We start from the raw sequence: 109,744 nt of genomic DNA on the forward strand, positions 1-109,744 counted from the left end.
ATTTCAAACTGTTGGAAGGTAGTTATAGTGGGTTATTTTAACCATGCGCACGTTGCCTCTGACTCCCATATTAGTAAAATTAATACATACGATAGAGTTTTTCAAATGTGTTCAGGAAATATACATTACTCCGTACATACGAGAGAGTGTGCGATACTTGACGTCGTAGTGGACAGTTCACAAAGATTTGAGTAGGGGAACACTTTGCATCGAATGACCATATTGACATTAGACGAAAGGTAAAAATGGAGAAAGATGGGTTTGTTCCGTTGGTTACGATTCTAAATTGGAGGAATGTCAATTCTGAAGGCATCAGAAAAGATCTGGTAAGTGTGGACTGGATCAGGCTGTTTTTTTTTTTACAAAGTCATATGTAGTAAGTAGAAGGCATTCAAAGTCAAATTAAAAGACCATTAAGCCTTTATGTGCCTATGACAACAAAAGGTTAAGGTGAGAGGTTTTGATGGTATCAGAAATGATCCGGCTGATCTGGATTAGGAGGTACTACTTTCTGATGAAGGTGTCCTTATTAAGTGAGAGGCCTTTTACAGTGCAATTGGGAGAGCCCAAAGCTTGTATTTGCCTAACAGAATACAAAGAAAAGATAGCAAGTTTATAAACTTTGGTTTACAAGAGATATTGAGGCCCTGGTTATGAAAAAGCAGGTTGCCCTAAGAGACAATATAAAGGAGAAACCAAAACGCCTATAGGCAGATGCTAACAGCAAAAGGAATGCTAGCGACAGAATTCGTCCTCTGGAAGATCAGGATGGTAATCTATGCGTGGATCTAAAGCAAATGCTCTATAGAACTCTATAGAAGTAAGGCAAAGAAGCGAGGAGGTTATGGGCACTATGCAGATTACTAACTGTTTCTGTTTTGAGGCAAATTAGGCTGGATAAATCTCCAGGGACTGTCAAATTGTTCCCTCGGAAACTGTGAGGGGCAATTTTAGAGTTTACAGGAGCCCCAGCAGAGATATTTAAATAATCTTTCCTGATTGGTGAGGCACTGGGAGATTTGAGGAGAGGCAATGTTCTTCCGCTGTTCAAGAAAGTAAAAGTAAACCAAGGATTTGTAGGCCGCTAAGCCTGAAATCACTAGTGGAGAAGTTTTTTGGAAGGTTTTCAAAGGGACCGGTTAGAGCAGTACTTCATTAGGCATTGACTTCGTGGTAAGCGAGAGAGTGGCAGTAGATGGTTGCCTCCGATAGGAGGCTTGTAACTAGTGATGTACTGCACAGATCAGTGCTGGGTCTGTTGTTGTTTATGATGTATATTCGTGATTGGATGATAACGTGGTTAACCGTATCAAGAAATCTGCGCACGGAACCTGCAGAAGGGGTGTAACGGAGAGGAAGAAAGGCTGTTAAATTATGAGGGGTATGCAAAATATGTGGGGTATAGATAGGGTTAATGCAAAAGAATGTTTTTCCACTGACGTCAGGTGGGACTACAACTTGAGGTCATGGATTAAAGGTAAAAGGTGAGAAGTTCGAACGGAAACATGAGGGAAACGCGAGGGAAGCTATGGTGTCCTCCCCCTGCTGATCGTTTATTTGTCCACTGTTATTTGTTTACAGATATGGGTACTGCTCAGATTTGCTGTTACTCTCCGTTTTATGGTACTTTACCTTCACGTATTTCATTGTCCCCACCCATTCCCCATTCTCACCTAAACTATTTTCGCTGTGTTGGCAGCACAGCAAAGACAACGAGGGAAACATCTGTGTTGTTTATTAATCTTGACTCTTCCGTACAGCGGACTATCAAAAGCCAGGTGAGCAATAAGGATTGAAGTTGGTTTAATTTGGAAAAAAAAAACACAATATACTTTTCTGAAGCCAGATCATAGTATGTTAAGAAGGAACATTTTAACAGAGTGGTCGTTACCCGGAAGGCTATATACGAGAAGCTAGTGAAAACTAACATGATAGTGAAGTCGATAAGCACATGGAGAAGCAGGTAATATTCAGTACAAAGACTGCTTGCAGACAGATTTGCAATTGAAATTAGTATAGTGGTCCAGCACGTGCACGATACCATTCGATGTTCTATGTTGACTGACCTCTGTTCATTTGGGTTGATTGTAACAATGGAGTGAGAAATACAGTATGTCGGTGCATGAAATATTGTGCCTGCTTCTATTTCTGTTGCTGCTGGTTGTCCACCGTACCCGTCGAACATTTAACTGTTATTTCGACAACATTCCCGCACAGACATTTGGAGGCGGTTTACAATACGAAATTTTCTAATCATTTCCCGAAGAAAGCTGAATGTGCATAAACATGAGGGATTCTGCAGATGCTGGAAATGCTGGGTGTGTGTTGTTTAATATCAAGGTACAGCTAGAAATATAGATTTCACCCCCCCCTCACGCAACATCTTTATTTTATATTAAATTCACGGCGTTCACAATCGGACAAGAATACTTCTGGCCTTATTACTTTGTTCCACAGTGACTTAGTATCAACAATTAAAGTTGTGGACATGTGGCAGCTCTTACCGTCAGATCCCTTCCAACCGATAGAACAGCATTTCCCGGTAATGCATTCTCTTGGGTGTTGTTCATCGATCTGGAGGTTTTAATGAAACTCAGACAGGTAACTGAAACACAGCAACCTGAACAAAAGAAATTACATTTCAGAAATTTGCTTTGTTTCAGCTACTGTTCCTTTTTACGCTGTCCTCTTCTTTGGCCAGATCAAAATTTCCGTCTATATGCTGCCAGATTAAACGCTTATGCGTTTAAATACCGCTAGAGAGGCAACATTGTTGGGTATTACTTTTACACTTATAGAACTACTGGGCTTTTTGGAAAAAACAAACACACAAACAAACTGTTGATACTCTCCAACAAAGACCGGAGTATTTCGAGCATTCTTCTCTCGGTGTTGAGTCCGAGCATTTCAACATTAGCAGAGCATTTTTTTTTTGTCTTCATAATAGATCGATTCCCTCCCCTCAAGCTTATATCCTTTGCTTAACGAACTCAAGGGTTGAAAAGAAACTCACCTTATACAAAGTTCAACACATTTATTGTGACTGCTTGACAAATATTGTCGCACATATCCCAAAATACGGTCCCATTTCAAAGAAAAAAATATTTAGTTTGCTAATTTTACATATCGACATAGTCATCGCGTCTATCGGTGTATTGTAACAGATTTCCATCTTGATCCACTGAAGAATTTGTCGGTGTATATCAATGTGTCATAAATAAGGGATTGAAGTTTATGATAAATGGAGGGAAATCCACAACCAGTCGCTAAATCTGAGCGCACATCTGGCAAACGAGAGATTCAGGCAGAAATAGCGAGAGCATAATATTACCCAGAGAACTCTACGGCTGGACTAGATTCCTCAGTTCGAGTGTTTTTCGCCGATGCAAACAGCATCACAGCAGTTTCTACTCAAATCCCAACCACATTCATTTGTTGCAGAGTTTTCACATCTTGTTTTTCCCATCCCCAGCCATAATAGTGTAGTCTTACTTCACCTCCACACGTTATCTGTTCAGAGTCAAAATTAATGCTATGAATAGTATCTGCACTAGTCTCAAGTCAGTTTATCTATCTGTAGGATTGGATTTCAAATCATACACTTGGTTCTTTATGCATGGTCCCACTGAGGACCCAAATGAAAACTTCTCAAATAAGGGAGAACAGAATGGTCAGAAAGAAAAGAATGCCACCATCCTCCTCCTTCCACCGCCCAGCCACAATGCCGTTGACGGCAAGCGCAGATGGACACCCTGTGGGGAAAGATTGATGTTGAAGTTTGTGCATGCGGTTTTAGGGGACGAATTATAACATATGTCTATCTAAGGTGAATGACACGCACAAAATGCTTCAACAACTTAACAGGACAGGCAGCATTTAATGAGAGGAACTTTCGAGCTTCATCAGAAATGAAAAGGAAGGCACGTTTGCTGCATTCGCAAACAGCAGGGATTCCCTATGTTCAACCATTTTATACAACTGCACGTTCCCATTATTACATGTAGGTCGATGGCTTCTTCTACTGGCACGATGAGGCCACTCTCACAATGGAGAGGCAACACCTCATATTCCGTCTTAGTAGCCTCCAACCTGACTGCAAGAACACTGATGTCTCTAAATTCTGGTAATTTTTATCCCCTCCGGTCCTTTCTTTGAATATTCCCCATTCTGGCACCCCTTTTACCCATTATCTTCTTCTCCATTACATTAACATCCCTCTAATGTCCCTCCTTTTTTCTTTTTTTTCCGATGAACAACTCTCCTTTCCTATCGGATTCCTTCGTAAGCCCTCTTATATGTTCCATCTATCCCAGCTTCTGAATCGCTACCCACTCTCCCCAAACCAACTATCCCCTCTCACCTGGTTTCACCTATCATCTGCCTGGGTTACACACTTTTCCCATCGCCTACCATCTCATTCCGGGTCGTTCTCTTTTTATTGCCAGTGCCGATGTAGGATCTCAGCGTAAAACATCGGATATTTATTCATTTTTATAGCCGCTGCAATACTGCTGAATACATTTTGTGTGTATTACTCTGAATTTGCGGTATCTGTAGAATATATTGTGCTTGTAACAAAGGGAGAAGACTTTGGAATCCCTTGGACTTTTCTGCCATTAAGTTGTCATTTTAATAACGAAAAAAAGTATTTACATTCATTTGTACAATTGGTCTTTGAGAGCGTTATTCTGTAGGTGCATGAAGCTACTTGTTAAACGTAGTTGTGTGTTCAAACTGAATACCGGCTATAGAAATGAGCAGCTGTCTGTAGCACGGATTAATGCAGGGTGGCTAGATTCAGCATAAACAGATATCAGAAGTACTCTGCAAACAGTCAATAGATACAGCAAACGTTTTACTGTGTTCTCTTGACGTTAATGAATGGTTTAAAAAACACATCGAGACCCGAGATTCAGAAACAGGAAATATCATTTATCTTTTATTAACAGTCTGGTAGACAATAAAAAGGGACATAAAGTTTCAGTTGATTTGAAATGGTCGCACAAAAATGGGAGAACGTGGGAGGAAAGAAGTGCGTTATGGTGGAAAGAATACATTAGGGATATCATTAATTTTCAGTGGAAGATTATCTATCTTAGAGATCTTATATGCCCCTAATTATCAACGTATTCCAGTGTTGGGAAACAACATTATACAACAAAACACACACAGAAGTTCATTAAAGCTGAGGATCTATACGATATGCTTTATTTGAAGTTTGCATCGACAGACGTCTGTCATTATTTGCTGGCAGAAAAAAAAACAGCGAATAGCGGATGGACAAATTGGTCGAGAGAAGCTGGACTCTCCGGCCTTCTGTTGTTCAAATGTTGTAAGGTTTTCCAAATCGTGTACCCTTTCAAACAACGAATTCCACAGCGCATTTGGTTGAAAAAAGAAGTGTTTCCTATTTGAAACATATCACCTAGTTCTTCGTCTTTCTGCCAAGGGAAATAGTTCTATTCGAATAACAGCTTCAATATATTTCCTAATATACTCAGTTACATATCCAATCAGCCACTTCTGTTCCAAGGCAATCCTCAATTTTTCAAATAGTCCACGTAGCTACAGCTCCACTCCTGACAATATCGTTGCTTGCTTCCCCTAGACCTCTCCAATCCAATCACAACTTTTATGCCTGTGATCGGAATTGCAAGCAATGCTCAAACCGAGAGGGAAGTACATATTGCTATTTCCAGTTCACCTTGCATTTCTTGTTATTCTGGGATAATAGCTAAACTCAACCAATCCGATTATTTTAACCATTGTTTAACCTGATTTACTGTGCTGGAGATATATGAATATATCCTTCCTCCAAAACACGAAACGTTTGAGCAGATTTGATTTTTGGCCGAAGTATTACAAATTCGTCTAGATGTAAGGCAGAGAGTATTCTAAATGGTATGGAGCCTGCCATAAACGGGATCGCAAGAAGATGAGAAGGAATACAAATTTAGCCAGCTGTATCAAAAAAAAAAAAAAATCCGGCGAGTGGCTGTTCTGTGAGCGAAAACATCTTGTTAAATCCACTCGCTGGATTTTTTGTTTGTTTTTGGCACCATACTTTGTAAACGCCAGAGTCTGTTATGCGTAAAAATCCCAGGAGATCAGCGGTTTCTGAGATACTCTAATCACCCTGGGTGGTACCTAATTAGATAGCTTGTTTATTTTGGCTTTTTTCTTAAAGATGTGCCGGACAAGCTCCAGTGCACTCCGGCTAGCACTGCACCACTGCTGACTTCCGGCTCAAAAAAAAAATCACGTCGTAGGTCACTGACAATTAAAAAAAAGCAATGTTTCTATTTAAGTGCAAATTTATCTGCCTTGTCCCTTGTCCCATATGCATTCTGTCAGTCTTATTTCATTATGCATATTTCCCATTTTCCCACTCAATCAATCAGGGATGCATATCTCCTTCCATGGTAAATGTACCCACTTTTCTGTAAAGCGCATTTTCAAGCTCAAAGGGTTCATTGAGGAAGCTGGAGCAGCTCCAGTTACTAGATAATTTAAAGCCTGGAGAGAGTTTCCAAGTGGTGAGGTTTACAAACGACGGAGAATACTTTTATATTTTCATTGTAGTCATGATCTAAATTCATTACAGCTGGAGTGGAAAAAGCGACACATGTGGGATTTCGAAAATATGTCTCAACAGAAAAGGACAAGAATGAGTGACTATAATATCTTTTAAAACATCAGCACTCTTTGGATAGTCAAAAATCTGTGCTTATTCGACATAACATCTGTATATCATATTCAATATTGACAAATTGAGTCATTGCTCTCTTGGTAACTGCTATATTGAAGAGGGAATCAATGCAGATGTCTCACAGATCCAATACCTTCTTTCATCACATGGCAAATCATTCCATTTTCCAGTGTCAAGTATCTCCACACAGTCCTCAGCGTCCTTATCATTATTGGGTTCCCCTTCATCCCAGTATCTAAATAAACGAACAAGGAAAGCGGTATTATTCATTGGACGCCGAATTCAATCTCGGCTTTAGTTCCATATTCATGTTGCAGGCTATGGTGCAGCTAGAAGACCGGCATATGCTGCCTACCTTTCACCCAGCTTCTGAATTTGGAAATGGAAATACTCTCAATATGACAAATTTTATGCTGAAGTGTTACCATAAACCAGTTTGGTTTGGAGTTTAGGACTTTATTTCAGTAGAAGGAAATTAGCTACATTGAATATCCAGTATAGATGGTTATTACAACAGCAATATGGTACAAATACTACTTACTACATTATATTATACCTGAGTGTAATGCAGTTCTTACTCCTGCAGGCAGACTTTGTTTTGTTTTCGCAGAAGCTGTAAATGGCACTGGGCATATTGTCAGTAGAGGCCACTGAAAGGTGAAATGGTATAAGAAATTTATGCCTATGTAATGCTAGGTCTGTAGCGCTTTTTATCATCACTACAACAGAAACATCCACTCGGTCTCATAGTCTATCCTTTGCTTCTCTCTTCCGTGATCTGATGCGTTTGTTAATTTCACATAGAAAGGCTTCACCTGGCATCTGTCATTTGTCCCTTCCAGGTGAAGATGGCGACAACTGCTCTAATTATGATTTTGGCCACAGAGCTCTTTCTTGGTAATTGCACAGAATAGAAATGCCCCCCTCCGTTTAGTAAATACATTATTAATCAGCAGTAATAAATGGATGTGTTGGGGCTGTATACTTTTAATATAATGCATTTGTTGTAGAGCTATTTCTCTCTGTCTATTGCATGCAACCACCAGTTTTCATCGAGATCTTTCATTCTTCTAAATTCTGATGATGATCTTCGCAGTCGCCTCTTTCAGCAAACTCGCTACTCTGCACCAGTTGTTTTGGACCTTCATTGTCTCATTCTGTGGAAAGTATATTCATTTTTTTATAGAACAAAACTGTTCACAATACTCCAGCTAATGTAAAGAACTACTTACTGCTGAATTCAAATACCTTAAGAATAAAAACAAGCAAACGTTTCCTTTCTTAATAACTTGGTGGACATGCATTTGGCTTTCAATGACCAGTGCGTAAATTTACATCAGTTTATTCGAACATTATTGTTTTCCAATTTATATTTCAGTGAATATCCGAACATCAAACCCCTCCAAACCATTGCATCCGTCTTCAGGGCTGACTCTCCGCCTGCATCAAAGCGGCATATGCCTTGACTAAGTGACTTGATGATTGAATTATCAACCTCCACTTTTGACTGCATATTACTACTGGGTGCTATTCCGCCAGCGATCTTCATTTTTTTTAGCCGAAGAATGGGCCAGGCAACCGATCTCAACAACCGATATCCGGCTGCGAAACCAGCACACCCGTAATGGAATCATAGAGCACAGCGCAGAAACAGGCCCTTCGCCGATCCAGTCCGTGCAGAACCATCCAACAGTACCGTGACTATAGACCTGTATACCCCTATCATACAGGTACATATTCAAACTTCCCTTAAACGTTTAAGCCGAGTTCGCATGCACCACCTGCGCTGGCAGCACATCCCACTTACTCACGACGCTCCGAGTGAAGAACTTTCCACATTTTTCGCTCAGCACTTTACCTTTCACTCTTAACCAATGACCACTAGTTTTAGTCCCACCCAACCTGAGTGGAAAAACCCTGCTTGTATTTTCCTTATCTATACCTCTCATAGTTTAGTGCATCTCTATGAAATCTCCTCTCAGTCTTTTATCTTCCATGGAATAAAGTCCTAACCTATTCAACTGTCCTCTAACTCAGGTTCTTCGGTCCTGGCAACATCCTTGTAAATTTTTTCTGTACTCGTTCAACCTTAGCTACATCTTTCCTGTAGGTAGGTAACCAAGATTGCACTCAGTACTGCAAATCGGACCTCACCAAGGTCTTATACAACTTTAACATAACATTCAATCTGCTGTATTCAATACTTTGATTTATGAAGACCAATGTGACAAAAGTTTTCTTTCCGACACTCTCCGCCTGTAATGTCAGTTTCAATAACTTATGAACCTGTATTCCGGATCTTTTTGTTCTACAACACACCACAGTGCGCAAGCGTTCATTGTGGTGGCCCTACCCTGGCATGTCCTAACGAAGTATGGCACCTCGCAATTGTCTGCAATAAATTGGATGCGGCACTGTTCAGCCCAGTTTTCAGCAGGTTCAGATCCCGCTGCATGCTCTGATAGTTTTCCTCGTTGTCCACGAAACCCCCTATCTTGCAGTCATCCGCAAATGTACTGACCCATTTAACTTTATCATCCAGAGCGTTAAAGTAGATGACAAGAATCCACGAACCAAGTACAGATCGCTGCGGCACTCTAAGAGTCACAAGCATCCAGTCAAGGAAGTAACCACCTGCTATCATTTTCTGGCTTCTCCCACAAAGCCAATATCTAATCCGTGGTTAAAGTTTAAAAATGACACCCTTCGCGGCAGTTTACGGAGTAGAACTGCGTCCAATCGCTAAAGAGGATTCATTAAAAAAAAAGAATAAGGATAAGGCAGGAGCAGGCGGAGCAGTAGTCGTGTGAGTGCGCCAGTGTTAGAGTGGCTTGGGTTCATCAGGTTTGAATGAAGTAAGTATGTGATAAGCGTCTTCTTTATTTTTGATTCTTCGTCTACTATGCCACAGTCAGTGCAAGGAAGATAGTTACAGGAACTATGTTTTCTCGTCATTGAAATGCAGAAATTTTTGGAGATATCCAATCTCCCAGATAACCACATCTGCACCAGGTACCTCGAGCTAGAGCTTCTCACAGAACGTTAAGGTACTGGAGCTGCAACTCGATGATGTTCTGCTCATACTGGTGAATGAGTAAGTTATAGATATGAGCTGTAGGGCTGTTATCACCCCTACGTTTCAGGAGCAGGTAACTGGGTGAATGCCAGAAGACGAAAGAGAATTGGATAGCAAGAGTATCGTTCACCTGTGACCATTCCCCTCAAAAATTAGTGTACCATTTTGGATATTCTTGAGGTGGACCACCTATCAGAAGAGGCTGTAGCGACCAGATGTATGGCGCTTACTCTGGCACTGTGGATCCGAAGAGAAGGGAGGTGACAAAGACTGCAGTAGTGATAGGAGATTCCATTATTAGAAGAATAAAGGTAGGGTTCTGTGGACACGATAGAACCACTCAGATAATATATTGCTTGCAGATGCTCGGATCATTGTTATCTTAGACAGGGCTATGGCATTCCAAAGAGCTGTCAGGGGGTCCTGCACTGTAACTTAGCACCTAATATACTGCATTCACTTTGCATAATCTCGTCACGCTTCCTAACTATGCCATTGGTACCTAACTGGAACATCAATTCTGGATGCTCACCTCCTGAGCTGCTGAGGACTACATTGGAGATATCCGGGACGCTGGCACTAGGGGGATAACATGCCATCCGGAATCTCGTTCTCGTAAACAGAACCTTTTTGTTCCCCTAACTAACGAATCCCTTATCACCAGCAGGTCGCCGCATCTCCCTCCCCCTTACTTTCAGTTCCAGACACCCGACAGCTGTGACTTTCCTCTACTCGGCCATACCCCTCAACACGCTCCAACGTGTTGTTCAGGGAGATGGCCCCAGGTGTACTCTGCACTGGTTATTTAAAACTTTGCTCCTTCCTGTCTGTTACCTAGTTTCACCTGCCCATCACCTTGGTGGTAAGTACCGTTCTATATGTCCTAACTATCACCGCTCAGCGTCCCAAATGATCCGGACTTCTCCATTACCAGCTCCATATCCTTAACAAGGAGTGATAGAAGCTGTAGCCGGGTGCAGTTCTCGCTGCGTAGTCAGCAGGGAGCCTGGAGGTCTCCCTGTTTTCCCATAACCTGCACAGGAGCATTCAACTACCGTTCCTGCTATCCCTACTGTTCTTACTGAACAAATACAAAGATAGAAAAAACAATAAACAGACATGTGGAAAATTCTACAAACATATATTCGCATTTTCTGACTGAGGCCTCTCCTCGTTGAAGTCTCAAAGAGCTGAAGTCTTAAAATCCCCGCTCTAACACTGGCCACCATAACAATGGTCGGTCCGCTTTCCCCGCCGAATTTTCCTGATTCTGATTGGCCGCTGCTCAAAAACAGAAAACTGTCGTGAATCGATGCATTACGTGCTCAACCACCGAAGCTGAGTGAGCTAATTCTTCTCATGCTCCGATCTCCGATTGCCGCTGCTAAAGAATGAGCCCCAGACTGGGGTAATAGAATCCTCAGTTATATTTAATGTTTTTTATGAATGAGTTGGCTTCCATGATTCTCATCTCGAGCTTAATCTTGTTCTACCCACGTGACTCTTTCCTACCTTTTGTATTCAAGGTTGTCCTGTTACAGCGGTACGCGACAGCAACAATGGTCGATGGTGCAGATTATTCCCTCTACGGCAACGCCCACTGCCTGCTCCTCAGGCTCGTTCTCTGTGCGAAACTGTTTCATATTCGCCAATGCCGTTTTTAACTGCTGTTTTTTTTTTGCCTAATACCTCCAACATCAGTAGGTCTGTAGTCTTTGTGTTCACCGACCTCCTGATTCCGCGACACCAGACCCTCAACTTCTTACAAAATTCAATTTTCTGTCCAGGCATTAAATCCGTATACATATTGTAGAGCCCCCGTTCATTCTTCTGGCCCCTGCACACGGCCGATGTCCAATACAAGTCAACGCTCTCTGGATAACACCAGTTAATGCAATCTTTTCAATATTCTCAGGGACCACAGATCCACGCTTCAATCTGGGTAGCTCCAAGTCTTTTGTCTAGCCTTAAATCTTTGTTTTAACTACCCATCGGATAAGGTATTTGCAGATCAATTTTTGGATCTATTTTAAAGCGAGTCTTTTTGTCAGTAAAGAAGGCCGTGATTCACCAGTCACACCACAGTAAGGAGATGTAATCTTAAAGCATTAAAAAATCAGAAACGGAACGGCAGTCTGTATAAATAGCCAAGTAACTGAGCTTTGAGTAGATGATGTTTGCTTTAAATAGCAACGGTGGGGGCATTGTCATCGAATTTTTGTTCATACGTATGAGCTCTAGGGAGGCTAAAAGCTTCAAATTAAAACTCCAAATCAATTCTGTGAGCTACGTCTGAACTTTAAGCTCAAAATCCAACCTGGTGCTGCAGAGCGCTGGAGAAAAAAGGAATTACTGATGCTGGAATTTGATGGAAAATCAAAATGCTGCAAAACTCAGGAATTTCAGGATGCATCAACAGAGCAAAAGGAATTGTCGACAATTAGGTTCCAGACCCTATATCTGGAATAGGAGTAGAGGGAGGAGCTAAACCGTATAAAGAGGAGGGGACGTGAGGTGATACAGGTAGACCTTGTGGGATAATGGGCAGAAGGAACCAGGTGACTGAAGGAGAGCTGTAGACGTAGGCGGAGAGGTTGGATAGTGACAGGCCAGGACACACAGACTAAAAGTGCGCGAATGCGATACGTAAGAATGACGTGAAAGCGGCCCATTAAGATAGATAAGTGGACGGCAGCTGGAGGAAGGAATCTAGTAAACTATGTGGGTTGCGGGTGGGTGGACATAGGAAGGCGGGTGATGTAACCGAGGGAAGAGGGGCTTGAGAGGGTATGGGAAATAGAACAAATATGAGAGAAAAACTGGTGAATCACAAGCCGCGTAAAACATTAGTACAGGAGCTAAAGGCTACCTGAAATTAGAAAACCTAGTTATATCGTTATGTTGTAAATATCTCCCAGAACAAGAAGTACTGAGGTATTTTGTTTTCCATTTATCATTCAACGCCAGAGAGGTGGGACAAACTAGAAAGAAACTCACCTTGAAGAGGAATAATAATCAGTTCCGTCCACCCAGCGCCAATCACCTTCAGACGCAGCATCACTGAGGCCAATCCAATGTCGAGTTCGATAGGTCGTTGTCAAAAAGTCCTGCCATGGAAACGGAAATGCCTCATTGTATGTAGCACCAATGACTAATTTAATAGTATTGACCAACTCCGTAATTGATATACTGATAAACAAAGCCCAATTATTCATTTCAAAGTAGATAAATGGCCAAATGAAAGTGGGTGATAATGATACCGGATCGTCTTTTTAAGTATTTTTTCCGTGGGTGTGTATTTGGCAGCTTAAACAGCTCAAAATTTCAGCGGCAATCACATGAGTAGAAGGCGTAACTTAGCTAGCCTTTCGTAGCAGTGCTTAAACAGACTCCAAGCGGTCACTTGTCTTACAGCTCCAGCCCTTCTACCAGCTTTGCTTCGGTAACTAAGAACCTCTACTCTTTTTGACTTCTGTGAACGAGTTCCTGCACTGAACCTTTACTGCATTTACTTTTTCACACATGCTATTGGCTGGCTGGCCTTTGAGCGCCTCTATGTAGAAAAACAGAGGTACCTGGACTACATTTGAAGTCATCGCTTTGAGAAATTAGGGGTGTTTTGAAGTCTCTCGTGTCCCCTACATCTGCTGGTTTTCTCCCTACAGTTTTACGAGGAATATATAAATTAGAAATGTTCCTTTGAGGCCCTTTAAATGAATTAATGTATCAGAGCGACTGATACACAGATGATGAAGGAATCTGCATTTTGCACTGGTGCTGAATTTCTTGTGTAGTTTAGGAGCTGCAAAGTTATAGGAGATTGTTCTATCACAGATCTGTTTTGTGTCTTTTCATGTTCGTTAGAAGAAGAAGAAGAATAGAATACAAAGCTTCAGAGAGACACCTTACATCCATGATACAAAAATGGCTTGTGTACGATTTTCTAGTCGGAGTTGACTCCCAGAATGTTGATTATTGGGGGGTTATTCATTAATGGTAAGGCCATTTACTTTCAAAAGTTGACCACTTATCAGCACCTGAAGAATTGTTGCTGCATCCAGATCCGAATTGAATTAATTGCCGAGGACTTGGAAAAAGCTTTTGATCTTTACGAAATCAACGCTAAATATTCTCATTCCTGATTTCACATTGGAAGAAGGTTAATGAGGAAATACCTGAACGTGGTGCCGTGCTAGTCTCTGCCTTACGGGATTCTGTCAGAATGATCTGATGCTCAGATGACTGACATCCAGCAAATTCAAACTCTGCCACTTTGATCGGTGCATGCAATGACTTTGTCCAGCAGACTGGGGTGGTGGAGAATCAGCCAAATATCGTCTGATACGAAAAGTCTCTTTCACGTCAAATGTCGAAATCTTAGGGTTTGATTAGTCAAGGCTGCAATGCACTGTGTTCCTGGTGAAACCCAAAATAACTAACAGCGAACACATTATTGAAGACTAACTGTTGCTTATGAAGATTGCTTTGGACTTTTCGCGTATTTAACGACTACAAGTAAATCAGTTACGGGGGAGTTCATGACGATATTTTCCATATTATTGTGCATAGTTTAGATCGGGCAGTTTCCAAATTTGCACAGTATGTGTCATTGCTGCACATTTCTTGGAACAACTTGGGCTCGGGCACAAACCAGGTCACGAGCTCAGACGATTGGCACAGTGGGTGACATGGAGCAGTGCACATTTCCCAGCATTTCTTTCAATGCAAGGACTAGCGAAGGTCAGAATTGAAAGAGTATCCCTGTGGAACTAAACAAATAGTCTCTGTCTGCCCCCAGCCATATTTCAGTCTGTGAATACGGGTGTATCACACTGTTTAATCTCAAGAAATACTGCGGCAGGAACGTGGCATGGAACACCAGTGAACTCGATTTTCAGAGGTTATAACATAAAGATGAATAGCAACATGTTTAAATAAGAATGTATAAATAAATGGATAAGAGCTGTCATTGAGCTGTAACAAAGATTTATCCAGACAGTGACTAGCAACAGCCCAGTACTTAGTTATTTATGGTTTCTCAATGCTTTTGTGATTCAACGCCATTACGAATCAAGGAGCAATCTGAAGATGCTGGTCAGCTTGACCGTTCAAAACAAAACTCCTACCTGTTCATTGGCATTGTTAATGACAACAAGGTGAGCATCTACCGATGCACACTGTCTCTGGGCCTCTACCCAGATATTTTCACTTGAAGAAAACTGATAACAGCTTTCCCTGAACCGAGTCCATCCTGTGGGGCATCGTAGCAGATCTGTGAAGAAATTGAGGTACTGTTAATGTCTGAGGCAGTGTCCTGCTTTGAATGGACATATTTCAGGGATACCTGAATGCGGTGCGTAAGGAGAAACCACTGAATGGATCATGCCTCACAAAGGAGGCATCCGTCTTTAAGGATCCACATCACCCAGCACATGCCTACTTTTCATTGTCACCATCACGGAAGAGGAACAGGGGCCTGAGGACACACCCTCAACGTTTTAGGAACAACTTTTTCTCCTCCGCCATTATGTTTATAAATAGACAATGAACCTACGAAAATTTACTCAGCAAATCTCCCCTGATTTTGCACTACTTATTTACTTTATTGTTATATTCACTTGTTATAATTTATCGTTTTATTATTGTATGTTGCAATGTACCGCTACCGTAAAAAAACAAAATTCATTGTTAATATAAAACCAGATTCTGATTCTGATTCTTATACATGGATGGGCATATTTCGGGGATACTTGGTTGTGGAGTGTAAGGGGGACATCCTTGAAAGGATGATGGCTCGGAAAGGCGGTATCCATCATTAAGGACCCAAATCACCCACAACATGTCCCCTAATCCTTGCTACCATCAAGGAAGAGGAACAGGAGCCTGACGACACACACTCAATGTTTCAGGAACAGTTTTGTGCCATCGGCCATCATATTTCTGAACAGAAAGTGAACGCATGTTCACTTCAATAGCAACCCCCTCTTTTGCGCTATAATTTAATTTATTTTATAATGTACAGTTGCCTTGGGGATTGTTCCAGCGGAGTTGTTTAGGCAAAGGGGTTTGAAGCCCAAGTGTTTTTTTTTGAAATGGATATTGGGTCTGGTGGTTATTGGAAAGTGTCGGAGCAGGATGGATGGAGAATGGGCGTCGGAAGGGAAGAGAAATTCAATTGAACAGGAGACTTTGGTGCAGAAGAGGGTTAGAGTATGATGTTTGTGGTATAGGTAGGGGCAGTTGAAATAATTTTAGCGAAAAACGCCGCTTTGCACTGGATCAACATTCGTGTAGTTTCAAGCTTAAAAGCTGGACGTATATTTCTAGCTGATAACGTATCGTTACTCCGCAGCAAAATATCGACCTGAAGTTTGGTGACGGAGCTGCCGGTCTTCGCGAGGTTCACTACAACTGAATGAGGATATCACATTAGATTCTTTCGTTCCCATCCAGCTCAAGTCTATGTCTTAAAGAACGTTGACAATTGTCATCAATATCATTGATAATAAAATAAAAGGTGAAACTATGTTGCTCACAGCTATGTCTGGTATTGAATCAGTCAGCAAGAAAGATAGTCAGGCGCATTACATTATTTCGTTTTCTATGAAAGTGGAGACGTAAACCAATATTGTGCCAGACACGTGTTTCCCTGGCAACACACACAATATACTGGATGAACAGCGCTGGTCAGGCAGTATCTGTGGAAAAGAATAAACAGTGGATGTTTCGGACCGAGACCCTTCATCAAGACTGAAATAAACGTCGTGAAGTCACATAAGAAGGTGCAGAGAGGGAAGAAAGTTATACAAGGTGGCAGGTGATAGGTGAAACCAGGGGATTGAGAGGGGTGAAGAAAACACTGGGAAGTTGATTGGTGTAAGAGATAAAGGACAAGGGGAGGGGTAATCTGATCAGATAGGGGCATGGAAGAAACAGACCATAAAAGAAACAGAAGAATGAGGGGCACCAGAAGGGGGTGATGGAGCAGTAAGAAAAAGGTGAAGAGAGTGAAACAAGAATGGGGAAAGATTAAGACGGTGGGTGTGCAATTGCCGGATGTTCGAGAAATTCATGTTCATGCCATCAGGTTGGCTGTTACCTTGAAGGAATATACGGTGCTGTTCCTACAACCTGAGTGTGGCCTGTGACGCCAGACCAAGCTGTCGGACGATTCATGCTATTGAGAGAGATAAGAGAGACAATGGAGAAACATTCAAAATACTAATAAGAGAGGAGAGAGGGATGAACGGAAAAGAAACACAATTCAGAATATTGACAGACCGGTTGCTTTGAAGCTGAACTGTTTGAAGTTTGATAGACAAGTGATATCCCAGCAAGGGGATAAACAGAGCAGGTTCGCTAAGGCACGGGACACCACGAGACAACGAGACCCTGGAAAGAGCGGTGTGCCCCAACAAGTGGTGAGAGTTTGCAGGTGCGGTTCGCGTGAACCGACCATAGCTTCACAGGGTGTAAAGGTACGATCGGTGGGAATCTGGTGTGTCCGCCCTTGCCTGGGTGCCGGGTTCACCGCGGAAGAACGATCGTATCCGGAACGGAGGGGTCACATCAGTGACCAGAACGGGATAAAAGACATCAAAAAGGGTCTGCCCGAAACCAACTGCGAAGACATCAAATGTCTGCCTGAAACAAATTGCATCATCTCTCTCTCTCTCTCTCTCTCACGGTACAAAAGCGATTACTGCGAACAGCGCTAAACTGCAATGAACTCTGCGTCACTGTAAGATTGATCATTTTACCCCTAGACTGCGATAGAACTTGGTTGATTCCTATTACCCTAGTTCTGTGTATAGATGTGTATTATCATTGCTAACCTGTTACATTTATATCCTTATGATTGGACAGATACATGGATGGGAGGTGTATCGAGGGATATGGTCCGTGTGCAGGTCAGTGGGACTAGGCAGAAAATGGTTCGGCACAGCCAAGAAGGGCCAAAAAGGCCTGTTTCTGTGCTGTAGTTTCTATGGTTCTGTGTACAGGTGTGTATTATCATTGCTAACCTGTTACATTTATATCCTTACGATTAGAGTACTGTATTATTTGTTTCTTTAATAAAACTTTACTAGTGCGTAGTAATCCATCGAGTGTTCCATTTCTGCTGGTTTGGCAACCCAGTTACGGGGTACGTAACAGGACGCATCGTGGAAATAGAGGAGGCCATGGACTGACATGTCTGAGCGGGAATTGGAAGGAGATTTAAAATGGGTGGCTACAGGGAGATTCGGCTTTTTCTGGCGGACTGAGCGAAGGTGCTTGGCGAAACGTTCTCCCAAACTATGTCCGGCTATACCAATGTACAGGATTCTGCAGCGGAAGCACCTGATCGAGTTGCTCAGGTTCACAGCTGAAGTGTCACGCCACCTGGAAGGGCTGCTTGGAGCCCGGAATGTTAGTGTGGAAAGAGGGGTAGAGGCAAGTATGGCACTTGTTCCGCTTGGAAGGGTAAGTACCAGGAGGAGGATAAGTGAATAGAGCTGAGTGAACAAGGGAGCCGCGTAGGGGCTATCCCTGCGGAAAATAGCCAGTGAGCTGGGGGGTGTCAGGGAAGGTTGTTCTTGCTGGTGGGATCCTGTAGGAGATTCAGTAGTTACAGTGAATTATGTAGGACGCTGAGAGTAATGGGGTGGTAGGTGAGGACACGAGGAACCCTCTCCCTGGTGGGTTGGCAAGAGGATGGGGTGAGACAGATGTGTGCGAAATGGAAGAAATACGGGTGAGGGCAGGGTTGATGGTGGATGAAGGAAAGCATGATAATACGCGGCAGAACTTCACAGCGTGTTCACGAGCAGCAGGTTCGGACATGGGATATGATTGAGAGAGAATTGCGGGCAACATTGTCACACAAATAGTTCGAGTAACGTCCTGAGTAGGGCTGGGGCAAAACAGTAACAATTTTAATAGGATGGGTGGATGGGGTTCAGTGAGGTGGGACCTGATAGAGTAAACATTGTAGTGACACTGACACACACTCGAAATAACTTTCTTTTCTTTCATTATCCACAGGTGGAGACAATGTCCTTCAGCCTGGAAATCAGTTCGAGCCCGAACTGACGGCGGGACTCGGGAGAACAAATGCAGGATATGAACTATCTGTATGTACAGCCATTCAGCAAATTCTATTTTATACTCACAATTACTCTTCCACTGAGAAAGCTCATTCTTCACACTAGCTATTGACGTTTCTGTATCTGTAATGGAAAAAAAAATGCTCACCCACACATCATCACAGAGTCATAGAGGAAAATGGTCTGCTATTCAAAGATTCCTTCATCATTATTAGGCAGTAGGACATTTGTAGCAACTGGCATCTTGCTAGGGAGGCACATTGCACGAGTTTAACATTTTGTGGTTGCATGCAAAACATTGTTCACTGCATTATACGTAATACGATTAAGGATTGAAACGGATGGGCAGCTGATTCTGGAGGCTATTTTTCCGATACGGAAATTGCATCTTTGACGGTTGGAGCGGTTGCTTTATGCAATAATACGAAAATTAACAAGATATTTTCACGGGGAGTATAAAAACCGTGATGGGCATTTCAGAAAACAAAATATTAAGCGTCTGCCACACCAGGTCGAGTGAAGTAAGGCGAAAAAAAAGGTTAAGAGCAATATATTTCAAGGAATTTGGGCGATTTGAGGAAGCAGGCTTCTTGTGCGTACTATAGTGCGGTGTTGAATCTACATTCAAAACTGATGAAAAAGCCATAAGCGTCCAACCTATTATAACAGCACTCTGGTAGGTGTTTCAAGTGAAGTGGCGTTATGTTGCAAATTCAGGTTTGGCATGTTGGAAATTTTTCGATCGTCATTGATAGGATGGGCCTGTGCCTCTTTCTGTCTAGGGATATTCGATAGTTGTGCAACTTAATGTCGCTGGGATAAGCTGAACTATCCTTCGTCATCCCGTGTCACATGGGGTGCTGGTAACGGACCCAAATACAAGACACAGACACTGAAGTACAAGGAACAGTACTTGACCAGAGTAGGGACGTGACAGGATTCAGACCAGGAGCAGGGACCGGAACGCAGACTTGGGCTAGGGAAAGCGGGTCCAGGACTAGAAATCATGGACTAGGAGACAAGGTTTCGACTCCGAGCCCGAGACTTGAGCTTGGCTGCAGGCTGGGGCCTTGGGTCTTAAGCTTGGAGGCTGGGGACTTCAGGCTAGTGTTCTTGGAGCTTGGCTTGGGATCCTCGAGGCGAGTGATCTTAGATCTTGGCTTGGGATCCTCGTGGCTTGGGTTCTTGCAGCTTCTCCTGGGCAGGACGCAGAACTTCACCCCACGGAGGTAAGGACAGTGAGGGACGGACCCAACCGCAGGGTAACGGCAAACGGCCTGCTTACCCGACAGAGACAAGGGACAGGATGGAACAGAACCAACCGCAGGTTAACGGCATCGGCCTGGCTTACCCGACAGAGGCAAGGGATAGGAAGGGACAGAACCAACCGCAGGGTAAGGGCAATTACAGCCTGGCTTACCCAATGGAGGCAAGGACAGGAAAGGAGCTCAATCCAGGGTGGCTCTGAGACTCGAGGCAGTCAGCAACCTTGGCTGGCTACTGAAATGACTGCTCCGACGAGTGGCAACAAGGCTCCATGAAGCGGTGGTCCTCCAACCAAATCTAGAGATCATGAATAGTTTCACTAGTCTTCCATCAGCAGGTTGCTCCAAGAGGGACTGACAAGACAATCCAGCAGCCCACACTCAGCCCCAAGGCTACTTATATTCCAAGCCCAAAGATGGGAATCAGGTGCCTATGATTAACTCAACCAAACAAGGGACAGCTGGAAGACCCGGAGTCCCGAGTCCACGGATCGCACCGCGATCCGGAATGCGGACTTCACGGACCGGACCATGACATCCTACTAGTAAGATTTATAATAAGGCTCTTTCTTAAGGCACTCTATACCTCGAGGTTGATTCAAGAAACGCTCTTTCCATAAGTTTCATCTGGTTCTTCTACAATTAGAAAACATCCTTGGCTCTAACCCTATAGCTCAGCATGCGCGGTGTCCATTTATACAGAATCAGTGAATGATCGTTTCTGCCGTTTGAAAATAAAGGCGTAGAATCTCTGCCGATGCAGATAAAATGTTGAGCCAATGTAAACAACTAAAAGGAGAAATGGAACTCTGAGATGCAGTCATTTATATCTGGTCTCTAACAGCTTCAGATTTTGTTTATGAGCGCGGAGGATTTCTCCTGCTGGAGAAATGGGGTGTGCTTCCCCTTGTTTCCATTCGTAATATTTTCCCGTCTTACACACAATGCCAGTGGTATTTTTAATTATTTTCCAAAACTACACGTCACACCAGCAGTATGTGCGACTATTTTAACAAGTAAGACAGCACAGATATTCTTGATATGATGAACTAAATGCTCTTCTCCTGTACTATAACTACTGTTTAAAAACGCAACTCGGTGATTCTGCAAGCTCCTATTCTCTGCGCACTGCTAATAGTGCTGCTCATCTGCCAGTGACACTGAAATTGAAAGAAGGACTTGTGTTGTGCCTCAAAAAGGCAATATTGAAGTGGTTTGCCTCCGCCATTCCTTAAATACTCCAGAACGTTATCAGCTTGGCAAAGTATGTGGAAGGTGGAGATTCTATTAGAATTGAATATGACTCCAGTTAAAACATTGCTTAGGCTTGGTATCTACTTCTGCTCACGACTTTTCCGACATAGTCTGTAGAACAATAATGTCTGCAGCAGAGATCACAAACATTTGCAAGGACTGGGAAATAGTACTTCTGGAGATCGGATAGGCTGAAGAAACTTAGAAGCAATTTGCTGCAGATGTGTGAAATTACCAGGCGGCTAGCGAGATTCAACGTGCTCCAACCATTCTGACTCACCTGTTTCGCTCTTCCTGAAAGATTAGAAATATGAAAAAATGATAACAAGATAACAGGACCATACGCTGTATGGGAAAATGTAACCTTTCAGATTCAATCGCATATTTTACAATGTCTGCTTATCTTAATTATCAGAACATCCTCCATCTGTGAGTTTAACTCAGTCTTGCTGTCTCCATTTAACTTGTCTTCCGACTTTAGGTGGCGCTGGTGAAGTACAGGGATAACATGCTGGCAGCAAACCAAACTACTCAGTAAGTTATGAATCACGCAATCTAAAACATTCAGTGCAATCAACAGCCTGTAACTTCCCTTTACTATTTGAGCTTTTGGACAGCCTGACGATCTGATATTTTTGCGGTGTAATTGAAGAACGTGGTGTACAAGGGCCGAATCAAGGCGGCAGAGCACAGACGCGTGAACGGGCAACGAACCCATGTAAGGCCGTCGCTAGAGCCGACTTGGAGGCGATACGAAGCGGCAGGACCCGAGAGCGAGGAATCAGCCGATGTTTGACCAATTTAGGCGCCGGGCCAGTTAGGAAACTCAGGTACAGGCCTAGTGGAGATGAAGGTCCTGGGAACGAGACCCTACCGAAGCGTCAAAATACCAGAACTTATACCGGGGAAAGACATGTTGTTTGGCCGATATGAGCACCAGGACAGCTTGAAAAATTTGATGTGTCAGTCGGTGTCGGGACGGGAGGACAGGTAACGGCCAGGGTGCAGTTCGATGCTCCCGGGAGGTACTCGTTTCTATGGTGAACAGAGTCGATGGCATGTGAGTAATATGCTCTTGGATCGTCTGCAGTGATGACTGACTTCAGGCTGTGCACTCACTTTAGTGCACTTAAATTATGAAGGTTACTTGCTTTGTTTTATTATTGTACAATTATTTATGTACGTATCATGATAAATGTATTTAGGACGTTTTGATCTTTGAAAATATCCACTAGCTCTACACTTCGCAGCGTTTTATATTCCATACCCACATTATGTCTACCCGCTTACTGCAATGAGCAGATAGATTAACATATGGGCTAACGTATTAATGACGCCATGGCAGAATTCAATCCATTGAGGAAGATACTTGAACCTCAATATCACTCCTCCTGTTTCTCAGCAACCTAGAATGAATCTGTGTGTGCCCCTCTCTTTGTCGCAGTACTGATGAATGGTCTTCATCACCATTTTTTCCAGTTCCACCAAAAATGATTGACATGCCTCTGTATCAATTTCTAACCATTTCTGCATTCATTTATGATTTTCAGCTCTATCGCTCTTCAGCTTCAACCCAGTGTATTTGTGGAGTGATGTAATGTAGCTACTGTCGAAGGTAAAGAATGAGATAAGTGTCTGGAAGATAAGCAAATGAGCAGGATTGGTCTGGATACTGCAGTTGTGATACATGTAGGACCAGGTGAAGCAACTTCAGCAATCGATGTCGCTTTGCACCAAATCATCACATATATAGTTTCCTATATTAAAATACGACATAATAACAATGATAATTATTGAACTTACTCTTACGGAGCTGCGAAATCTCGTCCTGAATTGTGGCGATGGAGCTCAGAGTCTGCTCGGAGCTTTTTATAGCTGAAAAGGCAATATATCAGATCATGGGGTTTTAGTTCACACGTAGATCATCCTTTCTTCAGTCTACAATGACCTAAAAAACTATGATAATCTTCATCAGTGTCATTGAAAATAATATAAAAGTTGAACAATGTGTTGAGAACATCTCAGTTAGATATTGTATTCGTCAGTGGGTGAGATAGTCAGGCCGATTACCATGTCATATTCTGAATTGAAATATTGAAAAAGGACAGGCAGAGGCATTCTTCAAGTTGAGGTTCAAATTTATTGCCTTTCAGCCAAGCAGATGTATACAGATATATGGAACATCGTTCTGCTAGCCCCAGGGTGCAAAAGCTTTGCAAAATGTTTGCAAGATTTGCTTTTTTACCCTCTGTACATTGGGTGTTCTACATATGACAATTTATTCAATCCTGACTTATTTTCGTCAACGTCCTTTGAACCCTATCGAATTTCAGTACAGCTTTTCGAAGATACGGAGCCTACAACTGCTCACAAAACTCCAATTCAGGTCCCAGCAGTGTTTCAGAAAATCTCAAACATTACATTCTTGCTTTTATATTCTAGTCCTCTTAAAGTTAATACAAACATTGAATTTGCCTTCCTCAGCACAGACTTAAATAGCAAAGTAACCTTTAGGGAACCCTGCACAAGGACTCTCAAGTCCCCTTACATCTGGATATTTTTTGTATTTTCTTTCCTTTGAAAACAATCAATTCGTTCATTTCTTATACCAAAGTGCATGACCGTAAACTCCTCGTCACAGTATTCCACCTGCAGTTTCATTGCCGACTCTCCTAATCTGTTTTTGTCCTCCTGTCGCCTTTCAACTTCCTCACAACTAACTGCCCCTGCACTTATCTTTATTCATCTGCAAACTTTGCATCAAAGCCATGAATTGCATTGACCAAATCATTAACATATAACATATAACGTAAAGAGAGTCGGTCCCAACTCTGTGGAACACCATTAGTCACCAGTAGCTGACCAAAATTGGTTCACTTAATTCCCACCCTTTGCGTCCTTACAATCATCCACAGCTTTAACCGTACTAGAATCTTTCTTGATATACCATGTCAAAGGCCTTCTGGGAATGCATGTACACAACATCAACCAATTCTCCTTTATTTATCCTGCTCATTATTTCTTCAATCAATTCCAAAGATTTCTCAGACAAAATATTCCCTTGTGTAAGTCATGCTAAATACAGCCTACTGCATGATCTGCCTCCAAGTACCACGAGAACTCATCATTAATAATAGACTCCAACATCTTCACAAACACTAAGATCACACTAACTGGCCAATAGTTTCCTAACTTCTACCTCTTTGCCTTGTTGAAGACTGGAGTGCCATTTGCAATAATCCATTCTTCCGGAACGATTCAGTGGTTGGGAAGTTGTTGGAGTCGATTGTCAAGGATGAGGTTACAGAGTACCTGGAGGCACATGACAAGATAGGCAGAACTCATCATGGATTCCTTAAAGGAAAATCCTGCCTGACAAACCTATTAACAATTTTTTGAAGAAATTACCAGTAGGCTAGACAAGGGAGATGCAGTGGATGTTGTATATTTGGATTATCAGAATGCCTTTGACAAGGTGCCACACATGAGGCAACTAAACAAGATAAGAGCCCATGGAATTACAGGAAAGTTACATACGTGGATAGAGCGTTGGCTGATTGGCAGGAAACAGAGAGTGGGAATAAAGGGATCCAATTCTGGTTGGCTGCCGGTTACCAGTGGTGTTCCACAGGGATCAGTGCTCGGGCCGCTTCTTTTTACATTGTACATCAACAATTTGGATTATGGAATAGATGGCTTTGTGGCTAAGTTTGCTGACGATACGACGATAGGTGGAGGGGCCGGTAGTGCTGAGGAAATGAGAGTCTGCAGAGAGACTTGGATAGATTGGAAGAATGGGCAGAGAAGTGGCAAATGAAGTACAATGTTGGAAAGTGTATGGTTATGCACTTTGGCAGAAAAAAATAAATAGGCAGTATTATTTAAATGGGGAAAGAATTCAAAGTTCTGAGATGCAAAGGGATTTGGGAGTCCTCGTACAGGATACCCTTAAAGTTAACCTCCAGGTTGAGTCAGTAGTGAAGAAGGCGAATGCAATGTTGGCATTCATTTCTAGAGGAATAGAGTATAGGAGCAGGGATGTGATGTTGAGGCTCAATAAGGCGCTGGTGCGACCTCACTTGGAGTACTGTGGGCAGTTTTGGTCTCCTTATTTAAGAAAGGATGTGCTGACGTTGGAGAGGGTACAGAGAAGATTCACTAGATTGATTCCGGGAATGAGAGGGTTAACATATGAGGAACGTTTGTCCGCTCTTGGACTGTATTCCTTGGAGTTTAGAAGAATGAGGGGAGACCTCATAGAAACATTTCGAATGTTAAAAGGCAAGGACAGAGTGGATGTGGCAAAGTTGTTTCCCATGATGGGAGAGTCTAGTACGAGAGGGCATGACTTAAGGATTGAAGGGCGCCCATTCAGAACAGAAATGCGAAAAAATTTTTTTAGTCAGAGGGTGGTGAATCTATGGAATTTGTTGCCACGGGCATCAGTGGAGGCCAAGTCATTGGGTGTATTTAAGACAGAGATTGATAGATATCTGAGTAGCCAGGGCATCAAAGTTTATGGTGAGAAGGCGGGGCAGTGGGACTAAATAGGAGAAAATGGATCAGCTCATGATAAAACGGCGAAGCAGATTCGATGGGCCGAATGGCCTACTTCCGTTCATTTTTCTTATGGTCTTATGGACTTATGGATTCCAGAATCTAGTGATTTTTGAAAGATCATTGCTAATGCCTCGTTAGCCATCTCGTTCAGCACCTGTACTAGGTAACTGATCTACCTTCACACCTTTCACTTTCCAAAGAACCTTCTCTCTAGCAATGGTAACTTTTTACCCCTCATGACCCCTAACACCTGAAGCATCCACCATACTGCTAGTGTCTTGCACAGTAAAACAGATGCAAAGTACTTTCAGTTCTTCCAGCATTTTCTTGTACCCCAGTATGGGAGATTTTAATTTCCCAAGTATCGATTGGCATCTCCCTGGAGCAAGAGGTTTAGATGGGGTAGAGTTTATTAGGTGTGTTCAGGAAGGTTTCTTGACACAATATGTAGATACGCCTACAAGAGGAGAGGCTGCACTCGATTTGGTAATAGTAAATTAACCTGGTCAGGTGTCAGATCTCTCTGTGGGAGAGCATTTTGGAGATAGTGATCATAATTCTATCTCTCTTACAACAGCATTGGATAGAAATAGGAACAGACACGTTAGAAAAGCGTTTAATTGTAGTAAGGTGAATTATCAGGCTATGAGGCAGGAAATTGGAAGCTTAAGGGTGGAAACAGATGAGCTCAGGGAAAAGTACGGAGAAATGTGGCAAATGTTTCGGGTGTATTTGTGTGGAGTTCTGCATAGGTATGTTCCAATGAGACAGGGAAGTTATGGTAGAGTACAGGAACAGTGGTGTACAAAGGTCGTAATAAATCTAGTCAAGAAGAAATGAGAAGCTTATAAAAGGTTCAGAGAGCTAGGTAATGTTAGAGATCTGGAAGATTACAAGGCTAATAGGAAGGAGCTTAAGTAGGAAATTAGGAGAGCCAGAAGGGGCCATGAGAAGTCCTTGGCGGGCAGGATAAAGGAAAACCCCAAGGCATTCTACAAGTATGTGAAGAGCAATAGGATAAGATGTAAAAGAATAAGTCCTATCAAGTGTGACAGTAGGAAAGTATGCATGGAACCGGAGGAAATAGCAGAGGTAATTAATGAATAGTTTACTTCAGTATTCACTATGTAAAAGGATCTTAGTGATCGTAGTGGTGACTTGCAACAGACTGAAAAGCTTGAGCACGTAGATATTATGAAAGAGGATGTGCTTGAGCTTTTGGAAAGCAACAAGTTGGATAATTCGCCGGGAGCGGATGAGATGTACCCTAAGCTACCGTGGGAGGCGAGGGAGGAGATTGCTGAGCCTCTGGTGATGATCTTTGCATCATCATTGGGGACGGGAGAGGTTCCGGAGGATTGGAGGGTTGCGGATGTTGTTCCTTTATTCAAGAAAGGATGTAGAGATAGGCCAGAAAATGATAGACCAATGAGTCTTACCGCAGTGTTTGGTAAGTTGATGGAGAAAATCGTAAGAGGCAGGATTTATGAATATTTGGAGAGGTATAATATGATTTGGAACAGTCAGCATGGCTTTGTCAAGAACAGGTCGTGCCTGAGTAGCCTGACTGAATTTTCTGAGGATGTGACTAAACAGACTGATGAAGGAAGAGCAGTGGATGTAGTGTATATGGATTTCAGCAAGGCATTTGATAAGGTACCCAAGGCAAGGCTTATTAAGAACGTAAGAAGGCAGGGGATAGAAAGGGACAATGGTTTGTGGATACTGAACTCTCTTGCCCACAGAAGGCAAAGAGTAGTTGTAGACGGGTCATATTCTGCATGGAGGTCGGTTCGCAGTGGAGTGCCTCAGGGATCTGTTCCAGCACCCTAACTCTTCATGATTTTTATAAATGACCTGGATGAGGAAGTGGCGGGATGGGTTAGGAAGTTTGCTGATGACACAAAGGTGAAATGTTGTGGATAGTGTGGAGGGCTATCAGAGGTTACAGCGGGACAATGATAGGATGCATAACTGGGGTGAGAAGTGGCAGATAGAGTTCAACCCAAATAAGTGTGAAGTGGTTCAGTTTGGTAGGTCAAATGGAATGGCAGAATATACCATTAATGGTGAAACTCTCGGCAGTGTGGAGGATCAGAGGGATCTTGGAGTCCAAGTCCATAGGACGCTCAAAGCAGCTGCGCAGGTTGACTCTGTGGTTAAGAAGGCGTACGGTGTATTAGCCTTCATCAATCGTGAGAGTGAATTTAGGAGACGAGTGGTAATGTTGTAGCTATATAGAACCTGGTCAGACCCCACTTGGAGTACTGTGCTCGGTTCTGGTCACGGCACTACAGGAAGGTTGTGGAAGCCATAGAAAGGGTGCACAGGATATTTACAAGGATGTTGCCTGGATTGGGGAGCATGCCTTATGAGAATCGGTTGAGTGAGCTCGGACTTTTCTCCTTGGAGCGACGGAGGATGAGAGGTGGCCTGATAGTGGTGTTTAAGATGATGAGAGGCATTGATCGTGTGGATAGTCAGAGGCTTTTTCCCAGGGCTGAAATGGTTGCCACAAGAGGACACAGGTTTAAGGTGCTGGGGAGTAGGTACAGAGGAGATGTCAGGGGTAAGTTTTTTTTTTTACTGAGAGTGGTGAGTGCGCGTAATGGGCTACCAGCAACGGTGGTGCAGGTGGATACGATAGGGTCTTTTAAGGGACTTTTGGATAGGTACATGGAGCTTTGAAAAATAGAGGACTATAAGTAAGCCTAGTAATTTCTAACGTAGTGACATGTCCGGCACAACATTGTGGGCCGTAGGGCCTGCATTGTGTTGTAGGTTTTCTGTGTTTCTATGTTTCTATTACCTCCAGTATCACTTTCTAGTGATCTGATCTCCACTTTCACTCCGCATTTACACTTTATGTATCTGAGGAAATTTTGGCATCCTCTTAAATATTACTGGCTAGCCTTCTGATTTTTTAAAAAAATCCGGATCCTCCAACTTCCCACTCATTTTTGTTCTATAATGGGCCCACTTGTTGGCTTTTATATTGGCTTTGACTTCTCTTTAAGCCTCGGTTCTGTCATCATGCCTTTGGAATACTTCTTCCGCTTTGCAAATGTATATGTCCTGTACTTTCCAGATTGTTTGTAGAAATTCCAACCTTTGCCACTCTGCCGTCATCCGCACCAGTGTTGTTTTACAGGCAATTCTGGCCATCTCAGTTCCCAGGCCTCTGTAATTCCGTTTACTCCACTGATACATCCGACTTTAGCTTCTTCTCAAGTTAAAGTGTGAATTCGATCGTATCATGATTACTTTCCCCTGTGGGTTCTTTCAAGATAACCCCACTAATCAATTCGGGTTTTTGCATTATACCCAATCGAGCATAACTGATTCTCTGGTGGTGTTAACCACGAGCCACTTTGAAACCCATCGCGGAAGCTCACAAGAAATCCCCCCTCTTGGAATCAAGCACAAACCTGATTTTCCCAATTTACCTGCATTTTGAAATACCCTAGACTTTTGTAACATTGCTCTTTTGGCGTGCATCGTCTATTTCCCGGAGTAATTTGTAGACAACATCTTTAGTATTGTTTAGGCGTCTGTATACATTTCCTGTCATTTTACCCGTGCATTTACTTAATTTAGTTAAAGTCTGTCCCGAGCCTTTGTGGTCCATCAGGACGGTGCTTATGCCGGTTTCTGTTGCGTGAAGCGACTGGGAGTACGAGACTACCCCGGGATAGGACGCCAGTCTATCGCGAGGTTAACCCCAGCATTTTGCCGGTAACCATTTTCAGCTGGGTGGACTGGAGCAGTGTGTGGTGCAGTTACTTAGCCCTGCCCACAATGATTCAACATCGCCCAACCATTTGCCTCCACATGCTCTCCAAAAACTGCTCTGGCAATCTAGTTCCCATCCCCCTGCAGGTCTGGTTTAAATCCTATTATGCAGCATTAACAAAGCTTTCCGCTAGGTTATTAGTTCCACTCCAGTTCACGTGCAAACCGTCCCGACTGTATAGGTCCCGCATACCCCGGAAGAGAGCACAATGCTCTAAAACTCGTACGCCCTCACTACTACACCAACTCCTTAGCCACATATAAAGCTGTATAATTTTCCTACTTCCTACCGCGAGGCATGGATAGCAATCCTGACGTCACAACCCCTGAACGTCCTACCCTTTAATTTAGCACCTAATTGCGTGAAACCCCTATAGAGTCGTTACTCGTCTTACCCATAGCATTTGTATCAACATTGGCCACGATTTCTGCTGTTCACGTTCCCACTTAAGAATCCTGAGGACTCGAATAGAGATAGTCTGGGCACTCGCACCTGTCAGACAAAATACCATCCGCGAATCTCTCTCACTCCCACAAAACCTCCTGACTGTTCCCCTAACTAACAAATCACCTGTCAACATAACATGCCTATTCTCGCCCCTTCAATGCTGACTCGCAGAGCCAGACTCAGTCCCAGATACCCGACCACTGGGACTTTCGTCTGTTAGGTGAACCCCCCAACTCCGACAGTATCAAAACTGATGTATGTTGTTGACGGAGATGATCACAAGGGTACTCTGCACTGGTTCCTTAACCCCTTTTCCCTTCCCCACTGTCACCCAATCTCCTGTGTTCTGCACATAGGGAGTAACTACCACTCTAAATGCTCTATCTGTCATCTCTTCAGCCTCCCGAGTGATTCGGAGTTCAATCCAATTCCTTAACGCGGATTGTTAGAAGCTGAAGTTGGATGCTGTTCACACAGATGTGGTCGGAACGGATTCAGGACGTGTCTCTGTCTTCCTACATCCCGCAAGAGGAGCATCCTGTCTGGCATTTCTACTATCCAAGCTAATCCCATATAAAGAAGCGAAGAAAATGAAACTTAATCTTGCTCGGACTCAAGCTTGTCTTCGCCTCGAAGAACTAAAGCCGCAAAAAAACCATTCTGACTCTGTCCAGTCAGACAACGGCTGGTGCGACAATGCGCTTGCTGCTGCCTTCCTTTAATTTGATCTTGATAATCAATTCTAACTGCCGATTGCTCGCTAATCAAAGCTCTTTTTCGGTTTGGCAACCCTCTGCTGACATTTCTGTTCGGTCAGTGAACCTGACAGAAATCCCCTCCTTCCAAAACTTTCGATATCCGCATTAGTTGCTGCTCAAAGCTCCTTTTCACTGCACGGGCACACTGCTGACATTTCTGTGGGGGCAGTGGACCTGAGTGAAAATCCTTTATCTCTATACTTCCGATGTCCGGTTTGGTCGCTGGTCAAAGCTCTTTTTCTAGATTAACATATGGACAAAAGTATTAATGGCACAACTGCCCTATCTCCCGGGCATCGGGGCAGTACTTTAGGCATCAAGATCGCTCCTGTTTCTCTGGAACCTCGAAATAATCTGTTTATTTTCCTCTCTTTCACAATTCTGATGAGCGGTCTTCCGCATTTATTCTTCTATTTCGACCGGAAATGTTTAACTATATAATCATATAACAATTACAGCACGGAAACAGGCCATCTCGGCCCTTTTAGTCCATGCCGAACGCTTACTTTCAGCTGGTCCCACCGACCTGCACTCAGCCCATAACCCTCCATTCCTTTCCTGTCCACATACCTATCATTTTTTTTCTTTAAGTGACAATATCGAACCTGCCTTTACCATTTCTACTGGAAGCTCGTTCCACACAGCCACCAGTCTCTGAGTGAAGAAGTTCCCCCTCGTGTTACCCTTAAACTTTTGCCCCCGAACTCCCAACTCATGTCCTCTTGTTTGAATCTCCCCTACTCTCAATGGAAAAAAAGCCTATCCACGTCAACTGTCTCCATCCCCCTCATAATTTTAAATACCTCTATGTAGTCCTCGCTCAACCTTCTACGCTCCAAAGAATAAAGACCTAAACCTTTCTCTGTAACTCAGGTGCTGAAACTCAGGTAACATTCTGGTAAATCTCTGTACTCTCTCTATTTTGTTACATCTTTCCTATAATTCGGTGACCAGAACTGTACACAATACTCCAAATTTGGCCTTACCAATGCGTTGTACAACCTTAACATTATATCCCAACTACTGTACTCAATGTTCTGATTTATAAAGTCCAGCATACCAAAATCTTTCTTCACCACTCTATCCACATGAGATTCCACCTTTAGTTAACTATGCACCATGATTCCTAGATCACTCTGTTCTACTGCATTCATCAATGCCCTACCATTTACCCTGTATGTCCTATTTTGATTAGTCCTGCCAAAATGTAACACCTCACACTTATCGGAATTAAACTCCATCTGCCATCTTTCAGCCCACTCTTCTAACTGGCTCAAATCTCTCTGCAAGCTTTGAAAACCTGCTTCATTATCCTGTATCATCTGCATACTTAATAATCCAATTTACCACCCCATCATCCAGATCATTAATGTATATAACAAACAAGATTGGGCACAGTACAGATCTCTGAGACACACCACTAGTCACTTGCCTCCAACCTGACAAAGAGATGCCACTACTCTCTGGCATCTCCCACCCAGCCACTGTTGAGTCCATTTTACTACTTCAATATTAATACCTAACGGTTGAAACTTCCAAACTAACCTTCTGTGTGGAACCTTGTCAAAGGCCTTACTGAAGTCCATATAGACAACATCCACTGCTTTACCGTCGTCAGCCTTCCTATTAACCTCTTCAAAATAATCAATAAGATTGGTCAAACATGACCATCCATGCACAAATCCATGTTTACTGTCCCTAATCAGACCCTGTCTATCCAGATAATTATGTATACCATCACTAAATATACTTTCCATTAATTTACACACCACTAACGTTCACACTTATAATCCGATAATTGCTAGGTTTACTCATAGAACCCTTTTTAAACAATGGATCAACAAGCGAAATACGCCAGTCCTCCAGCACTATCCCCATTTCTAATGATATTTGAAATATTTCTGTCAGAGCTCCTGCTATTTCTACACTAACTTCCTTCAAGGTCCTAGGGAATATCCTGTCACTACCTGGAGACTTATCCACTTTTATATTCCTTAAAAGCGCCTGTACTTCCTGTTCTTTAATCATCATAGTTTCCATAAGTTCCCGACATGTTTCCCTACATCTCCCCATCATTTTTGGCTCTACACCTAGCTGTGCACTCTGATTCTCTGAGAGACCAATTTTATTCTTCACTATGCTTTTGCTATAAAACAACTGTTGAAACTCTTTGGATTTATTTTCCCCTTACATGCCAAAGCAACCTCGTATCTTTTAGCTTTTCGAATTTCTTTCTTAAGATTCGCTTTACATTTTTTTTATTTTCCTCGAGCACCTTATTTACTCCATGCTGTCTATATTTATTGTAGCTATCCCTCTTTTTCCGAACCAAGTTTCCAATATCCCTTGAAAACCATGGCTCTCTCAAACTTCTAATCTTTCCTTTCAACCTAACAAGAACATAGAGATTCTGTACCCTCAAAATTTCATAGAAAAATTCCGAATGCTAAAAGGTCTGAACAGATTATATATGGCAAAGTTATTTCCCATGGTAGGGGAGTTTAGGACAAGAGGTCACAATTCAAGCTTGAAGGACATCCATTTAAAAAAGAGATGCAGAGAAATTACTTAAGTCAGAATTTGTTGCCACGAGCGGCTGTGGAGGCCAAGTTATTGTCTGTATTAAAGGCTGAGATAAATAGGTTCTTGGTTAGCTAGGGTATCCGAGTGTTTGAGGAAAAGGCAGGCGAGTGGGGATGACTAGAATAATTGGATCAGCCCATGATTGAATGGCAGAGCAGACTCGATGGGCCGAATGACCTACTTCTGCTCCTATAGATTATGGTTTTATGGGCTTGGATAATCCGCAAAAACTCGGCCTGAACTTTACTCGACAAGGATCAGTACCATTTCTAAAAATTTCTGCTTTGATTTGTGATTTTGAGCTCTATCTCTCTTCAGATTCTACCCAATGTTTTTGTGTAGTGATGTGATGTAGCTACCGTTGAAGGTAAAAATGAGATAAGTCTCTGAAAGATAAGTAAATAAGCAGGATTGGTTTGGGGACTGCAGTTAGGATATATGTAGGAGTAGGCGAAGTAACTTCATCAATCGACGCCACTTAGCACCAAATCAACACATATATAGTTTAATGTATTAAAATACAACATAATAGCAATGATAATTATTAAACTTACTCTTACTCAGCTGCGAAATCTCGTCCTGAATTTTGGCAATGGAGCTCAGGATCTGCTCGGAGTTTTTTATAGCTGAAAGGGCAACACATCAGATCATCGGGTTTTAGTTCACGCGTAGATCATCGTTTCTTCAGCCTGCAATAACTTACAGAACTATAATAGTCTTTATCAGTGTCATTGTAAATAATCTATAAGTTGAACCATGTGTTGAGCACATCTCAGTCAGATATTGAATCCGACAGCGAGTGAGGCAGTCAGGCCCATGACGATGTTATATTCTGAATTGAAAAATTGAAAAAGGGCAGGCGGAGGCATTCTTCAAGCTCATCTTGTTTACTGGAATTTTACCCTATCAGCAGCATCCCATCACGACACATAGTCTCTGTTTGTAAACCAGCTGCCTCATCTTCAGGACTATCATCTGTCCGTCCAATGATAATTCTTGCAATGAGATACTGGGAGGAGGCAGAAGATTGTGGCGCGTGCGGTGGTTCTGAATGATATCGTATGTGTTAACTAGGGCCGTGTACAATCCTGACTGGATGGAGACAGCTGTGAGAAACACGGAGGAACACCTGGAGAAATTTCTGAAATGCCCACTTCACTGCCGCTGCTGCAATGGATCGAGAATCTCCGGAGCGGAAGGCGCCAAATCCTCGGCTTTGCCTATTGCCAGTTGCCGGGGCCGGGGTCGAGGCGCTCGGCAGAGATGGTGCTCGGTGCTCGCTGTTGGTGGGCTGGTCGGAGGCTTGGAGTTTTCGGACAGATTCAAGAGTCGGCCGTGGTCGGGTGCTTCCAGAGGGCTGCATCGGCAAGTTTGAGGCGCTGAAGGTTCATGGCCGAAAGAGAGCTTTTCTTACTTCTACCGTCTGCGTGAGATGATGGGACTTTTGAGAGACTTCGAGACTTTTTACCGTGCCCATGGTTTGTTCTTTATCAAATTACGGTAATGCTTTGCACTGTTATTACTATATGTTATGACTATATGGTTTTTGTCAGGTTTCAGTCGTTTTGTCTTGTGTTTCTATGATATCATTCTGGAGAAACATTGTACCATTTATTAATGCATGCATTACTAAATGACAATAAAAGAGGACTGCGTGCCCTCATAATCTAATCTAATCTAATGTTCACCTCAGGCCACTAGTTGCAACACGCTCAACATTTTGTTTGCTAACTTTGCTTGAGTTCTTACCAACATTTGCCTCGACATCCTCTCCACAAACTGTTTTGGCAATCTGGTTCACACGCCCCTGCAGCTCTGGTTTAAATCCAATCATGCAGCATTAACAAAGCTTCCTGATATGATATTAGTTCCACTCCAGTTCAAGTGCCAACCATCCCGTCTGCACAGGTTGCGCATACCCGGGAAGAGAGCACAATGATCGAAAACTCTTATGCCCTCCCCCCTACACCAACCCCTGAGCCACATATTAAACTGTATCATCTTCCTACTTCCTCCCATGAGGCACAGATAACAATCCTGACGTCAGGACCATAAAGGTCCTACCCTTTAATTTAGCACCTAATTCTGTGAAAACCTTATACAGTCGTTACTCACCTTACCCATGGCATTTGTATTAAATTAGATTAGATTAGATTCAACTTTATTGTTATTGTGTCGTGTGCATATACAAAGCTAATGAAATGCAGTTAGCATCTAACCAGAAATGCAAAGAACAGTGTTATTTACAAAATGACAACGAATAAAAAGTAAGTGCTACAGCACACAAATATAGACGTACTGAGACAGTACAATATGGGGCAATACTGTTTAGCGCTGCGATGTGAGGTTCAGCAGGGTCACAGCCTCAGGGAAAAGCTCTTCATGTGCCTGCCGCTGCGGTTACGGAGGCTCCTGTAGCGCCTACCGGATGGGAAGAGAGTACAATGTCCATGGTTAGGGTAAGATGCATCCTTGATAATGCTTTCCATCGTGCCCCGGCAGCGCTTATCGTAGATGTCCTCAATGGTGGGCAATTGGCTACTGATAATCAGTTGGGCAGTTTTCACCACACGCTGGAGTGCGTTGCAGTCCGATACGGGACAATTGCCATACCACACTGAGATGCAGTTGGTGAGTATGCTCTCAATGGTACAGCACTGAAAGGAACCAGTGCAGAGTACCCCTGTGGTCATGTCCGTCACGATTTCTGGCTGTTCACCTTTCCACTTAAGAATCCTGAGGACTCGATCGGATATAGCCTGGCAGACAAAATACCATTCCTGAATCTCGCTCACGCCCACAGATCCTCCTGACTGTTCCCCTAACTAACAAATCACCTGTCACCATAACATGCCTATTTTCTCCCCTTCAATGCTGACTGGCATAGCCAGACTCAGTCCTAGATACCCGACCACTGGGACTTTCGTCTGTTAGGTCAACCCCCCAACCCCGACAGTATCAAAACTGATGTATCTTGTTGACGGAGATGATCACAAGGGTACTCTGCACTGGTTCCTTAACCCCTTTCTCCTTTCCAACTGTCACCCAATCTCCTGCGTTCTGCACGTAGGGAGTAACTATCTCTCTACATGCTCTTTCTCTTCCGCCTCCCGAATGATCCGGAGTTCAAATCCAATTCTTTAACGCTGATTGGTAGAAGCTGAAGTTGGATGTTGTTCACACAGATGTGGTCGGAAAGGATCCTGGACGTCTCTCTGCCTCCCTACAACCCGCAAGAGGAGCATTCCACTGTCCTGTCTGGCATCTCTACTATTCTGGCTAAGCACATATAAAGAAGCGAAGGAAAGAAACTTAATTTTGAGTTTTTATTACTTTACTTTCTCTGACTCAAGCTTGTCTTCGCCTCGGAGAACTAAAGCCGCAATAAAACCATTCTGAGTCTGTCAAGTCAGACAACGGCTGGTGAGACAACGCGCTTGCCCCGCCTTCCTTTAAATTGCTATTGATCATCAACCCTAACTGCAGATTCTTCGCTAGTCAAAGCTCCTTTTCGCTTTGGCAAACCTCTGCTGGCATTTCTGTTCGGTTATTGCACCCGAGAGAAATCTCCTCTTTTCAAAACTTTCGATGTCCACATTAGTTGCTGCTCAAAGCTCCTTTTCGCTGTACGGACCCACTGCTGACTTTTCTACTAGGGCAGTAGACCTAAGTGAAATTCACCTCTCAATACTTCCGATGTCCGGTTCGGTCGTTGGTCAAAGCTCTTTTTCTAGATTAACATATGGACAAACGTATTAATGGCACAACTTCCCGGTCTCCTGGCCATGGGTGCAGTACTTTCGTCCCCCACATCTTTCCTCCTGTTTCTCTGGAACTTGGAAAGAATCTGTTTATTCTCCGCCCTCATTCACAATTCTGATGAACGGTCTTCCACATTTATTCTTCTATTTCGACCGGAAATGTTTAACACGTTACAGTTTGTAATGTTTCTGTTTTTATTTATTTTTTCACACGATTTCAATTCAAGATCAGTGTCTTTGTGGTGTGATATGAATTACCAACTGCTGGAGACATAGACTAAGAAAATATTCCAGTCGTTAAGCAAATGAGTCGGATTGGGTTTGACTTTGGAGTTTGGGATATAAATAGAATTAACTGAAACAATTTTGTCGATCTACGCCACACTGCCCCTTATCAACATTCATATCGTTTCCAAATTCAAAATAGGACATGATATTTTGTCTGATAATTTTTAAACTTACTGTTATTCAGCTGCGAAATCTCGTCCTGAAGTTTAGGGAAGGCGCTAGGGGTCTTCTCGTTGTATCCTGCAAATAAATGAGGATATCATGTTAGATTATTTGTCAGCTAGTTCATTATGTCTTCAGACTTGAATGATTCGACAAATGATGATAATCATCATCAAGTGATAGAAAATAATGGTAAAGGTGAAACGTGTATGGAGCACACTTACATACGTCAGATATTGAATCAGTCAGTGTGAGAGGCCGTCAGCGCGTTACCTTGTTCCGTTCGGAATTAAAGTAAGACATAAGGAATTATTTGGCCAAGTACGCTTTTCCCTTATTTCGCATCAGAAAGTTTGAAAGAATCTCTCGAGATTTCCTTTCACAGCAGTGAAAATAGGGTAAAACTGACAGAGCCGATGTAAAATACATTCATATTGCAGTCCAATTCAGCTGTCCTACAATTTAAAAGGGCAGCAAATGACACGCTATATCTCCGAATCCAAATCAAGGATCACAAAGATTGTCGGAAATGTTAATCAAACTTAGGTATTCAATTAATTAAAAAGACAAAAGAAAACAGTGGAACTTACAAGGTGGATAAATCTCCTGAACCTGATGGAATGTACCCTAGGGTTTAAAAGGAATTAACTAGAGAGATTGTGGAAGAATTGACAATGATCTTTCAAAAAGCGATCTATTCCGGAATTGTACCCGATGACTGGAAAATTGCAAATGTTACTTCGCTATTTAAGAAGCGAGGGAGGCTGTAGAAAAGAAATTATAGACCTGTTAGCCTAACATCAGTCATTGGGAAGTTGTTGGAATCGATTGTTACGGATGAGGTTACGGAGTACCTGGAGGCACATGACAAGATAGCCAGTAGGGTTTCCTGAAAGGATAATCTTGCCTGACTAACCTACTACAATTTTTTGAGGAAAGTACAAGCAGGGTAGACAAAAGAGAAGCAGTGGATGGGATGTTGTGTACTTGGATTTTCAGAAGGCCTTTGACATGGTGTTGTACATGATTCTGCTTAGCAAGATGAGAGCACATGAAATTACAGGGAGGTTACTAGCATGGGCGGAGCATTGGCTGATCAGCAGAAAACGATGAGTGGCAATAAGGGATCCCATTTTGGTTGTGTTCTATTGTATCAGCAGAGATGTGTTTTCTGAGGAGGATGCAAAGAATATCAAGAACGAAACAAATATCGAACGAGAATGTCATGAACAGTGCAAACACAAGAAGAGTAACAACGTATGAGATCATGAAAAGGCAACGTAACTTCATTGAACATATGATTAGGAAAGAGGCGTTAGAATGCACGGTAATTATGGGAAAAATTGAAGGGAAGAAAGCAAGAGGAAGGGAAAGACAAATGAGGATGGAGACAGCAGCCAGAGAACTGGACATGAATACCAATGAATTGAACCACTTGACCCGAAACAGGAGTCTGTGTGCTAATTCAGAATTTGTTGCCACGAGCGGCTGGGAGGCCAAGTCATCATTGTGTATTAAAGGCTGAGATAGATAGGTTCTTGGTTAGCCAGGGGATTTAGGGAGAAGGCAGGCGAGTGGGAATGACGGGAGCAATTGGATCAGCCCATTATTGAATGGCAGAGCAGACTCGATGGGCCGAATGGCCTGATTCTGCTCCTATATTTTATGGTCTTATGGTTTTGGATAACTTGCAAAAACTCAGCCTAAACTTTACTGGACTAGGATCAGGACCATCAAATACGAAAATCGAGGGTTTAGCATTACCTCTTGAAATACACTCCAGGGCATGGAATAACCTGTGTACACCTAATTAGACGCCAGTCTACTGACAAGTTTGAAATCAGCATTTTGAAAAGAGATAACAGTTGAAGTATACTTAATTATACACCAGAAAAGACTTGAAGAGAATTATCAAAGGACAATTGGAACTTCAACATAAACTAGGAAGATCTAACTACAACACATCATAAAAGCCCGAAACCTAATCATACGCGATGAGTATAATTCATAAAACGCAGATAATGCAAAACCAAACAGTGTATACGAAATCACTCAGTGCCCTCAGTGCACTACGTACTACCCGAAGATGTGACAGAAGCCATCCCCCTACAGCCGGCTCCTAACGGACCAGGGATATCTAGGTGGAAACGATGCAATTCTGAAGCAAGATCAGGAGTCAAAATATTCCTGGAAGTTACCCAACACTGTAACACAGTACTATATCCCTCCCGGTCTACCAAATATCGCAGATGTTCCGTTGATTTCCGTGAATTCAGCTGTCTACAGACTCGGTAGACCGTTTCACCGCCTATGATCTTTGGGGGTAGGTGTCGGGGTGCTCGGCGCTAAGAGACAATAAAGTAAAGGTTTCAGTTTGGATTAATAAAAGGCGCAATGAGTTCTTACAGGACGGGAAAGTTCAATCTTTTATATTACCAGGTTAATGTTCCTCAGGCTCAATAGAGAACGATACAGTGCGGAGTTACCGGTTGCCATTCTAGCTTGAGTAGAAAATCCTCATTTGTAAGCTCGACCTGCTGTCCAATATAGAAAGAGAGACCCAAATTCTTTCTATTGGCCATATTCTGTTGTCGAGTGGACTCTCTGTAAGAGTCTTTGAGGCCTTGAACCAACTTTGTTTGCATATCTAAACAATTGTTTTGTCGTGTGGACCCCGATCTCGGCCTAGTGATCAGGGAGGAGAGGATGCTGAAACCCAAAAGGATATTCGAAAGGGGTCCTACCCAATGATGAATATTGAAGCATCCTATGGGGAAACAACACCTTCATTAAACGTTTATATGAAGCGGCCGAATTACCGGATAATGGGCAGTGAACGGTTAGCGCCAGGTCGAATCCTTCTCTCAATCTGTCCATTAATCTGTGGATGGATCCCCAAGGAAAGACGAGAGGTAGCCCAAATAAGCTTGCAAAATTCATGACAGAATTTCCAGTTGAATTGTGGACCTCTGTCAGAAACAATATCAGAGGCAAAGCCATATTTCCTGAGCACCTGGTAGATGAGGACTTCTGCGAACTTTCGAACGAATGGTCGCTTGGTTACAGGAACTAATCGGCAAGCCTTGGAAAACCTAGCGACCACAACTAAAATTGTGTTAAAGGAGGATGACAAGGTCATACCAGTATTAAAAACTAGAGAAAGATGAGACTGGGAGCGTGGACTAATGGGTAGATGTTGAAGAAGGCCTTGAGGAAAAGTACTGGGGCTTTTGTAACAGGCACAAATGTCACAATCCTGAACGCATGACATAACGTCTTTAGATATTTGCGTTGCGTTTTGAGAAATTAGCTGCTCCTTGCAACAAATCAAAAGTTTTTTTAATGAGGAGCAAGGAGTATCGATTCCTAACTCTTAATTTGCTTATGACACTATAATACATGCAGGGACGGCTCACGTTTTCCATTAGTTGCAAAACTGAACCCTGCTGCCGCCCGATAAGATAGCCTGAAAAAAACCACGAGGCGAGTGCCTTTTTCAATACTTTACTTCATACTTTATTGCGCCAAACAATTGGTACTAGAACGTACAATCATCACAGCGATATCTGCTTCTGCGCTTCACACTCCCTGGTTTACAAATATTAAATATTAAGAATATCAAAAATAGTTGAAATTAGTAAATATTAAAAATTTCAATTATAAATCATAAATAGAAAATAGAAAAATGCGAAGTAACGTAGTGCAAAAAAACCGAGAGGCAGGTCCGGATATTTGGAGGGTACGGCCCAGATCCGGGCAGGATCCGTTCAGCAGTCTTATCACAGTTGGAAAGAAGCTGTTCCCAAATCTGGCCGTACGAGTCTTCAAGCTTTGAACCTTCTCCGGGAGGGAAGAGGGACGAAAAGTGTGTTGGCTGGGTGGGTCGTGACCTTAATTATCCTGGCAGCACTGCTCCGACAGCGTGCAGTGTAAAGTGAGTCCACGGACGGAAGATTGGTTTGTGTGATGTGCTGCGCCGTGTTCACAATCTTCTGCAGTTTCTTTCGGTCTTGGACACGACAACTTCCATACCAGGTTGTGATGCACCCTAGAAGAATGCTTTCTACGGTGCATTTTTAAAAAATAGTGAGGTTTTTAGGGGACAGGCCAAATTTCTTTAGTTTTCGCAGGAAGTAAAGGCGCTGGTGGACCTTCTTCTTCGTGAACTCTGCTTGGTTGGACAAAGTCAGGTCATTTGTGATATTGACCCCGAAGAATTTAAAGCTTTTGGCCTGTTCCACTTGTGCACCACCGATGTATATTTGGTCGTGCGGTTCGCTACTCCTTCTGAAGTCAACAACCAATTCCTTCGTCTTGCTGACGTTGAGGGATAGGTTATTGTCTTCAAACCATGCAACCAGGTTTTTAATTTCCTCTCTGTACTCAAACTCATCATTACCCGAGATACGACCTGCAATTGTTCTGTCATCAGCAAACTTATGTATTGAGTTCGATGGAAACTTGGCTACACATCCATGGGTGTACAGTGAGTACAGCAGGGGGCTGAGTACACAGCCTTGTGGGGCAACGGTGCTCAGAGTGATTGTAGAGGAGAGCTTGTCCCCTATTTTTACAGCCTGGGTTCTGTCTGTGAGGAAGTTGAAGATCCAGCTGCAGATCTGAGTGCTAAGGCCCAGGTTCCGGAGCTTAGGAATCAGTTTATTTGGAATGATGGTATTAAAGGAAGAGCTGTAGTCAATGAAAAGGAGCCTTAGGTATGCCTCTTTATTCTCCAGGTGTTTTAAGGAGGAATGTAGGGCCAGAACGATGGCATCTGCCGTTGACCTGTTGCTCCAGTAGGCGAATTGCAAAGCGTCGAGGTTGACCGGTAGGCTGGGGTTGATGTGTGCCATAACCAATCTCTCGAAGCACTTCATAACAATTGATGTCAGAGCCACAGGTCGATAGTCATTCAGGTATGCCACCTTGCTCTTCTTCGGCACTGGGATTATCGTTGCCTTCTTAAAACACGACGGGATCTTAGACCGAAGCAAGGAGCAGTTGAAGATGTCAGCAAACACTCCAGCTAGCTCGCTTCCACAGGCCCGGAGAACTCGTCCTGTGACGACTGCTTTTTTTGAATATACTTGTACATGGCCAGCCTTTCGGCTTCTTAAATGGAATAGTCTTCCTCGGGGTGTTTAGATCCCTGGCTATAACTCTGTGGCTCAATGATAGCGCCGACGGGGCGGTTTTACGCCTGCCATTTGTTGCGTAAAATCCTCAAGGCTGTAGAATTACCCGGGGGGGGGGGAGTCGTTTTTGAGATCATCAATGGTCGCAAAGTCGGAGTGTGAGAGGCAGAGTCGAAAACAAGAGTTGCAGACTCATGAACTCGGGAACTCGGAAAGCTTCTGGGACGCAGACCTTATGACAGCTGGAAGCCTAGGAGACATTAAGATGAAAGATATCCCAGGGGAATTGCTAAGCATTTCACACGGCTCTCCTTTCAGGAAATGCAGGGATTCCTAACCTTAGAACCATAGAACACTATAGCACAGAAAACAAGCTATTCGACCCCTCTAGTCTGTGCCGAAACTTTATTCCGCTAGTCCCATTGATCCGCACCCAGTACATAACCCTCCAGATCTCTCACATCCATGTATCTATCCAATTTGTTCTTAAAACTTAAGAGTGAGCCCGCTTTTATCACATCAGATGGCAGCTCGTTCCACACTCTCACCACTCTCTGAGTGAAGAAGTTCCCCCTAATGTTCCCCCTATATCTTTCCCCTTTCACCCTAAAGCCATGTCCTCGCGTATTTATCTCTCCTAATTTAAGTGGAAAGAGCCTGCTTGAATTTATTTGTCTATACCCATCATTATTTTGTAAACGTCTATCAAATCTCCCCTCATTCTTCTACGCACCAAGGAATAAAGTCCTAACCTATTCAATCTTTCCCTGTAACTCGGCTTCTGAAGACCCGGCAATATCCTAGTAAATCTTCTCTGAACACTTTCAATCTGACTGATATCCTCCCGATAGGGGGGAGAAGATAGCGGCGCGACGGCAGCGCGCGCGGCCACCTCGGTGATGATATCTGTTATTTGTCAAGTAGGGGACCGTGCACAATCCTGATTTGATGGAGACAGACGTGAGAAATGTCTGCTTTGCTACCGCTGCTACTGTGTGGTCACCGGAATCTCTGGAGCTGAAGGCCCCGAAATCCTCTGCTTTGCGTGTTTCAGCGGCCGGGGCGACGTTAAATACGCTCGGCAGAGGATGGCGCTCGGGAGACTGTATCGGAGAGGCTGCTCGGAAGCTCGGAGTTTTCTGCCGGTTGAACTCACAGTCGGCTGGGGTCGGCTGCTTCCAAAGTATCAGCAGGTTGACGGTGCCTGGAGGTTTATGGTAGAGAGTTTTCCCTTTTGCCGCCGCTATTGGGGACTCGGGAGTCGATCGACTCGAGACTTTAAGACTTTTTTTTTACTGTGCCTATAGTCTGTTCTTTCTCAAATTATGGTATTGCTTTACACTGCTGTAACTATATGTTATAATCATGTGGTTTTGTCAGTGTTAGTCTTTGGTCTGTCTTGTTTTCTGTGATATCACTCCGGAGAAACATTGTATCATTTCTTAATGCATGTATGCATTTCTAAATGACAATAAACGAGGACTGAGTGTTCTCATAATCTAATCTAATCTCATCTTTCATATAGTTAGGTGACCAGAACTGTACACAATATTCCAAATTTGGCTCTCACCAATGTCTTACACAACCTCTCCATTACATCCCAACTCCTATACTCAATACTTTGATTTATGAATGCCAGGATGCCAAAAGCCGTCTTTACCAACTTGCCCACCTGTGACACCACTTTCAGGGAATTATGTATCTGAACTCCTAGATCCTTTTGTTCCTCCGCAATCCTCAATGCCCTACCATTTACTGTGTATGTCTTACCTTGATTTGTCCTTCCAACATGCAACACCTCACACTTGTCTGCATCAAATTCCACCTGCCATTTTCTAGACCATTTTACCAGCTGGTCCTGATCCCTCTGCAAGCTTTGAAAGTCTACCTCGCCATCCACAATGCCTTCAATCTTAGTGTCAAATCTGGCACACCTTTCCTAGCTCAAGTGTTCTCACAACAAGAGCTTGGCTGTAAAAGGATGATCTAACTTGAAGATTTGGATTGCCATCTGCTGGGCTAAGATTAGGCCAAAAAAATACCTGCAGACCCGGAGTTTACCTCTCTCTCCTTTCCCGCACAGTAAAGATCAGATGGGAACTGGTCAGCGGTATGGCCTGCTCGGTTGCGTGTGGCGACGCGTGACGTAAGTTACTTGCACGTGTAGAAAATACAGATCAAGGAAGGGGATAGGCAGCACCACATCTGGGGAGCTCAGCGCGACGCTCCCTGCGGCATCAGAACATCATGTGGGATAGCTACGTGAATCAGTCGATCGAGGTCCTAACCTGTTTCAATGGCCACCAGTTCATTCTCGAGCATTTCATGCAGACAAGTGTAGAACACCGCGACGAGCGTTTCTCCATTCCACCCACTCTCAAGTGCCGGTGCCCGGAACTCAATCGGTCCCTGTCACATACGGAGAAATCTGCCAGTCGGCTGATACCACTCCCCTCCCCCCCGAGGGCCTATTAGAAGACCCACCTTATAGCTCTGACGAACATTCCAATATTCTCTCCCCGATAGTGCCGTAGGCAATAGCAGAGACTTACTCGACAGGACGGAGATTATGAATGCCACCTTAGTCCATTCAGTGGCCAACGAGAAAGGGAGCAGTTGGAAGACCGGGGACAATTGTGTTAGGTCCAGGGTAAGAACCTGAGGTCCCAGTAAAGCGCTCTTGATTGGGTATGCTCGGCGACCTTAAGACACCGCCTAGCCCAATCGGGGGTGTATCTGACTGCCTTGTTCCAAGGATCTCTGGAAAGGTCTTGAAGGACGCAGCCAGCTCTTGCAGCATCAGTGCGTGCCGATCGCCTGCCGCACCTTGCTATACTAGAGCTGACCAAATGTGGAATCCTACTGCAGCAAGGAGCCATTCGGTGGTATTTTCACCCTGCATCTTCAGACCTAAGTGCCGGCTTATAGAGACCCGAAAGGGTGAAACAAAACTATGTATTTGATTCACAAAACTGACAAAATAAAACAATAGAACGTACAATGCATTGGATATCTCGCAGTAACTAGGAATAACTCGGCCAGAATTTCATTAGGCCAGAAGTGCGACCATTGAGAAAACCCTGAGGGGTTGGTACTGCACCTTTAAATGCACTTCCGGGTATGAAGAAATTCGTGCCCAGCTCATGAAAACCCGGACTCTTAACCAGCTTAACGATAACCATTCTGATAAGAGACAACGGTCCAAAGACACTTAATTGGACAGCTGTAATGTTTCGAGGAGAATTAAATGGAAATATCCATAGACAATTGCAACTTAAACGTAAATTAGAAAAGACCTAACTATAGCACACAAAGACACCTAAAACGCTATCATACATTATGATTTCAATTAAATAAAATGGAGAGAATACAAAAGAGAGCCACGTCAGCAAAAACATCAGAAAACACTACCAGCGGTAGAAGCTTCCGACAGGAGTCAATCTTAAACTATAGAACCGTAGAACAATACAGCACAGAAACAGGCCTTTTGGCCCTTCTTGGCTGTGCCGAACCATTTTTATGCCTAGTCCCAGTGACCTGCAGCTGGACCATAACCCTCCATACTCCTCTCATCCATGTACCTGTCCAAGTTTTTGTGAAATGTTAAAAGTGAGCCCGCATTTACCACTTCATCTGGCAGCTCATTCCACACTCCCACCACTCTCTGTGTGAAGAAGCCCCCCCCCCCAAGGTTCCCTTTAAACTTTTCCCCCTTCACCCTTAACCCATGTCCTCTGTTTTTTTTTTCTCCCTTAACCTGAGCGGAAAAAGCCTGCTTGCGTTCACTCTATCTATTCCCATCATAATTTTATATACCTCTATCAAATCTCCCCTCATTCTTCTACGCTCCAGGGAATAAAGTCCTAACCTATTCAACCTTTCTCTGTAACTGAGTTTCTGAAGTCCCGGCAACGTCCTTGTAAACCTTCTGTGCACTCTTTCAACTTTATTAATATCCTTCCTGTAATTAGGTGACCAAAACTACACACAATACTCCAAATTCGGCCTCACGAATGTCTTATACAACCTGACCATAACATTCCAACTCTTATACTCAATACTTTTATTTATAAAGGCGAATGTACCAAAAGCTCTCTTTATGACCCTGTCTAACTGTGACGCCACTTTTAGGGAATTTTGTATCTGTATTCCCAGATCCCTCTGTTCTACTGCATTCTACAGAGCCCTGCCATTTAGCTTGTATGTTCTACCTTGGTTTGTCCTTCCAAAGTGCAATACCTCACACTTGTCTGTATTAAACTCCATCTGCCATGTTTTTCAGCCCATTTTTCCAGCTGCCAGCTTAAATCCCTCTGCAAGCTTTGAAAACCTTCCTCACGGTACCACTACTCCTCCAATCTTTGTATCATCAGCAAATTTGCTGGTCCAGTTTACCACATTATCATCCGTTGATATAGATGACAAATGACAACGGACCCAGCACTGATCCCTGTGGCACACCAGTAGTCACAGGCCTCCACTCAGAGAAGCAATTCTCTAATACCACTCTCTGGCTTCTTCCATTGAGCCAATGTCTAATCCAATTTACTACCTCTACATGTATACCTAGCGACTGAATCTTCCTAACTAACCTCCCATGCGGGACCTTGTCAAAGGCCTTACTCAAGTCCATATAGACAACATCCACTGCCTTCCTTACATCCATTTTCCTGGTAACCTCCTCGAAAAACTCTAATAGATTTGTTAAACATGACCTACCACGCACAAAGCCATGTTGACTAACCCTAATAAGTCACTGTCTATCTAAATACTTGTAGCTCCTATCTCTCAGTTCTCCTTCCAATAATTTACCTACTACTGATGTTAAATTTACCGGCCTATAATTTCCCGGAATACTTTCTGAGCTTTTTTAAACAAAGGAACAACATGAGCTATCCTCCAATCCTCCAGCACCTCACCCGTAGATACCGACATTTTAAATATATCTGCCAGGGTCCCTTCAATTTCAAAACTAGTCTCCTTCAAGGTGCATGAGAATACCCTGTCAGGTGCTGGGGATTTATCTACTCTGATTTGCCTCAAGATAGCAAGCACCTCCTCCTCTTCAATTTGTATAGGTTCCATGAGCTCACTACTTGTTTCCATAGACTCCATGCCAGTTTCCTTAGTAAATACAGACGCAAAACCCCATTTAAGACTCACCCATTTGTTTTGATTCCATACATAGCCGACCATTCTAATCTCCAAAAGAACCAACTTTATTCCTTACTATCCTTTTGCTCTTAATGTACCTGTAGAAGCTCTTTGGATTATCCTTCACCTTGACTGCCAAAGTAACATTATGTCTTCTTTTAGCCCTTATGATTTCTTTCTTAAGTATCTCTTGCACTTTTCATACTCCTGAAGCACGTTTTGTAATCCCTGTTTCCTATACATGTCATACCTCTCTCTCTTCTTCTTTATCAGAGTTCCAATATCCCTTGAGAACCAAGGTTCTTTGTTCTTATTCAATTTGCCTTTAATCCTGATAGGAACGTACAAACTCTGTGTTCTCAAAATTTCTCCTTTGAAGGCCTCTCGCTTACCAATCACAGCCTTGCCAGAACAAAACCTGTCCCAATCCACGCTTTTTAGATCCTTTCACATTTCTTTAAATCTGGCCCTTTTTTTTCCAGTTTCGAACTTTAACCCGAGGACCAGATCTATCTTTATCCATGATCAAGTTAAATCTAATGGCGTTATGATCACTGGAACCAAAATGTTCCCCTACACACATTTCCGTCACCTATCCTAACCCGTTTCCTAATAGCAGATCAATTATGGCATTCTCTCCAGTTGTCAACTATGTATATTGATTTAGAAAACTTTCTTGAACACATTTTACAAAAAGAACTCTAACCCGTCTAGACCTTTAACAGTATGGGAGCCCCAATCAAGATGTGGAAAATTAAAATCCCCTACTATCCCAACTTTATATTTCCTGTAGTTGTCTGCTATCTCTCTGCAGATTTGTTCCTCCAATTCTCGCTGACTATTGGGTCTATAATACAACCCCATTAATGTGGTTATAACTGTCCTGTTTCACAGCTCCACCAATATGGCCTCGTAAGTTCTAGTTCAAGTTCCTAATTGTCAGTCAATCATACACATGTACGCAGCTCAAAGAAACATCATTTCTCTGGGGCCAAACTGCAAGCATATTACGTACTGAATAATCACAAATTGCACATTTTGAAACGACACAGCAATAGAGTTACAAAATAATACTCTGAGAAATGTAGAGTGGCATGGCCTGAATATTAACAGGTTGTTATGCAGTACAAGGTACATGTTTATGTAAGAAGGTTTAATGTTACCAATATTATTAGCGTAAAACAAGCAATAGTAAATACTCTATGTGAAAGAACAGCAATGAAAAATAAATCTGACCACTGTATGATGAGAGTATTTCTGAGAGTCTGGTATTGTGGTGAGAGGAGTTTTGGGGTGTGTGATGGTAAGCCAGTCAGACAGGGTGTACGTGTGCTGTGTGACTGAAGGGAACAACACTTCTAACAACCTGACAGTCATCGTTCCTATGCTATCATATGTTCTGCCTGATGGCGGGAAGTGAAAAAGAATGTGGGAAGGATATAAGGGGCCTGTGACAATGTTGGATGTAATTCACATGCTGCGGTTCTGATATATACCACGAACAACCTGATGTGTTTTCAGCAGTCCTCACTATCCTTTGCAAGTTCTTGCGATCAGATGCATGCTACAGCTGGTCAGGACACTTGACGGCGCAATGTAAATGTGGTGAAAATGTGGCAGTGGGATCCTCGCTTGTCATAGTGTCTTCAAAATGTGGAGGCGCCAATGTGTTCTCTTGACTAAAGAGTTAGTGTTGAAGACTAGGTGAGATTGTCGGTGAAGTGTACGGCATGAAACTTGATGTTCCTGGCTCTATCCAGGGCGGGCCGTTAATATATTGTAGAGAGTGGTCAACCGGACCTTACTGAGGTCTACAATCATTTATGTAGACTTGGAGATAATGGTGCGCCGTAGTTTCCAATAGCCAACTTTTTTCCAGATGCACCTGTACAAGTATGGAGGGTCTGGTGGCAACCTGTGTTCCACTAGTTGCCTGGAACATGATACTGACAGTTTGACTGGGACGGAACAGCTCAGCAATGGGTTGGAAACAGTAATCCTAGACAACCTATGAGGACCGTCTCTGCTAATCCCCTGAGCTGAGAGGAAATTATCTGAAGCCATTCTCAGTGAGGAGAGAACATTAGTGGTGAGATTCGGTGTGGCAGATGGCCCTGCTTGGAATAATTCAGGGACTCAAAAGCCCTGTGTCACCATGACCAACTCGTGTACAAGTCAAGCGGATCAACGTGTATTTGACAGAAGTTATGACCATGAAAACCTTACAACATAAGGATGTAGAAACAAGAGATTCTACTTAATCGTTTATATTTTCACCGCCGTTCAACAGAGTAGAGCTGACCTGCACCAGGTCTCAAATCCACTTTCGCCATTTCTCATAGCCCAAGTTTTCCCTATCTTGCAATAATTTATGTATTTGCATAAAAACGATTTGATGGTTCTTGCACTTCTCTCTGAAGTAGAGAATTCTGAAGATTCAACACACTGAGTGAAAAGTATCTATACACTGTAGCTTTAAATCGCAAGTAAATCAGAGTCATAGCAAAGCACAGCGCCGAAAATGACACTTCAGTCCATCTAGTCCGTGCCGAACCATGTGATCTGCCTAATCCCATCAATCTGCACTTGGACTGTATCCCTCCGTAACCCAACCATCTATGTACTAATGCAACACATATCAAAGTTGCTGGTGAACGCAGCAGGCCAGGCAGCATCTGTAGGAAGAGGTGCAGTCGACATTTCAGGCCGAGACCCTTCGTCAGGACTAACTGAAGGAAGAGTGAGTAAGGGATTTGAAAGTTGGAGGGGGAGGGGGAGATCCAAAATGATAGGAGAAGACAGGAGGGGGAGGGATAGAGCCAAGAGCTGGACAGGTGATAGGCAAAAGGGGATACGAGAGGATCATGGGACAGGAGGTCCGGGAAGAAAGACAAGGGGGGGGGGGGTCCCAGAGGATGGGCAATAGGTATATTCAGAGGGACAGAGGGAGAAAAAGGAGAGTGAGAGAAAGAATGTGTGCATAAAAATGAGTAACAGATGGGGTACGAGGGGGAGGTGGGGCCTTAGCGGAAGTTAGAGAAGTCGATGTTCATGCCATCAGGTTGGAGGCTACCCAGACAGAATATGAGGTGTTGTTCCTCCAACCTGAGTGTGGCTTCATCTTTGCAGTAGAGGAAGCCGTGGATGGACATGTCAGAATGGGAATGGGATGTGGAATTAAAATGTGTGGCCACTGGGAGATCCTGCTTTTTCTGGCAGACAGAGCGTAGATGTTCAGCAGAGCGGTCTCTCAGTCTGCGTCGGGTCTCGGCAATATATAAAAGGCCACATCGGGAGCACCGGACGCAGTATATCACCCCAGTCGACTCACAGGTGAAGTGTTGCCTCACCTGGAAGGACTGTTTGGGGCCCTGAATGGTGGTAAGGGAGGAAGTGTAAGGGCATGTGTAGCACTTGTTCCGCTTACACGGATAAGTGCCAGGAGGGAGATCAGTGGGGAGGGATGGGGGGGACGAATGGACAAGGGAGTTGTGTAGGGAGCGATCCCTGCGGAATGCAGTGAGAGGGGGTGAGGGAAAGATGTGCTTAGTGGTGGGATCCCGTTGGAGGTGGCGGAAGTTACAGAGAATAATATGTTGGACCCGGAGGTTGGTGGGGTGGTAGGTGAGGACCAGGGGAACCCTATTCCTAGTGGGGTGTCGAGAGGATGGAGTGAGAGCAGATGTACGTGAAATGGGGGAGATGCGTTTAAGAGCAGAGTTGATAGTGGAGGAAGGGAAGCCCCTTTCTTTAAAAAAGGAAGACATCTCCCTCGTCCTAGAATGAAAAGCCTCATCCTGACAGCAGATGCGGCGGAGACGGAGGAATTGGGAGAAGGGGATGGCGTTTTTGCAAGAGACAGGGTGAGAAGAAGAATAGTCCAGATAGCTGTGAGAGTCAGTAGGCTTATAGTAGACATCAGTGGATAAGCTGTCTCCAGAGACAGAGACAGAAAGATCTAGAAAGGGGAGGGAGGTGTCGGAAATGGACCAGGTAAACTTGAGGGCAGGGTGAAAGTTGGAGGCAAAGTTAATAAAGTCAACGAGTTCTGCATGCGTGCAGGAAGCAGCGCCAATGCAGTCATCGATGCAGCGAAGGAAAAGTGGGGAACAGATACCAGAATAGGCACGGAACATAGATTGTTCCACAAACCCAACAAAAAAGTAGGCATAGCTAGGACCCATAAGGGTGCCCATAGCTACACCTTTAGTTTGGAGGAAGTGGGAGGAGCCAAAGGAGAAATTATTAACAGTAAGGACTAATTCCGCTAGACGGAGCAGAGTGGTGGTAGAGGGGAACTGATTAGGTCTGGAATCCAAAAAGAAGCGTAGAGCTTTAAGACCTTCCTGATGGGGGATGGAAGTATATAAGGACTGGACTTCCATGGTGAAAATAAAGCGGTGGGGGCCAGGGAACTTAAAATCATCGAAAAGTTTAAGAAAAGTTGAATGGGCTGAATAGCCTAATTCTGCTGAAATGTTTTATGGTCTTACGGCGCTCTGAGTGAAAAGGTTTCCCCTCATGCTCCCTTTAAAATTTTCACCTTTCATGCTTAACCCATTACATCTAGTTGTACTCCCACCCAACCACAGTGGAAAAGATCTGCTTATAGTTACCATATTTGTACTTCTCTTGATTTTGTGTACTTTTTACAAATTTCTCCTCAATCTTCAACGTTACAAGAACTAAGGTTCCTAACCTGATATTTTTTCCATACAACTCGAGTCCTGCAGAAACGGAAAATTCTTTGTTAATTTTCTCTTTCCTCTTTCAAATGTATTTATATTTTTTCTGTAGGCAAGTGACCCAAACTGCACACAATGCTCAAACATAAGCCTCAGCCATCTCTTATACAAGTTCAACGTAACATCCAATTTTCTTTATTCAATGCTCTTATTTACGAAGACTAATCTGCCAAAAACAAAGGCAAATGGGTCGGCACTGCAAAGACTGTCTGATGATTTAAAATTATATTGTTGGAAACAAAATCACATCGTCATCCAGATACTCTTACATAGCTTGTCATAGTTGCTGAATCCCCGCATTATCATGCTTTGCATATAAATTTGGATAATAACATATCTTGCAGAGGAAGATAACAGTCGGCCAGTTTCTTTATTGCGCATCACAGGTTATTCAAGGACAATAAGATTTTTGTTCCCAGAGATAGTACCATGAACACTTCTTGAAGACAATGGAAATAAGTACAAGTATGAACTTCATTTCTCTTGATCACGCCCAAAACTTTTGGCCGTATTAGGTGGGTAAACAATATAAGAGTTTGAACGTTGCCCTAGATGGAGAGCGTTAGGCTGCCATTGATTTGGATTAGCGTGTATCTCAGGTCACTAATTTCGCATGCAACATATGTAGAAATGGACATAGTTTAGAGAGGGTTCACTTGCCGATTGCAGGCCTGCAAAATGTTCCGTCGGAGGATTAGAGATGTTTTTGTGTGGAGTAGAGAAAACAGAGAGACAAGTTGCCTAAGTACAGAAATTCATGAGGAGTCTCAGTTGCATGACGTGGAACTCACTATCTGTAACTTTTGGAGTAGGATTGTCATTGATTACACTTATCCAATACTGAGATATTTTTTGCAAGTGGCACGGCGTGTATCTTGTAATTATGTTTCAATTGGTTGGTGCTTTTCAGATGGGAGTTGGCCGGATTGCACTGCTGACCTCCAGCATTATTCTTCTTTCTCAGACATACAATAAATCAACATGGTCATGCTCATTTACTTTTATAGTTGAAGTCTGTCAAAACTTTGAAGCTGCGGCACACAAAATAATACAGACAATTCCCTGCATTTCGAAGCAAAACATATTGACTTTTTACTGAACTCCGTACAACATGGGGCATACTGAATGTACTCACAGTACACCAAAGTGAATGGGAGAGCTCAGCTGTTGTTAGAATATTTCACATCTTTAGAAAGCAGTATTTTCATAAAGAATGGTGAATGTTGGATCCATTCTAAGAAGGGAAATTATGCCATACAGAGTTCACCACAAATCAACTTTGGTCAGCTCGTAAACTTTTCCAACATTGTTCCGAGAAACTAAAACGTAAGATATCTCTATGTTCTATTCTCATGGTCTAAAGTTCATTTTCTTTCGCAATAGGATGTGTGTAAGAGGAAGTAGATTTTACTTCTCTCATTCTGTTTCGCTCGGTTTAAAGACAGGAATTATTTGAAGTTCATAACACTAAATGCAATTGCAGTGCCCACCAACTGAAAGTGGGCGCACAGTCTCTGAAGAAGTTTTCTGCATTACTAAAGGAAGTCAATGGCTTCTGCTCCCATTCTGGAAATGAAATTAATCACCCACATTAATCGCACTAAATTCTGTTATACCATGAATTATCATACCTCCGATCACCCCAATCGCCTGAGTTACCTCAATTTGTAATACTGTTGACGGCAGGAAAGAAAATTAAAATCGTTAGGCTATAAACAGCAAATTCACTTTGATATTTCCTGGGATTTCCAATATTGGCTGTCAATCTGAAATTTGATGTTCAAGGATTCGCGGACGTTCCGACTTTTTGGAGGTCCAATCAGCGGCGGGTGCACAGTACCGCGATTTCAATAAAAGTACAGAACGGGCAAGCGGGGCGGCTATTCTTGGTAGTAGCTCAATGCTGAAAGTAGGAGCGTCAGTCTTTGACTCAAGAGGCTCAGGGAATGAAACAGGTTTGAAAACTTGGTTTTCGTTACCCATTGTACTGTGCAGGCATGATGGCAGATATGGAAGCAGAATGTTCCACATGTAGGATATGGGAATTCATTGAACCTGATAGTCTCCCGGATGACTACACCTGCGGGATGTCCAGCCAAGTCCAGCTCATGAAGGGCCGCATTAAGGTGCTGGAGCTGGAAGTGGATGAACTTAGGATCATCCAGAAGGCAGAAAAATTCATAGATACGATTGTTGTGCAGGTGGTTACACACGGAGTGCAGAATTCAGAATCAGAATCAGAATCAGGTTTATCATCACCGGCATGTGACGTGAAATTTGTTAACTGGGCATCAGCAGTTCAAAGCAATACATAATCTAGCACAGAAAATAATAATAATAATAATAATAAAATAAAACATAATAATACATAAATAAGAAAATCAATTCCGTATATTGAAAAAATATTTTAAAATGTGCAAAAACAGAAATACTGTATCTTAAGGAAATGAGGTAGTGTCCAAAGCTTCAATGTCCATTTTGGAATCGGATGGCAGAGGAAAAGAAGCTGTTCCTGAGTCACTGAGAGTTTGCCTTCAGGCTTCTGCATCTCCTACCTGATGGCAACATTGAGAAAAGAGCATACCCTTGGTGCTGGAGGTCTCTAATAATGGACGCTGCCTTTCTGAGACACCGCTCCCTAATGATGTCCTGACTACTTTGTAGGCTAGTGCCCAAGATGGAGCTGACTAGTTTTACAACCTTCTGCAGTTTCTTTCGGTCCTGTGCAGTAGCCTCTTCATACCAGATAGTAATGCATCCTGTCAGAATGCTCTCCACGCTACAACTATATAAATTTTTGAGTGTATTTGTTGAGATGCTAAATCTCTTCAAACTCCTAATAAAGTATAGCCGCTGTCTTGCCTTCCTTATGACTACATCAATATCGTGGGACCAGGTTGGATCCTCAGAGATTGATAGCTAGGAACTTGAAACTGCTCACTCTCTATTTCTGATCTCTCTGTAAGGATTGGTATATGTCCCGGTTGTTCCCGCGGCACCATTGCAGCAGTTGGCATATCTCACTCCTGTACGCCCTCTCCTCAGTACTTGAGATTCTACGAACAATGGAATAGATGAGTAAACACGGAGAAATGTACTGGGAGAACGAAGTCAGTGCCGGATCGCGTTGTGGCCATTCCCATCAGCAAAGTATACTCCGCTGGATCGTGCTGAGTGGGATGCCCTATCTGGGCAAGGCAGACTAATAGCCCTGATGTCAGCTCTGAGCCTCCGAAAGGGAGAGTGAAGTCAGATGGAGCAATAGTCATTGGGAACTGAATACTTAGGTGGACAGATAAGAGATTCTCCAGCCGCAAAAGAGACACCAAGATAGTTCCCCGGGTGCTAGGCTCCAAGATGTCTCTGAGCGGTTGCAGACTATTCTTCTAGGGGTGGTGAGCAGCCAGAGATATTACTACATGTCAACATCGGGCCGGCAACAGGGGTGATCCATTATTAATCAGGGATAGCATCAGGGCTGCCGTAAAGGAGAGGGTCATGGAGTGATTGTCTATTGAGTCATTGTGTGTGGACGTCAGAAACATTAAGGGAGCAAGTACTCTATTCTGTGTTTCTATAGCCCCCCAAGAATAACAGAGACAGCAAGCAACAAATAGGGAGGCAGATTCCGGAAAGGTGCAATAATAATAGGATTGCTGTGCTGGGACATTTTAACTCTCCTAATATTGACTGACATTGCCTCAGAGCAATGGGTACAGGTGAGGTGGAGTTTGTTAGATGTGTTCAAGAATGTTTCCTGACCGAATAGATGATAAGGTGTACTTGATCTGGTCTTGGGAAATGAATCTGTTCAGATGTTATTTCTCTATGTGGGAGAGCATTTTTGACGTAGTGATCACTATTTCCTTTACTGTGGCGCTGGAGAGGGACAGGAGCAGAGAATTTGGGAAAGCATTGCATTGTGGTAAGGGCAGGAGCTTCGGAAAATAAACTGGGAGCAGATGTTCTCAGGGAAATGCCCGGTAGAAAGGTGGCAAATGTTCCATTGAGGCAGGGATCGGGTAAAAGAACCACGGTGTACAAAAGGAGTACAAAATCTAGAAAGAAGAAAAGAAAAGCTTACGAAAACGTTCAAAAAAACTAGGGACTGTTAAGACTTCCAGAAACTCTCAGGTAGGAGCTCAGGGATGGAATTTGGAGAGCCTGAAGCAGCCACGACAAGGCCTTTGCAAGTCGGATTAAGGAAAACCCCAGGGCATTCTACAAGTATGTGAAGAGCAAAAGGGTGAGCCTTGTGAGAATAGGACTAAAGTTGACTAAATGTGTGGAAAAGTGTACGTGGAGCCAGGGGAGATAGCAGATTTACTTAATTAATATTTTGCTTCAATATTGACCAGTGAAAAGGACTTTCACAATTGTGTGGATGACTTACAGCGGGCTGAACCTCTTGAGGGTATACACATTAAGAATGTAGATGTGCTGGAGCTTCTGAAAGCTATTAAGTTAGATAAATCGCGAGGACCGGACGAGATACACACCAGGCTACTGCGGGAGCGCCAGAGCAGATGACTAAGCCTCTGCCGATTATCTTCACATTATCAATAGGGACAGGAGAAGTACCATAGGACTGCAATGTTGCAAATGTTGTTCCTTTGATTAGGAAACGGTGTAGAGATAACCCCGGAAATTATAGACCAGTGAGTCTTACTTTAGTGGTGTGCATGTTGTTGGAGAAGATCACGAGAAGCAGGAAGTATGAGCATTTGTAGGGATACAATCTGATTAGGCATAGTTAGCATGGTTTTGTCAAGTGCAGGTCATGCCTTTACAAACTGATTAAATTCTTTGAGGATGTAACAAAACATATTGATGAAGGTAGAACAGTTGATGTCGTATATACGGATTTCAATAAGACATTTCATAAAGTTTCGCATGCAAGGTGATTCAAAAAATAATGAGGCAAGGAGACCTTGCTTTGTGAATCCAGAATTTCCTATCCCACAGATGGCAAAGAATGGTTGCAGATGGTTCGAATTTGTATAGATGATGGTGACCAGTGGTCTTTGGCAGAGATTTTTTCCTGGACTTCTCCTCTTTGTGATTTTTATAAATGACTAGAGTGAGGAGGTAGAGGGTTGGGTTAGTAAGTTTGCTGATGACACAAAATTGAGAGATGTCGTGGATAGTCTGGAAGGTTGTTAGAGGTTACAGTGGAACATCGATAGGATGCAGAACTGGGCTGAGAAGTGGCAGACGGAGTTCAACACAGTTTAGTGTGAAGTTTTTCTTTTCACTAGGTCAAATTTGAGGACTGAATATACTATTAATGGTAAGCCTCATGGCAGTGTTGAGGATCAGCGAGATCTTGTATTCCATGTCCACAGGACACTCAGAGCTGTGCAGTTTGACAATGTTGTAAAGAAGGCTTAAGGTGTGATCCCTTTCTTCAAAAGTGGGATTGTGTTCAAGAGCAGTGAGGTCTTGTTAAAGCTATACAATGCCTTAATTTGACTCCATTTGGAATACTGTATTCAGTTCTGTTCTCCTCATTACAGGAAGGATGTGGATACTAAATAGAAAGTGCAGAGGAGATTTACAAGGATATTTCTTGGATTCGAGAGCATACCTTATGAGAATAGTTTGAGCAACTTGGCCCTTTCTCCTTCGAGCGACGGAGGATGAGGGGTGACGTGATAGAGGTGTATAAGATGATAAGAGGTTTTAATCGTGTGGATATCCAGAGGCTTTTTTTTCAGGGCTGAAATGGCAAATGCAAGGGGGCACAGTTTTAAGGTGCTTGGAAGTAGGTAGAAAGCGGAAGTCAGAGGTAAGCTTTTCATACAGATAGCGCTACGTACGTGGAATGGACTGCCAGTGACAGAGGTTGGGGCAGGTACAATAGGGTTTTTTGAAGAGACTCTTAGAGAGGTACATGGAGCTAAGAAAGGACTATGCCGTAGGGAAATTCTAGGCAGTTCCTAGAGTAGGGTACATGATCGGCATAACATTATGGACCGAAGGCCTGTAACGTGCTGTAGATTTCTACGCTCTACGTTCAATGTTCTAAAACGTATTCATGAAGGTTTCTTATCTCAGAAGAATAAGAATACACAGAATAACACACACAAAATACTGGTGGAAAGCAGCAGGCCAGGCAACATCTATAGGAAGATGTACTGTCGACGTTTCGGGCCGAGTCCCTTCGTCAGGAGGAACTGAAAGAAGAGGTAGTAAGAGATGTGAAAGTGGGAGGGGGATGGGGAGACCAGAATTGATAGGAGAAGACAGGAGTGGGAGAGATGAAGCTAAAAGCTGAAAGTCGATTGGCAAAATGAATACAGAGCTGGGGGAGGGGGAGGATCACGGGACGGGAGGCCAAGGGAGAAAGAACGTGGGAGGGTAGCCTAGAGGAAGATGGAGAGTAGGCAAGGAGTAATTGTGAGAGGAACAGGGAGAGAAAGAAAAAAGGGGAATAATAAATAAATACATAAATAAGTAAATAAATACATAAATAAATAAATAGATAGATAAATAAGAGATGGGCTAAGAAGGGAGCAGAGGCGTTAACGGAAGTTAGAGAAATTAATGTTCATGCCATCAGGTTGGAGGCTAACCAGACGGAATATGAGGTGTTGTTCCTCCAAGCTGTGTGTGGCTTCATCTTGACCGTAGAGGAGGTCATGTATTGACATAGAGTGCAACGTTTGAGGGGATTAAGAGTTATATCGGGAGACAGATATTTCACAAGTTTGATGCGTGATAGCGAGGTCACACGATGGTTATTCACTCACTCACTAAAGAATGCACCTTGGCACCCGGGAAACAACATACCATCCAGAAATCTAGTTCTCGTCCACAGATCCTCCTTTCTGTTCACCTAATTAACGAATCCGCTATCACCACAGCTTGTCTCTTCCCGCCACTTCCCTTCTAATTCACAGAGCCAGACTCAATGTCAGAGACAGGACGGCTGTGATTTTCCACTGCTAGGTCAACATCACTACACCATCCCCCCCACCCCCACAACAGTATCCAATGTGTTATGCCTGTAGCTGTGGGGCATGACCACAGGGAACTCTGCATTGTCTGTTTAACCCCTTTCCCTTCTTGAATGTCACCCAGTTTCCTGTGTCCTGCACTCTATATCCTCTGTCTATCAGTCTATCAGAATGTCTTATATGTCACTATATCGTCCTATATGTCAATGTAGCAAGGCAGGAAAGTTAAAAGGCATGGCTCTCCTGTTACTGAAACAGAGTTCCAAAGATTCATTCTGGCTTGATTCCACCATTGTGATAGACAACTTGAACATAATTCATTTAATTCCACGCATATCCTTTCATATCGTTTTCTCTTGCGAGATTAATTTTTCCAGCGCCAGACCTTCTAGTTTTAACAGATCAGCCATGGTAATATGTGTCACTTTGAATAAGATTCCCCAGTCACATATCCTTCCCTAGTGGCCTTTCGGTATTTCGATGTGAGTGTTTTTTTTTTTTGCCTGCCTAACACTGGTATTGCTCCATAAATCACTCCCTCTTTTCTAGCACCATTTTAAAAATATAACCACAGAAGATACAGTGCCTGCGCTCTTACCTATTCCTTTCTCACAATTGAGCAATCCAGGCAGTCCTACCACGATAAGCACTGATTCAATCGCACGTCTTCCAACATAGCCTAATGCTTTTTGAGTTCACACAGTAGTCTCCCTACTGCAGGAAAATTATCTGTTAAATATCTACTTTGCAGAGCAGGGACATTCTTTGCGCATAAGCAACCAGGGTTTCTTACTATGCACTGTTATCATTTATACTCTCACTTCTCTGTCGCTGGCCTACATTACTGTCCTCACAAGGCCTGAAACAAACAAGAGGAATAGAACGTACTATTCCTCTCTACTAGCAACTATAGCCTTTCAGATTCAATGCCGAATTCTACAATGTCTGAGAACTCACTTTCTCTGTCTTTATTACAATCGCGTATACACATTCATTTGTGATTTCGAGCCAATCCTGTGTCCATCGGTACAGGACACATCAGCTAGTTCTGATGTTCACATGATTTTATATTCTTTTAGGTCTATTAGTAGTATCCACTGAAAGTCATTGACATACGAGATAATATTCATTCTTCCGCAGCAAGCGTGTTTAATCCAGCACTCATGCTGGTGAACATATCTGTCGCTTTACAAATTGGCTGTCTATGGCTTTTCTGGCCCTGATCATTGCCCGTCTGTTTGTGTTTCTTCAGCAGAAATTGGACAGCACATCTTGAAATTCCCTCTTCCGCGAAATTTACGCTTGGAAGAAAACTTGCTGATGCAGGACGACCACCTTTTTGTCTTGTCGCAATGGTGTAAGAATTGATTATTTAAAGGTTAAACTTTCGCTTCTGCCACACCCTTTTGCTTCGCGTTTGGTTGTACTTCTGCCCGTTTGATTCCTTCTATACCGGTTTCTGTTTCAGTTAATCAGTTTACTTCATGAAACGCATCATGTATTTGATTGTTAGCACATGATTGTTATCTTTCTTCAATCATGCACTGTACTAGATACCGACAAAGTAATCAAGTTTTGATTTGAAATCTGGAGCCTTAAGCATTATATTAATTACTTTGATGAAATACAAAGAAGTCTCTGTAGCTTTCAATTGTTTTTTGAAAATGGTTGTTTGAAAATCTAAAATTTACCATTTTCTATTGACACTACAGCGCAGTATAAAAAAATCTAGAACAAAATTTAAATAAAATGTCACGAGTGCTTAGAGTTTGCGCAGTAACGCAGATAGATGGATGGTCAGACAGACACACATTTAGAGAGAGGGAGAGATGAAGGCTGTGGGGACTATGTATCAGCACTCACATATCCTGAGCTGACGATATTTTTGAACTTTTCCGACGTTGCCTGTGTGGGGCCTCCAGCTATGCAACTTCTGGGAATTTGTCAGACCACTTCCTTGTTTTCAGGCGATATTTCCTCTCCTATTTTTAGGGATTTGTTGAGCACATTAGGTTTTCGACAAAATCTAACCGCACACTACGGAAAACAGCATGGGGGAGCAGTGCAGGCCGTAGGGGTGATCTTGCAAGTTATGAATGCTCTCACGATTTTCTGCTTCAACAACCGCAGTTCTTCCACATTATTTCGATCGAATGAGCCTTTAACTACTGGAACTGCAATGACATTATATCAGTCGTCTTCTAATGAAAAAACCCGCAAATAAAAGTGTAAAAAGATGCGCAAATAAATGATCTTTGAAAAAAAAAAGTATCTGATTGCTGTGTGGAACTTAATCCAAAGTCTCCCTTTACACATCAACCTCGGCTTATAACAACGTCGCTGCTTCTTACTAACTCCTGTGGTAATAGAAACCACTTTGTTCATATCTCCTGGATATTACGTGCATTTATATAGTTTTGATAATTCGCATTGTGGAGCTAATGTAAAAAAGTACTGTATCGTTGCGCAACTTACTCAGCATAACTGCGGTGACGATAGCCACAACGGACAGCAAGATGCAGACACCCAGGAGGGTATAGATCACCCTGAGAGAGATATTTCTTCTGGCAGGCTCCATTGGCTGGACACGGCTCTCTGCAAAATTTAAGTGAAAAGCATCACTGAGAGGAAGATGTGGAATCCAAATCTTTCCTGATTTGGATACGGGAAGAGCCGAAATTTGACCGTCCAACAACAAACTTCACACTATAAAATTCGTTCTCCTTCGTATGTTAGACATAAAATTCCACAGGGAACAGAGCGGGTGCATGTTCTGTATATTTCCAGAAGAGCATGTTTTCAATTTTGGGAGCGTGTAAGACCAGGGGATGCAACCTTAAAATCTAAGGATCGCTTTAGAACAGAGAGGAGGAGAAATATCTTTACCTAGAGATGGTCTACCTGTGGAAGTAATTGCAACAGACAGCTGTGGAAGGCAATCCTTGGGTTTATTTAAAACGGGGGTTGATGAGCACTTGAACTGTTATGGCATCTGAGGTAGCAGGAGAATGGCATTGAGAGGGAAAATAAACCAACCAAGATCCAATGGTGAAGCATAATCCATGGACCGATTCGCCTAATACTTCTTAAATTCTGTTCCTGAATCATCTCAACATTCCTATAATCTTTCTACGAATAAAGCTTTCAGCTGGTAATCCTCGGATTCACTGTTTCACCTTCTCTGCATTTTATTCAAAGGAGTAGGATTTGCTATTCTTCAATTCATCTTCTTCTTCAGAATGTTGCGGAAGATGATAAAACTCCCCGGGCAGGGAATATATATATACTGGAACCTTTGGGTAGTAAATGCATTCTCCCAGACTAGCCTTATACAAAATTAAATGGCATTCTACCCTCTCATATCATTCGCACTTCAACGTGTCCCTTCACTCAATTTCACATTCAACAGTTTTACCTCAATCTCTCCACATATAATTGGTCATAAGAGAAGAACGCTTGACGTTCTTGGGGATATCCATGCCAGTTTCAGGTTATGTTAGTATAAATTCCCTCTGAAGAAAAATCATTTAAATCTCTTCTACCATTTAAATGAATTCAGCCTTTTGAGGATTTCCACCGACAACATATACTCTCGAATGTCCTTTTTACTTCCTTTATTCGATCTGAAAAAGTCGCTAAATTGTTGCTCAGTAATTTAGAAGTAACACGTGAAATAGGCCACGTTGGCATTTACCTGGCTGCGAAGATTCTCCTTGGACACACGCTCTTTCATTTTGGCATTCAAAATGTTCTTTGACATTTTCATAAAAATTTTCAAGCTCCATGTTTTCAGCTGTCGGGGTTTCTTGTCTTTGAATAACTTGTGGGACAAAAGGGAAGCGGAATTCCTTACCACACTTCCTCTAACTGAGCTGCAACGCTGCATTTTGAAGTCAGAAGTCTAGAGTATGCAAACGGAATGCATATAGCTGTACTTTAAGCATTGGTATTCGAAGCGTTTATACCACGAACTGACCGAAGTAAATCTGCTTTGGCTTCCATATAAGATCAATTGTTTATGTAAATAATCAACAACAGAGGTTCCAACACGGACTATTAGGGATCTCGACATGCTAGAGGCGTCCGGTAGGGGAACCGAATTCCAGTCATAACTATCTGCTTCCCAACACTGTGGCAATTGTTAGCTACACCTCGCTAGCTGCACGTGAATTCCATGCAACTCGTTTTGGAAGGGCGTTAAACACTGTGTTCTGCAGACTGAAACGGCCAACTGATATTTCATACCGCATTGATTTGAGAAACGACTCCAACCTTACGACCAGAAAGTCAATTCGACTGAATGTCAAATTGTACGAATTACTGAAATTAGGGTCTATTTCGATAAAAGGGGCAATTCCCACCATTTCGCACAAATGCACGAAGCTGTCTTCATGAATTTACTTCTCCTTCAACGTAAATCGGACAATATTGCCAGATTATAACCGTGAATTTTACAATATTGATAACTCTTTTATTGGTGTTATCATTCTCCAAATGACCGCTAGGAATAATCAGCATAACAACTGTGGCCTGCTCTTTCTCAGATATTTAAATTTCCAGTCCTCACTTCTCCCTGCCGCCTGCAATTTCCGGCTTTTATCCAGGCCATGGAAATGTCATGCATAGTATCTCTAAACTCTTTCCGTTGCCTCCTCACATTTACACATCACTAAAACAAAAACATCAGCTATACCGGAGACTTGTTAAGGCTATTCAGCCATGCCCTAAGTAGCTGAAGCATCCTTTCTTTTTCAGCAGCCAGATTATGTTGTTCAGCAGTAATATTTTGTTCTCTATCTTACCATCCACTGACAAAGAAAGCAGCGTGACCGAAATTCCTTTATCGAGGAGAGGTGATAGATCTGAAGAGTTAATTTTGTTTTTCTCTCCGCAGATGTGAATTGATCTGTTTCAGGAATTGCACCAAATTAAATATCTAACAGAGCTCATAACATTATGGCTTTACTTCTAATGTGTACTGTTCTCGATTTTATTGTTCATTTTATTTCTATTTCTAATTGTACCACATGTTTTTAATGCAAGGCACTAAAAACTGACCAGATGACAACCAAGACACTGGTTGTGGTGCAGTTCACCAGCGCAGGATCTGCCAAAAATCCTCCCAATCTTCTTGAACTGTTAGCATTGTAGAAATGTAGATCATCACACAACGACTTTCAGCAAGCACCCACAATGGCTGAAGTGATAGTTATCACATTATCTGTATTAGCGATGTTTAAATAAATGTTGGTAACAATGTCAGCATATCCTCGCAGCGTTTTTAGGAGCTCTGATGGTCCATTTGTTCAATAAGGAGGATGTGCAGGACATCAGGTTATTTTTTTCACTACTGATTGGACCTGTCTTGCTCCTCCATATAGCAAGCCCAGGAATTTTCTCATCTCTGTTCTAACACCTTGAATCAGTCCAGAAACTTGAGCACAAAAATCTTGACTAGTGTATTTCCTACTTTATACTGCGGACTACACTTCAAAGAGTGCTTTATTTTCTGCAAAAAGCACACAGGGACCAGTGGACCTTTGTACAGAAATACAAGCTCATTCGTTCCAGTGTATTACTTTTCAGATCAAGAACAAATATCATCTGGGGGCACATGATGTTCGAGAGAAACAGATTTAATGAAAATGTTAAACCACTGCAATATATTTTGGTATTTGGGAAATATTCATTTTCTTTGATATTCCTTTCAATTTGACTGCACAGTTCACAAAGTTTCAGTGTGGTTGAACTAATAGCACATACTAAGAAGATTTCTGAAACAATTTCTTACTAAACTTTGAAACTCACTGACATCCAAATTTTCAACTCTTTCTTAAATTTTAGAGTAAGCCCAACGTTACTCATTTATGTGATCGTGTCACCAGACTAGCAGAATGCATGAGGTTTGGTTCCCTAGATGTGCAGCACATGCATTGTGTGATAAGATAAACAGCCTGTTCACCAAATGCAGCAAAGTGGCTAATGACTTATCAATTCTCATTAGAGTCACAAATTACAGAGATTCTGAGATCGTGCAGTGAAGTGAGGAAGTTTATAGCAAAGAATTTTAGATTTCAAATGCTTCCCAGTATGTGGTTGATATTTGAGTGGTGCGAAGGCCACCTCTATAACAATATACATCTAGTGTCAGTATGATTTGGGGTTCAACCAAACAGGAAAGTTGGGATACACTGATTAACAAAACCTTGATTTGAGAAAAAGCTGTGTAAATACTGTCCGTACAGAATTACTGGTGGCTAGGAAATGGCGAATCATACGCCAGCATAAGAATATAAACAAAGTGAATTTGTTAGTTTCAGTTTTATCAAACAGCTATTAGGAGAAAGAAAAGAAAAAAAAGGCCCGTTAAAGTTTGACCAGTCTAAAGGTGCAGTCAAAAGCTGGGAATACTGTTGCTCAAAACATTTAATTCTCATCAGCAATCACAGTAGAACTTCCGATTTTCGACGCCTTAATCTTGCAAAGCACTTTTTGCAATAGTGCCTTCTCATCGGATTGAATCGGTTCTTCCCAAATTTCTCTTCTCTAAATCTCCTGCCAAAATAGCACAAGCCCCACCACCATCTTTCACAAATCTCCCTCTACCCAGCTCTCTCTCGAACCTTCTCCGGGTCTCGCTATCTGGATTGGCGAACACAATATTCCTAAATTGAACATGTCTTCATATCTTGATCTGAAACCAAAACATTCTACCAGCAGAACACGCTGCTTTTACAGAAAACGACTAAGATGAAATACCTCACAGCATATAAATTTAACCAAATCAGCACACTACATTTTTTGTTACAGATGGTCTTTATTTGGCACAGGTAAGGGGCGAAGATGGTGCCACCTCAACACATCTCTGATTGAACAGGTCTTTCCATTAATCCACCTTGAATTGCCCCATCAATGATCTTCCTTCCATAATAAAGTCAAAGTTTAATAAATGACTTAAGGTGCAATTTTCAGATAATAAGTATAGCCAGGGGAACAGAAACATGCCCTTTGACCTATTTGGTCCATGTCAACAAAGCTTCTCATCTAAACTTAAGCACAAGACATTCTGCAGACGCTGGGAATCCACAGTAATACACACAAAATACTGGAGGAATACAACAAGTCAGGTAGCATCTACAGAGGGGAATAAACCTATGACATTTCAAGCTGCCACCATTCACCAGGACTGGTATGGAAGGCAGACAAAGCTAGAATCAGATAGTATGGAAAGGGGGTAGGTGGGAAAGGAGGGATGAAGTTCGAAGCTGGGAGATGACAGTTGGAAAAGAAAAAAGAGCTGAAGAAAAAGGAATTTGATAGGAAAGTGGATCATGGGAGAAAGGGAATTGGGAGAGGCATGAGAGGGAGGCGATAGGCAAGTGATGAAAAGAGAAGGGCTGGATGGGGATCCAGAACACGGTATAAAAAAGAGATAGGGAAGATAAAGAAATTAATGCTCATGCTATAAAGATGGAGGAAACTCAGACAAAATATGAGGTGTTGCTCCTTCAGTCCGTGAAAGGGCTCATCATGGCAGTGAAGAGGCCATGGAACAGCATGTCGGAATGGGAATGGGAAGTAGAACTAAAATGAGTGGCCACCAGGAACTCCTACCTGTCGCAGATGGAGTGAAAGCATTCAACAAAGTGGTCCCCATTTTTATTTTGGGTCTCACTGATGCAGAGAGCAAATCACACAGAAAGGTCCAGATACAGTAGAGGACACCAGCAGGTGAAATGATGCTCTCCTGGAAAGACTGTATGGTGCCCTGAATGGTCATAAGGGAGGAGGTGAATGGATAGGTGTAGCATTTGTACTGCCTACAGGGATAAGTTCCAGGAGGTTTATCAGTGGGAGGGGATGAAGAATATGAGCAAACAACAGACAATATGATCCCTTTAGAAACTGGAGGGTGATGGGGTAGGGAAAGAAGTGTTTAGTGGTAGCCCTGGCAAGATGGTGAAGATTACAAAAAATGAAATGCAGGATGTCGAAGATTGTGGGGTGGTAGCATAAGGGGAAATCTCTCCCTGTTATTTTGGTTTAGGGGTACTTGATAAAATAGGCTGCAGTCAGCATGGTTTCAGTAAGGGAAAATCTTGTTTGACGGATCTGTTGAAATTCCTTAAAGGAGTAACAAGTCGGGCAGACAAAAGAGAAACGTTTGATGTTGTGTACTTAGATTTTCAGTAGCCCTTTGCCATGAGGATGCTGAATAAGTTAAGAGGTCATGGTGTTACGGAAAAAATGGAGGCAGGGATAAAATAGAGGGGGCAAAGAGTGGGAATAAGGGAGCCTTTTATGGTTGGCTGCAGGTTACTAGTGGTGTTCCACAGCAGTCTGTGTTGGGATTGCTTCTTTCTACATCATAAGTCAATGTATTGGATGATGGAATTGATGGTGGCTTAGTAGCGAAGTGTGAGGATGATAGGAAGGCAGGTGAAAGGGCAGGTACTTTTCAGGAAGTAGAGAAGCTACAGAAAGACAAATTAGAATGGACAAATACGTGGCAGATAGAATACAGTTTTGCGATTGGTACAATCATGCAATTTGGTAGAACAAATAAAAGTGTGAACAATTTTCTGGATGGAGGGAAAATACAAAGATATGAGTTGCAATGGAGAAAGGAGTGCTTGTGTAGGATTCCCTAAAAGTTAATGTTCAGGTTGAGTCTGTGGTAAGGAAGGCAATTGTAATGTTATCATTCATTTCAATCATTGGAAATCAGGATTATCACAGTGTGGCATTGGCCAATGTGGACACAGGAGCAATAACTTTGCCACCTGTCCCTAATACCCTGACATCCTTCCCACAATGTGGAAACAACACTTCTGAAGCTGGAACAGAATTTTATAAGAGTTCAACATAATTTCCCAGCATTGATAATCTGGAGCTCTATAGATAAAGACCACATTGTGTGTTACAATTGTTTTCTCAACTTATCCTGCCACCTTGAATTCCTTGTGCAGCACGATTAGCTACAAGGAGATGCTGGACGATGTAGATCAGCGGTCCCCAACCACCGGGCCGTGGACCGGTACCGCAGAGCATGCGATACCGGCCGCAAGGCTGCGATATGGTTTTGTCAGCTGCACCCTTCCTCAATCCCTGTCACGGCCACTGATCAGCCACTACGCATGCGAGGTCATGACCCGCGCGTCATCCGTGTCAGGGCGGGAAGGCGATGAAATCCTCGAGCTTGCAAATGACAACGGGCCGAGAAGTCTGTTTGACATAACATCTCTGTCGGCATTTTGGATCAAAGTCAAGGCTAAATATCCTGCGATAGCCACGAAAGCACTGAAAACGTTGCTTACATTTCCAACATTTTTCTGCGAAGCGGAGTTTTCTGCAATGAATGCAACGAAAACTAAACTGCGGAATCGACTGGACATCAGGAACCCTCTTCGAGTATCGATGTCTCCCATCACCCCTCGATAGGACCGTCTTGTTGCAGGGAAACAAGCCCAGGGCTCCCGCTGATTCAGCGATATTGGTGTGTTGCAGTGATTTTATATATTCATACGGGGGAAATATGTGCTGTGCGTTTAATATCCAAATATTGCTTAAAATGTTATGATGCAGTGAAGTGAGGAAGTTTATAGCAAAGAATTTTAGATTTCAAATGCTTGCCAGTATGTGGTTGATATTTGAGGAAGCACGAAGTCTTGCTGCTCCAACCATTAGCATTTCTCCTGTATTCTCTACACAGTTCCTCTTTAAAATTCAATTCTGAAAATATTCAGCATTTCTCAGCATTTAAACTACATTTTGCTTCTTTGGCAAAACATGTTACAACTGCAGTTTTCACAGTGCTGAAGTTTGAGCACCTTATTTCCGTGTATCAATAGCAGAAGTATGAAAGTTAAAATATATGATCTAATCCAACATGCGTTAAAATGTCAGAAAAATAGTTGAAGATTATGCAAGAGGAATAAAACCGGTGGAATTATTGGGAATATAGAAAACAATCAAGAATTATTTACGAGAAAGAAAACGAGTAAACACTTGTACCCATGGTGCGTTAAACTGAAGTAAAATTTATCTGATGTCTCCAGTATTCTGAAGAGTAGGAGCCTAAACTTAAGCAGATTCACCCACAGTCTCTCATCTCAAACCGAGTGAGTTTGATGAAAACTCTCTCAGTCTCTGTATCATACCGCTGTGGTTTGTTTTTACAGGGCATCTCAAATTCTAAAGTTCAAAGTGAATTTATTATTAAAGTATATATATCTCACCATATAAACCTGAGATATCGGTTCTTTTGGGCATACACAGTAAATACAAAGAATCACAATGAAAGACCACACACAAAAAGACAGATAAACAGCCATGTAACAAAGACAACAAAATGCAAATTCAAATGAAAAAAAAATAAGCAATAAATACAGAACATGAGATGAAACTTCTTTGAAAGCAAACCCAAAGGCTGCGGGGATAGTTCAGTTTTGGGATGAGTGAAGTTGAGTGAAGTTATCCCGTCTAGTGCAAGAGCCTATGGCTTTGGGGAAAGTAATAACTGTTCATAACCTGGTGGTGTGGGACCTGAGGCCCCTGTACCTCCTTACTGAACAACAGCACAGAGATGAGAGCATTATCTGGGTGGCGGAGCTCCTTGATGGTGGATGCTGCTTTCCTGCAACAGTGCTCCACATAGATGAGCTCAATATTGGGGAGGGCTTTACCTGTGATACACTGGCTGTAACAATTAGTTTTTGTAGTTGTTCCCCATTCAAGTGCATTGCAACCAGTCAATAAAATCTCTACCACACTTCAATGGAATTTTCTCAAAGTTTTACAAAAGTTTGTAGATACTTTATACTTTATTGTCGCCAAACAATAGATACTAGGACGTACAATCATCACAGCGATATTTGATTCTGCGCTTCCCGCTCCCTGGATTACAAATATTAAATATTCAAAATATTAAAAATAGTGCAAATTAGTAAATATTTTAAAAAACTATAAATCGTAAATAGAAAATAGAAAAAATGAAAGGTAATGGAAAAAAAACCCGAGAGGCAGGTCCGGATATGTGGAGGGTTCGGCCCAGATCCGGGTTAGGGTCCGTTCAGCAGTCTTATCACAGTTGGAAAGAAGCTGTTACAAGTATGGCCGTACGAGTCTTCAAGCTCCTGAGCCTTCTCCCGGAGGGAAGAGGGACGAAAAGTCTGTTGGCTGGGTGGGTTGTGTCCTTGAATATCCTGGCAGCATTGCTCCGACAGCATGCGTTGTAAAGTGGGTCCAAGGACGGAAGATTGGTTTGTGTGATGTGCTGCGCCGTGTTCACGATCTTCTTTAGCTTCTTTCGATCTTGGACAGGACAACTTCTATACCATGTTGTGATGCACCCTAGAAGAATGCTTTCTACGGGGCATCTATAAAAAGTAGTGTGGGTTTTAGGGGACAGGCCAAATTTCTTTAGTTTCTCAGGAAGTAAAGCCACTGGTGAGCCTTCTTGGCAGTGAACTCTGCTTGGTTGGACCAGGTTATAGATTTTGACCTGTTCCACTTGCACACCACCCGTGTAAATTGGGTCGTACGGTCCACTACTCCTTCTGAAGTCAACAACCAATTTCTTCGCCTTGCTGACGTTGAGGGATAGGTTATTGTCTTCGCACCATGCCACCAGGTTCTTAATTTCCTCTCTGTACTCAATCTCATCATTACCCGAGATACGGCCGGCAATTGTTGTGTCATCAGCGAACTTATATATTGAGTTTGATGGAAACTTGGCTACACACTCATGTGTGTACAATGAGTACAACAGGGGGCTGAGTACACAGCCTTGTGGGGCACCGGTGCTCTGAGTGATTGTAGAGGAGAGCTTGTCCCCTATGTTTACAACTTGGGTCCTGTATGTGAGGAAATTGAAAATCCAGCTGCAGATCTGAGTGCTAAGGTCCAGATTCTGGAGCTTTGGAATCAGTTTATTTGGAATGATGTTATTCAAGGCAGAGCTGTAGTCAATGAAAAGAAGCCTTACGTATGCGTCTTTATTCTTCAGGTGTTCTAAGGAAAAATGTAGGGCCAGAGAGATGGCATCTGCTGTTGACCTGTTGCTCCGGTAGGCGAATTTCAAAGTGTCGAGGTTGACGGGTAGACTGTGGTTGATGTGTGTCTTAACCAATCTCTCGAAGCACTTCATAACAATTGATGTCAGAGCCACAGGTCGATAGTCATTCAGGCATGCCACCTTGCTCTTCTTCGGCACTGATATTATCGTTGCCTTCTTAAAACACGAGGGGATCTGAGACAGAAGCAAGGAGCAGTTGAAGATGTCAGCAAACACTTCAGCTAGCTCGCTTGCACAGGCCCGGAGAATCCGTCCTGGGGCGCCATCTGGGCCCATCGCCTTCCTTGGATTTATCTCCAGGATAGCCTTTCTAATGTCTTCCACGGTGACGGTGAATCTCGATGCCACCAGGTCTGGTTCCTCCGGAGGGAGCGGGACGCTTTTCTTCTGTTCGACTCGTCAGTAGAATACGTTAAGTTCGTCAGGAAGAGAAGCGCCACAGTTATTGATATTCCCAGCATTATTTTCTTTTTTGCGCCCAGTGATCTCATTTAGACCCTGCCATAATCTACTGGTATCACTCTGGTTAGCCTGAGCTTGGCTCGATATTGCCTCTTGGCGCCCTTAATGGCTTTTCCAGAGTTCACGCCTGGATTCCGTGTTGCGACTGGTATCCCCGGACCTAAAAGCCGCAGCTCTAGCCTTTAAAAGGGATTTGACCTTTTAATTCATCCCAGGTTTCCGGTTAGGGAATACCCGGATCATCTTGCGAGACGAATAAAGTCCGTGACAGCTGAGGCATGCCCATCGAGGTTAGCTGCCGAGTCCTTGAATACTAACCAGTCCACCAATTCAAGGCTGTCACGGAGGACCTCACCCGTTTCCTCCGTCCAACGCGACACTACTTTGGACACCGTGACCTCCCGCTTCCGTTTCCGTTTGTAAGCCGGGAGGAGAAGATAACATGCCGTGTGTTCTAAAACTGCTGAAAAAGTAGAGGCAATGGTACATTTTTTTTTGAATGGCACTTAATGTTCTGAACCTTGGATATCCTCTGAAATGCTAACACTGAGGTATTTAAAGTTCCTAACCCTTCCATCACTGATTGGCGAATGTGAACGGGCTCTTGGACATCCAATTTCTTCCTCCTGAGGACAACAATCAGCTCCTTGTTCTCGCTGATATTTAGGGAGATGTTGTTCTTGTGGCACCGCTCAGTCAGAATTTCAATCCCGCTCCTATATGCTGATTTATCATCTACTTTGATTCAGACAAAAAGAAGGGTGTCATCGGGTAATTTAAATATACCATTAGAACTATGCTTAGCATCATAGTTAAAGGAGAAAGGTATGTAAGCAGAGGGGTAAGCACACAGCCTTGTGGGGCGCCTCTGCTGATGAAGATTGAGAGGGATATGTTGTTGCCAATCCAAACTGTTTGGGGTTCTGCAAGGATGTATTGAAGCATAAGTCTGAGGTGCCTTGTACATAGTAGAAACCACTTGGCATGGTAGGTCACTTGGTGCAGGATACCTGACATGTCAACAGCTGTTCGTGCCATGATGCAGTTGAAGTTCTGCTCACTGGTGATTTGCGGTTGCTGATAGCTACTGCAGCTTTCTTACTGGGCTCGTATGCAAACTTGACTTGATAGCCAAATTTGCTAAAGCCATGTGACTCAGTGGTGCGAAGGCCACCTCTATAACAATATACATCTAGTGTCAGTATGATTTGGGGTTCAACCAAACAGGAAAGTTGGGATACACTGATTAACAAAACCTTGATTTGAGAAAAAGCTGTGTAAATACTGTCCGTACAGAATTACTGGTGGCTAGGAAATGGCGAATCATACGCCAGCATAAGAATATAAACAAAGTGAATTTGTTAGTTTCAGTTTTATCAAACAGCTATTAGGAGAAAGAAAAGAAAAAAAAGGCCCGTTAAAGTTTGACCAGTCTAAAGGTGCAGTCAAAAGCTGGGAATACTGTTGCTCAAAACATTTAATTCTCATCAGCAATCACAGTAGAACTTCCGATTTTCGACGCCTTAATCTTGCAAAGCACTTTTTGCAATAGTGCCTTCTCATCGGATTGAATCGGTTCTTCCCAAATTTCTCTTCTCTAAATCTCCTGCCAAAATAGCACAAGCCCCACCACCATCTTTCACAAATCTCCCTCTACCCAGCTCTCTCTCGAACCTTCTCCGGGTCTCGCTATCTGGATTGGCGAACACAATATTCCTAAATTGAACATGTCTTCATATCTTGATCTGAAACCAAAACATTCTACCAGCAGAACACGCTGCTTTTACAGAAAACGACTAAGATGAAATACCTCACAGCATATAAATTTAACCAAATCAGCACACTACATTTTTTGTTACAGATGGTCTTTATTTGGCACAGGTAAGGGGCGAAGATGGTGCCACCTCAACACATCTCTGATTGAACAGGTCTTTCCATTAATCCACCTTGAATTGCCCCATCAATGATCTTCCTTCCATAATAAAGTCAAAGTTTAATAAATGACTTAAGGTGCAATTTTCAGATAATAAGTATAGCCAGGGGAACAGAAACATGCCCTTTGACCTATTTGGTCCATGTCAACAAAGCTTCTCATCTAAACTTAAGCACAAGACATTCTGCAGACGCTGGGAATCCACAGTAATACACACAAAATACTGGAGGAATACAACAAGTCAGGTAGCATCTACAGAGGGGAATAAACCTATGACATTTCAAGCTGCCACCATTCACCAGGACTGGTATGGAAGGCAGACAAAGCTAGAATCAGATAGTATGGAAAGGGGGTAGGTGGGAAAGGAGGGATGAAGTTCGAAACTGGGAGATGACAGTTGGAAAAGAAAAAAGAGCTGAAGAAAAAGGAATTTGATAGGAAAGTGGATCATGGGAGAAAGGGAATTGGGAGAGGCATGAGAGGGAGGCGATAGGCAAGTGATGAAAAGAGAAGGGCTGGATGGGGATCCAGAACAGGGTATAAAAAAGAGATAGGGAAGGTAAAGAAATTAATGCTCATGCTATAAAGATGGAGGAAACTCAGACAAAATATGAGGTGTTGCTCCTTCAGTCCGTGAAAGGGCTCATCATGGCAGTGAAGAGGCCATGGAACAGCATGTCGGAATGGGAATGGGAAGTAGAACTAAAATGAGTGGCCACCAGGAACTCCTACCTGTCGCAGATGGAGTGAAAGCATTCAACAAAGTGGTCCCCATTTTTATTTTGGGTCTCACTGATGCAGAGAGCAAATCACACAGAAAGGTCCAGATACAGTAGAGGACACCAGCAGGTGAAATGATGCTCTCCTGGAAAGACTGTATGGTGCCCTGAATGGTCATAAGGGAGGAGGTGAATGGACAGGTGTAGCATTTGTACTGCCTACAGGGATAAGTTCCAGGAGGTTTATCAGTGGGAGGGGATGAAGAATATGAGCAAACAGCAGACAATATGATCCCTTTAGAAACTGGAGGGTGATGGGGTAGGGAAAGAAGTGTTTAGTGGTAGCCCTGGCAAGATGGTGAAGATTACAAAAAATGAAATGCAGGATGTCGAAGATTGTGGGGTGGTAGCATAAGGGGAAATCTCTCCCTGTTATTTTGGTTTAGGGGTACTTGATAAAATAGGCTGCAGTCAGCATGGTTTCAGTAAGGGAATATCTTGTTTGACGGATCTGTTGAAATTCCTTAAAGGAGTAACAAGTCGGGCAGACAAAAGAGAAACGTTTGATGTTGTGTACTTAGATTTTCAGTAGCCCTTTGCCATGAGGATGCTGAATAAGTTAAGAGGTCATGGTGTTACGGAAAAAATGGAGGCAGGGATAAAATAGTGGGGGCAAAGAGTGGGAATAAGGGAGCCTTTTATGGTTGGCTGCAGGTTACTAGTGGTGTTCCACAGCAGTCTGTGTTGGGATTGCTTCTTTCTACATCATAAGTCAATGTATTGGATGATGGAATTGATGGTGGCTTAGTAGCAAAGTGTGAGGATGATAGGAAGGCAGGTGAAAGGGCAGGTACTTTTCAGGAAGTAGAGAAGCTACAGAAAGACAAATTAGAATGGACAAATACGTGGCAGATAGAATACAGTTTTGCGATTGGTACAATCATGCAATTTGGTAGAAGAAATAAAAGTGTGAACAATTTTCTGGATGGAGGGAAAATACAAAGATATGAGTTGCAATGGAGAAAGGAGTGCTTGTGTAGGATTCCCTAAAAGTTAATGTTCAGGTTGAGTCTGTGGTAAGGAAGGCAATTGTAATGTTATCATTCATTTCAATCATTGGAAATCAGGATTATCACAGTGTGGCATTGGCCAATGTGGGCACAGGAGCAATATCTTTGCCACCTGTCCCTAATGCCCTTACATCCTTCCCACAGTGTGGAAACAACACTTCTGAAGCTGGAACAGAATTTTATAAGAGTTCAACATAATTTCCCAGCATTGATAATCTGGAGCTCTATAGATAAAGACCACATTGTGTGTTACAATTGTTTTCTCAACTTATCCTGCCACCTTGAATTCCTTGTGCAGCACGATTAGCTACAAGGAGATGCTGGACGATGTAGATCAGCGGTCCCCAACCACCGGGCCGCGGACCGGTACCGCAGAGCATGCGATACCGGGCCGCGAGGATGCGATATGGTTTTGTCAGCTGCACCTTTCCTCAATCCCTGTCACGGCCACTGATCAGCCACTACGCATGCGAGGTCATGACCCGCGCGTCATCCGTGTCAGGGCGGGAAGGCGATGAACTCCTCGAGCTTGCAAATGACAACGGGCCGAGAAGTCTGTTTGACATAACATCTCTGTCGGCATTTTGGATCAAAGTCAAGGCTAAATATCCTGAGATAGCCACGAAAGCACTGAAAACGTTGCTTACATTTCCAACATTTTTCTGCGAAGCGGAGTTTTCTGCAATGAATGCAACGAAAACTAAACTGCGGAATAGACTGGACATCAGGAACCCTCTTCGAGTATCGATGTCTCCCATCACCCCTCGATAGGACCGTCTTGTTGCAGGGAAACAAGCCCAGGGCTCCCGCTGATTCAGCGATATTGGTGTGTTGCAATGATTTTATATGTTCATACGGGGGAAATATGTGCTGTGCGTTTAATATCCAAATATTGCTTAAAATGTTATGATGCTAGTGACTTATATAACCGTATAACAATTACAGCACGGAAACGGGCCATCTCTGCCCTTCTAGTCCGTGCCGAACGCTACTCTCACCTAGTCCCACCGACCTGCACTCAGCCCATAACCCTCCATTCCTTTCCTGTCCAGATACCTATCCAATTTTTTTTTAAATGATCATATCGAACCTGCTTCTGCCATCTCTACTGGAAGTTCGTTCAACACTTCAAGCTCCCCTGATAATTGACTTATCATTATATCCATGCCAGGAAAATATGCGCTGTGTGTTTAATATTAAATTCATTAGATAAACCCTTTTAGAAACAAAATTCAGTTTATTACCCACTTATCACATATATTCCGGTAGTGATTAACACCCACCCCCACGAACAGAATCCCCAAAAAGGATTTGCTTGGGGGGGGGGGGGGAGAATCGGGAGGTAACGACGCGCATGCGCATTGGTGCCCGCGCAAGGCTTCATGGTCATTGTAGTCTTTTAGTAAACAACGCATTTGACTGTTACTCTTGTTCGTTGGCAACACTACCACCCCCCCGCCCCCCCCCTCGCGTCGGCCGGTCTGCAAGAATATCGTCAATATTAAACCGGTCCGCAGTTCAAAAAAGGTTGGGGACCCCTGATGTAGATTGCTTTCTGTGGAGAACTGGAAGCTGAGGGGTGACCTAACACAAGTCTATTTAATTATGAGAAGCATAGATAAGGTAGAGTCAATATATTTTAACCAGTGCAGAATATAAGGTGTTGTTCCTCCAACCTGAGTGAGGCTTCATCTTTACAGTAGAGGAGGCCGTAGACAGACGTATCAGAATGGGAATGGGACGTGGAATTAAAATGTGTGGCCACTGAGAGATCCTGCTTTCTCTACAACACCTTTTATTCCGTCTGGGTATCCTCCAACCTGATGGCATGAACATTGACTACTCAAACTTCCGCTAATACCCCACCTCCCCCTTGTACCCAAGCCGTTATTTATCTATATACACACATACTTTTTCTCTCTCTCCTTTTTCTCCCTCTGTCCCTCTCATTATCCTTCTTGCCCATCCTCTGGGTTTTTCCCCCCACTCTGTTTTCTTTCTCCCTTGGCCTCCTGTCCCATGATCCTCTCATATTCCTTTTGCCAATCAACTTCCAGCTCTTGGCTCCATCCCTCCCCCTCCTGTCTTCTCCTATCATTTCGGATCTCCTCCTCCCCCTTCCACTTTCCAATCTCTTACTAGCTGTTCTTTCAGTTAGTCCTGATGAAGTGTCTCAGCCCGAAACGTCGACTGTACCTCTTCCTAGAGATGCTGCCTGGCCTGCTGTGCTCACTAGCAACTTTTATGGGTGTTGCATCAAGTTGAGAAACATTATTTATCCTCAATAAATATGTGCTGGCTTCTCTTATTTAACCCATTAGCCAGTAGGTGACTATAAATTCTGTCGCTGATCAATGTTTCTGAAAGATTTCCCAGGATAAACAGTAAATGGATTAGTTTTATCTTGACTGGCTTTTCTGAAGAACGGAGTAACATCCATCAGCCTCCAGCCGCCTGACAGCACAATAGCCAAAGAGTTCACAGTAAGTGCATCCACAATATTCTCTGTTACTTCCATCAAGATCCAAGGATGCATCTCAACGCGTCCTGCTGATTTATAACTCCATGGTGAAAATTTAATGTAACTTATATATCAACTACCTTATTCTTCACTATTACTTCAAAATCATCCATTTCCTTGGTGAAGAAGGTACAAAGTACTCACTTTGTTCCTTAACGCTGTCTTCAGCATCCATGGCTAAATTCCCTCCAAGTACCATTATAAGCTCATTGTAAACTCTTCGATTCCAACCTATGTTTACAGCTACTCATGTGCACATTCTCTGAGCCACCGTATTTTAGTTTTCTCCACCCTCTGATATTTTTATGTTTTGGTGAACACCCGATTTGTCTTTGCATTTGTAATTAGACAGTGTTTTTTTGCTCCACAAGCAGTCTTTTTTTGCGCCCCTCCTACTGCATCTTTTTTCACCAACCAGGCAGCTCTGGAATTGTTTATTCTTTCTTTGTTTCAACTTGGAATGTGCCACAGCTATACCTGAGCCACCTCTTCTATAATGGAAAGCGTTGTTTTACTACACTTTGCCTGTCCCCTTTTGGCTCTAATTTACGTGGGTCAGTGCACTCTCAGGTTGTGGAATGTCGTTCCTCTATAAAAACATACATATATTCCTGAACAGGTTGCAAATCTGAAATGCCAATCTTAACAGAGTTTCCGCACTGCACAACTGCCTGGAGCACTGTTTCTCTTATTCTATTCTGACTTTCAGATTTACAGTTCTGCAGAAGAGATGACGAAATCACAATGCAAAACAAAGAGAACTTCCAATTTTCAGAACTGAAATATGTAGCTGCACCATGGTGTTTTCACCTTTTCCATTTCCAGGACGTTACAATGTATCTCTTTGAGTGCAGTCAATGCCTCTGCTTCTTTCAGTTGTGATTGTTCGACTTCCATCACATATTCCTCTTTATGATGATGCTGACACTGTGACATGTAAAAGAGAAGATACACATATCTAAAACAACACACATCAAAGTTGCTGGTGAACGCAGCAGGCCAGGCAGCATCTCTAGCACCCGCTAAGGGTCTCGGCCTGAAACGTTGACTGTACCTCTTCCTAGAGATGCTGCCTGGCCTGCTGCATTCACCAGCAACTTTGATGTGTGTTGCTTGAACTTCCAGCATCTGCAGAATTCCTGTTGTTTGCGTTTTTAAGACACATATTTAAAAAGCAGGTTTTGCAAACTTGTGCCCAGTCAAATGGTTTTGCAAAGCAATTCAACTTTCACTTTCTACGCAAAAAGGGGAAAAATGACTAAATGATCAACACAAGTATATTGTATTAGATTCCCAACCTTTTGCCTGACCTCAGGAGGAAGTAACAACAAGTGTTTTGAAGAACAAAAAAAATCTTTTTGATACACCAAGGCAAAGAAGCTTAGGGGCTAAGAGCTGGTCAACAATACTACCATTGCTGAGGTACTTGATGGTGGCACAATGACCTTGTTTCAGTGCTGCATGACACAATGACAGTGCTGAGAGTGGCTGCAATCTTTACAATTACAAAACCAATAGCTGCTTAACAAATAAAGTGTACCAAATAAATATTAAGAATCTGTTTAGAACAAAGAATGAAGAAAACCAAACTGCATTTACATAGCACTTGTCATGACATCACATAATCCCAAATGTGTACAAGTAATACACAGGTTGTAAAAGCTTTGACAGACCTCAGCTGCAGCACTGCGTTCAGTTTTGGGCACTGTGTCCACGTAAAAGAGCAGAACGTTAACTCACTGGACTGATACTAGGGTTTACGGTATTAAATTATCTGGATAGATTGACCCAGAGACTCATTCCACCGAAATGCAATACAGAACGTCATAGGAAGTCATTCCTGCCTGTGGCCATCAAATTTACAACTCCTCCCTTGGACGTCAGACACCCTGAGCCAATAGGCTGGTCCTGGAATTATTTCCTGGCATAATTTACGTATTACTATTTAATTATTTATGGTTTTATTGCTATTTAATTATTTATGGTGCAACTGTAATGAAAACCAATTTCCCTCGGGATCAATAAAGTATGACTATGACTATGACTATAGCATTTCCATTATATTCCAGACCGGTCAAAGCACTGATTTTAAAAGCATCATAAGGGTTGGTCTGTTCTGGTTGACCAAAAAGAAGAACCATTTCCAAAGAGAGGGGTAGCTGGAAGGAGAGTAATTTTATATCCTGGGAAAAACCATGATCATGGTAGAAATCTTGAACACTCCTTGACTCTAGGGATGCGTGATATTCTTCAAATCAAAGAGATAGACTGATATTAGAAAAGTTTATCAAAGGAAAAGGTCCAAAGGCAGATGAATGGAATTGAGCCACAAAAAACTCTGAATTCGAACATAATGAAAACAAATTCAAATGAGTGGAACTGTAAGTCTCATGTCTTTCAAGACTTAAATTTTCTGGTCAGATGGGATGAGGCCCTGGATTAGAATGCCCTTGTCTGAATAATTACTGTCTGCTCCTCTACAGTATCTTTCACATTCCTTTTAGTAGATTCTAGTGTGCTTTCCTTGCTAATAATGCAATAATTTTGAAGTGAAGCCACTATTGCAACACAGACAGCAGTCAATTTGCACACAGGAATCCAACAGAAATAATCTGCCTCCAAATGTAAATTCCAATAACTTTGCATTTTTTACAATCGGAATCATCACTGTTGTTCCTCTTCTTTTCCTTAATCTACCAAGTCAAACTTCTATTCTCTCCTCTACTCTAATCTAAGTTTGCATTTTGCCCATTCCTCATGCCTTTTACTCCCTAAACTGCTGGACACACAATTTCTCTCAGTGACCCTAACTTCAGCAAAGTATTGTCTCTTCCCCACTCAATCACTCCCTAACCTCCTAGACTTGTAATTAGCACTCTCATGTCCAAACATACTAAGATGCAACTGTCATGGTCCGGTCCGTGAAGTCCACATTCTAGTTCATGGTCCAGTCCCTGTACTCAGGGCTCCGGGTCTGCCAGCTGTCCCTCGTTTGACTGAGTTAAGCATAGGTACCTGATTCCCATATTGGTGTTTGGAATATAAGTAGCCTTGGGGTTGAATGTGGGCTGCTGTTTTTTCTTGTTTGTTCCCCTTGGAGCAACCTGCTGATGGAAGGCTAGTGAAACCATTTGTGATCTCTAGGCCAGGTTGGAGGACCACTGCTTCATGGAGCCTTGTTGCCACTCGTTGGAGTAGTCATTGCGGTATGGATTTGCCTGTTTCCTGGGCTCGTTGTTTCTGCAGCCAGTGGAGGTTGCTGGCTGTAACTGTGACTTGGAGCTACGCCGGAGCAGAGATGGAACTGTCTGTTGTTCTTTGGTGTTTGTCTCTTCTTGTCCTCGTCTCCGTGGGGTAAGTCAGTCTGTTTTGCCGTTGGCCTGCGGGGGGATCTATCTTGTCTTGACATCGCCTCCGTGGGGTAAGTCAGGCTGTTCTCCCGTTTCCCTGCGGGGGTCATGTCTTGTTTTGTCTTTGCCTCTGTTGGGTAAGTCTGGCCATTCTGCTGTTACCCAACAGGTGGACCTGTCCCACCTTGATGTGGAGAGGTTGAGTCCCGTCTTGTCTAAGTATAAGTCCTGGCTCTATGTCTATGTTCTCTTCTGTCTCATGTTAGTGTCGTGTTAACGATGAGTCCTGGATTTTTAAAGGACAAGTCCCGGCTCTATGTTAATGTTCAGTTCCCAGTCGATCTCTCAGCTCCAGCCTCGAGTTATCAGGATGAATTTCAAGATGAAGATCCTTCAGACAAGCTCCAAAAACCCAAGCCTCGAGGATCCCAAGCCACGCTCCAAGAACCCAAGCCTCGAGGATCCCAAGCCACACTCCAAGAACCTAAGCCTCAAGGATCCCAAGCCAAGTGCCAGGAACCCAAGCCTCAAGGATCCCAAGCCAAGCTCCCAAGCCTCGAGGATCCCAAGCCAAGCTCCAAGAACCCAAGCCTCGAGGATCCCAAGCCAAGCTCCAAGAACCCAAGCCTCGAGGATCCCAAGCCAAGTTCCAAGAACCCAAGCCTCAAGGATCCCAAGCCAAGCCCCAAAAACTCTAGCCTCCAGGATCCCAAGCCAAGCTCAAGACCAAAGACCCCAGCCTCAAGCCAAGCTCAGGACCCAAGACCCCAGCCTCAAGCCAAGCTCAGGACCCAAGACCCCAGCCTCAAGCCAAGCTCAGGCTTCTGGACCCCAGCCACGTCCTGACCTGAAGCCATGTCACGTCCTTGCCTTGTTCTGGGGTCCGAGCCTGAGGGAAGACCCAGGTTCTGGGTCCTTGTCCAGTCTCGGGCGCGGAGTCCAAGCCTTGTCTCCTAGTCCATGGTTCCTAGTCCTGGTCCTGCTTTCCCTAGCCCAGGTCTGCGTTCTTGTCCCTGCTCCTGGTCTGAATCCTGTCACGTCCCTACTCTAGTCAAGTCCAGTTCCTTGTACTTCAGTGTCTGTGTCTTGCATTTGGGTCCATTCCCAACGCCCCACTATGAAAGCAACATCCCCAAGTCGGGCACTTTTGCTTGAAATTGCCGAATTAGATATTCACATTTTACTGAAATATTTAAATCTCTCTGTACAGTGACTATATGTCTGTAAAAGGTCAAGCTTGCCATCTGTGTATTTGTCAGTCTGTCTGCATTATCTAACACAACTGTCCAACCTATGTAACTCTATTGGAACTACCATCTATAAAACTGAAAACAAGTTTCCTCTTGCAATGCTACAACCTTGCCAGAACATCACAAACCTCAGGTGTAAGGCTTGATTGGAATCCTTAAAATTCCTTTTTTTGGAGTCTTTGAAATTCTACTTCACTCACTTATGTCATCGGTAAAGTTTGAAAAAGTCAAACATGATCCAATGCCATTTCTTTTTGTTTTCAGTCGATTTTTATGTTAGTTTCTAACTGTAAATTAAGATAATAGCTTTCTGTTTTATGTGCACATTCTTTATTTGAATCCACACACAAGATACTGGAGAAACACAATAGGCCATGGAGCATTTACAGAGAGAAATAGATTGTTGAAGTTCCAAATACCTGAAACTACACTGTACCTCCTGTGTGATAATAACAAAGCATTCACAGTTCCCTTCACAGATGATGTCTGACCCATTAAGTTCCTCCAGCATTATGTGTTGCTCCAGATTTCATCATCTACTGCCTCTTGTGTCTCATCTCTATCTAAATTCAGCCACAATAGGCATCACCATTTTCGCAAACTTTGATAGATGCATTATGGAGAGCATTCTGACAGTAGACATCACCACCTGGTGTGGAGGCTCCAATGCACAAGAAAGATTGAAGGGACTGGAGAGGTTTGTATATTTGGCCATTTCCATCACAGGCACAACCCTCCCCAATGTTAAGAACATCTTCGCAATATCTCAATCTGGCAGCATCCATCATCAGGGACAACTCATTATCTGGGATATACTCTCGTATTGTTACTACCATCAGAAAGGAAGTTCAGGTGCCTGAAGACCCAAAACTAAATGAACAGATATACTCCACTTCATAAGATTTCTGAACATCTATGAATCCACATCATTATTCCTTTTTTTGCAACACTCACAACACGCTGGAGGAACTCAGCAGGTCGGGCAGCATCCGTGGAAAAGTCGGTCGACATTTTGGGCCGGAACCCTTCGTCACGACCCCAGCATCTGCATATTATCTTGTGCTTATTATTCCTTTTTTTTGCAGTACGTATTTATTTTTGTAGTTTATAGTGATTTTATGTCTTTGCTCTGTCCTGCTGCAAAACAACAAATCTCATGTCATACAAGTCAATCAGAATAAAACCTGATTCTGATTTAATTTAACTTTGACTTTCAACATCCATGAATCCATGATGAGGAGTATATTAGTGCTCATTATTTCACTATATTTTCTTAATATATAGCTAAGGCTGAGAGTTGGGAGCACCTGGCATATTTCCAATATGCGCTTGACACAAATTTAAAAGTGGACCCTTAAAATGAAGTGACGGTCTTAATTTGGATGTAGGCAGATTGGTAAAATGAATGGACTTTTGGTAGATGAAATGTAATACATGTGCAACAGCCAGGATCTGTTTTCCTTGTTTTCCACTCCTATCAGATTCCTTCTTTAGCTCTTTGCTTTTTCCATATATCACCAGCAGGCTTCTCACATCATTCTCTTTCATCCTACCCTCTCCCTACCTGCCCCACCAACCTTCACCTTCAGCAGGATTTACCTATTTCCTGCAGCTATGCTTCTCCATCTCTCTTTCCCTCTCCCTTCTGTTGCCTTCCTTTACAATCTTGAAAAGTCTTAGACTGAAATGGCCACTGTTAATTCCCTTCCACAGATGCTCTCTGACCTGCTGAGTTCCTCCAGCATTTTGTTTGTGTTGCTCAAATGTAAACTGTTATGTACTGAGAAAAAGTAGAAACTGGACCCTGTACAATTCCAAAATATGTACTCCAATAGAGATCTAGGATACTTCTGCATTAATTTTTCAAGGTGGTTGAATATAATGAAAATGATGTTTAAATGGTTTCACGATCACAGGTTTTATACATTTTAGGTAGGATTTTCCTTTCAGCAAAGATAGCGGAATCAAAGTTTATGGGGATAGGGCAAGAACTGGATACTGATAGTGGATGATCAGCCATGATCACAGTGAATGGTGGTGCTGGCTCGAAGGGCCAAATGGCCTACTCCTGCACCTATTGTCTATTGTCTATTGTCTGAACCATGCTAGCTCTGGCCGCAAGATGGAAGGTGTGCATCTAGATGAAGTCATGGGGATAGGGAATGGCCAGAGTGCATGCATACAAATCACTATAGAATTGGAGTTTACTTCTTGAGAGGGAAGTTGGAAAAGCGGGGAAGTTATGTCAAACTCACTTCAAACATTAGTTATCTGGTTACATAAAAGGATGCAGTGACACTGCAGAAGGTGAAGAGGAGATTTACAAGGCTAATAGCAGAACTGGTAAAGATGAACAGCCAAGGACATTGTTTTCTTCCTGAGCAAAGAAAGCTGACGAGCTATGGGATGTAGTTGTTTATAATTCTCAAGGTGCACTAGAGGAACTTAGTGTCCTGACACAGTATATCCGAACTCTGGCAACCGCCCTGCAAAAAGTATTTTTCTAAGCACAACAGTTTGGTTTTATCTGATTCTCATTCCCTATCTCTTTATTATGAATTGCAGCACAGAAGAAACACTTATTTGTTCACTGTCTATCATAAGTTTAGTTAATTCCATTATCATTAATTAATCTGTTTACACATCCATCAACTCTCCAATTCTCTCAGCAGTCAACTACACTGAGGTAATTTAATGCAGCCAATTAGCTTACTGAAATATCCTTGGGCTGCAGGTGTGAGGCCACACAATTGTAGGGAACTTGCATACCCTACAAAATCAACACCTGGTATCGGCATTGAACCTCTGGAGCTGTGCAACGGCATTACCTGCTCCACTACCCTGTTCCCTTTGATTCAGGAGATACACAGAATTGGTTCCTCTATTCACTTTGATTCCAGTACTGAAATTTTCCCAGTATTGCATTATTTGATTTAAGTTCCAGCCTGATCTACAAAACATCTAAGTCTAAGACTGAAAGGCAACTTTACTGCCATTATCTGCATTGTTACAGCAAAAAAAAGTTCACATTGAGTTGCACACACCACTGATATTGAGAGTTGGCCAATCAACCATTTTGTTTTTTTGAAAAAAAAAACAGAAATAGAGCGATTTAATGGGGTCTAGAGTTAGAATTCTGGTGACAAAATGTGGTTATGGTTGTCTGACACATAGGGGTTGGAGTTTTTCTCATGGTCCACATACGTCCTGTCAGTTTTCCTCTTGGCTTTCTAATTTTACATTTTCTGTACCATGCCTCACTTTACAAATGTGAAGTCCACAACATCAGTTTTGTGTGAAGATGTTGCACTGTCATAAAAAAGCACCCATGTCTGTAACCAGCTGGCTAAAAAACTATGGTAAAAAACATTTCATCAAATATATTTAAAGAATCTGTGAAAATATCCGGCAATTTTTCATTAGAGCTTGTGGCTGTCAACCTTTGAAACAACAAGTATTTACTCAGGTTGAGTGGAGTGGGTGAGATTTCTTTTCTAAAACAAAAAATTTCAAACTCACGGGCAGCTCAAGATTTCAGTTATCCAGCATTCCAAGTTGCCAATGTTTCTTGCTTAAGTTCCATCATTCAGTTTCTAAATTCAATTTTCATTTTGATTTCAAAACTGTAGGAACCTTTGTGATCTTTTGATTTCTCGATAGAGCAAAAAAATGGATTTAAAGCATCTATAGGCCACTTTTTTGATAAAATGCTTTCCTTGGCAACAGCATTTGTTTTGAAATATAATTTTGAGGAAAAATAAAGAAAATCTGCTCTTAGCCTCATTCCCCCTCAATACTGGAACTCATTTGTAGTGCCCAGCTCAAATTGGATCCCATTTTATTACTACTGCGAAGGGAAGATATTTCTCTCACATGTCCCTGGATACCTTCGGAAATCATTTGTTATTAGGAGCAGGAGAAGGGCAGGTTTTTTAGCTGGTGGCAGGTTCCATCTTCTAATTTGTGGCTTGCCCTATATGAAAATTTCCACCTTCTGAGGTATGGGGCCTGGTCAGTGTTCTGTTCACAGTCAATAACGTGAAAACAATGAATCAACCAGATGCCCCAGTCTCCCCCAACTTTCTTCCGTAGCCTATAAAAGCAGCCATTTCTGCATATGGCAGTGGACTTTGCTTTTAATTTTTTTTCAATTATTCATTGAATCGCTTTAAGATAATAATCCACTGCCTCCTTGAACAATACATTCCAGGATCTAACCACTTGCTGCTTAAGAAAATATTTTCCTTCTGTCCAGTTTGGTTCTTTTCTCAATAACCTTCATAACCCTTCTGCCATTGGGAACTGTTTCTCTCCTTTCTGTCTAATCCATTTAAACATTTTCATCAAATTCTTTTGCAGCCTCCAAGGAAACAATCCTGAGTTTCAAATAAGCAGCTCCAGCTAATTTATCCACATAAAACTCTTCATCCCAGAAATCATTTTACTATAGCTGCAATGCCTCTTTAGAATTTCACTGCACCTGTGCAGAACTGAACACAGTACTCAATCCTGAACAAAGAAGCATTTTGCCAAAATGTTTCATCAAAGCTCTCCTGCTCTGTAGTTTATACCTCCATGTATAAAACCCGTGACCACCTTGAACAATTAACACATAAGTATCCGAGATCTCTGTTGGAGAACATATTTTGGAATTGAATACAGGGTCCAGTGTCTACTTTGTTTTGTCATTATATAACACTTCACATTTGAGCAATACAAACAAAATGCTGCGGGAACTCAGCAGGTCAGAGCGTCTATGGAGGGAATTAATGCTGGTTATTTCAGGATTGTAAAGGAAGGCAACAGAAGTGAGAGGGAAAGGGAGGGGGAGAAGCATAAGCTGTAGGAAATAGGTGAATCCTGCTGAAGGCGTAGATTGGTGGGGCAGGTGGGCAGAGGGTAGGATGAAAGAGAATGATGTGAGAAGCCGGCTGGTGATAGATGGAAAAGGCAAAGAGCTGAAGAATAAGGGACCTTATAGGAGTGGGAAACAAGGAAAACAGATCCTGGCTGTTGCATGTGTCTTACATTTCATCTACCATAAGTCCATTCATTTCACCACTTTGCCTACATCCAAATAAAGACTGTCACTTCCTCTTAAGGGTCTAATTTTAAACTTTGTGTCAAGTGCAAATTGGTAATATACTAGGTACTCCTTTATTACTAAGAAAATAAAATAAAGTAATGAGCACTGATATCTTCCTCACCATGGATCTATGGATGTTAAAGGCCTAAATTAAATTATGTCAGAATCAGATTTTATTATCACTGATATATATGATATGAGTTTCGTTGTTTTGTAGCAGCAGGACAGTGCAAAGACATAAAATCACTATAAACTACATAAATACATACTGCTATAAAGTAATAATGAGATGGTGTCCATGGATTCAAAGATGTTCAGAAATCTTATGAAGTGGACTGTAGGTACTAATGAAACAATTAGTTTGGTGTCTTCAGGCCCCTGAAATTCCTCTCTGATGGTAGTAACAATAAGAGAGTGTACCCAGATCAAGGTTGTCCCTGATAATGGTTGCTGCCAGACTGAGATATTGACAATATGCTCCTAACATTGGGGAAGGTTGTGCCTGTGATGGAAACGGCCGAATCTACAACCCTCTTCATTCCCTTGCAATCTTTCTTGTGCATTGGACCCTCCATATCAGGTGGTGATGCCTACAGACAGAATGCTCTCCATCATGCATCTATAGCAGTTTGCAAAAATGGTGATGCCTATTATGGCTGACTTGAGATAGAGATGAGACACAAGAGGCTGTAGATGATGAAATCTGGAGCAACACATAATGCTGGAGGAACTCAATGCAGGCATCATCTATGAAGGGAACTGGGATTGGTTTATTACTGTCACACAGGAGGTACAGCGAAGTTTCAGGTATTTGGAACTTCAACAATCTATTTCTCTCCGTAAATGCTCCATGACCTATTGTGTTTCTCCAGTATCTTGTGTGTGGATTCAAATAAATAAGGTGAACATAAAATAAAAAGCTAGTATTTTAACTTAACGTTATGAAACTAACATAAAAGAACAACTGAAAACAAGAAGAAATGGTTCTGGATTCATTTTAGCTTTTTCAAACTTTACAGATGACATAAGTAAGTGAAGTACAATTCCAAATATCACAAATAAAGCACTTTAAGGATTCTGATCAAGCTTTACAACTGATGTTTGTTAGTTTAGGGTGTACAAAAAGATTGTATCATTGCAAGAAGGAATTTATTTTCAGATTTATAGATACCATTTCCGGTAAAGTTAGGCAGTTTAGACAGTTGGGTTAGATGCTGCAGAGAGATTCAGAAATACATAAAGGGTAACCTTGCCCTTTTACAGTGATATAGTTGATGTACAGTGAGAATTATATATTTCCGTACCATGTGAATATCTAATTGGGCAATTTCAAGTAAAAGTGCCGGACTTGGGGATGTTGAATCTCAGTATATTTGGACACAAGAGTGCCAATTAAAAGTCTAGGAGAAAGTGCTTGAGTGGGGAAGTGATGATACTTTGCTAAAGTTAGGGTCATTAAGAGAAATTGCATGTCCAGCAGTTTAGGGAGTAAAAGGCATGAGGAATGGTAAAGATGCAAATTTAGGACTAGAACAGGGGAGAGAATAGAAGTTTAACTTGGAAAACTTAGGTTAAGTTTTCCAAGTCAAGGAAACGAAGAGGAACAACAAATGATCCGGATTGTGAAAAATGTAGGTTTATTGGACCTTACATTTGGAGGCCGATTATTTCTGTTTGTGCGGGATTCCTGTGTGCAAATTGACAGTTACCTGTGTTGCAATAGTGGCTTCAATTTCAGATTATTTCATTATCAGCAAGCAAAGCATACTAGAATCTACTAAAAGGAATGTGAAAGATACTGCATAGGTGCAGTCAGTAACAATTCAAACAAGGACATTCTTATCCAGTGCCTCATTCCACCTGAGCAGAAAATTTAAGAGTCATGGCGAACCTTCTGCAATGACGAGACTTGCCATTCCACTCATCTGAATTTGCTTACATTCTGTCAGAATTCAGTTTTGTTTTTGTAGCTCAATTCCATTCATCTGCCTTTGGACTTTTTTCCTTGATAATCTTTTCTAATGCGAGACTACTTCTTTGATGTGAAAACTATCAGCCACCCCCAGAGTCTATGAGTACTCAAAATTTCTACCATGATCTATTTTCCTGGTTGTTCCCAGGATATAAAATTACCCTCCTTCTGGCTACCCCCCTCTTGTGAAATGCATCTTCTTTGATCACCCAGCACAGACCAACTCTTATTATGCTTTAAAATCATTGCTTTGACCGGCCCGCGATATAAAGGAAATGTTTACAATCTAGAAGGCACTGGAGGCCAAGTCTCTGGATGCTTTCAAGAAAGAGATGGATAGAGCTCTTCAAGATAGTGGAATCAAAGGTTATGGGGATAAGGCAGGAATGGGGTACTGATAGTGGATGATCAGCCATTATCACAATGAATGCTGGTGCTGGCTCGAAGGGCCGAATGACCTACTCCTGCACCTATTGTCTATTGTCTATTTAGATAATTTAATACCGTAAACCCTATTATCCGTCCAGTGAGTTAACGTTCTGCACTTTTACCTGGACACAGTGCTCAAAACTGAACACAGTGTAGCAGCTGAGGTCTGTCAAAGCTTTTACAACTTGTGTATTACTTATACACATTTGGGATGACGTGATGACATGAGAAGTGCTATGTAAATGCAATGTTTTTCTTCTTCCTTTGTTCTAGACAGATTCTAAATATGCATTTGTTACTCATTGGTTGTTAAGCAGCTATCTGTTTTGGAATCATAAAGATTGCAGCCACTGCCAGCGCTGTCATTGTGTATGTGTTTATAGAGGCACGACATTCCACAACCTAAGAGTGAACTGACCCAGGTAAATTAGAGCCAAATGTGGGCAGGGAAAGTGTAGCAAAACAATGGGTTCCATTATAGAAGAAGTTGTTCAGGTACAGTTGAGGCACGTTCTCAAGCGAAGTAAAGGAAGTATAAACAATTCCAGGGCTGTCTGTTTGGTGAAAAAAGATGCAGAGGGAGGGGAGCAAAAAAGACTGTTTGTGGAGCAAAAAAATACAGTCTACTTTCAAATGTCAACAATAATTGGGTGATCACAAAAAAAATCAGAGGGAGGAGAAAACTAAAATATGGAGGTTCAGAGAATGCGCAAATGAATAGCTGCAATCATGGCTTGGAATCCAAGAGTTTACTATGAGCTTATAATGGTACCTGGAGGAGAGGGGCAACATGGGAATTCATGCATGGATGCTGAAAACATTGTGAAGAAACAAAATGAGTACTTTGCACCTTTCTTCCACAAGATAAAGGGTGCTTTTAAAGTAATAACTAAGAATAAGCTGGTTGATATAGAAGTTACATTATATATGTCACCATGGAGATACAAGTCACCACGACCAGATGAGATGCATCCTTGGATCTTGATGGAAGTCATCGAGAAAATTGTGGATGCACTTACTGTGAACTCTTTGGATATTGTGCTGTCAGGAGGCTGGAGGGTGATGGATGTTCCTCTTTTCTTCTGAAAACGTAGTAACTACAAGGTTGGCAGTTTCAGACTGATCCATTTATTCTTTATCCTGGGAAATCTTTCAGAAACTTTGATCTGTGACAGAATTAATAGTCACCTGGGGGAATATCGGTTCCCCATACAGCCAATACAGATTTATTGAGGATACATAATGTTTATCAACTTGATAGCAGATTTTGATGAGGTAATGGACAGGGCTGATGAGGTAATACAGTAAATGTGAAGTATGTGGACTTTAAGAAGACTTCATTTAAGGTGCAATGTAACTGAGTTTATAAGCAAAGCTGGCTCATGACATTCCCACCTAAGTCAGCCAATTAAATGCAACATCATCATGGTGAATAGTTATTCTAAAACAAGAGGAAAGTAGTGATCACCAGAGATCTGAGCCATTGCTTTATTTTGAGCTTTAGTAAATGACCAAACTAGTAGCTGCAGGCCACAATTTCTAAATTTGTGTATAATACAAAACCTGGCAGTATCGTGAACTGTAACATTGATAGATTACAGCAGGATAGTAACAGGTTAGTGGAATGGGCAGTATGGTGGCAGATGAAGTTTAATGCAGTAAACTGTGAAAATGTAGAAGAGTAGGGCACTGTGGCTGATTTAAATCTAAGATAAATCCATCTAGCTACACATATCTCTTATCCCCTATTGATGGCCGATTCATGTATCAGGATAAATGCCTCTTAAATATTATATTCAGATGTGTTTCTAACACCTCCCTGGTGACACATTCCAGACACCTACCACTCTGTAAAAATAAAACCTCTCCAGTGCACCTTCTTTAAGTATTCCCCCTCTCAGATTAAATATCTGACCTCATTATTTGATTACCACTCTGGGTAAAAGATGTAGACTCTACCTTATCTATGCTTCTCATAAATAAATATACTTGTATCAGGTCACCCTTCAGCTTCCAGTCCTCCAAAGAAAGCAATCTACTTTGTCCAGCATCTCCTTGTACTTAATAGTGCTGCATAAGTCATTGAAGGTTGCAGGGTATTTTAGAAAGCAATTCTAACACACAATGTGGTCTTTATCTATAGAGCCCTAGATTATCAATGCTGGGAAATTATGTTGAACTCTTATAAAACTCTGTTCCAGCTTCAGAAGAAGAGTTGTTTCCACACTGCAGGAAGGATATGAGCGCATTAGAGAGAGGTGGCGAAGTTATTGTCCCTGTGCCCACATCGGCCATTGCCACACTGTGATAATCCCAATTTCCAATGATTGTCTCCATGGAGTTTAAGCATTCTCCCTTTGACCACATGGGTTTCCTCCTGGCAATACGATTTCCTTCCATGTACCAACGATGTACAGGCTTGTAGGTTACTTTGCCAGTAAATTGCCCTGAGAGGTAATTTGCTGTGACTATTCTGTGATTGAATAACCTAGCAAGCTGTTTTTTTTTGTAAAAAAGCATATTGATACTTGTACCACTGCCAACAGAGCAGTGAAATACAAGATAAAGTGATGTGGTTAGCCTGCGCTCAACACTTCCAAACCTACTCTGTCTCCCATTTTGATCCACTGGATTGTCCCTTCCCTTAATTCCTCCACCACCTGTAGAGGTAGAACCATTATTTTTCTGCAGAGTGCCCCTCGATGACTTGTTCTCGAAAATATTCAGAATCCGTCTTTATACTCACAATGCTTGTTATTTTTGTTGAATATCTGGCCTGCAGTGATAGCCACAAACACTTTGTGGAACATGCTATTCCCTAGCAACTGATTGTGCAAGTAAAGTTTGTTCATCATCCTTTCCTCTAAATTACCGTTTTTAAAAAAAAGTAAATTGATTACCAAATGTTTATCTCCAACTAGAGGGCATGAGCACGGGTGCACCTTGGGGATGTGTGCTTAGCCCACTGCTCTACTCTCTCTATACCCATGACTGTGTGCCAATGCATAGCTCAGATGCCACTTATAAATTTGCTGATGATACAACCATTGTTGGCAGAATCTCAGATGGAGATGAGAGGGTGTACAGGAGCAATACATCCTAGCTAGATGAATCGTGTCACAGCAACAGCCTTCCACACAGTCAGTAAGCCTTAAGAGCAGATTGTGGACTTTAGAATGGATAGGACGGGGATACACAAACCAAACCTCATAGAAGGATCAGAAGTGGAGAGAATGAGAAATTTCATGTTCCTGAGTGTCAAGATCTCTGAGAGCTTAACCCGGTCCCAACTTATCAATTCAGCAATAAAGAAGGCAGGACAGTGGCTATATTTCATTAGCAACTTTGAGGAGATTTGGTTTGTCACCTACGACACTCAAAAATTTCAACAGATGTGCAGATGTACTGTGGAGAGCATTCTGAAAGGCTGCATCACTCTCTGGAGAGGGGGTGGGGTGCTACTGCACTGGATCGAATGAAACTACAGAATGTTGTAAAATTGGTCAGCTCCATCATGGGTGCCAGACTCTGTAGTATCCAAGACATCTCAGAAATACGGTGTCCATTATTAAGGACGCCCATCACTCAGGACATGAACCCTTCTCATTGTTACTGTCAGACAGGAGGTACAACAGCCTGAAGGCACACACAGAGTGGTTCAGGAGCAGTTTCTTCCCCATTGCCTCTAATTCCTAAATGGATATTGAACCCATGAACACTGCCTCACTTTTATTAATTCAGTTTTTGCACAATTTTTTATTTAACGATTTGTATACATATATACTTAGAGTAATTTATTTACTTGTTTTTTTCTTTCTATATTATCATGTATTACATTGTACTGTTGCTGTTAAGTTAACATATTTCATGACACATGCCGGCGATAATTAACCTGGTTTAATTCTGTTTCATTATCTTTTCCGAACAGCAAAGACTGAGGAAGGAAGGAAGTGGAGTTGCCTGCATGGATGTTCAGAAAACATATGATAAAGATCCGCACAAAAGACTGTTCGGCAAAACTGAGGCCTTTGGTCATGGGGGGAGGGATAGAGATAAAAGAATGGGAGAAAGGTTCACCAACATGGATAGCAGTAAAGCAGTCGAGGTTGCCATTTGATTTTTCTGCCTGGAGGATGGTTAATAAATTGTCTTCCTTGGGGTCACTGATTTTATAGTTACCTATGTAAGTTATTTGGGCATGGGTGTGTGAGGCAATGATTTGAACTCTACAGAGATATAAAGCTTGCAAGTGTGGTAAACCAGAGGATATCAGCATTGAGCTGCACAGAGACCTAAGCAGAAATGTTGAAAATGCACAGCAGATCTGGCTTGTGTGTTCATCCTACATGTTCTGCTTTTATTTCAGATTTTAATGTTCACATTTTTAATTAGCAATATGACATACAGTTAACACTGAGTGAATAGACTTATAAGAGGGAAATGGCATTTAGCACAGTGTGAAGAAAGAACAATTTGATAGAAAGAACGAGGGGTAACAATATAAGTAGCACAGTTCCAAACGCTGTACACGGAGGAGTTCTGGGTGCTTAGACCACTACACAAATGCACAGAAACTTGCCCTTCAGCCCATCTAGCCCATTTAGTTCCATTAACCTGCACCTGGATGACAGCCCTCCGTCCAGCACCCATCCATTTACCGATCCAAATTTCCCTGAAATGTTTAAATCAACCCTGCATTACACTTCTGCTGGCAGCTCCTTCCACACTCAACACTCTGAGTGAAGTTTCCCCTTGTGTTCCCCTTAAATGTTTCATCTTTTACCCTTTTAGGTTTCATAATACTATTGCCTGTAATGTTAACTGTTAACTGCTAATGAAATGGTTTCTCTGTATTTTTACAATAAAATGGCTTCTCTGTAATGTTAACTGCTGAGGTGAGCTGCAGCATGTTTGGGTGACGATTAGTGGTCTTTTATACAATGGAAGAGATGTTATTCTTTCTTGTCTGTCTAAAACAGTTAGTTTGTGTAGGTTTGGGTCTTTGGCGTGGAGATGCGAAAAGAAAGGACGTGCGGGAAGCGCCATGGTCGACCACCGTTCTTGGTCTCAGGCCAAAGGGTCAAGGAGTTTGGAGGAGATCGAGTGGCGAAGAGAATACCCTGCTGTTGAGCTCCAACGATTTTGTGCATGAACTGACAAACTCTAAGTGTGGCGCCTTATTTTTTTTCTGAACTTTTGTATTCGTATTTGAATCTCTATTAACCTCCTATTTCAGTAAAGTTACAAAGTGTACTTGTTTACTTGCAAATTGTGTACTATCTGATATTTTATGCTGTGAGTGTGTGCCGAAGTGTATTACACAGTATCCACATCTACGCGATTACAGAGTTGGCGATGTCTGTGCCAATTTACCCTAGACGAATGGGAGTCGATTGGGGTACAGTCGTTACATTGTGGGTTGCTCGTCCGGCATTTGAATTTTTGTTGGACACTGTGTAATTCTCCCGGTTTAAATTAGAGGAGATGGACTTGGATAAAATCGAACGCTGGTGTAAGATCGAGGACATACCGGTTAACTATGCCTGCGTATTAAGTGGGGTGGATATGCGTTCCTCGGAGAAAGTGATAATTCGAGGGTTGAGTACGGTTAAAGATACCGGTAGGCTCGACATCGTAGCTAGAATGTCTGGTCAGATAGCGGACCCAAGCTTTGCGTTAGTACCGACTAGTGCTTACGTCACTGCGGTTGGACTGCCAGCCGTCCATATGTGACCCCGGAGATGGCGGGAAATGGGGCGTTCACTTTGTCACCAAGGAAATATCTGTAGGATCTGATGGGTCACCAGGGGAGTTGCCTGAAGCTGCGGGCGGGGATTTTAGAGAGCTGAGGGATGAAGGAAGGGAGTGGTCAGGTTTGGAATCCCATCCCCCATGGAAGGTTGAAGGCTCGGAGGTGAACTCTGCCATTAACTCATTGATGAACAAGGCGGCGGGTCCCTGTCAGTAGTGGAAAATTTTCTCAGGGAGGACTCCCGTCCCGGAAGGGAAAGATGATTATGAGAACTGGATAAAACATGTCTCTAAGCTGCTGGGTGACTGGCAGTGTTCTCAGAAAGAAAAGCGACAGAGATTGGTTGAAAGTCTGAGAGGGGAGGCAGCTGAGGTAGTAAAAGGCGTGAAAGCTAGCCAACCCTTGTCTTCCTGGAAGCAGTATTTAAAAGCCTCAGAGGAGGTTTTTGGCCTGACGGGGAGCACGATGGAGCTTTTAGGGGTCCTTCAGAACCTGCGTAGGGAGAAAGGGAAATGTTTTCTGAGTATCTTTTCCGGATAGAGCGAAGGCTAAATTGTTTGAGGTGCCAGGGGGTCATTTCGGGCACTGGGGTGGGTCGGATAAGGATAGACCAGGTAGCGAGTGGCGCTCAGAGGCATGATAGTCATAGTCATAGTCATACTTTATTGATCCCGGGGAAAATTGGTTTTCGTTATAGTTGCACTATAAATAATTAAATAGTAATAAAACCATAAATAGTTAAATAGTAATATGTAAATTATGCCAGGAAATAAGTCCAGGACCAGCCTATTGGCTCAGGGTGGAGTTGTAAAGTTCGATGGCCACAGGCAGGAATGACTTCCTATGACGCTGTGTGTGGCATCTCAGTGGAATGAGTCTCTGGCTGAATGTACTCCTGTGCCCAACCAGTACATTATGTAGTGGATGGGAGACATTGTCCAAGATGGCATGCAACTTGGACAGCATCCTCTTTTCAGACACCACCGTCAGAGAGTCCAGTTCTATCCCCACAACATGACTGGCCTTATGAATGAGTTTATTGATTCTGTTGCTGTCTGCTACCCTCAGCCTGCTGCTATGAGTCTCCGGCAGTCCGGTAGAACGCGCTACCCTACCACACCCCGCGGCCCCCATCCTGCGTTAAGTTGCTCAGAGAGGTGAGGGAGGAGGGGGACGCATTGGAGTCGGAAGAGGCCTCCATGAGTACGGTGCGGTCATCAGTAGTAGCCGCTTGTAGTGAAGTGACCGGGGCCAGCTCCACGTGGGAGGTAGTAAAGAGGGCTCCGGCAGGTGGGGTTCCTCCACGTGAAGGGACTAGCAGGGAGGGCTCTTCCCTGAAGGGTCGGACTGCACCGAGGCTCGTGGTGGGCCGGGGTCCCACGAGCCAAGGCGTGTGCTATAACTGTGAAGAGGGGCCCTTCAGTGGGGGAATGTGAACGGAAGGGAGTCCCTCGGAGAGCGTGTCCACGGGTGCCACAGCTGGAAGAGGGGTTGGGAAACTTCGAGGAGACCCAGTGAGGGAACGTGCTGGAGTCTCTGGGACAACATGTTCCCAGCAATGTGCCACGGGACCCCCTAGAGCATAAGGCCCTATCCCAAAAGGATTGGTGGGACCCCGATCCAGCATGTCGATACGGATGGAGGGGATAGACGCAAAAGCCATACTCGACACTAGATCGCAAGTCATTTTACTGTACCGGTCGTTCTATGATCAGCATTTGCGGCATCTACCCTTGACGCCCTTCAGGGCAGTGGAAGCTTGGGGTATCAGTGCTGGTGATTACCCGTACGACGGCTATTTGTCAGTGAAACTGGAGTTCCTAGAAGCTAAGGTGGGAGTGTCTGGGGCTCATCAGTCCTTGGTGTTAGTTTGCCTGGATCCAGTTGAGACTGGGGGGTATGTCAGTTCTGGTGGAGACCAACACCCCTATTGTACGGAGTCTCCTGGCGGCCTGCAAGGAGAAGGCGGGTGAGGACTTTTTAGAGACCCTGGCGGTGCACCCTGCTTTAAGGAAGTGTGTGGCCGCACTGGGCTGGACTCGAAGGTTGAAAGAGGAACTGTGTGGTGTGCCCAGCCGGGGCCCCAGGCGATACGACCCGGTGAGGTAGCAAGAGTGATGGGGACCCCCAGATTCCCCGGAGTGCCTGAGGGTGAAGCCCTTTTAGTGCACCTCAGAAGATCTCGAGGGGGAAATCGAGATTCCTGGCTGGGGTGCTGGTGAGACCCGAGTTGCAGAAGCCTCCGGTGGTACAGGCACCTAGGGTGGTGGTGAATGTCAAAAACACTACGACACTGCCTAGGTCAGGTTGCCCCTTTACTCTGCATCACCAGCGAAGATTGACACTTTTAAGAGAGGCCACTCTGACACCAACAGTCACTCTGAGTGTGCTGGAAGTCAGTGGCTGCAACTGGAGATGACATTCACGGCTCAGAATATTGAAGGCTTCGCACAAAAAGTGTGTCTATGAAAGAGTGCTAAGTGAGAAGCTCTGGCTAAAAGTAAAAGGCATATCCTTGTCCATAAAGACTTTGTAAAGCGTCACGTAGAATACACTGTAAAGATGTGGAAGAAGGTCTTGTAGCCGGATAAGACTAAAGTAAAATTTTTTGGCCTCAACACTAAGCAGAACTGGCGCCATAAATCTAATACTGCACATCAGCCGGATAACACCATCCCTACTGTAATGAACGGTGGGGTTAGTATCATGCTATGGAGATTACCTTCAGCAACAGGGACCGCAAATATGGTCCAAATCGATAGGCAGATGAATACAGAGAGATGCTGGATAAAAACCTGCTAGCCTGTTCCAGAGAGCTTAAATTGATGGGGGTGGGGAGTGGATGTTTGTCTTTAAGGATGACCCAAAGCACATTGCCAGAGCCACTGTGAAGTGGCTTCAAATGAAGAAAATTGACGTCCTTGACTGGCCCAGTGAATGTGTTGACCATAACCAAACCGAACATCTGTGGCAATATCTCAGGATTGCTGTCCACCGCTGCTCAACTACCCTGGCATAGCTTGAGCAACTTTACAAGTAAGAATAGTCAAATCTTGCTCCAACATGTTGTGCAAAGCTAATAGAGACTTATCCAAAAAGACTACTAGCTGTAACAGTTGCGAGGTAGTTCAATAAAGTACTGAGCAAAGGGGGAAATATACTTTTGAACTGCTAGAATTTCAGTTCATTATTTTTTAGTTTTTCATGCTTTACAATTGAAAAGCATATTTATGTGAACAAAAGTTTAGGGTTTGGAATAATTCTACAAGGTACTGTACATATCCTCAAGGGAGGGCCCAGTGGAGCTCTGAAAACAATAGGAAAACTGACTATGAATTTGACCTTCGGATACTAGAATAGACAATAACCTATCCAATAATTAAAGTAGATTGGATTTCAGTATTATTAGAAAAAGTGATGGAGATTCAAAGCTACTGAACTGCAAATCAATACAAAACTCGAGAAAACCTACCTTTCTTTTTTGTAATGACATTGGCAAGGCCTATGAACTGTGCTTCATAGCATAGTCCTTGCTATGAAGTAGAAACTCGTACATGATCAGATCTGAATGTTTTACAGGATTCAGCTTCTGGGTCTGTGAACAGGTAAGTAGGCACTTGCAAAGCATTCTTTTGATGTCTTTAGAAGTGAAGCAAATTCATTCTGGTCACCATCAGAATTACATTGAAAGCTTCATTTCCTGCTTCTTAGAACACTGAACTTGAGAAATCTTATATGTTAAGAACAATATTAATATTGGGTAGTGGTTCATTCTGGCTGTTCCTGGAGTAACCTGTGGATATTTTGTACATTCGTGAGAAGCTGAAAGGTTTGGTCACCTGGCCCAGATGAATTATACCCCAGGTTTCAAAAGAGAGATTGTGGATGCATTAGTAGTGACCTTTCAAGAATCACTGGATTCCAGAATGTTTCCAGAGGACTGGAAAATGGCAACTGTCACTATTCTTTTAAGAAGGGAAATGAAATTATTGGTCAATTAACCTAACTCAATACAGCATCAGAAATTTACAAAACAATTAATCTACAGACTGTGATATCCTGAATATTGATTACATCTAATATCTTCAAAGGCCACTCCACCAAGAGAATTTTTAATTATAGTCTTTGCAAACTGTGTGTATGATTCAAACATTGTGGATGGAAACCATATTCAATAATGGTCATTGGTTAAAGTCTATATATTTCTGACGTTGGTATAGCTCTTCTGTTGAAAGCACAGCTTGCTCAACTACTTTGTTTGGCATCTTATATTCATAGATCAGTCTTTGACAAATGTACCAATGAGAAAATTTAAGGAAAGCAAGCATTGATATAATGGTAAATCTCATTGAGGTTGGGCATTGCCCTTTCTGAGATTGTTAATTAAGAAAGACGTTTCTAATCAAGACATATAATTAGATCTTAAAATTAATTCAAATCTTAACTTGCAATTCCACATTTTAAAGCATTCAGTGTATTGTCCTTTGTTTGGACAAATGTATCCCACTCTCGCTTCTATATTGGCCTGTCACTAATTTGACACAGTCTTGTTCTGAGTCAAAATTTCTGGTATTTATTTTGAGGCAGGGTGTTCAGTGAGGAAAGTAAAGCTTTTTTTTGGTGTCTATGGTTGAACACTGCTTGGAAGAAAGTTGTCTGCTCTTGATCTCAAGTGAAAGTTTTTACAGGGCCTGGTTCATGTCGGGGGAAAGAGATTGACTGGAATATCAGAACCCACTTTATAAGTTCTGTCAACTACTGTGTGAAATAACCTCTAAAGAAGAGAAAGTTTTTAGTTTGTTTATGTAATATTGGGAGAAATGAGTTGCCGTGCAAAGCAACAGCTGCCTCCATTGTCAATATTCTTCCAATTTTGAAATGTAGCTTTTGAACACGAGAGTCTGTCCACAATGAAAAATGGAACTCTTTGTTTATAGCAAAGATCTTCAGTGTCTCATCTGAACTTTAAATGGTTTGTAATTTAACACTGGCACTACCTCCTGTCTTTGGCATTGGAATAATTTGTGGTTTCTCACTGCCCACAGTAGAACAAGGTTTCAGGAAACAGATAGCATTGCTGAACTGGAAATCCAGGTACAATTGATTCTATGTGTGTGCTGTGAACATTGTTGTCCTGTCTCAACTGCATCCTGTTACATGTCATATTGTGGTCATTGTCACCAGCATGCATCTGGCAAATAACATGCTGCAACACTCCTTAGTATCGACCATTGGTGTTGCCCCGTCTTGGTTAGTCTTTGTAAACTTGCATCAATCCATTCTACTTGATTTATCCCAATTGTTACTTTTCAGTTTAAGGTCCGATTGCATTCTGTACATAATACAGGACTTTATATTGTCTTTCACTACTGATATAAAGAGTTGGATGTAAACTGAATGCCAGTGGTATTAAGATGGATAATCCACAATTTATTCCTAAATTCTACCTACCTCCTGTCCAGCATTTAATAAATATCTCTGTCGTATGAGAGTTCTGTTTATCTGTTCAAGCTCTGCAGATTATTTCCTGAAGTTATGTACAATTCTATACAGCAATGTATTTCCATATTTTAGTTAATTGCTTATAAAGTTCAACCTCAACATTGGATCAGTGAATTTTCGTGTATTTTAACCCAACAAAGGGATGAACCAAAATCTCATGTCATCTGGTCAATCATTTGCTATTAAAAGAATATCTGTGAAGATGAATGCTTGTTTTTTTTTTCCATTATAACCACTGAAAAAACGTGGCGTTGGCAGCGTTGCTGGCAGGGGGTTATTGTGCCCATATTACTGGCCTTCGCTCCACTACCTTGATAAATTCAATGCAAGTATTAAGAATAGCACATAAACCAAACGATTAGTTAAATATTATACTCATAAGCCAATACATAATTTTCCAGGTCTTTTTGCAGTTTCCAGTTTAAGCCACTTGATTGGTCCATTCAACTGATTTGTATTCATGTATATTAATACTGTACTGAAGGTAGTCATATTGATGTATTTGTGATGCTGTTATAGTCCTTGCAATGTGTCTGTACTGGCCTCATGGTTATTTAACTCATAACCAGGACTGTAAATTGCCACCAGAGCCAGTTGACCAGGTGATGCATGCATATATGTGCTACCTAATATTTGCCTTTCTAGATGTGTGTAACACATTTAACCCATTTGGACTCAGCTGCATAACACTGTACAATTTAGGCTGCTGTAGTATTCCCTAGCAGACATTGTGACAGTGTATAGAAATCAAATCTCTATGTGAAAAGAAAGAGGTACAAAAGTAGACTTCAGTCAGCCAGAAGCTGACAGAATGATTAATAAAGCATAGGAAGAAAACGACATAAAACATATCTTATAGCAGAAGGAAAGATTTCTATCAGGCATTCTTTTACAGAGCTGTTTAACTGTATGGTTGTTAGTGGCAATGTAATGAGCAGGCTAGGACTGATGAACTAACCCACCAGAATCTTCGTAGGGGATTATCAGCAATTTGAAGATTAAGCAATGTGTGATGAGTTTGGAGGTTGGAGGAATGAGAGATAATTTATGATAGAAATTTATAAGATCTTGAGTCCTTTGATACAGTAGATGCTATGAGAATAATTCCATTCATAGGTGAGTTTAGAATAGAAAACATTGTCTCAAGATAGGGGAAAGAGAGTTCTTCTTCTAAATAATGATTCTTTGAAACTCTCGAGCCATAAACTGTGGATGCAAATTAATTGATTATATCCAATATCAAGAGAGTTGTCCGTTCCATTGTGCAATTGAAAGTTACAGTCATCAAATAGATATATGAAGGTCAAAGATAAGAGCAGCAACACCATCAGTGGCAGAGCAGACTCATTGAATTGTTTAGCTGATTTAAATTGTAATATATATATATATATTTTAAATATTTACCCTTTTTACCATAACAAGCTTTGAAAGATCTAAAATGCAACTTTAATTTTGTAGAAAGCTCCACATAGTAATTACCCAATTTTATTGTTATAATCACACTTGTAGTTTTTGTAGTGACCTGTATGCCTTCTACCATCACTTGCTCAGTGATTAAGTATATTTTCTCCTGTTTTCTTCATAAAAATCCATCATAATTTTGAAGATCCTCATCACATCTTTGAATATCTATCTCTGCAAAGTAATCCTTATTCCCTAACCATAACTGAAGCCTCGGACAAGATATATTTTTAACTTTCATTCCTCTGCTCTTAATTCCCTGAAATAAGATGTTCAAACCACAGCATTGTGATAACTGTAGTTCAAACAAGTTTTGCTAAAGTAGTAAGATGTGGTTTAAAGTCAGAGAAATACTGAATCTCTGCAGGGTTGAGTTTTAAATAGAAACTGTGTTGAGCAAACAGTAGAAATGCTTATGGTTGGAGCAACAAGGCTTTGTGCTTCCTCAACTGTCAGCCATATACTGGCAAGCATTTGAAATCTAAAATTCTTTTGTTGCAAATTCCTCATTTCACTGCACAATCTTAGAAACTGTAATATCTGACTCTAATGTCAATTGGTCAGTCATTTGCCACATTGCTTCATTTGGGGAAACAGGCTTTAGCTTATCAGGCACTGCATGTGCGCTGCACATCTAAAGACCCAAACCGCATGCATTCTGCTAGTCTGGTAGGATGAACACACAAATGAGTAGTGTTGGGCTTATTTCTAAAATTTAAAAAAAAAGTTGAAAATCTGGATGTCAGTAAGTTTAAAAGTTTTGTATGACATTGTTTCAGAAGTCTCCAAAGTATGTGCTCTTAGCTTAACCACACTGAATCTTTCTGAACTATGCAGTCAAAATTAAAGGAATATCAGAGGAGATGAATATTTCCCAAATACCAAAAATCTTAGTGGTTTAACATTCTCATAAATCTATTTCTCTGGACCATCATGTTACCCCAGATGCTATTTATTCTTGTTCTGTGTGGTAATACAGCAGAAATAATGAACTTACATTTCTGTCCAAATGTCCAGTGGTCCCCATGTGCTTTTTGCAGAAAATAAAGCACACTTTGAAGTGTAGTCCCCATTATAAAATAGGAATTACACTAGTCAAGATTTTTCTGCTCCAGTTTCTGGACCGATTCAAGGTGTTAGAACAGAGACCAGAAAATTCCTGGGCTTGCTATATGCAGGGGCAATGCAGTTCGAATCAAAACTGAAAAATTTAAACTAAGGCACTACTCTACCTCCTTAATGAACAAATGGGCCAACAGAACTCCTCAAAATGCTGAGAATATATCCTGACATTATTACCATCATTTATCTCAACATCACTAACACAGATAATGTGATTATTATCACTTAAGCATTTGTGGGTACTTGCTGTAAGATAGTAGTGTAATGATCTACATTTCTACAATGCCAATAGTTCAAGAAGTTTGGAAGGTTCCTTTCACACATCCTGAGATGGTGACCTGCAACACAACCAGACAACCACAACTGGGATTGTCTTCTGGTCCCAGTTTTCTCTGCCTTGCATTAAAGCATATAGTGCAACTGCCATGGATCGAAATTTCTGTAACACTGTCTTCTGCAGATTCTGAGATTGTGTACATAGTAACACTGGCCTTTTCTTCAAAAAAAAGCTTAGTTGTAAAAATGAACAGAGGGATATAAATTCCTTAAGAGTTTGGAAACTAAATTTCTGATCCTCCAAGCAAATGTTCGTCAAGAAAAATCACTCCCATTCGTCCTCAGCAGCTCTGAAACCCTTTGGATATTTAGCAAGTCAGATTAGTTTAAAAACTATCAAATATTTCTGAACGTGAGTATTTATTTCATTATTATGGGAGTCAATTTTTAAATAGTGTTTGTCAACTGAGGAAGTTTAATTGCAATGTGACTTATCATTGCTAATTTCCCTTTGTAATTCACCACCAAACTGTAATTAAGCTGTAGGCATTCTAGATTCATAAATCAACACTCTATTTGAAGGGAAGTAACCTGTATTTCAGTTTGATGTTTCAGGGAAGGAATGGTATGTTATAAATTTGTAAGATTACACACACTGTCCTTCACTTTCTCATTTTTTCTTTCTCAGAGTTCACAGAACATTACAGCACAAAAGCAAGCTCTACATCACCTCTATACTCTACCTAGTCTCACCAACCTGCAACCAGACCATAACGTTCCATACCCCTCCCATCTGTGTACCTATCCAAATGTCTCTTTAGTGTTGATATCGACCTCACACAACTTGTGCTAGCAGCTCATTGCCCACTCTCACCACACACTGAGTGAAGTTCTCCTTAAACCTTTCACCCTGACCCCATGATCTTCATTTGTAGTTTCACCCAATTTCAGTGGAAAGAGCCACTGAAGTTTCAAAATAACATACAAACCCCTCTACTCAATAAATTGATTTATGAATACCAATGTGTCAAAGGTTTTCTTTACAACCATATAAACTTGAGATTCCTCTTTCAAAGAATTATGCATCTGTATTCCCAGTTCCCTCTATTCACCCAGACTCCACAGTACCCTACCATTCACCTTGCAAGACCTACCATGTTTATGTCAGTGGCGGGGGCATAGTGAGCAAGGGTGGACCCAAATGCAAGACAAATCTTGTGAGGTTAATTAAATTTAGTTTATTGTTTGATATCTGGAGAGCTAGGCAGGAGCAGGAGTAGCGAACTGGACAAGGACTGAGGACTACGGCTAGGCTGGGACCAAGGGTCTGGGCTAGGACTCGAAATCGGATCCCAGGACAAGACAAGACCAACACGAATGAACACCAGACAGTACTTATCTAGTTCCGGTGATAGAACTACACCGAAGTGCAGGCGGAAGGTTGCAGACGAGGGATAGAGGTGAGAGGGGCAGAGAAGGGATTCAGACAAGGGGGTAGGACAGGAATCACAGACCGCCAGGGCCAGGACGTACACGTGGTACTTGGACGCCGCCGGAGCCAGGACGTGGTGCTTGGAACCTCCGGGTAGTACCGAGGTCTCGACTCGGCCCGGGAACAGTAGACAGCGGCTCTTGATTCTCTTCGACGTGTTAACTGACGGACCCACCTTGATGAGGAAACTTTGCAGGCTCGCTTCGGGGAGGTAACTGGACAGGGTTGCTCCAGTGAGGAAAGGCGAATTAACAGCACTCGCTTCGGGCGGAGACAAGGCTTACTCCAGCCAGATGACATTAGCACACCATAACTTTGCAAATACTCCCACACCACATGGCTGAAAGCCGGAGACTATAAACTACTGGTTCAGCCGAGTGTTAATTGCCTCTAATCACCAAAGTCGAGGGACACGGGAAAACAGGGAATCAACGGTCCGGATCGTAACATAAACAAGCTAAATTTAAAGGGACCCCGATCCGGACCATGACAGTTTAACCCTCCCAAAGTGCAACACCTCACCTCACATTAAATTCCATCTGCCATTTTCAGCCTATTTTTCCAACTGGTTCAAATTTCCTGCAACTTTTGATGGTATTCCTTGCTCTCCACTGGTGTCCTCTATCTTGGTGTCATTGGCAAATTTTCTGATCCAGTTTACCACATTATGATCCAGATCATTTACATAAATGACAAACAGCAATGGGCGCAGCCCTGATTCCTGCAACAACAGCACTAGTTTCAGGCCTCCAGTCAGAGAGGCAATAATCTATAACCACTCTCTGACTTCTTCTGCAAAGTCAGGGTTCAATTTACTTCCTCATCTTGAATGTCAAGCAACAGAACCATCTTGACCAACCTGCAGAGAGGAAGATTGTCAAAGGCTTGCTGACGGTCATGTTGGCAACATCCACTACCTTGTTTTTATCAACTGTCCTAGTAAATTTTTCAAAATACACTTGGAGTATTGTGAGCAGTTTTGTACTTCTTAGACAGGATGTGTTCAAAGTGAACAGGGTCAAAGGAGGTTCAGAAAAATGTTTCAGGTCTGAGCGGTTGTCATATGAAGTGTGTTTGTTGCCTCTGGGCCTGTCTTCACTGCAGTTCAAAAGAATGAGGGGTGACCTAATTGAACCCTATCGAATGGTGAAAGGCTTTGATAGTGTGGATGTGAGATGATATTTCTATGGTGGGCGAGTCTAAGACCAGAGTACACAGCCTCAGAATAGAGGGTTGCGCTTTTAGAGCGCAGATGAGGAGGAATTTCTTTAGCCAGAGAGTGGGGAATTTGTGGAATTTGTTGACACAGGCAGCCATCGAGGCCAATTCTGTATGTATATTTAAGGCAGAAGTTTACATATTCCTGATTTATCAGGGCATAAATGGATGTTGGTGGAGGTGTGGGGGCAGAGTTTGGAGATCGGAGTGGAAGAATAGATCTACCACGATGAAATGGTGGTGCATACTCAATGGGCCAAATAACCTAATTCTGCTCATATGTCTTATAGAACACAGTCTATGGAATTGAATACGGTATGCCTCTCCAAATGTTGATTAATCCTTCCTCTCAGGATCTTCTCCATCGAGAATTCTCCAGGGGAAGTAGATGGTGTAAGTCGCATTTTGGCTTTTCTCCGTTCAGTTTTCAATCTTTTTACCACCCTTTTACGATCTATATTAAAGTGATTATAACACTTTTATATGCTTGAACTTTGATATTTAATTGCTGGAAATGAGTACTAGAGGGAAAATGGCATTAGCCGAAGGCAATAAAGCCGGTAATCGAAATGGAAGCAGGGATGGTGATTCTCAACATCCTAAGTCTCAATTCGCTTTGACAGCCATGTCGAAGCTCCTCGATAATAAACTCGATACAATATGTTCTAATGTGGAAATATTGTTAAAGGAGATCGAAAGTAGACTGGGAGTACTTAAGCAGGAGTGTTAAAAACAACACCGGCAAATTTCTGAACTCGATGAAGCTGGTAGACAGAGAGACTGCAAGCTAAATTTGTTGGAAAAGAAATTAACTTCGACCACTCAAACACTGGAACAATATAAAGCTAAGATTATCGACCTGGAAAACCGCAGTGATAGACAGAATTTGCGAATAATAGGACTCCGTGAAGAAATTGAGAGTGGTGACCTTACAAAATTTTTTCTTAATTTTTAATGGACGTGTTCGGCTCTGAAGTTTTTTCTACTTCCCCTATACTTGATAGCACCTTCAGGTCTCTAAGAGCAAAACCCCTTTAAGAACTGAAACCTCGACCTGAATATTCCGATTCCACTATGTACATACCAAGGAGCATTTAATTCGAATTGCCCGTCGGAAAGTGGTTATTGTACACGAAGAACTGAAGTTTCGTTTGGTCGTAGCTTACAGTCCTGAGGTAATGCGAGAAGGATTGTCTGCGCTCTATCAAAGAAAGTTCCAACCAGCTCTGCTATTTCCAGCTTGCCTAAAGGCTGCTCTGCCTGATAAATCACGTAAATGGTTTAAATCCGCGGACTAAGCTTATCAATTCCTTGAGGATCAACGTTCGATCTCAGCTGTCTAATAAATTCGCTCTTTCTTATATCTGTATTAATTTGGTTTATAAGTTAATAAGCAGTTCATAGATTTGGACATTTTAAGTTTGAAGAATCTTGCGCTTGATTTAATAATGTTGGTACTTTGTTTTGGAGTATGGATATTTATCATGCTTTTATGTTAAAGTTCCTTTTTTCTCCCTCTATTACTTTATTTTATTATTTTCAGTTTTTTGTTTATGAAAATAATTAAGAATCTGAGTTGCTGATTCTTTCCTTCCCTTGAAATGTTAACAAGATTGTATTCTGTTTCACTTTCCAAGATCTTGCCTTCCAAAATGTTTTGCAATCAGCTGTTTTTTGTTAAATATCTGTCTGGTGATTTTTATACTATTCTCTTCCCAATGTTTTGACTGCGGGTGGTGTTTTGCACGGTGATGGAGTACAATGTCTAGACTTATGTTTCAGATCCTTTCTTATTGAAGCCTGTCATTATCTAGTACTTAAGTTACAAAAAAGTTGCCAGCCACCCATTGACCCATGGCCTATATGTCTTCCCACATGTATCATTTTCTGTGGAGCTTTGGGGGAAATTGAACATTGTGCTATCACCAGTGAATATCCCAAGTTTTCACCCCGTGAGAAAGGGAATGAAATTGCTGAAAAAGCATAAGATAGTGGAGAATAGCTCGTGTATTCAATGAAATTCTGTGCACTGGCATTTCACTGTGCCAGCGTGGTAACTCGTTTACAATTATTCAGTAATTATTTAGTAAGCCAGACATAAATGGCAAAACAGAGCTAATATGTGGAATCGAATTAAGCATGATAGAGACTAGAGGAAAAGACACTTGTTTAAGTGAGGTACTGCAGTTTTTATGAAATAGGTTTGATAGATACAAGGTGTGCACATTTGCTCGAAATTGCCCTAAGAGTGACTAAATACGCTGAACAAACAAAGGAAATGGCAGGTAACGTGATCTACCCGCGATTACTTCCAG

At 42.4% G+C, this 109,744-nt stretch overlaps 1 protein-coding gene across 3 annotated transcripts; it reads right to left on the reverse strand.

The window, feature by feature from the left end:
- Nucleotides 1-4,675: 4,675 nt before the first annotated feature.
- LOC140191161 (CD209 antigen-like protein C) lies at nt 4,676-63,548 on the reverse strand. 3 transcript variants are annotated; one of them, XM_072248294.1, is made up of 11 exons: nt 63,433-63,548; nt 62,214-62,333; nt 37,758-37,823; nt 34,089-34,160; nt 23,197-23,268; nt 18,941-18,997; nt 16,131-16,196; nt 15,806-15,811; nt 14,912-15,057; nt 12,783-12,892; nt 4,676-6,944 (listed from the first exon to the last, which is right to left on the reverse strand). In XM_072248294.1, exons 1-11 carry the CDS (start codon nt 63,521-63,523, stop codon nt 6,797-6,799), a joined length of 954 nt encoding a protein of 317 aa, XP_072104395.1. In that variant the 5' UTR covers nt 63,524-63,548; the 3' UTR covers nt 4,676-6,796. The 3 variants fall into 3 exon arrangements, with proteins under 3 accessions (XP_072104395.1, XP_072104394.1, XP_072104393.1); XM_072248292.1 differs by lacking the exons at nt 15,806-15,811; nt 16,131-16,196 and having other exon boundaries at nt 4,678-6,944; XM_072248293.1 differs by lacking the exons at nt 15,806-15,811; nt 16,131-16,196; nt 34,089-34,160 and having other exon boundaries at nt 4,677-6,944.
- Between the last annotated feature and the right edge of the window lie 46,196 nt (nt 63,549-109,744).

Source organism: Mobula birostris, chromosome 32, assembly GCF_030028105.1.
Source record: "Mobula birostris isolate sMobBir1 chromosome 32, sMobBir1.hap1, whole genome shotgun sequence".
NCBI lineage: Eukaryota > Metazoa > Chordata > Chondrichthyes > Myliobatiformes > Myliobatidae > Mobula > Mobula birostris.

Excerpts from the sequence above, each read along its gene's own strand:
- LOC140191161 (XM_072248294.1), bottom strand. The coding sequence starts at position 63,523 with ATGGAGCTTGAAAATTTTTATGAAAATGTCAAAGAACATTTTGAATGC. Across the intron at positions 62,334-63,432 it reads AGGAGAATCTTCGCAGCCAG|AGAGCCGTGTCCAGCCAATG; the intron begins GTAAATGCCAAC and ends TAAATTTTGCAG. Across the intron at positions 23,269-34,088 it reads GATTTCGCAGCTGAGTAAGA|CTATAAAAAGCTCCGAGCAG; the intron begins GTAAGTTTAATA and ends TTGCCTTTTCAG.